Raw genomic sequence first — 144,179 nt, forward strand, 5'->3', positions numbered from 1 at the left:
AAACTCTTTCAATATCTCTGTGTGTTACTCAGTTCCAAAGTCACTTCCAAATTTTTTGGCTATCTTTTCAGCAGTGCCTTACTCCTCGTGCCAGCTTACTGCATGAGTTCATTTTCATGCTGCTAATAAAGACATACCTGAGACTGGGTAATTTATAAAGGAAAGAGGTTTAATTGACTTACAGTTCAGCTTGGCTGGGGAGGTCTCAGGAAACTTACAATAACGGTGGAAGGGAAAGCTAAGGCATCTTTCTTCACATGGCAGAAGCAATGAGAAGTACCAAGCAAAAGAGGGAAAACTCCTTATATAAAACCATCAGACCTCGTGAGCACTCACTCATATTCATGAGAAGAGCATGAGGGTAACAAGTCCCATGATTAAATTACCCTCTCTGGGTCACTCCAATAACACATGAGGATTATGGGAACTACAAATAAAAATGAGGTTTTTGTGGGGATGCAGCCAAACCACATCACTCATCAACACTTGTTATTATTTATCTTTTTTATTATAACTGTCCTAGTGGGTGTAAAATGGCATCTTATTGTCATTTTGCTTTATAACTTTCTAATGTCTAGAGATGTTGAGCATTTTATTGTGCTTGTTGAACGTTTGTATATCTTCTTTTGAGAAATGTTTATTCAAATTCATTGCCCATTTTTGATAGGGTTATTGGATTATTGCTGAGTTGTAAGAGGCCTTCATTCTGGAAACAAATCTTTTATCATACATTTAATTTTTAAATGTTTTCCTTCATCCTTGGGCTGACTTTTTACTTTATCCTATTTACAAAAGTTTTAAAATTTAATGAAATCCAATAATCTTTTACTTCTCATTTCTTGTGCTTTCATTTCACATAAAGGAAGCCATTGCCTAATCCAAGGTCACAGAGATTTACTTCTGAGATGTTGATCACCACTTTTGGAGGTCTGTGCTGCAGACTCTGATTCAGTGATGGATGAATAAATGCACACACACACAGTACCGTGATTTGAATGGGCTAGGGATGATGGTCACCTGCTTTCAGAGGGTGATTGCAGCTAACCGACCACGACTCCCTGTTCTTCCTCACATTTATTCAGTATAGATTAAATAACAGAGGTTCTAAGTTAACATGCTTGTGGATAATTAACATGGTTAAAAGAGTGGTTTTATGAATGATAAAAGGTTTTGGTTGGGTGGGGGGGGGCAGAAAAACCACCATTAACAGGTAATTCCCTTTTGATCTCCCCCCTACCAGAGGGCCATCTGGCACAAAGATTACATGAGTAAACAGAGTTGAGACAAGGGGATGTGGGGTAAACAGACTTAACTTGGGAAGCTTTTATTATTCTAATCTTCACTCTATTACTTACTGCTCTAATTTAAGAACTGGCTGCCTTCAGCCTGTCTCATTAAAACCTTTTGGCCTTCCAAAAGGTTTGAGACTATAATCTATAACTTCTCTAGTGTTTCCCTTAATATTTTGCCAGCCACTCTGAGTGAATCCCAATATACTTCTATGTTTTTTTCTAGGAGGTTTATAGTTTTAGCGGTAGCTCATGCCTGTAATCCCAGAACTTTGACAGACTGAAGCAGGAATATTGCTTGAGCCCAGGAGTTTTAAAGCCGGCCTGAGCAAAATAGGGAGACTAAACGGCTACAAAAAATAAAAATAATAATAGTAATTAGTTGGATGTGGTGGCATATGTCTTTGGTCCTAGCTACTAAAGAGGCTGAATTAGGAAGATGGCATGACCTCCTTGACCAGGAGGTCAAGGCAGCAGTGAGCTGTGATCACACGAGTGCATTCCAGCCTGGGTGACAGATTACTTTTATCAAAAAAAAAAAAAAAGTAAGTAAACAAATATATATAAATACACACATAATATATATATAGTTTTAGCTATTACATTTAGTTCTGTGATCCATATTGAGTTAATTTCTGCACATGAAGTGTGTAAGGGTCCAACTTTTTCTTTGTCATGTGGGTATTGTTTTGTCTGTGTTTTATTTATTGAAAAGACCATTTTTTCCCATTGAGTTGTCTCAGCACCCTTGTCAAAATTAACCATAAACTTGTCTTTTATTTCTCAACTTTCAATCATTTTATTAACCTATGCATCTAGCCTTATGACAGAATCATGCCCACTCAATTACTGTAGCTTTATAAAGATTTCAATGATAACTTTTTTATGGGAAGAAATCATCTTATACTTCAGATGATTGTCTCTTAACTCACCTATTCCATGACTCTATATTACATGTAATACAAGTGGTATAATTTATTTTGATTTCTCATTTTCTTTATACACTAAGAATATGAAGCCTAATTTTGTCACCCACATTAAATAATTTTGCAGAAAATTTAGATGTTTAAATTTACTGTTAAGGTGACTTTTAGACAGTTTCAAGTCTATAGAAATTTTACTGCTCTATATTCAAAAAATTTGACATGTAAATTTAATGCATATATTTTATGTTTGTTCTTTGAAAATACAAGAGTTTTATGCTTTGACAATATGATTTAATATGATTTAATTCAAATTAATTTGATAATTCTGTAAATGAACATAATACTTTTTTGATATTCATTAATCTAAAGAATGAACAGCACAGAAATGAACACACTGTAGGTTTCAAAGTTGTTCATTATTTTCTTTTATGAAGCAGGAGAGGAACAATTGCTTATTGATTAGATAAGATTTTTTTTCTGGAAAATTCTTATCAATTATGGAGTCTATTAACCTCTGTAACTGGTGTTTCCATTAATCCATCTAATCAAATCAACAAGCATTGACTAAGCATTGTCCTAGATATGGAATACATAGCCAATATGTCTAGCTGGAAAGGATTTATAGACTGGTGTAGACATAAATAATTAAACAGGAACTGTTTATGGTAATAAGTACTGAGATATAGACAAGCAAAATGATGAGGCTCCCATACCAGATGGGACAGTCAGTAAAGGCAGGAAGAAGTAAAGTTTAAATAAATTCAGGAAAGAAAGTAGAGCTAGTATGACAAAACCTTCTGGAGAGTACTACTGTTGCCAAGTAAACTTTAAAATTTCTATCTTGCTCAGTAAAAATAATTTGTTTCTAGTCCTAAAATTATATTTTAATACTACCTAAGAACACAGTTGTACTTGAGAAAATAGAAAGTTATGAATAAAGTAGAAATATTAAGCTAAAAACTTTCTAAATGTTAAGATCCTGTAAATATTAACTGAAGATTTGTTGAAGAGAACAATAAGGAATTCATTAAGTTGCAAGTTCTCTACTTAGTGACATTACATTGAAAAGTGTGGGAGAGTCATTCTCATAAAACATCACTACTGCTATTTAATCTTCTACTGAAATTCTGTCCTGTTTTTGGAGAAATGGAACTAGATGGTTGCTGGGTATTCAAAAATTTGAGAAAGAAAATCTATGGACCTTCACAGGTCTATGAACTGCCTCTTGCAGGAGAGGTATACACTGCTTATATTCACAACTCTTCCGCTCTCTGAATTCATGACCTCTATTCTAAAAACTGCTTCAATCTATCTCTGCAAAATTTCAATCCAGCTTAACACTTCTCCTTATCTTATGAAACAAGAATCTGTTACGTATTTTTAGAAGAAAATTATGACCATAAAAATCAATATTTTTATATGTAATTGTTTTGTATCTACTCATAAGATGTTTATCTAAGGTCTGTATTTGCCCAGTTTGTGTACACAATCTTGTAATCCACTCTATCACTATTTTATTGCCATGAGGAATGGAATTAAAGAGTGAAGAGACCAGAAAAAAAATTGATACCGTAACAAAGTTAACCACTTTGCCCCCTAATAAGAGAGTATGATTTCCTCTACAAAATGAGGTTCCACTGTTATTAGGAGATAAACAAGATGATTGAACTTAATTCTGTATTTATTTACTTATAAGCTCAACTGCCTCAGAGAAAATCAGAAAATATGTTGCTTCAAAAATAAATGTGTATATGGAATTTGATTTAAATATTATGTTTCAGTGAAGTTAGCAAACACTAAATAGCAACAATGAAGAAAAAGACAGTGAAATGTTTAAGAGGAAATAATCTGCCATTGTCTATTTCTGTATCTGAATGTTATCTGCTCCAGGTATCAGGGAGAGACTGTCAATCAGCTGTATTGCTGGAATGAAAGAGTAGATGGTACAGTTTAATTTTATTATGGAAATTGATTTGCATCTCTTATATTTCTTGATTGAAATCTTTCCAGGTACTAGCATTGAAGAATACTCATAAAACTGCCATGACTGGGGTAATAACTACTATTATGATCAAATTTAATAAAAAAAAAAACTCGCCTGCAATATGGGAACTATGAATAATTCATGTAAACTGTTGCTTAAAATGTGATAGAGAGGAAAAGACTTGTAGAAAAAACCTTAATGTATCCAGACAGGGATCATAATTGGTTTTTGCAAATAATGAATACTTCATGTATGAGCCAAGACTAACAAGGATAAAAGGGAAGATTCCACACAGAAGAAACAATTCCACATATTTGATTTTTGCAGCATAAGTGGGATAGATGGCTTTTTATAAAAGAGCTGTCAGGGAATACATATCCAAAGTTTATATTTCAGAGCATCACAATGCTTCTTTTAAATAAACAAATATAAGAGAAATATTTAAAACAAGTCTGTATTCATACACTTGTGAATGGTCTATGAAAAAAAAATTTGACATCAGATCTCAAGTTTAGTATTTTTATATCTTTATTTTTTAACAGTCTCAGAGACCTAGAAATTCAACTTACTACTAAAGATTTTGCACACATTCAATATCAGAACAAAATCATTTTAAAAAGCTTGTTTTTATTTATTCAGTATATCAAATTTTTGCAAGTGTGGTTATATCTATAGCTACGATCAAGTATTTTTTGTTTGAGTTTTATTTCAATTTAATTTTGTTTATTTTAACTCTGTTTATCTCTTTGCTTCCTGCTTTTATTGGCTACCATCTGGTGGAAAAATTTTGATAGCAGAATAAGGTTAAAATATACGCAATAAGACAGATTTAAATTTTAAATATGTTTGTCACATAATACTGTTGATATAGGTAGCAAGCTTCATACTAAAATCTTTTCCTTATCAAACCAAGTTCCATTATGATTATGCCTATTCAGCTGTTAAGCAATATGAGAATGTATTTAATTGTTCATATATAAAATAGCTATCATACTATAAGATATTCAAAGAATTTAGGGGTCAGTTTTCTTTAATTTTTTCACTGTCTGGTTGCCCTAGACACTTGTTTTATATTATATTGTTTCACCATAACTATTAACAGGGCCTCCTTTCACTTTCAAACTATATGAAATAAGAAAATAAATTATAAAAACAGCATTAGTGTGGGGCTCATGGACACATTATGCATTAAATATTTTAAATTTTTTAAATTCAGCATTTGTATTTGTTCCCAATTTATGTTAGATAATTTGGCATAGAATCACATAGAAATCTTTTTTGAAGATTATGTCAACAAAACAAATATTTAATTATGAGTTAAAATGTAGTAGTTGATCAGTTACTTCAGTTCTAATTATTTTGGAAGTATATTGACTAGTTCATTGCTTATAAAAATGGCAAATTTTTCTTACATGGTTAGTAAGTACAATGTGGACAATAAACAAGTATTATTCAGTGATTTAACTCATGGTGTCTCAGTATTGATCTCCTTGCACTTTTCAGTAAATGGGCTGGCAAAATAATTTGGTTGCAGGTATAATGCATTACTATATATAATACAACCTACAATTAATTTAGAGTAAAAATAAAATTAATGACATATATCCATATATAAGTAATATATCACATGGGTAAAATAATTATATTATAATGTTGAAGACTAATTTATTCTTGTCATTCATTCATGCCCACAGTGCTTCTTAGGATACAACCCTTAAAAAAGGGTTTATAGTCCTCAAAATTTATTTGTATTTGTACTTTGAAAAAGTTATACATTTTAGTCTTTTAAAAGATTTTAAAATGCTATTATAAATATGTAATTTTATTTGTTAACATATCTTAACGATCCCAGGATTCACATAGCCAAACTTACTGATTGAAATCAACAAAGGTCATATTTTAATGTCATGTACTTGTTTACTTTGTAATTTACAGTAAATATCTTCAAATTTAATATGCCAAGAGAAAGGAACAAACCACAATATTAAAATTTGTTGAAGCTAGAGTTGAGCATGCAAGTATAATCACAAATCTGTTGTTCAAATTAGATTAATAATATTCAATTTCTCTTTAAATGAATGATTACCCTTGATTGATTGCTAAAAATGGAATTAATGTTAGAATAGTTGATAGTTTTAAAATTATTTTGAATTTTAAAGTTTTTAAATCAGGAATCTTCCAAAGGGAAAGATAAAAATAAAACTATGTGGTCCCTTAAAAAATACAGATCAATTTAAAGAGGTCAAATAATAAAGATAAAATGTATTCCTTTATTTACATACATTATATAATTTCTTCCATATAAGTAAATTCTAAGAATATATATATATGCTTGTATGAAATTATATACATAAGTACATAAGTACACATATCATGTACTACATATATTTCCTTTGAACTATGCATTCAAGAATGCTCATATTACATTACATGTTCCTTTTAGCATATCAACTCCTATTTGCAACAGAGTTTGTATACCTACTAGTAGGAGATACTGGAAACTTACAGTTGACACAATACAATTAATATATTAAAAATTATTTATAAAACCCATAACTCAACTCTATATACAGTGTATTAAAAAGAAAAAGCCACATGGTTATATTCATAATTGAGCTACCCAAAAGCCTTTAGACCAACATTTATAAATAAACTTTTCTTTAAGTTCTCAAATGATTGTTCAGATAATTCAGCCTTTATCAATATATAAATTGATGGACAAAATAAAGCATAAAAGCGAGAAACAATGGCTATGGTTAAAAATTAAACGTTGGCACATAGACATATAAACAGAGTTTTATTGGTTTTCTCAGAGATGCTAGGAAAATAATTTATTTTTCTGAAAAGTGTTAAAAAAAGAAAGAATCAAGCATTTATCCCCTCTTTCATATATATTTTGTGGTAATCAAAGACTTCATAAGAGAAAGTTTCTTTTATGGAAATATTCCAGCCAATAAATCAATTATAGAGTATCAGAATTGGAATATTGCTATTTTGCAACTTTAAACTAATTAATGTATTTAGATAATTATCAATAACTTCAAATAAAGTAAAAACACAAGCAGGACTTATGGCCTCCTAATGGAAGTACCTAGAATCTATTAAGTCTATTATATAAATTCTTTCTAAAATTTAAAACTAAATTTCTAGATTTAACAATCAATTCACAGAGAATAATGAGAAACATATTAAAAGACACCCAGGCTGGGCACAGTGGTTCACACCTGTAATCCCAGCATTTTGGAAAGCCAAGGCAGGCAGATCACTTGAGGTCAAGAGTTTGAGACCAGCCTGACCATCACAGTGAAACCCGGTCTCTTCTAAAAACACAAGAAGCCAGGCATAGTGGCATGCGCCTGTAACTTCAGCTACTCCAGACACTGAGGCAGGAGAATTGTTGGAACCCTGGAGTTGGAGGTTGTAATGAGCTGAGACTGCAAGATCCCATCACTGCACTCCGGCCTGGGCAACAGAGTGAGACTCTGTCTCAAAAACAACAACAACAACAACAACCACAGAGAAGCAATCAGAAAAATTCAGACTGTGTGAAACTATTAGGGACAAATAACTTGACTTATTTACTTTCAGTAAAATCTCAAGGGGTAAGAAAAAAGTTCAAAAGGTGGAAAAGATAAAGATAAATTTAAGAGATAAAAGATAAATTTAAGAGACTCAGTGGTTAATTCCAGTGCATCAATCTTTTCTTTATCCTTATTCAAATAAATCAGCTATGCAACTTCATGAGAAAACTGGAGAAATCTGAAAATTCACTAGATATTTGAGTACATTAGTGTTATTTAAGTGCATTAGTCATATTTAAGCCATTAGTGTTAACCCCTCAAGGTAGTTTATGATATTATGATTATGGTTTTGAAAGGTTGCTTGTATTTAAGGATGCATAAGAAATAATGCAGAAGAATAATATATTATATGGATTTAGTTCCTTGATGTAAGACAGTGTTAAGTGATAAGGATTCAGGTAAGACAACATTAGTTATAAACTTTTATTCATTGGAAGAAGATGAGAAATGGATATGTGGTACATGGTTACGTTATTATTTGCTCTGTTAATGCAAACACATGTATCTGTATACATGTATAGTCATATATGTGTGATTATGTATGTACATATCATTCATGCCCACATATATTTACTTACATGTATGTATATATCTTTCATGGGTGTCCTTAATGCACTCACACTCCTTTTAGCTTCTTTCTTGAATGATTTTCTTTAATGTATAATACATAAGTTTTGCACCAGACTTAGTAATTTTCTCTATTGAGATAGGGATGCAACACTACGGATAATAATCTTTTAATATTTTGATGCTACACATGAAAAGAAGGAATTTATAAAAATTCCTTGCAAAACAATGATTCATATAATTCTGTCCTAATGGTTTATGTATGAAACCTTTGAATGACAAAATATTTCATTGACTGGACCTCTAATATTTGCATAGAACACTTGGCTTAGTTATTTCAGGGCTCCAATTATATCCTTTTTATTCCTCAGAAATTACATTTTAAATCCTTAAGATGATGCAGTTCAGTGCTTTACAATGTTGGATTTTGCAAGTCTTTTTATTCCTTGAATTATTACAGTAAGCTAATGATGGGAGCAGCTAAACATCAGAAGCCAGAGAAACTCAATTGCTGGGCAAGTCACATTGATGTATTAGTTCATCTGTAGTGACATTTAAAATGACAGAATTCTTCTCTGATGAAAGAGCTACTGAATATTAGCCCTAAAAGCACTTTTTTATCTACTTATTTCAGTATGATATACATATTTTTAGTTCAAGTTTAAGAAGAAATTATGCATCAGATAAAATATAGAGCAATAATGAAAGTTGTGGGAAGCATTGCTTTGACTAGGCTCCCTTCTAAACTTTAGTATGTTAATCATTTATGCATAGAATGTGTGCTGCAATAAACAGTCTTGTATAATCAGTTTCTATGTCAACCAAGAAGCTGGCAGATTATATTGATTCATAAAGGATGGTTTCCCAGGTTGTGACTAATTTATTAGACCTAATTATTATATTTAAATGGCTGGCAATAGAAGCTGAAAAATAAGTGATAGAAGCTCACCATTTAAAATATTCTTATACTTCAAAGGCTATTTTGATGTTATAATAATCCTTATGAAAATAATTGAGGAAAGTAAAATTGAAGAGTGAATCCAAAGTACACATTAAGCTAATGAGATTAGAAAAAAATAACAAATATGATTTAAGCTTAAGGGATCAAACTGGTTTTAATCTGATATTAGGGGACTAAAAAAATATTTACTCACAAAACTATATTGAAAAACGATCTCAGTACATTTAAGAAAACACAGAAGCTTGAAATAAATAACTCACATTACCATAGTATTTGTTATTTCCTCAAAACATGTATCATTTCTGTTCTAAATTGCTGTTTTTTAAGAAAAAAATTGTTTGGTAGTGACAAGGAAGTGGCATATAACAGTTCTTTATCCATCATGCGCTGAGTTCTAAAAGGTCTATGTAACTTCCCGTTTTTGAGATTATGGATTGGGTTGAAGAACGGCTATAAAATGTGGTAAAAGGGAGCTAAGAAAGTTATCAGTTTTCTAACAAAGATTGGTATGACCTAAAAGCACAAGCATGATCAGTATAACTAATATTGGGAAAACACTAGTCATAAAAACTCAAGGAAACAGAATTGCATCTTATGGCCTCAAGTATGATTATATCAAATGACCTCAAATGTTGTGTTTTTCAAGTGAGACTTGCTGATCCAAGGATGATTAAGTTGCCTTTAACCAATTCAAATTAATTAATGAGGATGTTCTGGACAACACTACCTGACCATCTTCTATGGCATAGATCTTTTCCATGAGATGTGACCTCCATTATCAATTAAAAAAATGGCAGACCATATCGAAGCTGATGTTGATGTTGTGACTACCAATGATTATTTGCTTCATCTGTTCAGTGCTGGTTTTACTAAGAATCACAACAACCAAATTTGGAAGTCCTCTTATGCTCAGCACCAACAGGTTCATCAAATCTAGAACAAGGTGATAGAAGTCATGATCCAAGAGGAGCAGACAAGTGCCTTGATAAAAGTGGTCAATAAATTGCAGAAAGCAGAGGAAAACACAAAAAAAGGTTTGCAGTCTGTTTATTCTCTCCATGATGTCTCCAATAGAATAGTAATAATGCTAAGGAAGCTTAAGTTCAAGAATTGGGAAAACTCTTGAAGCTTTATAGAAAAGTAGTAGTTTTGAAATGCCACTGAGAATGAGACAGGTCTTAAAAAGTTGAATGACCTAATGAATCTGAGCCATCAGTCCAAGGGTCTGCTTAAAATTCAGATTTTAAGACAGGAGATAAATGAAGAGTTTTTGTTAAAAAAAAAAATAAGAAAAAAGAAAAAATGTACAAACCCTGGTGGGAAAAAGACTTGAACTTATTTAAGAGCATACATTCTTTTAAAATAATATTTGGAAAATGAGAATTATCGCTTTCAAATGATTATAAAATCCAGATTTAAACAAATAAAAAGTTGTGACTTACCTTTCCAATTCCTCTAGTAAATTTTATAAGCAAAACATTTTTATTTTAACTTAATTGTGTTTATTCATATTTCCCTGTAGTAATTCTCTATATTGGTTAAAAAATTCCCCACTATTTAGTGAAACTGCCTCCTGTACTGACACCTAAGTATTCTACAATTTCTCATCTGATTTGAGAAAGTTTTCCAAAGGTTTAACATAAAAATGCCCAGGAAAGCTTTACCAGGGAGTCGTTCTCTAGCAGAGCAATGCTTCTGCTCATTCCTCATCAAACAAGGAACTTTTTCAAGAATTTTGAAGAAAAATAATTAGACATCCATGTTACAGTCCTGATTTGTCTCTCTCTGACTTATTTTTGTTTTCTAATATTTAAAAATCTGTAAAAGGCACTCAATTTTCTTTACAATTAATGATGCAAAAAAGACTGCCATGACATGGCTAAATTCCCAGAACTATCAACAGCCATTTATGGATAGACTAAATGACAGGTATTATTGTTTACAAACATATCTTGACCTTGATAGGGCTTATGTTGAGAAATACAGTTAACATTTTAAATTTTTATTGTCTAATGCCATTTTTCCATGAACTTTTTGAAGTCCTCTCATTTTTCTAGGAATCTTATTCTGTTCCGGTTGTCAATATAATTATGCCATTCTTCATTTTGAGCTTTTCCCTATACAATTTAGAATCAGATTGTCAATTTCCATGAAATATCCATTGACATTTATATTAGAATTACATTTTGTATACAGCACTATTCAGTAAAAATTGGCATTTTTTTGATCTGTCACTACATTCATTTACTTACTTTAAAGACTTTCAGTATAATGCTGTAAACTTTTTCTCAAAGTTTTGTAACAACCTGTGTTGGATTTATTCCTGATTATTTAATAATTTATTCCTATTAATGACACATATTATAAAATTATATTTTTTGTTTATTGCTGGTTTTCAAGAATGCAATTGGTCTTATAAAATTTTGTATCTGCAATACTAAAATTGTAGAATTGTATGTTAACTAAAATTTTTTGGAATTTTCTAGGTAAACAGTTATATAACCCATAAATAACTTCATTAATTATGGTGATAGTGGGCAATCTTGCTTTTTTTCTTCTGGAAGAAAATTATTTTAACCTTTTATCATTTAAAAATATCTGGATGTAATTTGTTGGTAAACATATTTTAAAATTTTAGTAAAATGTCCTTCTATAAATAATTGGCTAGTGATTTTTAATATGAGCATATGTTGTGCTTTATGGAGTATTGATCTTCTATATCTATTAAAATAAATGTGTGATTATTTCTTTTAATGTAGTGAATTATATTAATTTCTAATATTTAACCTATTGTGCATTCCTGGGAAAAATTCTCCTTTATCAAAATACAGTATTTTTAATATATTTCTTGTTTGGTTAGTAAATATGTACTTGGGATTTTTTATATTTGTTCTTGAGTAAGATGGGATTGTAATATTTTTTATCATACTGACTTGAGATACTGAATCATACATACAGATTTTGGTATTACCCTTATCTGACCTTATAAAATCAACTGATGACTATTTCCTTTATTATGGTCTGGGAAAAATAAATAGAAATAGAATTGTTTGTTCTTTTAGAGTTTAATAAAATTTTCAAGGAAACCAATCAGGGATTGCTTTTATCTATATTAGAAGATTTTAACCACTGAAAACCAAAGGTGTTTTTTTTTTTTCTTTTAGATTCAAGTAATGTAAGTTTTACATTGCATATAGTTTGATTAAGCAAACTTTTGTTAATTAATTTTGTTTCTAACTAAGAATTTTTAATGTCTGTATCATTAATGACTATTCTTTTAAAATTTCTAAGATTTCTGTACCTTCTCTTTTAATTTCTTAAGTTTCTTACAGTTTTGTTAATATTACTAGTTTTATACTTAAAAGACTTTTGGGTTTGTTGATCCTATCTGTTGAATCTCTGGTTTCTGTTTCATTCATGTCTTTTATTTTCTTAAGTGTTTCCTTTCCTATCTCATTTTAGTGTACTATTCCTATTGTAATCAGTGCTAGATTTTAGAAACTATGTATATTTACAGACTTTATTTCAATTTATGAAGGCATTGAGTACATATACGTTTTCCTCTGAGAATTACCATAGCCACATAGCACAAAAGGATTGCATTTTAAAATTACAACTTTGTGAAATTATTTACTCATTTATTTTTATTGTATTCCACACACAAATTGAGATATATCCTCTCAACAAATTTTTAAATGCACAATATGATATTAAGTATGTATACCATGTTTTACAGCAGATACCTGTTATTTATCTTACATAATGAAACTTTATATCTGCAATCCTAAAATTGTTAAATGGTATGTTAACTAAAGTTTTTTGGAATTTTCTAGGTAAACAATTATATAACCCATAAATAACTTCATTGATTATGGTGATAGTGGGCAACCTTGCATTTTCTCTTCTGTAAGAAAATTAAAATAATTTTTATCTTTTTAAAAGAAAATTAAAATAATTTTCTTCCAGAAGAAAAAAAGCAACCCCTCACTCCTGTTCCCCGTATACACAGCCTCTGGCAACCACCATTCTGTTCTCTGTTTCTATGAGTTTGAATATTTTAAATACCTCCTGTAAGTGGAATCATGTATTTGTCATTCTGTGACTAGCTTATTTTACTTAATATTCTCCATGTTCATCCATGTTGTCACGAATGTCAGGAGTTTCTTCTTCTTTATTAGTGAATAATATTCTATCATATGTATATACTGTACTGTATTTTCCCTATCCGTTCATCCATTGATGAGCAGTTAGGTTGTTTCCACAACTTAGGTATTGTGAGTAATGTTGTAATAAATGTGGGAGTGTAGACATCTTTTCAAGATCCTCATCTTGGTTCTTTGGGATATACGCTTAGAAGCAAAATTGCTGGATGACATGATAGTCTGTTTTAATTTTTTGAGGAACTTCCATACTCTTTTCCATCGTGGTTGCACTGATTTACATTCCAAGCAAAAGTTTACAAGGGCTCCAATTTGTCTGGATTATTGCCAACACCTATGTATTGTTTTGTTTTCTTTGATAGCAGTCTTTTTAAGAGGTGGGAGGTGACATCTCATCACGGTTTTGATTTGCATTTTCCTGATGATTAGTGATGTTGTGCATCTTTTCACATACCTGTTGGCCATTTCTCTGTCTTCTTTAGGAAATACTCTATCGAGTCATTTGCCCATTGCTTTGCTATTGTTTTTCTTATATATTTTTATAGCAACCCCTTTTTGGGTATATAGTTTGGAAATATTTTTTCCCATGTCATTGGTTACATCTTTACTTCATGATTGCTTCTTTAGCTGTGCAGAACATTTTTAGTTTGATGTAGTTTCACATTTTGTTTTTTGCTTTTGTTGTCTATGCTATTGGTGTTATATTAAAGAAATCATTGCCATAATCAATGTTATGAAGATTTTTCCCTATGTTTTCTTCTAGGAATTTTACAATTTTACATCTTACATTTAAATCTTTAATCTATTTTGAGTTTATTTTAATGTATGGTATAAAAAGGGGTCCAGTTTTATTCTTTTGTGTGTGGTTTTACAGTTTTCCCAACACCATTTGCTGAAGAGACTGTCATTTCCCCACTGCATATTCCTGATCAATTAACTTATATGTTGATCAAGTTTATTTCTGGGTTCTCTCTATTCCATTGGTCTCTTTATCAGTTTGAATGTTTGTACCTGTTGTTTTGATTAGTAGATCTTTGTAGTAGGTTTTAAATCTGGTAGCGTGATCCTTCCAGCTTTGTTCTTTCTCAAGATTACCATGGCTATTTGAGTTTTTTGTGGTTTCATAAGAATTTTAGAATTGATTTTTTCCTATTTCTGCAAAATTGCCTTTGGGATTTGGATAGGTATTGGACTGGACCTGTAGATTACTATAAGTATATGGATATTTTTTAAAAATTTTCATCCAAAACATTAGCATGAAATGCCTATTTATTCATGTCTTCTTTAGTTTCTTTCATCAATATTTTGTGACTTACAATGTCCAAGTCTTTTACCTTCATGGTTAAATTTTATTATGAAATATTTTATTCTGTTGATGCTTTTATACATGTGATTATTTTCTTAATTTTCTATAGGTAGGATAGTTTGTTATTTATAGAAACAGAGCGGATTTTTTGCATGTTGAGTTTATGTCCTATATCTTTACTGTATTAATTAGTTTTAACAGGGTGTGCTGGGGTCTGTGTGGGTTTAGGGTCATTAGTGCTTTTTATACATAAGATTGCGTCATCTGTGAACACAGGTAATTGACGACCATTTTACCACTTCTTTTCCCAGTTGGATGCATTTTTTTTTTTCTTTTTCTGTTTTGCCTGATGCTCCAGCTAGGACTTTCGAAAATTTTATTGAAATTTTATATACTTTTAGTGGGCATTTAAAAATTATTCCTAATCTTAGTGAAAAATCTTTCAGTTTTTCACTATTGAGTATAATGTTACCTGTGGGTTTTACATTATATGGCCTTTATTCTGCTGAGGTGCATTCCTTCTATACCTACTTTATAGAGAGTTTCTGTCATGAAAGGGTGCTGAATATTTTCAAATGCATTTTCTCTATTGAGCTGATGATGTGATTTCCATCTTTCATTCTGTTAGTGTGGCATATCATATTAATTGATTTATGCTTATTGAATGACCATTGAATATCTTGGATAAATCCCACTTGTTCATGGTCTATGATTCTTTTAATGAGCTTTTTATTTCCATTTGCTAGTATTTTGTTGAGGATTTTCATATCTATGTTCATTAGGAATATTGACCTATGGTTTTTATTACTTGTAGTATCTTTAGCATCGGTATAATTCTACCTCATTAAATAAAGTTGAAAGTGTTCTGTCTTCCTAAACTTTTCAGAAGAATTTAAAAGAACTGGTGTTAATTCATCTTTAAATGTTTGGTAGAATTCAACAGTGCAGATATCTCTAGCCCTGAACTGTTCTTTCTTGGGAGGTTTTTGATTACTGATTGAATCTATTTGTTATTGTTCTGTTTAGATTTTCTGTTTCTTCATAATTCAGTCATGGTAGGTTATAAGTGTCTAGGCATTTATTAATTTTTTCTAGGTTATCAAATTCATTTACATATAGTTGTTCCTACTTGTGATCTTTTTTATTTCTGTGTCATCAGTTGTAATATCTCCTCCTTCATTTCTGATTTTGAGTTTTCACTTTTTTCTTAGTTACATTACCAAAGATTGTCAATTTTATTTATCTTTTCATAAAACTATCTCTTAGTCTCATTGAATTTTTATTGATTTTCTCTTTCCTATTTTACTTATTTCTGATCTAATCCTTATTATTTCTTTCCCTCTACTAAATTTGGGCTAAGTTTATTCTTCTTTCTCTAGTTTCTTGAAGTATAAAATTAGGTTATTTACATCATCTCCTTCTTTTTTGTTGTAGACATTTATCACTATAAAATTCCCTCTTAGTACAGCATTTGCTGCATCCCAGACGTTTTTGTATGTAATCTTGTAATTTTCATTTTCTTGAGATATTTTCTAATTTTTTTGATTTCTTCTTTTACTCAGTGGTTGTTTAAAATTGTGTTATTGAATTTTTATATACTTCTGAATTTTCCAGTTTTCCTTGTTACTAATTTTTTTTCCCATAAAGCTTTTCTGCTACCCTATCTTTGAGTCTCCACCAATGCAACGGTGGTAACTAACTCCCTTCTCATGGCAAGCTCTGAATAAAGTCTCTGCTCTCATTTGATTTGTCTTGCTTATTTCCATATAATTTATATTGGAAAAGTTCATCTCTTCCAGGGATTTTAATTTCTCAGAACAGTTTATGATATTAATTTATGAGGTTTAAATTTTAATTTATCTGATTTTTTAAAAAAATTGTTGAAACAAATACCAGTAGGCCATGAACTTCTAAGTTATTTCTAGAAAAAGATGTCTAGATCAAATGTTCTTAAAGTTTGGGAGAGTTCAAGTGTTATATATTGGCCACTTCCTTTATCTACACGAAGCTGAGCTACTATCGCACAAAGAAAAATTATTATATGGGCACAGAACAATGTCCTTGATTTACACCTTCAACTTAATTGCTTAGCCACAAAGTATCCTGGGAATTATGTTTGTTTGGTATAGGGCACCAGTCAACAGGTAGGGCTCTCAGGCAAAATCCACATAGCCACCTGCTTTTGTAAATATAGTTTTATTGGAACACAGTCATACTCTCTCTTTACATACTATCTATGGCTTTTATCCTGCTGGAATAGCAGAGTGGAATAGTTGCAACTCAAATTGTTTGACTCACAAAGCCTAAAATATTTACACTCTGGCCCTTAATAAGAAAAATAATTGATGACTCTTAGTTTAGAGTTGATATGTCAGATATTGTGTTTTTCAGGTCTAGAATTTTTGTTGAATTTAACAAATAATTTTAGTATCTCTTCTTATTCAGTTCATGCTTTTCATTAAATATTTTAACATATTTATAACAGCTCTTTCAATGTTCTTGACTACTAATTTAATTACCTCTGTCATTTCTGGTTTTATTCATTTTGGCTAAGTTTTCTCCTGGTCATGAGTCACACTTTTCTGTATATATAGTGAGTTTTAATTGGATACTGGATATTGTAAGCATTATGTTGTTGAAAGTCTGGGTTTTGTTATTTTCCTTTGAAATGTGTAAGGATTTGTTCTAGTAGGCAATTTGCAGGGAGGGGACAACTCCGAATTAGGTTATATTTTTTGGTACTTGGGTCTGGAATTTCAATGTATGAGTTTTGGGAGAGACAAATTCAAACTGTGTTATAGGAACAATTGGTCAAAGGACCCACAGGCCAAAAATTCCTATTTTTCAAATATCCCGATGTCAATTTGAAGCCTCTAACAGGTAGATTTAGAACAAGAACTGAATAACAGTGATTTGCATATAGCAGAAAACACAAAATGATAGTAGTTTTTTTAAAAATTTAAGTTTATTTTTCTTCTCTGTGAGGGAAGCCCAAGGCTAGCCTGGAGTCTTTATAGATACCAGGGACCCATCCTTCTCCTACTGTTCTATCATCAACAATGGCACTTCACATTTCAAGAGGTCTACTAAGTCTTTAACAATCATGTGTGTATCATCTGGTTGCTTCCTAGATAAGTCAAGTTTCTTTAAACATTCTCTTAGGAGTCCTACAAAACAATTCTATTTATATTTAATTGACCAGAATTTGATCAAATGAATACTTCTAGCAGCGAAACAGCATACAAAACATAGTATGTCAGTAGGGTATGCTACTTCTCCAAATAAAATTGTTTGCTTTTAAGGAAAAATTTTTATGTGGGGATAATTATACATCTCTGCCACATTTGCCAAGGATTGATGGCTGATTTATGAAGAATGGACAAGCAAGTCCCTCTCAACAGACTCAAAATCAAGTATAATATATTATTATATTAGAGAAAACAGAGAATTTCCCAGGTTTCAGAGATTAGTCTTGAATTAGTGATGCTGGGAAGAGTTGCATCAGCTCCACTTACCAATGTGAAAACATATATCTTTGAGTTCATCTTACTGCTGGGACTCTAGATGTGTTTGGAGCGATTCTGTTTCTACAGTGTAGTAGTCAGCAAGATAGGAATAGAAAGGTCTTTAAAATAATATACAAATCTATATTATCTATGACGCTGCTGTGAGGACATAAATTAACATTAACGGCCTAGGCCATGCTCCATATATATAGGTTCTGATGTGTTAAATTAGACTTCTGTACAGTTAGACTAATAAAAATTGTGTTACTGCAAGTCACCAGTTATCAAGTCTACCAAGCATTGTGCTAATTATCTATTATCTAATTATTACTTTTATTAACTCTTTATGGTAAATGTTACATCTTCATTTTACTAAGTAAGACATTGAGATTTCAAGAAATAATTTAATTTTAATGGCTGCACAATTATTTAGTGACAAACTTGGGATTCATAGTCACATTTATGTGACATCAAAGCCATTAAGACATAATGAACTCTAATTATATAAGAAAGTAGTAATTAAAAGACATTCTCTTAAAAATCAGACAATGAGAGATAAATCAGGTTTCTTGAGAGACACACATCATGGTTTTCAGTCTGTTCATGACATATTTGAAAAAGGCAATCAAGTAAAATAAAAATGTGTATCTTAGAGAAGTTTGTAAGGGAAAATAAACTGTCTTAATCATTTAATATTCTACAATATTGAGGAGGCAATACTCTTTATTCTGTATAAGCTCAAGAAAGAATAGAATTATGAAAAACAAGGCCAATGGATTGTGTTTTAAGGAATTTTTTGTTGTTTATCTGAGCTATCCATTGATACAACTAATAACATCCTGAAATGTGACTTTCTAATGGCAACAAAAAGTATTTAAGCAGAGTTTCTTGAGATTTCTCTGTCATCTGAGTGGTTGGCCTAGATTCATCTGAGTGTCCCTACAGTGGATTGAATTGTGTGCCCCAAAAGGTACATTGAAGACCTAACAACCTTTATCTATGAATGTGCCATATGTGAAAACAGGATCTTTCAGACATAAGTTAATATTGAACTCATACTAGATTAGGATGAGATTTAAATTCAATAACTGACGTTCCAGTAAGAGATAATTTTTTACTGTGTTTTTTGGCCATTTATATATGCTCTTTTGAGAAGTGTCTCTTCATGTCCTTTGCCCATTTTGTTCGTTTGTTTGTTTGAGACAGAGTATCATTCTGGTTGCCCTGGCTGGAGTGTAATGGTGTGATATCGGCTCACTGAAGTTTGGACCTCTTGCTTTGCCCACTTTTTAATGGGGTTGATATTTGCTTTAATGGAGTTGATTTACTTAAGTTCTGTATGGATTCTGGATATTAGACATTCGTTAGATGCAAACTTTGTGACTATTTCCTACCATTCTGTAGGTTGTCTGTTTGTTGAAAATTTCTTTCGTTGTTCAGTAGCTTTTTAGCTTATTTAGGTCCCACTTGTCAACTTTTGCTTTTGTTGCAATTGCTTTTTTGGGACATAGCCATAAATTCTTTGCCAAGACCAATGTCAAGAAAGACATTTGTATAGCTTGAGGATTTAAAACTTTAATACATCCCAAGTTAATTTTTAGGAAGGGGTCCAGTTTCATTCTTCTGCATATGGTTAGCCAGTTATCCCAGCACCGCTAATCATCAGAGAAATGCAAATCAAAACAACAATGGGATAGCACCTTACACCAGTCAGAATGCCTATTATTAAAAAGATAAAAAATAACTCATGCTGGTGAGGGTGCAGAGAAGCGTTCGCACACACTGTTGGTGGGAATAAAAATTAGTTCAGTTTTATTTTTCAAAGAAGTTAAAATAGAACTCCTATTTGACCGAGCAATCCTATTGTTGGGTATATACCCAAAAGAAAATAAATCATTCTACCAAAAAACCACATGCATGCAAATGATCATCATAGCACTAGTCACAATAGCAAAGACATGGAGTCAATCTAAGAGGTGTCTATCAATGTGGATTGAATAACGAAAAATGGTACATGTATGCCATGGAGTACTACACAGCCATAAAACAGAAGGAAATTATATTTTTTGAAGTGATGTGGGTGCAGCTGGAGGCCATTATCCTAAGCAAATTAATACAGGAAATTAAAACCAAAAATCACATGTTGTCACTTGTAAGTGGAAGCTAAGCATTAAATACTCATGGACATATACACCAGAACAATGGACATTGGGGACTACCAGTGGGGAGAAACAGAGATGGATATAGGTTGAAAAACTACCTACTGGGCACTATGCTTTCTACCTGGGTAATGGGATCACCCATACTCCGAACCTCAGCATCACGCATTATACCCATGTAAACAAACCTTGTACCCCATGGATCTAAAACAAAAGTTGAAATTACCTTTTTAAAAAAGAAGAGAGAAATTTGGAGACAGATATACACACAGAAGAATGTTGGCCATGGGGAAACAGAGACAGAACCTGGAGTGATGCAGCATGTCAAGGAATGCTAAGGATTTCCAGTGATTACCAGACCTGGGAGGAATCAAAAAAGAATTCGTTCCCAGAGCCACCAGATAGCCCCTGGTCCTGATGAAACCTTGATTTCAGACATCTGTCCTCCAGAAATGTGAGAGATAAATTTCTCTTCATTTAGGCCATCTGGTTTGTACCACTCTGTTATGGAAGCACCGGGAAGCTAACACAGTGCCTTTCAAACCTGAAAATCTATAATTGGCTCCAAGGAGACAAGGCCTCAGCAAAGAGAGCCCTGAAATAGGGAAGGTTCCAAGCAGGTAGCCATCTTAGGTTGGTCCATAAAAGAAAAGTGTTCTTTTATCTTATGCAGAGAGAAAAAATGAATGAGGCCAATTAAAGAGAGAGAAATCATGTGAGCCAATGCCCAAAGGTTAGAATAGAATATATGATATGAACAAGGACTTAGGAGATCAGTCTAACTAAGAGCTGGGGGAACTAATTTGACATTATTGTTTAATAAGCCTGAGGTGATTAATTATGGAAATCACAGATGGCATCCAGTTCATTATGGGGAATTCAAAGTTTGGGAGTTTTGGGAGACTGAATGAAGGATTAGAACAAGACATATGTACAGAAAGTAGGATGCAGGATTAGTTTTGAATCACATGGAGAATTGGCTAAAGAGCAATAATTTAAGATTATCATATTGAACGATATTCTGGAAGTGTTCAGGAGAGGCAAAATAACAAATTATTGACAAAAAGAGAAAAACATTGACGTAGAGAGAGACAACAAAGATGACTGCATGTTTTGATTCATTAGGGCAAGGAAAATAGTACAATTTCTGTTTAAATCTATTGTCTCTATAAAGGGGTTAGGAACTAAATATTCTAAGCTTTCTAGGATATGGGGTCTCTATCATAACTAACTGTGCCATTGAATACAATGGCAAAGAAATCTGATTTTTAGCTTTAACTCACCTAATAATCTGCCACTTCTTGATAGAAGTGGATTTTACAGATCCCCATTTGATGTCCAGAAATCTTGAAATAAGTAATATTATTACAATTTATAATGTCCACTTGCCATTGTTTCAATTATTTCAAATATTTTTCATGTTGAAATTAAATGTAATACATCTCACTCTATTATTAAATTATTTAGGCAATTAATAAAATAATATTTTGAAAAATAGCCAGGTATTAATGCAGATAGAAGAAGAGTATTTCCTTCTGAATATTTTTTTTCAAAAGGAAACCTAACAGTTTTCATAGTAGCAAATATCAAGCCGTACAAGTCAGAGTGAATACATCTGTTCTTTCCTTTTGGTAATAGGATTGCATTTTTAACACCTTTTTGTGATTCAATGTCATCTCATTGCAGATGATTGCTTGTAAGCAAGCACTTCTGATTTCATCTAAATCATTTCTAACGCAGGGCATCATGAAGGACTCAATTAAGGATGGAAATGTGCCATTCTGTTTTTACATGTTCTATACAAAATTTAAACATAAATTCACAACTGCCTACAAGGTCCATAGTGTAAGAGCATCATTGTACACTTGACGTTTTTGTCCAGAATAACATACAATGTCTATCACTGCCTATGATTACTGAGACTTATGTATAGAATTCAATTTCTGATACTCCTTTTATTTATATAGCATTGTTAGAAGATTACTTCCCTAGGGATGAAGAAATAGATGTTCTTTTTTCCCGAGCATTCTTTAAACAAATAAATGCTTCATAGACCTTTTTATTTATTTATTTATTTAGACTTTTTGTGAATTAATAGAAAAAAATTAATTTTTATTTTTACTTTTTCCATAGGCTATTGGGGTACAGATGGTGTTTGGTTACGTGAGTAAGTTCTTTAGCAGTGATTTGTGAGATTTTGGTGCACCCATCACCCAAGCAGTATATACCACACTGCACCCTATTTGTAACCTTTTATCCATCACCCTCCTCTCATCCTCCCCGCCAAGTCCCCAAAGTCCATTGTATCATTCTTATGTCTTTGCGTCTTCGTAGCTTAGCTCCCACATATCACTGAGAACATGTGATGTTTGGTTTTCCATTCCTGAGTTACCTCACTTAGAATAATAGTCTCCAGTCTCATCCAGGTCACTGCAAATGCTGTTAATTCATTCCTTTTTACGTCTGAGTAATAGTAATATCTATCTATCTATAGGTAGGTAGGTAGGTAGGTAGGTAGGTAGGTAGATAGATAGATAGATAGATAGATCACAGTTTGTTTATCCACTGATTGATCAATGGGCACATTTGAGTTGGTTCTACAATTTTGCAATTGCAAATTTTGTTGCTATAATCATGCATGTACAAGTATCATTTTTGTATAATGACTTCTTTTCCTCTGGATAGATATCCAGTAGTGGGATTGCTATATCAAATGGTAGTTCTACTTTTAGTGCTTTGTGCTCTCTACACCGTTTTCCTTAGTGGCTGTACTAGATTACATTCCCACCAGCAGTGTAGAAGTGTTCCCTGATACCCACATCCATGCCAACATCTATTGATTTTTGGTTTTTTTATTATGACCATTCTTGCAGGATTATGGTGGTATCACATTGTAGTTTTAATTCGCATTTCGCTGATCCTTAGTGATGTTGAGCATTTTTTCATATGTTTGTTGGCCATTTGTATATCTTCTTTTGAGAATTGTCTATTCATGTCCTTAGCACACTTTTTGATGGGATTGTTTGGTTCTTTTCTTACTGATTTGAGTTCATTGTAGATTCTAGATATTAGTCCTCTATCAGATATATAGATTGCCAAGATTTTCTCCCACTCCATGGGTAGTCTGTTTATTCTGCAGTTTGTTCTTTTTCTGTGGAAAAGCTTTTTGGTTTAATTAAGTCCTAGCTATTTATCTTTGCTTTTATTGCATTTGTCTTTAGGTTTTAGTCATGAAATCCTTGCCTAAGCCAACATCTAGAAGGGGTTTTCCAATGTTATCTTCTAGAATTTTTATGGTTTCAGGTCTTAGATTTAAGTCCTTCATCCATCTTGTTAATTTTGTGTAAGGTGAATGATGAGGATCCAGTTTCATTCTTCTACATGTGGCTAGTCAATTATCCCAGCACTATTTGTTTAAAGGGCATCCTTTCCCCACTTTATGTTTTTGTTTGCTTTGTGTAAGATCAGTTGGCTGTAAGTATTTCGGTTTATTTCTCGGTTCTCTATTCTGTTCCATTGGTCTATGTGCTTATTTTTGTACCAGTACCATGCTGTTTGGGTGACTATGACGTTATAGTATAGTTTGAAATGAGGTAGTGTGATGCTTTTAGATTTTGTTCTTTTGCTTAGTCTTGCTTTGTCTGTGTGGGCTTTTTTTTTTTTTTTCGGTTACATATGAATTTTAGAATTGCTTTTTCTGGATCTGTGAAGAATGATGGTGGTATTTTGATGGGGACTGTGTTGAGTTTGCAGATTGCTTTTGGCAGTATGGTCATTTTCACAATATTAATTCTACCCATCTATGAGCATGGAATGTATTTCCATTCATTTCTGTCCTCTGTGAGTTCTTTCAGCAGTGTTTTGTAGTTTTCCTTGTAGAGGTCTTTCACCTCCTTGGTTAAGTATATTCCTAAGTATTTTATTATATTATATTGCGTTGTATTACCACTTTGTAAAAGGAGTTGAGTTCTGAATGCGGAAAGTTGAAAGCATTCCCTCTGAGAAATGGAACAAGACAAGGATGCCCACTTGCACCACTTTTTTTAAACATAGTACTGGAAGTCCTAGCCAAACTAATCAGACAAGAGAAAGAAATAAAGTGTATCGAAACAGGTAAAGTGGAAGTCAAATGTAACTGTTTACTGACAATATGATGATATCATTATTTACCTCAAAAACGCTAAAGACTGCTCCAGAAAGCTCCTAGAACTGATAAAAGAATCCAGCAAAGTTTCTGTATACAAGATTAATGTACACAAATCAGTAGCTCTTCTATACACAAATAGCAACCACATGGAGAATCAAATCCAGAACTAAACCCCATTTTTTTCTTTGATCTTATGGAAAGGACTTTATTCTTTGATAATTGAAAATCAAGTGAATATGAACAGTCTGGATAGTTTTGTGAAACACAGGCCATAAACTATCTGAAGTATTTATATTTAATTTTACAAAACCTTTTTCTAGGCTAGTAACAAGAGACTCAATAGTGTTATGAGAAAAGAGATGTGTCTACATCATTTACATCATTGTAAATACTTGACAAAACATTTGTAAACTTCATTAATTTATGTCAAATTTGTAGCAAGGCTTTAACTGAATTAGCGTATACTTCAGCTTGAAGTTGAATTCAAGTGTATCATGTTGATACTTTCTTTTGGCAAGAAATCACAATGCTAATGAAGTTAGGAATGGAAGGATTTCACTGTATTCGCTTCTGTAAAATGTGAGGATTAAAAATGTGAAAAAGGTTTTTGAGAATTAAGTAATGAATATGAATTATTTGGGTTATTGTAGCATTAGAAAGTAATTAGGTAAAACTATCATCTTTGGGTTACATATTATCTTTATTCCTCAGGAAGAAAAAGTGCACATTTAAAGTTTTATGTACATTTCACTTAAAATAGCAGATTTATTATTTAGTTGCTTTCTTCAAGTATTCTATTGTTCTTTATAAATATAACCATAAATATCATTCTACTTATATAAAAAGGAAGATTCTAGACCTTCAATAGCAAGGCAAAATTAAACAATAGGTATATATGTTGCTTCACAAAATATAATTAAATTTTTGGCATGTGAGTGTATTAGTTCCCTGATGCAAATCATTTTCTTGTAAATTCTACATTTGCCATGTATGCAGTTGAGGACATGGTATATTCTACTGAAATAAAAAGACAAATGGGATTTTCTAGATATGCTTTTTTAATAGTCAATTTGAACTACAAAACTTTAAATTCTCAAACCAAGAATCATTCCAAAGCCATAATTACTCATTAAAAAGTAATGAAATCAATTTGCAATTTTAGCCTAGAGCTTCACATGAAGATATTTGGTAAGTAATCCAGGTCATCATTCTTTCTTAATTCTACTAAGCATTGGGCATTAATTAATTAACCAATTAATCAAATATTTATGGAGTCTTTTTCACGTACTGTAAATTGCCTTGGAGATAGAAAAGATGAATAAGAAATATCCATGATTCCAAGGAGAATGTTGCCTATTTGGGGACACAGATGTAGAGTTGGGTAATTACAAAGCACAGTAGTGCAGTAGTGCATGCAGTGAAAGAAAGATTCAGAGAACATTGGCCCTTGGAAAAAGAGTTCAGAAGACAGATGATTTCCATTTCACCATTTTATTAATTATCTTTTCATGTAACAAACAGACTTGTTACCTGTAATACAGCACTCGCAACTGTCATATTTACCATAATCTATTCCAAGTTCTGCTCTGAGCCCAATGGTCCTGTTTTTCTGGCAATTTACAATGAGATGTAGAGAAACAAGGAATGCAAGGGAGCGTAATTTGCAGGGCCCCTATTTTAGTCTGCCAAGACAGGTTGCTACAACAAAATTCCATAGACTGGGTGACTTAATTTATAGATCTTTACTTCTCACACTTCTGGAGTCTGGGAAGTCCAAGATCATGATGGCAGCAGATCTGGTGAGAGTTCTGTTCGTAGTTTTCAGCTGTCTTCTCCTTACATCCTCACATGGAGAGAACTCATGTCTCTTTCTTGGCTTATGAGGGCATTAATTCCACATTAAGGGCCCTGCCCTCATGACATAATCTAACACTAATTACCTCCCAAGGCCCTGCTTCCAAAAAACATCATAGTGGGGATTAGAGCTTAAACAATTTGAAAGGACACATTCAGTCCACAGCAGCTCCTCACTCACTCATATGTATTCCATGGGCCTAGCACTTTGTAAAGCAATTTTCTTAAGGAGAACCTACAAACTGCATATGATTCCAATTACACAAAACTTGGATTCATCCTTATGATCTGGTTCATAGGCATATATTTTATATTTCCTATGGTTTAAATATTGTTTCAAATATGTGAACTATGTAATACATATTTAGTGAAAACTGAGATTTCCACAGGTAATATTTTAACCTAGCCCACGCTATAGGAAAAAAGTATGATATACAACGGTAGCTCAGAAAAGAGGGAGAGAGAGAGAGATTTGTACAAAACTCTTTTTTTTTTAAGATGGCCAAAATACAGAAAGAAGCACCATTAAATTCCCTAAAATGGGGAATGAACTAGTTTTTTATTTTCTTTGCCATCTCACTTGTAGAGGATATATGTAAAGACACAATATCCCAGAGTTGTGGAGTAGGTAAATTTTGAAGTCCACTCTATTTATATTTTTCCTTACATGCACTTCCATGTTAGTTCTCTAATGAATCCATCATTAAAACACCATTAATTAGAAAAATTAGTGATAGGCAACAGAAATATGTACATCATTTTAAACATATTGGAAAACCACCCATAATCAATTATGTATTAGTAGGACAAGAATGAACAGTCATTTCTAAATAATGTTGATGCATTAAGTTTATCTGATAGTGGTGCTTTACCTTAATCAAACCTAAATTAGATCATTAATTCATTAAAATAGGTACTAATTAAATACTCCTGATTTTTATTTGTTTCATGAGATCGAAATTCTCAATGGAATTCTGTTTGAAGATTGGATACATTTAAGGATTCCTGCTTTTTAATTTCACTGCAATGGAGAGAGCTCATTGTAAAAGGAAAGACTTTATAAGACGTTGCCATCATAGTTCACTGCAACTTCCTTTTTCTGGTCAAGCAATTCTCCTGCCTCAGTCTCCTGAGTAGCTGGTACTGCAGGCACATACCACCACACCTGGCTAATTTTTTGTACTTTTAGTAGAGACGGGGTTTCACCATGTTGGCCAGGATGGTCTCGATCTCTTGACCTCATGATCTGCCTGCCTCATCAAAGTAACCAACACAGATGAGATTTTCATTATTACAGTGCCATTGCTCTCAGGTGTGGAGTTTACTGCTAGGACTATCTGGAGTGGACTTCGTATACTGGGCCTGTGATAAGACCTTTAACTCTATCTGATCAAATCCTTTAAAGTTTGAAATCCTCACTTTTGTGGATGAGTGTAGCACATTTCACCACTTTGCCTATTTTCTCCATCTATGATGACTGACACTCTTTCTGAAATCTGAACAAGAAGTTGTATATTTACCCAGAGGATATGTATGAAATACTATGCAAAAATAAGATATAATGCAATAAAGAAATTCAGGTATGTTTGGAACATATAAAGTACAAATATAAGCTATTCTATATAGGAATCCTCAAAATTCAATTTTATAATTTTTAATTAGAACATCAGTTTTAAAAAATGTAATAAAACTAAAACTAGTACCATTACACTCTTCATTTCATTAATACACAAACATTTTTTAGCAAAGTTAAAGGCAATCAGAAAACAAATTAAAAGTAAATTGTTGAGGTCATCAAAAGAAAAGTCTGAGAAACTGTTACAGTCTAGAGAAGCCTAAGGAGACATAAGGAATAAATGTAACATGTGATCCTGGAACAAAAAAGGGGCATTAGTAAAAACTAATGAAATCTAAATAAAGTCTGAATTTCAGTTCATAAGAAAGTACCAATACGGGTAGATTGGTTATGACGAAAGAACCATAATAATGTTAACAACAAGTGAAACTAAGTGTGATATATGTGTGAATTATCTGTAATATTCTTGCAACTTTTTTCTAAATCCAAAACAATTCTAAAGTATTTCAAAAACATTATTGAGGAAAAACAAATTTGTTGAACTATGCTTCCAGCAACTACTATAATAGATTAGTAAAGACTAGACATAACCTCTGTCATAAATGGTTACAACATTAGAAAATAATACATTAAATAAAACATTTTCAAACATCAAAAAACTGGCAGTGCAGGACTGTGATGTCTGAGAGAAGAAAAACAACTGAGCTAAGCCTATGAGTCCCCAGCTTTTCTGCCTGGCTCACAGGCACATAAAGAAACCCAGAGACCCACAGCCTCACTGAAGTGAGGAAATGAAGACTGAATTTTAGGGAAGTTAAGGCACCAGATTTACAGGGCAGTATGACAGAATGGAGAATGCAATGCAGAAAATTAGGATCCAGAAAACAGTAAAAGTATTTCTTTCTGCCCTTCTGAACAAGATTTCTTACGTGTGCTGAATCAAAGTATACAGAGCCAGCAAGGAGCCACTAAGGAGTTGTAAGTTCAGGAATTCTCAGAGCTCACAAACTTGAGGAGCTGTTTGAACACAGTATCAGTTCATTTTCATGCTGCCAATAAAGGCATACCCTAGACATGGCAATTTTCGAAGGAAAGAGGCTTAATTGTACTTGCAGTTCCATATAGATGGGGAAGCTTCACAATCATGGCAGAAGGCAAGGACGAGGAAGTCATGTTTTACATGGATGACAGCAGGCAGAGAGAGAACTTGTGCAGGGGAGTTTCTCCTTTTAAAACCATCAGATCTCACTATCACAAGAATGACTTGTCCCCATGATTCAATTACCTTCCACTGGATCCCTCCCAAAACATGCGGGAATTCAAGGTGATATTTGGGTGGGGACACAGCAAACTATATCAAGCACCAGTAAGCCAGAGGAGAGAATCCTCTCTGATCACCTGGAATTGAGAAGAGACTCCAAGAGGGACATACCTTCCCAGCACAACTAAAATATCCCTGGAGTGGAGGCTGCTCCAGCCTGTCTTTAGAAATGCTTTTAAAGCAGAACTCAAAAGAGTCAAACTCATCTGCCAATTATTGCCTGCCAAAATGAAGCTTGACATTTTTTATAGAAATATTTAAAAAATACCCAACCCTGCAATTTTCACAAAGTTCAGCACCCAATCAAAAATCTCTATTGGAAAGAAAATGGTGGATAGGAGGCAGGACCAACTTGCAGCTCCCACTCACATGGACAAAGTAGTATGTGGAGACTCACATTGTGAACATTTGCTCCAAGAACTACTGCAGGAACATACCAAGAAAGCCAAGATAATTCACAGACCCTTTGAAGGAGGTGGATTGCCTCTGTAAGTTCTGTGGAACAGCCAAGGAACTGTGAGTCTGCTTGCTTTTTCAGTTACAAGGATTATAGCCTGGGGCAAGTTCTGAGCCCTGCTCACCAGCTTCCTGAAAATAAACTTAGTGCTATTATAGGGGCACAACATGAGTAAGACCAGCCTTTCAGGCTGCAGGCTGTGTGAGAGCTAGGTGAGACCTATGGCTGCTGTCTTTCCCCCACTTCCCTGGTGATCTGTGTGAGGCAGCAGAGGCAGCCAGCCATATTCCCCCTGGGAACGTAACTCCATTGGCCTAGGAACCATACCCCCAACCCAGGCTAACACTAGCCCCACCTGATGGTCTTTCTCTATACATCCTGGTGGCTGAAGACAAAGTACATAATCTCTTGGGGACACTATGGCCCTGTCCACTGCCTGAGAAACCTGAATACTTATCAAATGCAGCCCTGGGGAAAGCTTGTATCCTGCCTATACTATCACAGCTGATGAGTTCTCGAAAATGCCACCCCCTGGATAGAGGCCAACCAACACAAAATCAGCTCACTTTAAAAAATAAAACCAAGGACCCTCTCAGAATCCACTTTACTCCCCTGCTACCTCCACCGGTAGAGGTGCTGGTATCCATGGCTAAGAGACCTGAAGACTGACCACATCACAGTACTCTTTGCAAACACTCCCCAGTACCAATTTGGAGACCAGTAGCTCTGCCAGATGGCTAGATCCAGAAGAGAAATAACAATCACTGCAATTCTACTCTCAGGAAGCTCCATCCCTACAGGAAGCAGTAGAGCACCACATCAAGGGAGCACCCTGAGGAACAAAAGAATCTGAACAGCTGCCCTTGAACTCTAGATCCTCCTTTTGACATAGTCTATCCAAGTGAGATGGGAATCAGAAAAACAATTCTGGTAATATGACAAAATAAGTAACACCCCCCAAAAATCACAGTAGCTAATCAGCAATGAATCCAAACCAAGACAAAATCTCTGAATTGCCAGAAAAAGAATCCAGAAGGCCAATTGTTAAGGTAATCAAAAAGGCACCAGAGAAAGATGAATTCCAACTTAAAGAAATAATAATATAGGATATGAGTAGAAAAATCTCCAGTGAAATAGATAGCATAGATAAATAAAAAACAAACACAACTTCTGGAATGAAGGGCACACTTAGAGAAATGCAAAATGCACTGTAAAGCAGTAGAATCAGACAAGTAAAAGAAAGAGCTTCAGAGCACAATGACAAGGGTTTCAATTTAACCCAATCTGACAAAGACAAAGAAAAAATAACTTTAAAAAATCAACAAAGCCTCCAAGAAGTCTGGTATTATATTAAATGACCAATCCTAAGAATAACTGGTGTTCCCAAGGAAGAAATCTAAAATTTTGAAAAATATATTTGATGGAATAATCCAGGAAAACTTCCCCACCCTTGCTAGAGATCTAGACATCCAAATACAAGAAACTCAAAGAACACCTTGGAAATTCATTGCAAAAAGATTATTGCCAAGGTACATAGTCATTAGATTATCTAAAGTTAAGAGGAAGGAAAGAATCTTAACAGCTGTGAGGCAAAAGCACCAGATAACCTATAAAGGAAAAGCTATCAGATTAGCAGCAGATTTTTCAGCAGGAACTACAGGCTAAAAGGGATTGGGGTCCTATCTTTAGCCTCCTTAACCAAAATAATTATCAGCCAAGAATTTTGTAGCCAGTGAAACTAAGCTTCACATATAGAGGAAAGATATAGTCTTTTTCACTCAAAACAAATGCTGAGAAAATTCACCAGTACAAAGCTAGCACTACAGGAACTGCTAAAAGGAGCTCTACATTTTGAAACAAATCCTTGAAATACACCAAAATAGAATCTTCTTAAAGGATAAATCTTATGGGACCTATAAAACAGTAACACAATGAGGAAAAACAAGGTATTCAGACAACAAATTTCGAATTGAATAGAATAGTAGCTTACATCTCAATACTAACATTGAATGTAAATGGCCTAAATGCTCCAATTAAAAGCTACAGAACTGCAGAATGGATGAGAACTCACCAATCCAGTGTCTACTGTCTTCAAGAGACCCACCTGACACATAAGACTCACATACACTTAAAATAAGGGGATAGAAAAGATATTCCATGCAAATGGACACCAAAAGTGAGCAGAAGTAGCTCTTCTCATATCAGACAAAACAAACTTTAAAGCAACACAAGTTAAGAAAAACAAAGACGGATATTATATAACGATAAAATGACCACATCAACAGGAAAATATCACAATCCTAAATATATATGCAAGTTAACACTGGAGCTCTCAAATTGATAAAACAATTACTACTAAAGAAATGAGATAGACAACAACACAGTAATAATGGGGGACTTCAGTACTCCACTGACAGCATGAGATAGATTACCATGACAGAGAGTCAGAAAAGGAAAAATGGATTTAGACTATACCCTAGAACAAATTAACAGATGTTTACAGAACATTCTATCCAACAATTGTAGAATATACATTCTGTTCAACAGCACAGTAAATATTCTCCAAGATATATCATATGATAGGCCACAAAACTAATCTCAACAAACTTAAGAAAATTGAAATTATAGCAAGTAATTTCTCACACTACAGTGGCATAAAATTGGAAATCAACTTCAAAAGGAACCCTTAAAAACATGCAGATTATAGAAAGTAAATAATCTGCTCCTGAATGATCATTGGGTCAACAACAAAATCAAAATGGAAATTAAAAACTTCTTTGAACTTAATGATAATAATGACACAATCTATCAAAATCTCTGGGATACAGCAAATGCAGTGCTGAAAAGAAAATTCATAGCATTTAGTGCCTACATTAAAAAGTCTGAAAAAGCACAAATACACAATGTAAGGTCACACCTCAAGGGACTAGAGACACACGAGCAAATCAAACCCATCAGAAGAAAAAAAATAACCAAGATCAGAACATAACTAAAGGTAATTGAAACAAACAAAAATACAGAAGATAAACGAATTTTAAAAGCTGGTTAATTGAAAACATACATACCATGGAATACTACTCAGCCATAAAAAGATATGAAATAATGACATTTGCAGCAACCTGGATGGAATTGGAGACCATTATTCTAAGTAAAGTCACACAGGAATGGAAAACCAAACATCATATATTCTCATTCATAAGTGGGAGCTAAGCTATGAGGATGCAAAGGCATAAAATGATAGAATGGACTTTGTGGTTTGGGGGGTGGGAAAAGTGGGAGGGGAGTGAGAGATAAAATACTGTACATTGGTTACAGTGTACACTGTTCAGTGATGGATGTATTGAAATCTCAGAAATCATCACTACAGAAATTACTCATTTAACCAAACACTAACTTTTCCCCAAAAACCTATTAAAAATTTTAAAAATTAAATAAAAATATCTCTAAGCACACCAAGAAGCATAATTTTGTGACTCAAAATCAGGCATTTTTTAAAAGCCAACAAAGTAGACTCCAAAATGTTAAATATGATGGAACTAGCAAATAGGAATTTTAAAAGAGCTATTATATTTTTGTACAGATATTTAAATGATAAGATAAACAGAAAAGAAGGGAATGAAATGCACACAGAAAATACTTAAATAAATTTTTCTCTATTATCAGGAAAAAGCCAAGAATTTTTACTCTTATTTCTATTGAATATTGAACTGATTATTCTAGCTAGTGAAATAAAGCAAGAAGAAAAGAAACCTAGGCATACACTTGAAAAGAAAGAAGTAAATGGCTTTTATTTGCAAGACATAATTATATATGGAGAAAGTCTAAGAAATTTAATAGAGACTGCTGGAACTAATAACTGCCTTTAGCAAGGCTACAGAAAACAGGAGCAATTTTAAAAATCATTTGTTTGACTATATATCAGCAATAGACACAATTTCTGAAAATAAACAATACCATTATCAAAAACATCAAAACGTGAAGTATTGTTGAATATAATTAATAAAAGTTATTTAACAATTTTACAATGAAATCTATAAATCTTTAGAGTAATTAAGGATCACCTAAGTAAATGGATATTTTTACCATGTTCCTGCATTGGAGACACAAAAATGTGGCAATTTGGATCCAACACAATCAAAATCAGTATCTCAGTAGATATTTTGTCTCTTTGTAGAAGAACCAAATTGCCTAAAATATGTATGAGAATATAAATGTTTTAAAAAAGCCAAATCAATTTGGACGGAATCAAATGGCCGCATTTCTAGGACATAATTTGGCTAGTTTTAAAATTTACTATAATGTTACAATGGTTGACACATCTGTGTCAATATTTTTTTAATTACCATGGTGTCAAGGAAGTTTCAAGGAAGGAAGGATAATCTTTTCAACACCAGAGGCAGAAAATACTGGATATCTACAAATATTTTAAACAGGGAATCTTTACTTTTGCCTCATGTTGTACACAATAATTTAATTCAATATAGATCATAGACATAAATACAAAGACTAAAATTGTAAAATTTGTAAAAAACAAACATAAATACTTGGAGACTATTCTTTTATAATTGACCATATTTCTTAGGCCAAAGAATCATGAATCAAATGATAAACTGGTTTTCATGAAAATTAAATATATATATTAAAGTATATACATAAAATTTATACATATTAAGATCTATAGATAATTCATTGATAAACTTTGTTTTAGAAAACGTATTATAGTACTAAATACAAGGGAAGGTTTATGTTAATGTGATCATTTGTGGAAGTTTATTTTCACAATGTGCATCAGGGCCTGAAATATCTTCATCCCTGTTTATGTATTATTTCAAATTCTAGAAATTTATCTTAAAGAAATAAAGCAGAAGCATTAGAAGCCTGTTCAATATGGTATCACCAAAATAGAAAACAAAATAGTTTGAATTTATATGTATAATAGGTAAATCTGCTTTTGATATAATGTTTTTAATAAAAAATAAATCAGTAAATAAGGCAAATATAGAACTGTGTTTTAAAGTATTCTGTATTCTATTTTCTAATGCAATAAAAACATTTATTGCATGAAAAGTTGGCAAAATATATTAAAAAATTACCTGTAATATGATTTCTTGGATATTAAGACTATAACAATTTCGTGGATCTTTTTTCTAGTACATTGCATAAATGATACAGTATAGGTAGGTATGTATATATATATAGGTATAGATGTGTGTTTTTCATATTCTATTTCTTAAACTATTAAAAGGTCTTATGGAATATTAATATGGGTTATTTCTAGGAGATTGGAATCTTAGTGATTTTTACTTCATTTTTTATCCCTTTCCACAATTAAAAAATAAAATATGCAGCACTAGGGGAATAAAATAAATACAGATATAAAGATGAAAGGATATCTTCATTAAACAATACTATAGAGCAATTTTGTCAGATATACATATTTTATGTTTGTGGTGCTATCAGAAATGGTATTTAATTTTAATTACTAAAATGTTCCAGTTCATTGTTAGTGTATAAGCACATGATTGTCTCATTCATATTGACCTTTTATTCATTGCCTCTATTATGGCCATGTTAATTCTAGGAGCTTTTAAAATAGATTCCTAGTTATGTTTCACCTAGAAAATCATGTCACATCACAAGGACAAGAGATCGAGACCGTCCTGGTCAGCATAGTGAAACCCTGTCTCTACTAAACATGCAAAAAATTAGCCGAGCAGGGTGGCGCATGCTTGTAGTCCCAGCTACTCAGGAGGCTGAGGCAGGAGAATTGCTTGAAACCAGGAGGGGGAGGTTGCAGCAAGCCGAGATTGCACCATTGCACTCCAGCCTGGGTTACAAGAGCGAAACTCCATCTCAAAAAAAAAAAAGAAGAAAAAGAAAATCATGTCACATTTGAACAGAAAGTCTTTTTTCTCCTTTCTAATCTGTTTGCCCTTTATCTGTTTTTCTTGCCTTATTGCCCTGTGTTTTCCAGCGTGATGTTAAACAGTAGTTGTGAGAGAGTACATCCTTACTTTATTCCTATCTTGAGTTTAAAACATTCATTCTCTGACCATTACTTATAATGTTAACTATAGGTTCTTTATAGATCTCATTTATTAGATTAAAGAAATTTCTTTCTTGGCCAGGCATTGTGGCTTATGCCTGTAATCCCAACACTTTGGGTGGCCGAGCCAGATGGATTGCTTGAGTTCAGGAATTTGATATCAGCCTGCCTAACATAATGAAACAACCTCATCTCTACAAAAAATATAAAAATTAGCTAGGTGTTGTGGTGCCTATCTGTAGTCCCTGCTACTCAGGAGGCTGAAGTGAGAGGATTGCTTGAGCCCAGGAGTCAGAGGCAGAGGTTTCAGTGAGTTGAGAGAGATTGCACCACCGCACTCCAGCCTGGGTTACAGAGCCAGACTCTATCTCAAAAAAAAAAGAAAGAAAAGAAATTTCTTTCTCTTCCTAGGTTGCTAAAAATGACATTTTTCTATTTTTTTTCACAAACACATGTCGAATTTTGTTGAAAGTTTTTCTGTATCTATTGAAATAATCAGATGGTATTTTTCTCACATAGTATGTAAATATGGCAAATAACATTTATTAATTTTCAAATAATAATTCAGTCATATTGCTCAGTGAACTCCACGTGGTTGTAATTCATTATCGTTTTATATATTGCTGGATTCAATTTAGTAATATTTTTAAAGACTTTTATAACTATGCTCATGATTGGTATTGGTCTTCTGTTCTTACAATTTTGTCTTATTTTGGTGTTAGAACAATACTGGTATCAACTGTTACCTCCTCTTCTATTTGCTGGAAGTGATCCGTAGAATTGGTAATATTCTTTTTGACAAGATGCATCATAAGCTCTTTTCTGATCTTTTTAATTTATATAAATTTAGGGGGCACAAGTGTGGTTTTATTACGTGGATATATTGCATACCGGTAAAGTCTAGACTTTTAGTGCAACTGTTGTCCTAATTGTGTACATTGTACCCATCAAGTATTCTTTTATTCCTCACTCCCCTCCCACCCTCCCATTCTTCAGGTGTTTATTATTCCACGTTCTGTGCATTTATGTATATTATTTAGCTCCCAAGTGCAAGTAAAAACATGTGGTATTTGACTTTCTGTCTCTGCGCTATTTCACTTTTTGACTTCTTTTTTAAATGTTTGGTAGATTTTACCTGTGCGGCCTTCCAGGTTTTGGTGATGTGGTTTGGCTGTGTCCCCAACCAAGTCTTATCTTGAATTGTAGCTCCCATAATCCCCATGTTCATGGGAGGGACACAGTGAGAGGTAATTAAATCACAAGGGTGGTTACTTCCATGCTATTCTCTTGATACTGAGTTCTCATGAGATCTGATGACTTTATAAGGGGCTTTTCTCCTGCTTAACTCTGCACTTCTCCTTCATGCCATCATGAGAAGAAGGATGTGTTTGCTTCCTTTTCTACCATGACTGTAAATTTCCTGAGGCCTCCCTAGCATGGTGAACTGTGAATCAAATTATACCTCTTTCCTTTATAAATTACTCAGTCTTGGGTATGTCTTTATTAGCAGTATGAGGACAGACTAATGCCCTGGGTTTTCTTTTCTGATAGAACATAAAATAAAAATAGACATTTTTACCCAGTGTATTTTGAAGATTTGTTCAATGCATACATGTCTAGGATTATGACGTCTTTTCAGATAATTTACTCCTTTATTATGATGTAATGGCCTACCTTAACACTGACAGTATTTCTTGTTTGGAAGTCTATTTGTTGTTCTGTAGATATATAGCTTTATTTTAATTAGTGTTTGCATGTTACAGTTTTCTCCTTTCACTTTCAACATTTCCTTTTCATGGGATCCTTTAACAATACAGATTCGCTTTACTTTTTCTGTTGATGATCTTTGTCTTTTAACTGGTTTGTTGACATCAATGACATTTAAATTTATTACAGAAATTATTGGTTTAAAATCTATCTTCTTGGAAGCCATTCCTATTTTTAACTTGTCCTTTTCCTTTTCTAGTCATAATTATTTTAAATAGCCTGTCCGATTTTTCCATTATATGCCTCATATCTGAGGCTGTTCTGAGTAGTGCTTGTTCTCTTCAGAGTGTTCTTTTTCTTGCTGTTATTTTTTTTTTATTGAAAGCTGGATGTCTTGCATAAGATAATCAATACTGATTTAAATGTTTTTTAATGTTTGAAGATTAGTGAGTGCACCATTCCTTCCGCTAGGCTGCACTGAGTTATGCTGTGTTGTTCTTTTGCATATTCTCACTGTACCACAGGATTCAAGTTCCTCTAGTGATAGTTGATTTAGGATGGAGATTGGTTTTCAGAGGTCATTTTCTCAATTTCTGCTTCCCTGCTGAAGGTGTGTCTTCCTTTTTCCCCACATATAGTCTTTCTCCTTCAACTCTCCCAACTGTGTCCACTGTTATTTTTATCCAATACTAGTAGGCCTGATGGTTGGAGCTCTGCTAGAGTCTACTCCTATGTTCTGATGAAACCTCCATCTTAGGCACTGGCTCTCAGGGCACATTTACACATGTACTTCCTTCAGTTGTTGTGCTAGGCATAGTAAATATTTCTGCCATTTTGTAGGTAAATGATTTTTTTTTTTTTACTTCCCTTCTCCTATTTTTACCTGTGCCCAAAGGTGAGATTTAAAAAAAAAAAAAAAAAATTCTTCCTCCTTCCTGTAAAGGTATGTGGTCCATAAAATAAATAAAGGAGACAGGCCTGTTGTATATTGGTACTAACTGCAGTTCCTTCTTTCAACTAATATTAAAAGAAAAGCTCCCTAAAAATTATCCCTCATAAGCCACAAGATACCTAGTCGGGATCATGGGGAAAAGGCATTCAACAAGATGCAGACCTCCTTATATCTGTGGCCTGTGGAGGCTTCATATTTAGCGATTAGCAATTTTTTTTAAAATCCACTGTATTTTCTTATTTACTTCTATAAAATCCATTGATGTCTGCACCATTTGAACAAATGTTTGGGTCCTGTTTCTCTGTGTAAGCTGGTGTCTTTTTCTAGTTTTGTGGTTACTTGGTTGTCCTGAGACCTCAATTCTCTGGTTGGCTTTAGAAAATACCAGTAATTTGCAGATTCTCCAAGTGTTGTTGTTGTTGTTGTTGTCATAAGATGGGGGGCCACACTATTTACAGCTCTTTACATCTCTGAGATTCATTATATTTTTTATTGTGTTCATAAATTGTTTTTAAAAACTTATAGCACAAGCTAAATTGATACTTTAATAGCATTAAGATTATTTAGAAAAAAATGAAAAAGAAAAAGAAGTGGAAAAAAAGATGAATTGTGGTACTTTATGTAACCTGGGAAGAGGAATAAAGATTAAAATACAATTTCAAATGTTTCCTATAATATTGATGAATAGAATTTCCATTAGTGACTACAAAAATATTTTGCTCCAATCTTTGTAATTCAGAATAATAACAATTGGTTTCACTGTGTCTAGTTATTAATAATAACCTTGTACTGCCAGTAATGTTAACGGATTCCTGTTGTTCCCTTTGAAATGGAGAAAGAAACTGAATGAGTCATGAGCAGGAGAGATAAATTCCTCATGCATACAGCACACTTAGCACCATTCTCTTATAGGATCCTGTATTTAGAAACAGAGATCCTAGTCACCTTGAGAAACAATGTTGTATTGCTTTCATTATTGTCCTAAGGCAGTTTCTATTTTTATAGTTTTACCCAACATTCATCTGGCTTTAAACTGGGACACCAACCCTCTGATAGTCTTGCTCAGCATCCAGATTTCCTTTTTCTGAGTAGAAAGAACAATTGTAAATTTAACCTTCCCCTGCCTACATCAAAGTAATCATATATGATGATCACTTTTTAAATTGTGGTCCGGTTTAATTTTCAGCTACATGAAATGGTCAACAAACCAAGATATGTGGTATTCTCTATCTACCTCCTTATGAGTTGTTCACATAAAATTTGAAACTAGTGGTCCCAGGATTTTGTTGATGTACAAGAAGTAAAGTCTCAGTTTTAAAAGCATTTTAGATATTTTCTGCCTTGAAAATGGCATTTAGGGCACAGGATAATGCATTGGAGCTCAGCGTATGTTACACTTTTTCTTCTTTCTGTTTCTCTCTTTTGTCTTTTTTTTTTTTTTGGCCACAATTTTATCATCTGAATTCTGTTATGGTGAAAATTATGTCTATAATGTACCGGATTTAATGTCATTTATTTTGGAATAAAAATAATCTAATGAGATTATTGAATTTATGGAAAGTAGCCAAGGCTTTGCCTCTTATGTTGTCACTACCCGTTTGGGTGTGTGAGCTTACTTTCATGATCAAATGAAAAGCATATTTAAAAGGAAAGAAACATTAGGAGAACAAATACAAAACCTTAAAATGTCAGTGTAAGTGAGACTGTGCAGTTGCTTAATTTCTAAGCCAGCCTCCTCACACAGGTTGTGATAGTGAACTGTCTTTGCTTTACATTTGTATCTGAATATTTTAACATGTTTACTATTTTGGTGCTTGCATTTTCATGGTCATGTGAAAATTATTATGACAATTGGGATTAGGTTTTCTTATTCTTAAATATTGTATTTGTTGTTTTGTTACTGAACTAGTCATTCCTATACTATAGATTCTGCTTTGTGAAGTTCAAATCATTTCTCATAGATATATTCATATTTATATTCTATCTCTACTAAAACAGTGAATCTTTTGTTAGGTTTATTTATTTATTTATTTTTGAGATGGAGTCTCATTCTGTCACCAAGGCATGCAGTGGTGCAATCTCAGCTCACTGCAACCTCCACCTCCCGAGTTTAAGAGATTCACCTGCCTAAGCTTCCCGAGTAGCTAGGACCACAGGCATGTGCCACCATGACAAGCTAATTTTTTTATTTTTAGTAGAGATGGGTTTCACCATGTTGGTCAGGATGGTCTCAATCTGCTGACCTTGTGATCTGCCCACCCCGGCCTCCCAAATTGCTGGGATTACAGACATAAGTCATGGCACCTGCGGTGACTCATTTGATAATTTAACAAGAGCTATGCCAATTAAAAGTTTAGGCTTTTATAGTTGGAAAAAATGTATATGTAAAATAACTTCATTTAGTACAATTTTTATTATAATCTCTAACCTTTTATCAAATGGAGATTTCTAAGTACGTTGAAAACCAACTTAGTATTAAAGCTAATTCCTATAGCACATAATGATAATAATATGATAAAAGTAATGCAAAATTTATTATCACTGGCCTTGGATTTAAGTACCAGATCCACTTGTATATCTCTATGAACTTGATAGTTATATATTTTTTCAAGAGCTTTGGTTTTCTTATCTGAAAACTTATTCATGACAGCATTGCCCACCCACTTCACAGAATTTTGTGACAATTACCTTACACAATGTATATGAATAAAATTTAAATGCATATTAACATTATATATTTTCATTATTTCAATTATATAGATAAATGAGTAGGTCTTGTCTGAATATCTACTTAAATATCTACTTGTCTGTCTATGTGTCTATGTGTCTACTTGTCTAAGTATTTATTATAGTTAGACTAGTGTAACTATATATGCTTATATATAGTTATGCCAATATAACTTGTATAAGTATACTTGTACAAGTATACTTGTAGAAATATAAGAAATATAAATTAATTATAGTTGTAATATATATATTACAAAGTAATATATAACATACACGTATAAGTAATAATATATTTATTATAGTTAGACAAGTAGACAGAATATATAAGCAAGCTGAAAACATAATATTTATCAGCTAATATCAAGATGGTAGACTTAAATACAATCTGATGATCATATTAAATGTAAGTGGTCTAAAAAAATTCAATTTAAAAGCACATTTTCTTAGGTTGAGCTAAGAAAAAGAACCAAATATATGCTGCCCTCTGCCCAGAAAGCACTTAAAATATAAGGGCACGAATTAGTTAAATTTTTTTAAATGGAAAATATATACCATGCTAACAGTCAACTGTTAAATTGTTGAAAATAAGAGTAGAGTTGTTACATGAAATTTATCAGGGTTTAAGAGTGTCATTTCATAATGAGTTCAATTTGCCTAGAAGGTGTTAAAATCTGAACATTTCATACATCTCATAACAGAGCTTAAGAAAATATGAAACAAAACTAATGGAGCAGAAAATAAAAATGGACAAATTCACAATTATAGTTTTCAACAACTTCTCAATAATTGATTCAACAGGAAGACAGAAACTGACAAAGTATAAAGAAGAGTTGAAAAACATTATCACCTACCTGTACTAATTGCTATTTATAGAAAATTCCAGCTAGCAAAAAGAGAATGCACATTCTTCTCAAGTACATGCAAAACATTTAAGATGGAGTATATTCTAAGTGAAAAAATAAGTCCAATAAATGTAAAAGTATTCAAGTTATGCAAAATAAGTTCTCTGATCAGAAGGAAATTAATATAGAGGTCAATAAAATAAAATTTGACAACTGAGAAAATGTCTTAATATTTGAAAACTCAATATACTTCTAAATAATCCACAGGTAAAAGAAAAAAATAAATTCTTAAATTATAGAGTATTTAACTAATTAAAATGAAAACATTACAAAATATTTTTTCTCTCAGAGATTAATAAAATTAGATATAAATAATCACAAGATAAGTAAAAATTTCCCTAACATTTGGAATTTAAAACATGTTGGTTAAAAATAAATTATAAGAAAAACTAGAAAATATTCTGCAATGAATGATAAAAAAAAGTTCAACATAACCAAACTTGTGCATAGTAGGAAATATTATAACTTTAAATTTTATGTTAGAAGGTTTTCAAGTTTGATGAAGTACACTTAAACTAGAAAAAGCTATATAAAAACCCTCAGGAAACAGAAAGACAGAAATAGTAAAAGTTTAAACAGAAATTACTGAAATAGTAGAAAAAAAAAAAAAGCAAAATTAATATAATCAAAAGATAATTCTTTTTTCTAAAAAAAAGTCACTAACATTATTAAATATCTAATGATCAGGAAAAATAGAAACATCCATTACCTCTATGAAAGAAGTGACATTATTATAGACCATTAAAAATGAGAAGGATAATATGGGCCCCGTTCAATTCAGGACACAAATCTATGCCAATAAATTGGTTACTCCAGATTATGGGCAAATTTCTTGAAAAAATAAAATATAAAGCCTTAAAAGCATTTTTCAGTAAATTCACAAACTAATTTTAAAATTTACAAGAAAAACTGTAATAGCTATAACCCTTTTGAACAAGAAGAACAAAATTAGAATACTTTCTATAATTGCGAGATTTATTATAAATCATACCAGAAACAAGAGAGATTGGTATAGCCATCATCATAGTCCATATAGAATAATGGAAGAAGATACAAAGTCCATATATATTCTGCCCTCCTGTGGTCAATGGCCAACTAATGTTTGACAAAGGTGCCAAAATAATTTAATGGAGAAAGATAATTATTTCCTAAAATGCTGTTTGAACAACTGAATATCTGTATGAGGAAGGGGAAATTTCAAGTCTTATCTTACTCTCTCTATAAAAGTTATCTTAACAAGTATTACCAGTCTAACTCAATATGGTCAAGTTTTAGGTGAAAATGCAGAAGAAAATCATCATTACATTTCATTAACAATAGTTTTTAAACAGGCCACTACAGACACAAGCAGACATTAAAGCAATAAAATGGACTTCGTGATGATGTCAAATAATGTAATGGCAAAAGTAAACAACATGCATAAACAGCCAGGGAATATTAACAGATAGGTGGTAACTATGAAAAGGAGTTGAACAGAAATGCTAGGGAAAATTGACTCATCAATTGTAAAAAAATATACCAAACTATGAAATACGTTAATAATACAGGAAGCTGTGAATGGATTGGGGTGAGAAGAGGGCATCTGGAAACTCTGTACTGTCTGTTCGTACTTTCTACAAAGCCAAACCTGTTCCATTAATTTAAAACATTCAAAAAACAAAGGGAAAAATTAAAATATTTTCTTACAAAAGAAAGTTATATGAATTAGTCTCCAACCAGCCCTAAAAGACATGCTAAAAGGAAGCCTCAAGATTGACTGGAAATAACACTACTGGATAAAAGAATGACAGGCACTAGAAAAATTAAATAAGTGTGTGTGTGTGTGTGTGTGTGTGTGTGTGTGTGTATGTGTGTGTGTGTGTGTACATGCATACATGTATATGACAGGCAGAAATAAGATCGTGGGCCAGGCGCCGTGGCTCAAGTCTGTAATCCCAGCACTTCAGGAGGCTGAGGAGGGTAGATCACCTGAGGTCAGGGTTTTGAGACCAGCCTGGCCAACATGGGAAAACCCCATCTCTATTAAAAATACTGCATGTTCTTCACATGTACCCCAAAACCTAAAATGCAATAAAAATTTTTAAAAATTAAAAAAAAAGAAATACATTTTTAAAAAATACAAAAATTAGCTGGGGGTGGTGGTGGGCACCTGTAATCCCAACTTCTTGGGAGGGTGATGCAGGAGAATGGCTTGAACACGGAAGGCAGAGGTTACAGTGAGCCAAGATCACTGCAGTGAGATCCAGTGCATTGCACTCCAGCCTGGGCAACAAGAGCAAAAACTCTGTCTTAAGAAAAGAAAAAAGGAAAAGATATACTATGTATGTAAACAATGAGCATAAAAAACAAAAATCACATGTTCTCTGATGATGATAGTATTAAATTAGAAATAATTTATAACAAGGTATTAATAAAATCCCTAAGTATGTTAAAATTTACAAATATACACATAAAACACCATGATAAAAATTATGAGAAAATTTAGAAAATATTTTGAACTGAATGATAAGGGAAGCATAACATAAATCCCTGGGTTGAAATTAGGCTGTGGTTAACAGAAATTTATCATGTTAATAATTAACTCAAGTGAAAATGCCTTATATTAGAAAAGAAAAAAATATATATTTGTTTAAGCTTCCAATTTAAGAAGCTGGGGAAAGAAAAGCAAATTGAATCTAAAGAGAGGTTATCACAGGAATATGGGTAGAAATCAATGATATAAAATAACTGAGATTCAATTTTTTAAAATTAAATCACATTGATATTTGATGAGATTATTAAAATTGATAAGGCCATAGTAAGACTGTCAATGATGTTAAAAGTAAAAAATACAAATATCAGGATCAAGGTATTCTACATATATTAAAGAGATAATAAAAGGGTAGTATAAGCCCTAGGCTCACTACTGATACCACCACTACAGACTATGAACCTCAAACATATTTTGTTGGGTGAAAAAAGCCAGAGACATGAGAAAATATGCACCACATAATTGTGTTTATACAAATTCTAATAGGAAAAGCTAATCTATGGTGATAGTAATCAGAAATTTGTCACCTCAGAGTGAGGAATTTACTAGAAGGTGGTACAAGGGGACTTTCTGAGTGATGAAAATATGCTTTGTAATATTTTGGGTGTTGGACGTGTGTACTCCTTTAGGTATTAAAACTCATTTACTAGCATCATAATACTTTGGGAGACCTAACCATGCAGATGGCTTGAGTCCAGGAGTTCCAGTCCAGCCTGGGAAACACGGTGAAATCTTGTCTCTACTAAAAATACAAAAATGGCCCTGGTGTGGTGGTCCACATCAGTAGTCCCAGCTACCTGAGATCTGAGGATTCTTTTAGTCCAGGAAGCGGAGGTTGCAGTGACCTGAGTTTGTGCCACTGTACTTACTGCACTTCAGCCCAGGTGACAGAAGGGGACCCTGTCTAAAAACAAGAATAAAAACAAATAAAAAAATCCCTCATTAACTGTAACACTTAGGATCTTCACATTTTGTATTATGTACATTTTACCTTGACTAAAAAAAAAAAAAAAATGTTTTCAGTTAATTCCACCTCACTTTCTCCCATTATACAGCATTACTTATTTGTCTCATAGGTATTAATATTTATGTTTTATTTTTCCATTATATTTCCCAATTGTGTGTTAAAGTGTGTATATGTGTGTGTGTTTTCAACAGATTTGAAGTTGAAGCAATGGACAGAAGGGTAGCTTTACTTTAAGAGGCCCAAAACTGTGGGTGACTCTCTTGGCTTTACTCAATTTGAATTGATATGATATTTATTAGATTCTTTAATTGTGATTTTTTAGATAAAAATTGATATATGTTTAAGAAAGATTTTTCTGTAAGATATCTTGATATTAGAATTAAAGCCTGCTTGATTTTTTCTTTATTCCTTAAAATTGCTCTAGTACCACAGTAATGATAGATAGTCTTATTAAAGAAATTAGAATTATTAATTGTATATGCACATAGACATCTAAGTCTTTGGTTGGATAATGGCTTTTTATTTAATAAGTACAGCAAAAATGGAAAAGAAATATATCTAGCCCTATTGTTAGCAATTACAAAGGTCCTGTTTTCCTATATGAATGATAATGATCCCACTGAACTGAATAACTATTGTTCTCCTTCTCCTCACAGCTGGCAGATGATATAGTAGACACAGTCCTAATTACCTGACAGTCTATGAATAAGCAAGGGAAAGATCAGTAGTGTGTGATTTAATCACTGAATAAAATTAGTGTAGGACCCACTAATTTCCTTTTATATACAAACTACCATAAAAAGGCTCTTTAAACTGATTTCAGCATTATTACTACTATTTTAAATTTTTAAATAATATTATCTCATGGCGTTTTTTCCCTAATAGCAAAAACTGTTGAACACTTTCTCTGCTGGAAATGTTATTGAGGAGCTGTTTAAATTACTGAAGCATTTGAAAAAATCAACATAATTGAAGTATAATGTACCACTTTCAAGTATATATTTTGATGAGTTTTGACGAACTTATACATCTTTGTAAAAACACACAGTCAAGAAATGGAACATTTCTTTAGCCCTTGTGCCCACCTCAGGCCATTCCACCCCTCCAGACTTAGGTAACCACTGATAGGCTTTCTGTTCCCATAGATCCTGTCCCTAGAGATCATTTTAATATTTTCCCACCCCATTTTCTCTCACCTAATAAGACTCACTTTCAAGGAAAATTAAACTAACAAAATTGTATCTGATATCCAAATAGACTGAACTGCCTATATTTTTCTTTTTCTTAGACACAATTGAATGCTTCTTTCTTACTGGTCATCTAGCAGCTTTGAGTGATTCTATTTTAACATTGAAATTGAATTTATAAATATTCAATTACAAATTAATTTCACTGTGTAGTACAAACAATGACTATTTGACAATTATCTATGGGGAGTGGATCATGTTTTAGGCACTCAACCAGATGGTGGTGTTCAAAGTTAGGAAAGCAAGAGTCCCCAATTCCTCAAGGCCACCACCTGTTAGGAACCTTGCTGCACAGTAGAAGGTGAGCAGTGAGCGAGCATTACCCACAAGCTCCTCTGCCTTCTATCAGGTCAGCAGTAGCATTAGGTTTTCATAGGAGCGTGAACTGTATGGCAAACTGCACATGTGAGGGATATAGGTTTCACATTCCTTAAGAGAATCTAATGCCTGATGATCTGAAGTGGAAGTTTCATCCCAAATCCAACACCCTCTCCTCAAGATTCGTGAAAAAATTGTCTTCCATGAAACTAGTCTCTGGTGTCAAAAAGGCTGGGGACTGCTGTGCTAAAGGACAGGAAGCACAGCTGGAGGGGTGGAATGGACTGAGGTGGGCACAAGGGCTAGAGAAATGTTCCATTTCTTGACTGTGTGTTGTTACAAAGATGTATAAGTTCGTCAAAACTCATCAAAATATATACTTGAAAGTGGTACATTATACTTCAATTATGTTGATTTTTCAAATGCTTCAGTAATTTAAACAGCTCCTCAATAACATTTCCAGCAGAGAAAGTGTTCAACAGTTTTTGCTATTAGGGAAAAAACGCCATGAGATAATATTATTTAAAAATTTAAAATAGTAGTAACAATGCAGGGAGATGAGTGAGTACAGAAACTGTGGGGTACATGCTGGAGTACTCATTCATACAGTACAGTACCATACCAGATGAGAAGTATAGGCTTCGATCTCATGGAATAATTTTTGAAGGGGTTGAATTCTCATCTGAGAACTCAAGGAATTAAAAGAATTTGTAGAGGACAATGGCAGGAAAATAACTTCAGTCAGAATAAAAAAACTGAGCAACAACAAAGAGCCAAGCATTCGACTGAAGGCCAAACATAAACTACAGATCAGAGCTCTTAAAATTTGCCTTAAGGGATTTGCAGTGAAGATCACAAGAAGCCACTGCAGGCATTTAAAAGATAGTGACATCATTATATTTTATATTTTAGCAAGATTATTCTGGCTTTCCTGAGGAAAATTCATCATAGTTATGCCAGGTTATGTATTTGTCAAAGATGTTGTTAGTATAAACCATGGTACAGGTTTTGAGAGAAGCAGATGTATTTGAATACATTTAAGACCTAAAAATCTGCAGTAATTGAGCACTGATTAAATATGTGTTTAGAAAGAGAAAGCAGTGTTTTTCCATTTAACAAAGGAGCGAGAGATTTCATTATTTCATGATCTAGGAAACCCAGCAGATATGTATACTTTGAGATGCCTGCAGAATCTGTCAATAAGTGAAAAGCACATCCATATACCTTTTACTTAGATCCACCAGTTAAGTTTGTCATGGCTCCATTACACACACACACACATACACACACACACACACACACACACACACACACTTGAAACTTGTGGATACCACACTGCATACCCTAAATACTTCAACAGATATCCCCTAAGAACATATTTTCTGTAGAACTATAGTTATCAAACTATTCAAGACTTATAAGATCTGTACATTACTTTTTTTTTTTTTTTTTTTTTGAGACAGATTCTCACTCTGTCACCAGGCACCAGGCCGGAGTGCAGTGGCACGATCTTGGCTGACTGCAACCTCCGCCTCCTGGATTCAAGCAACTCTTCTGCCTCAGCCTCCCGAGTAGCTGGGATTACAGGCACATGCCTCTACACCCAGCTAATTTTTGTATTTTTAGTAGAGACAGGGTTTCACCATGTTGGCCAGGATGGTCTCAATCTCTTGACCTCATGATCCGCCTGCCTCGGCCTCCCAAAGTGCTGGGATTATAGGCATGAGCCACCGTGCCTGGCCATCCGTACATTACGTTTATCTAATATGCTATCATCCACATAAAAACTACCCAACTGTTCCAAATATGTTATTTATAGTCATTGAATTTCTCTTCTACACACACACACACACACGTACACACACACAATTTCTTATATAGATATAGCAAAACATGTGGTAAAATTTTTCTCTTTCTCCCACTTATACTTCAAATTCTTATGAGGTTCATGATTTTCTTAGATAAACAAATTTAGTCCACTTTTAGGGAGTGAGTGACAGTGTAGTTTGGAGAGAATAGAAATAGAGTGAACTGAATCCTAAGAATCCTCATAAATTAAAAATATTAAAAATTCATGCACAGATTTTTGCAACTTTTGTTTTATTTTTTTTCAATATATATAAACAATCTGTCTTCCTATCAGACATTTGGGTTAGGTGTAGCTCTTTTTATGATTTTCTGCCTTGAGCATAATTTTTAGTTTTAAAAATAATTATAATTCACAAACTATAGTTTCTCAATATTATTATTATTTTGTTTTGTTCAAGCAATCAAAGCTATATAGTAGTCCACGGGGTTCTCTCTCTCTCTCTCTACACACACAAACACACACACACATACACACACACTTGGATGTATGTGTGTATGAATTGGATGGATATTAGTAATTTTAAAATATGTTTAATTATGTATCAGGATTATAATTTTAAATGACATAATACTTATTTTCCTTATGAATGGTTGGAATCTAGCTGTCAATAAATTTACTGAAATTGAAAGTTACCACCTTGGCATATTGGAATACAATTACTTCTAAGGTTTTTAAAATTTCTACATAAGATTTAGGCAGTCTCAACCTGGAAAGGACAGTGGTATAGAAGAAGGAGATGAGTCTCTACAAAGGAATCTGACACTATGGATTGCTTATGTCGTGGATTTCTTGTTAAATGAGGACATTATAGAAAAAATATTTTAAGGCTCTTTTCGATAATAATTTCATTGTAGAATTTTATAAAAGCTAGAAGGCAAGATGTGTTTTGTGCTAATTTACCTCAATTTATTTCTTCCTTATGGGTTCAACAAAGTTAAGTGGATTTGTAAGTCATGGTGTTACAGAAAAAGACAGCTCTTGCTGTGCTCGTCCAGTCACTGAATCAAATTTGAACATATATTTTTATATTCCATCTTGCAAAGGATTACAATCTCTCCATGTTGTAGTTCTATTGCTTTTGATCTAGCTTATGTAGCTTTTTCTCATAATAGTAATTGACAAAGTGAAAAATATATGGAAATAGCTTCCAGCAACATGGATGACTAACCTGATCAAAAACTTCTTGTTTGAAATGTACAAAAATACTGTGAAAAATAAAAGTTCCAATTTTAAGATGAGAGTTCAGTTCAAGAGAAAGCAAGAAACCCTAGATATGAAGAGTAAACTCAAACTGGGAATGGAAAATTCATCACTCAACTTGAAAGTAACCTGGATAATAGAATAAAATTGGAATCACTCTACCAGCAAAAGCCTGGATTTTTAATAAGATGCAGTCTTATCCCTTAGAGCTAAAACTGTAACTTTTACATAAGGTAGTGTCCCTGATTAAAATAAAATGACTAAAGAAACCGCATTCAATAGAGAGAAGTGAAAAATACTATTGTCTTCCCAGGGCCTCTGAGAGACAGGTTGAGGTTCAGGACAGAGAGTGGTGATCTCCAATAAAATGATTAAACCCTAGCCTAAAGACGCATGAAAATGTGGGACCCAAATGTCCAGATGTATATTGTGTTATCCAAATGTGCAGTAATCTCATGATTATAAATTAATGTTATAATAAAAAATAGTTTCAGTTAAAGCTCTGGGACGCCTTTAGAAGTAAACTTGAACCTTTCTGGAGAAGCATTTCCATAAATCAGGTCATAGAGGACTTGGTCAGGGAAACAAACAACCCAAACTAAGCCTTCACTAAAGAAGAGCTCACATTTAAAACTTTGCAGTCATAAGAATGAATAATTCACTGCAGGGAGAAGTCAGCAGAAATTACAAACAGCAGAATTAGTAATCCCCAAATTAATATAATGAAACAGTTTATAAGAAATGTGATTAAAGAATAAAAATGAATAAAATTATAGTAAAATTTATAATAAAAATAATTATAATTAAAGGAAGTGAAATTACAGAAATAAAATGAACAAAAGCATTTGATAAAAACTATACAAATCTAGAAAAATCTAAATCTATATAGACATTTCTATTTATATCTGTATGCCTCTCTATCCATATACCCATACGTGTGGCTGTATGTAATTTATATTAAATAATGAGTGGGCAGCTGAACAACATTACACATAGCTGAAAAGAGAAAGTTTAAAGTTAAAGTTTAAGGTGAATCTGAGAAAAGTATGTAAAATAGAAACAGAGAAGGAAACTATGAAAGAACATTTAATTAATACATTTTATCTCTAACATGAGTGTAACGGAAAGGAAAGGTAATATTTACAGAGATAAGAAAGGAAAATGATTTATAATTAAAAAGAAATCAGAAATGTTTAAATTTAAGAAGCATAGTTAAGTGTTTATCAGGATTAGTAGACACGATCTCATCTCTAAAACATCAGAGAGTGAGCACCATAAAGTGAAAACTAAATTTCACAATCAAACTTCACAGAAAAGGAAGATTATACACACAGGAATTACAGCCTTACAAGACTTCTTATAATAAAGACATATAGATAAGAAAACCAAAATGATACATGTAACATATGAGAGAAAAATACCAAAATGATACATGAAACATGTGAAGGAAAAATAGTTATCAAATGAGAAATCTATCTGTTGCTCATTATCACCAGCCAAACTGAGGATAAAATAAAGACAGCTTAATGAATAAAAATAAATCACCATTTAAGATATTTCTGTTGAGAAACTAATTTTAGATATATTTATTTTAAAAATAACTGAACACAGAAAAAATGAATATATAATACAATGGTCAGCACATATCTTGATAAATCTGGTAATAATGAGGTTTAAATAGCATTAGAAGTAAAATATTATTTTACAACAACATGGAAAATGGAATAATTCAATTAAAAAATTTAAGCTCCTTATAATTTTCTAGAGAAGATGAACAAAAGCTGTAAAAGAACAAAATTTACTTGTTAACAGATATGCTGGGATTATGATATAATAAAAATTAAAAAGCCATATTCTTTAAAATAAAGTATGCATCCTCAGTATATTCTTGTATTTTGTTTAAAAAAAGAGAGAACATACAACTTTCAATCTATTAGTTGAGGAAAACCTAGAATTTTTTAAAAAGTCAGTGTGTGTATGTGTATATGTTAGAGGAGGGACAAAATATTCAGATTCAGTGGAGAATCTTAAAAGAGAACAAAAAACAGGTAAGAAAGATCAACAGAAAACAAGGTGATAGACATTAATTCAAACATGTAGCAATCAATATATTCAATGTCACATGCTAAGAAATATTTTAAAAGATATATTTGAGTGAGAGAGACCTAAAATGTGTCACAGACTGAAAGCAAAAGCATTAACAAGTACATATTCTCAGATTATAATAATAACAACAATAGCAACAGCAACAGAACAAATCTGTTGTAGTAATATTAACAATAGACAAACTGATGCTAATGGGCTATTTGAACCATTAGTTGATGCTAAAATAAATAATATATAAGAAATATAAAATATTCCTTATGTACCTAACAATAGAGACTCAAAATATTCCAAATAAAACTTTACCAAGTATGAGGAATAATAAAAACTGAAGCCTTTTGGGAGATTACAGCATAATAACCCATAATTTCATCAGAATAGGTTGCAAAGAATGTGGATATAAAATATTCTGGATTCCAAGAAAATCACTGGTTTTAATTACAGGCTGCAATGAAGTTTTAGAGAACATATTATTTTCAAACAAGTGTCATTTCCAAATATTCATCACTTACTAGCTTTCAGTGAACACTTTAAAAATGCTAAAAAGTTCATTTTATTTGCGGAAAACTAGCATAATACCTACACGTTTGCAATAATAATAACGGTAACAATAATCATAATAAACTACACTTAAAATTCATTGAGATTATAATAAGTGTACTAGATTTATCAGTGTCTGTAAATCTGGATAATAAATAGTTTGCTAAACAGTATATAAAATAATGTCATTTATGTGCTCTTGAAGTATACAATATGACACATTGTATCATTTACATAGTAAGTGGACAGGAAAGAGATATGCCAATTTCCAAGTCGTGCTCATCTCTGTGTAATGAAGTGGTTTGGAGGAGGGGCGGAGCACTGGATGGTGCTCTATAATATTTCTATGACATTGCATTTAAAAGAAAAAAATCTCAAACAGATTTGTCAATATATTAATATTTCCCAATTCTATATAAGTAAATGTATATAGTATGGGTTTTTCTAATTTTAAAATATTTTTAATACAAATTTCATTAAATAAATGAATTCAAGAGAATCTTAACATAGGGCAAAAATAATAATAATCATCATGTCCATTTTATGGTTACAGGGACTTGAACAGTGCAGAATAGTTAAATAATTTCACATGTGTTCGCATAGCAAGTGAACGACATCATTTACAAGGGTAACACGTTAGGGTTCAAATACAAAATGATACATTTCAAATTTCAAGATATTTTCACCATACCAAATATCCATTTAACCTGTTACTAATCTTTTACTTTTTCTTACCTGAAAAGGAATATTTTGTATGCACTGTATAGGAATCACACTCTCGCAATAATATTGGTATTTTAAAGCGGTGTTTCTATGTCAGATTCTGTTCTAAGCACTTTATGGCTTTCTCTTATTTAATTATCTCCTTTAATCTTTACAACAACCCTATAAAATAGGTAATATTATTGTTATAGCCACATTGTGAATGGAGAAATGACTTACCTGATCTCTTACATATTAGGATTAAATTCTTGTAGAATTATTTTTATTTGTCTCAGTTTGTCACATGCCACGGGCAATTGCTTTGTTATTATCATTCATTATTGAGGAGGTAAAACAACTGATTTAACAAAGTATAACTTTAACAGGTATTTTTTTTTTAATTTGAAAATATAATGCTCTATTTCTAAAGAATAAAGACAGAGGTTGAAAAATTCAGAGAGAGTTTATATTGAAAGCATTTTATGAACATTTTAAGAAAAATTTTTGTTGTTGCTGTTTGTTTTTTGTTTGTTTTTTGAGATGGAGGTTTGCCCAAGCCAGAGTGCAATGGTGCAATCTCCGCTCAGTGCAACCTCCGCCTTCCGGGATTTTCCGCCTCAGCTTCCAGAGTACCTGGGATTACAATTCCACACCATGATGCCTGACTAATTTTTTGTATTTTTAGTAGAAATGGAGTTTCATCATGTTAGCGAGGCTGGTCTCGAACTCCTGACCTCAGATGATCCTCCTGCCTCGGCCTCCCAAAGTGCTGGGATTATAGGCATGACCCATGCGCTAAGCCTCGAGGAATTTTTAAAAATGATCTTACGTTATTATATCCTTAATATCATTGCCATATTGGAATTATTTTTCTTATATCATTTATATATTCTGTCAGTTAAATGATATAAGAACATCTATGAACTGAAAGTTCAAATAAAAATGGAATGTAAATTGTGGGAAGACAATTCTCTCACTCTGTCTCTCTCTCCATCTCTCTCTCTCTTTGTTCCTCTCTTTTGCCTCTCTCTTTTTCTCTCTCTCTCTTCTCTTTTTCTTTGTACATGTGTGGATACCTATCTATCTATCTACCTATCTATCTATCTTCATACCTATGCAGACAATAGCTAATTAATAGAAAAATAGACAAATGAACATGTAAGTAGATAGGGAAGGGAAATTTTTTCCTTAGTGTAACATAGCTGTTATTAAATGTACAATAAAAAGTGAAGTTAGAAAATAGATTTTTTTTTTTTTTTGAGACAGAGTTTCACTCTTGTTACCCATGCTGGAGTGCAATGGCGCGATCTCGGCTCACCGCAACCTCCGCCTCCTGGGTTCAGGCAATTCTCCTGCCTCAGCCTCCTGAGTAGCTGGGATTACAGGCACGCACCACCATGCCCAGCTAATTTTTTGTAGTTTTAGTAGAGACGGGGTTTCACCGTGTTGACCAGGATGGTCTCGATCTCTTGACCTCCTGATCCACCGGCCTCGGCCTCCCAAAGTACTGGGATTACAGGCGTGAGCCACCACGCCTGGCCGAAAATTGACATTTTATAACCTTCATACTAATACTTAATTTAGCCCAAACAAATAAAAGCAACAAGTACTAAATCTACTGTGTGAAAACTGACAACAAACTGTATTTTCAGTTTCACAGTTTTCTACCATGAAAAATTTCAAATACAAATAGAAAAATAATGCTTTTATAGCGTATAAACTTTGTCATCAGGGCCTTCACCTAGTTACCTTCTACTTAATAAAGTAATCAAAGTTAATCTCACCATTAAGAGAATAAAGTGCCATCATGTACCTTCTTATCTGATACACTGAAAAAAATACAACCTCATTTTTAATATCCTTGTCAAAAAATATGAATAATGTAAATCTATGAAGAAACATCAGATTCTTAAATTGTGGGATAATCTGCAAAATAACTGGGCTGTCATTTTTTAAATGTCAAAATGAAAACAGATGAAGATTGAGAAAATTTCTGATTAAAGCAGCTAAAAGGAACATGACAATTAGTCTTGTGGGTGATATTAAATTACATTTCTTAGAAGAAAAAATTTATAAAAGGACTGATTGGTCAGTTAGGGACATTTGAATATGAACTGTTGGTACAAAATTATTTTAGTAATGTTACATCTCTTGATTCTTTGTTCTTATGAAATACACTCTAAAAGGTTTATAAATAAAGGGACAAATCTGAATAAACATACTTGTGAATAAATAATATATTTCACAGCAAGATTGACACATAGAAATAGATTTAAATTTAGAGTAAGACAGAGGGAAAAATGAACAATAGTAAGGCAAATGAAGCAAAATGATAATAATTTTTTAGCCTAGGTTGAGTAAAGAAGAATTGTTTTTTATTCTTAAAACTTATCTGGTGAGCGTGGTTCTTTGAATGGTGTGTATGTCTGGACTTGTCACTGTAACTACATGCTTGCCTGGTAGTAAGATATCAGATGCTTATTTTTGACACGTACCAACAGACTCCCTAATTCTATTTTTTGAATATTCGTTTCTTAAGGAAAAATTTTGAAATATAGCAATAATTTTAATTTACCCATTTTACTAATAATTATGAAGTTGACTATTTTTTGCAATTTGTACTTTTTAAAAAATATTTATTCATTCATCTATATATATTGTGCATTTATAATTTAGGATGTTTACTTCCCTTTGATTCATTTTTCTGAGCACCTTACATATGAAATAATCTGATATCTTTGGCAATTATTCTATAAACATTTTAATTACTCATATTTCTTTTAACTACTTTTTAAATAGATAATGTTTTCCATTTGACTATTTCATATGCCATTTCTTTTGATATGTAAGGGTATTCAGTATTAATTTTTAGCTAATAATTTATCCCAAAATTATTTATTTATAAGTTATTCATGCTCATGTCATCCCAGACCAAGTGCTTTCAGGCTAATTTCCTGGATACTGCTGTCAAAATTAAATCAATCAATGGGTGTATATGGACCCTGAATTCTTCGATTTCTTTCCTCTACTTCATAGAACTTACCTTTGCCTGCATTTATTTTAATTCTTTAGTTTTCAAGCTTTCATCATCTACCTCTCTCTACCTAACTATTGTTCTATAATGAAGCACTCTCCAAATTAGTAGTTGAATCTCACAATTTATTAGCATCTTTCAGATTTCTGTGGTTTGACTGAGCTCAGTGGATTGGTGCTTGCTTAGGGTCTCTCATGTAGATGTCCTCATCTGAAGACTCCATCAGCCTAACGTGTCCAAGATTGCTCATTCCCAAGGCTGGAGAAGCCATTTGTCAGTCACATTCCATTGACCCTATATCACCTTTTCTTTCTATTGTTCCTAGAAGTCAAGACCAACTTCAAAGGAAGTAGAATAAATCTCTGCCTCCCAATAACAAGAGTAGCGAATGATTTGTGGCCATATTAATTTGCCAAAGCCCTCTCCAGTCCTTGCTGGGCAGAAAATCTGTACTTTTAACTGCTGATTCACAACCACCTAGATAGACTGGTACGGGGGTGTCTCCAAAAGCATGTCTCGTTATTGTTCCTGCTATAGTCCATTAATTTACTCACTTCTGCACCAGTACCACATATTTAAAACACAGCTCAGTTTTATAATATATTTTAGCACCTAACAGGGCTGTGTGCATGTTTTATTGTCCTACATGAACATAATACTGAAGGAAGGTTCTTGACCCTGTCTATGTCTTATTTTGAGACGGTCTGGATGATTAAAGATGAGAAAAAGTTGTTATTTTCCAACCCAACAAGTTCTCAACTACGTATGAATTCTAAATTCTGCTTACAAAGTCTGTTCTGAGCTCAGCTCTTATTTTTAGTTTTTATTTTTTGTACCGAAAAGGCCAAAATCCAATCTGTCAACATTTCATTTTCTCCAGAGGTCTCCTTTTCCAATTCTAAAAATTCATTAGGTGCATTTTCAATCTTCTAAATAACCTCACATGAAAGTTTTATCAAATATTTCACCACTACAAAACACATGTCTCCAATTTTTCATCCTCCAAAAACAGTTCCCTTGGCATTTTCCCAACCTCTTCTAACCATTTCCCCAGAGACTGCTGCCTGTTGTAACGTTAATGCCAGAAAATTTAGATTTTTATAATGACAGTACCCCTTTATTGGTACCAATTTCTGTATCTATCAGCTCTTACTATGAAAAGCACCATATTATAAACAAACACAAAAGCTCAGTGACATAATCATCAATACTCGGTTCCTAAAATTGAAGATAAGCTGGGGGTTAGACCTGTCTCAACTGGATCAGCCTCTTGAACCAGTGAGCTGGTCATGTTCTAATAGTGAAGGCAGAGGTATTGCATACATGCTTTCCTAACCTCTTATCAAGTTACTGTGACGCATATCCCATTGGCTGAAGTATGCTTCCAGGCTCAACACAAAGCCAAGGGAGGCAGAAATACATTTCAGCTCTTTAATGAGAGGGGCTGCAAAATCACATGGTAAAAGGAGTGTGAATATATAAATTAATACAATCTAGGACAACTTTTAACTTCTCTGCTTGACTTGTACATATTTTTTAAATTGCATAATTACATTGAAAGTTTAGATGTTTGACATTTCATCTTTATGGAAAACGCTCTGAAATAGGAGGAAACCTACTAAGAAATGAATTAATAGGACAATTTCAGAGGGTTATGCATTCTAAAATATTACAAATGAAGATGAGGAAATACTTAAGCAGCGTAGATTGGTGTTTAAGAGCATGTGTTAAGACAAAACTGCCTTGGTACAAGCCTCACTTACTCAGATTCTAATTGTTATTACAAATTTCTTATGCTTTCCTTGTCTCCTTTTCTCCCTTTAAGTAAAATATAATTCTGACAGTTTCTATTTGATAGGGTTTACATCAGGATTAAATGAGTTAATTTATGTAAAGTGCATAAAGTCATGCTTTGTATATAACAACTACTGAGTTTAACCAAGTCTATGCTGACCAGATGTTTCAATTGATAGCTTAATGATTAAAAGATGTAAAGGAGATATATGCAAGAATATTCTTTGCAGATGGTACAGCAATATGAAGGGCCGAAGATTGAAAACAAAAAGAAAAAAAAACTCTAGGGAAACAAGAATATATAAAGTCAACTTATTATTCATTCATTTACCTGAGAACTTCAAGCATTTCTTTTCTTTTCTTTTCTTTCTTTTTTTTTTTTTTTTGAGATGGAGCCTTATTCTATTGCCCAGGCTGGAGGGCAGTGGTACGATATCAGCTCACTGCAGCCTCCATCTCCAGGGTTCAAGAGATTTTCCAGCTATTGGTCTCCTGAGTAGCTGGGATTACAGACATGCACCACCATGCCCTGCTAATTTTGTTTGTTTGTTTGTTTTAGAAGAGACAGCGTTTCACCATGTTGGCCAGGCTGGTCTCAAACTCCTAACCTCAGATAATCCGCCCACCTTGGGCTCCCAAAGTGCTGGAATTACAGGTGTGAGGCCCCACACTTGGCCTAAACCAAGCATTTCTTTAATGTGGATGAAGACCAATTCTTCATGACCAGACATATCATTTTAACATTTTGTTTTCATCTGTACTTTAAAATTAATTCCTAAAAGACATGTCTGTTTTGTTGTCCTCACTGACTTCAAAGCACAGTATTTTGAAAATTGGAATAATCATATCTTCCTCAACATGTTACTTCTTTCCTTCTTTAATCAAAATGCAGACATTATTCTTCAGAGACCCCACTGTCTTAGACTATTTGAGCTGTTAAAACAAAAAACCTCAGACTGGTTAATTTATAAACATCAGAAAATTATTGCTCAGTGTTCTGGAGGCTGGGACATTCAAGATCAAGGTACCAGCAGATTTGATGTCTGGTGAAGTCTCCCTCTTTACCTCATAGATAGTGCTGTCTATGTGTCTTCACATGGTGAAATGGAAAAACAAGTTACCTAAAGCCCCTTTTATAGGTGCACTAATCCCATTGATGAGATGACCTTATGACCTAATCAACTCCCAAAGGCTTCATATATTAATACCACCACATTGAAGTTAGGTTTCAACATATTAATTTTGAGGGGTACACAAACATTCACAATAGCACTCACACAAATACTTCATGGGGTTTTCTTTGATTTCTCAGCACTTTTTTTCCTTTTATTTTTAATTATACTTTAAGTTCTGGTGTACATGTGCAGCTCATGGAGGATTGTTACACAGATAAACACATGCCGTGGTGGTTTGCTGCATCCATCCCCCCTGTCATCTACATTAGGTATTTCTCCTAATGTTATCCCTCCCCAATCCCTCACCCCCTGCTATCCCTCCTCTACCCCGACTACTCCCCAACAGGCACTGGTGTGTGATGTTCCCCTCCCTGTGTCCATGTGTTCTCATTGTTCAACACCCACTTATGAATGAGAACATGTGGTGTTTGATTTTCTGTTCTTTTGTCAGTTTGCTGAGAATGATGGTTTCCAGATCTGTCCATGTCCCTGCAAAGGACATGAACTCATCCTTTTTTTATGGCTGCATAGTACTCCATGGTGTATATGTGCCACATTTTCTTTATCCAGTCTATCATTGATGGGCATTTGGGTTGGTTCCAAGTCTTTGCTAATGTAAATAGTGCCACAACAAGCATACGTGCGTATGTGTCTTTCTAATAGAACGATTTATAATCCTTTGGGTATATACCCAGTAATGGGATTGCTGGGTCAAATGGTATTACTCTTTCTAGAGTCTTGAGGAATTGCCACATTGTCTTCCACAATGGTTGAACTAATTTACACTCCCACCAACAGTGTAAAAGTGTTCCTATTTCTCCACATTTTCTCCAGCATCTGTTGTCTCCAGGTTTTTTTTTAATGATCACCGTTCTAACTGGCATGAGATGGTATCTCAACATGGTTTTGATTTGCATTTCTCTAATGATCAGTGATGATGAGCTTTTTTTTTCATGTTTGTTGGCTGCATAAATGTCTTCTTTTGAGAAGTGTCTGTTCATATCCTTTGCCCCCTTTTTGATGGGGTTATTTTTTTTCTTGTAAATTTGTTTAAGTTCTCTGGTAGATTCTGGATATTAGCCCTTTGTCAGATCGGTAGATTGCAAAAATGTTTCCCATTCTGTTGGTTGCCAGCTCACTCTGATAGTTTCTTTTGCTGTGCAGAAGCTCTTAAGTTTAATTAGATCCCACTTGTCTATTTTGGCTTTTGTTGTCATTGCTGTTGGTGTGTTAGTCATGAAGTCCTTCCCTATGCCTATGTCCTGAATGGTACTGCCTAGGTTGTCTTCTAGGATTTTTTTTGGTTTTAGGTCTTATGTTTAAATCTTTAATCCATCTGGAGCTAATTTTTGTATAAGGTGTAAGGAAGGGAGCCAGTTTCAGCTTTGTGTGACGTTACTTCCAAGGCCTCTGTTCTGTTCCATTGGTCTACATCTCTGTTTTGGTACCAGTGCCATGCTGTTTTCATTACTGTAGCCTTATAGTATAGTTTGAAGTCAGGTAGCATGATGCCTCCAGCTTTGTTGTTTTTTTTTTTTTCTTAGGATTGTCTTGGCTATGTAGGCTTTTTTTTGGTTCCATGTGAAGTTTAAGGTGTTTTTTTTTTTGTTTTGTTTTGTTTTTTTTTCCCACTTCTCTGAAGAAGGTCAATGGTGGCTTGATGGGGATAATATTGAATCTTCAAATTACTTTGGGCAGTATGGCACTTTCCATGATATTGATTCTTCCTAACTATGAGCCTGGGGAATTTACCCATTTATTCACCAAGTTTTGTAGATTTCTCTAATGAGGTATCAAACATATTCTTCTCTTTTCTTAGTTTCTTAGTCTACCATGGTAATCCAGTAATTATTCCTTTCATGTTCTACCTGCCTCATAGTTCATTTTAGTCAGCAGCTAAGCAGATACTAATATACTACCTACTGTTATCTTGTCCCTTTCTAGCAATTGTCACTCTCTAAACTTTTACTCCTACTCATTTTTATATTATATTTCTGCTGATACTAATATGCTATAGTGAAGACTCCATAGCTTGACAACAGAATCTTCAAAGTTTCCATATAATTATTTAAGCAAATTACTTAAAGTCTTAAGGCTGAATGTCTTTCTTTTTTAAAAATGGGAAAAGAAGTGGTGTTTTATGCATTGGTTCATTCTTCAGGCCATTTATCCATTCAAGCATGTATTCAATACAATTTTATTTATGGCTCACTAAGTTCCAGGGGCTCAAATATAAACAAAACATAAAAAATGAAAACACACATACAGATGAGTGTCATCTACAAGAAATGTGTTTCACTGATCAAATTTCACTATTTCTATTAAAAGCAAATTCAAATCAAACAGAAGGCAAAATATACAAATAAAAGTAAGAAAAGAAGAAATAAAAATTTCTTATTGATATATAAAAGCCTAGATAGAATTGTGGAGAATAGGGTTTCCTTAGACACCCATTTAGAACTTTATTATGTGCTCATCTTAAAATTGAGCATATTCTTAAATGATTGATTTTAATTTTCTACTTATTGGATAAAAACATTTTAAAATACACTAATTATGGTTTTTCTTAATTTATTTCCATGCAATAGTTTTGTAGGAAAGTAAAGAATAGGTCATTTGGGGGCACTTAATTTTTGCTCTGGCAATGATTAAGTAAAGTTTTGTTTTCAATAATTAAGTCATTTTGTTCCTCGCCAATGTATGCTTTAATTAAATCGACATCGATGAAAGTAATACAACATAAAAATAATTTTACAGTGAATTTAATGTTCACTACCTTCTATGCTATTTAGATTGGGATAATTAAACTTGGCATATTTATTAAAGGAAAAAAACATCCATTTAAGATTACTGTTTAATGAATTTATTTGGTAGTAAAATATTTTGCATTAAATATTTAAAGCAGCTTATGAATATATTTTATTCTCTCAAATATGCTAATGCATTTTTAACACAGAACAAATGTTCTATTTTATTTTAGTTTTCAATGTCTTTATTTTCATATATGTGTATGTTTTAGTTCATTCTACAAAGACTGTATGCTAATGTTAAATTTATTGCAACAGTCTATTTATAGTTCATAAAAAACCTAACAGTAAACACACCTTTTTGGTTTTGGTTTCTTTCACATAGGTGAAATACTGAAGCCTAGCTTTGCAGACTTTAAGACTAAATGAAAGGATTCAAAAAGTCTCTAATATCTTTATAGGAAAAAACATCCAGGAAAGTCATGTCTTCAAATGCTCGGCCTTATTCCGTGGAAAGCTTTCTTGCTTTAAGGATTAAGATATTCATGTGAAATCTTCATTTTACCCTGCTGGACTCAACTTCATGCTCCAAAATAGAATTAACGTAAAGAGTCTATGAAGTGTCTGTCCAAAATCTAAATGACATTTTATAATAAGATCATGAATTAATCTGTTTCTAGGCAAACTCATTTGAACTACATAAAATGGGCTCTCACATGATACCATGCTTTAGGAGACAGATTCAGATATCACATGCCTGCTTTTCATTAAGATGGCCTTCTGTGATTTAATTGACTATTTCTGTCTTTTTCATCTGACCTCAATACTGTAGAACTAACAGAGTTTAATCCATAGTTTGTGCTTTTATGTTTATAAATAGTATTTATATTTATGTTTGTAAAATGCTTTTAAAATTTCATATTCATTTTTCTGGCATAAAATTCTCCTCACATTAGTGAGGAATTGTATTCTATTCTTTTAAATAGAGATACTGAAGACAAAAATTTCTAAGGATACCAATCATAGGTAAATGATAAATCAAGTTTTAACTTTATTTTGTTTTGCTTTATATTGTCTTTTAAGAAAGTAAATTTTATTCAGTTTATCAATATTAGGTATTTGACTTAAATTATTTTTGAACACCATTGTTTTATTTAAAGGGAATATGTACATTGTATATTTTTCTAATTTTAACCATACTTAGCTTGCAAGTTACAAGACATTTTTGTGTATATGGTCCATTCACTGGTGATTTCTATATAAAAAGTCACCTTTGAAAATCTAAAACTAAACTATATCTAATTTTGAAGTTTGAAGAATGTAAAGAAAACATCTGAGGTGCACCTAGAAGAGGAATGTACAAGCACTGCTGATTCTGAAAGTGGTATGGAACTCATTTTGACCATATGACTTGACCTTAGACTTGATGTCACATGGGCTTAGTGGCTTCAGAGTATGTTCTTTCTTGGTGTTTGTTACATTAGGTTAATACACAGCTAATTGTGGTTTTTGCCATTCCTTCAATTGCAAGAAATTCTTACATTTAGCCCCTTTTTAAATCAGTAGTAACAACAATAATAAAATTATTTTCTTAGAGATTTTTTGCATCCATTTAAATTCTGTTGATTTATTATCTACTTAATTCTGAGGAACCTCAATAATTTGGTATGCATTATCTTGAGGCTCATAGTAATCATAGAGGATTTGTTAAATGTTTGCAATTATGTAAACATTAATAATATTGAATGCTTTATACTGGTATATTTGTTTATGCTATATATTTACTCACTTCTTCTCCTCTTGTTCTCTCTTATGCCCACTCCAATCATGCTTTCTTCCCCACACTCTACAAGTACTTATCTAGTTCAGGTCATTAATGATCTCCATGTTACTAAATCAGTGATTAGTTCTCAATGTTCATCTTACTTCACTTTCAAGCAGCAGAACCATGTTGAATACTTTTCCCTCCTATTATCACTTTTCAATGGGTTTCCAAAACAACACTCTTTGGTTGTTTGCCTAACTCCATAACCACACCTGTTAGTCTTCTTTGCAGATTTACCCTCTTTCAGATTTCTTGACACTGGAATACTCCAGAATTGAGAATATTTTAAAAATTCTGCTTTGTGCTATCAATATTGTCTCTTGGTGGCTTCATGCAGTGTCATGACTTGAAATGCCATTACTATTCTGAAAACGCTGACTACATCTCCAGCTATCGCCACCTAAATTTAGCTTCAGATATACAACTACTTATTCATCTTCTCCATTTGCATTTCAAATAGACAACTCAAACATATATGTCTATATTACAACTCTGAATCTTTTCCTCCAAATTTGCCCTACCCTCAGTCTTTCCCTTTACCATGATACAGCAACTACCTCCCTCCAGTTTTAAAGATCAAAACTTTGGAGTCATCCTCTTCACTCCTGTCTTCTTCCTACATTTCAATACTTTTCTTTAGAAAACATGGATGGGTCATCAAATATAGCTAGATTCTAACTACTTCTCAAGTTAGCATCTCAGTCCAAGCCTTTCTTATTCCTTACTTGTATTTCCCCTGTAGCTTCCAAACTTCTGTTCACAACATAGGAGCCCCTGTGATCTTGTTTTTTTTTTTTATTTAGGATAATGTCACCCATCATTCAGAATATTTCAAGGGTACTCTAATTCCATGAGATTATAAGCCAGCATTTTAATGAAAGCTTTCTAGGCCCTACTTGCTGAAGAGCATGTTAATGCTCTTCCTTCAACATTTACTACTGTCTTTCTTACTCTTTTTCAGCCACATTGGATTTCTACCCTTTATGGAGCGCATCCGCTAAGGGTCACCCTCAGTATACTGGCAGTTCTTCATGTCTGCAATGCTCTTTCCCAGATATCTATAGGTCTCAATCCCTTAATTAATTCAAATGAAACAAAGCTATGTATTCAAACTTGCAAGAATTTGTATTTTTTCTCACAATATTTTGTTTGTTTGTCTACTCCTCTAAAATTTATAATTTCTACCAAGAAAGAATTTTTGAATTGGTATATTCACTGGTATATTCTCAAGAACCTAGAGCAGGGCCTAACTCACACACACACACACACACACACACACAGATTATTTGTTGAAATAAAGTATAAATAGAAAAATATAAAGCATGGAAGAAACTAATGAACAGTTCCTGTGTGTTAGGCATTGTTCTTTCTTTGCAATATTTTCCTTATTTTTGTGACAAATCTATGACAAATACACTAGTATTATCATTTTTCGACTAAAAAGCTGAGGGGCAGAAATAAAGATAATTTAAGTTTAAGTGGCTTAGATATATCCTGAAGGAAAGCAAAAGCAATATCAAGAATTTTAGCAAACAATGTAAACCACACTAAATTAAAATAAGACTAAAAGTGGAAAGGTCAATGACGGTAGTATTTAAGAAAGTTATGGATTTTGTCATTGGTTTTTAAACATCTTGTGTTAGGTAATACTATATACTTTATCAAGTGAATTGTTTCTTAAATTTCAAAAGGACAGCACCCAACCTTATTTCGCAAAGTTTTCCTAATAAATGCTAAATATTTTCCAGCAAAAAGATATTATCTAGAGGCTGCCAAAGACAATCCAGGTGCTTAGTGTGGACGAATAACTCCAGGAAAAAAAGGCATGTGTCAGCAATTAGGGGGATAGTTGTCCTATTTTTTCTACCAGACACCCTCAGTTTCTAAGCTTAAATCCAAGGCAAAGTAAAGGAACAGTTGATACTGCATTTCATCCAGGAAAATTGAGTCTTCATTCTTACAACACTTTATTGACTTGGTTCCTGGGATGGAGGATTTTCACTTTTTCCCTTTCTCTTGACTATTCCTTTTCAGTTTTCTTTATAGGATCCTCCCATTCTTACCAATTCTCAGGCCAAGGCTCCTTGGCCGATTACAACTTTCACTGGCATTCCTGTCTGTAAGCTGGGGCGCATTGTGACTTTCGTAGGCCTTGGGCAGTTTCACTTCTGTGGATGTCTTCCTCCATAAAAAATATTGAATATTGTATTCACAAATGCCTTGGTATGGAGATAAATATATTTATAGCATACATTTAAAATATTTTCAATTTAAAATTCATTTTTGTTTTCTAACTGTAAAACATTAAAATATTTTTTGAACTTCTGAAATTATTGAGGGCTTTAGGCATTGTGGCTACTGCACCTAATGAAAAAGTCCATCCAGTTCTGAAAATCCTACCTGGGCCTCTCTCCACTTTTCAAACTCCTTCTCCTCCTACTGTGTCTCTTGTTCATTATGCTCCAGCACTTGCTGGCCCTTAAAGACACCATTGCACCTTCCCCGGGGACTTTGCACTGGCTGTTGGCTTCTACTGCTCTTCCCACAGATATCCATGTGGCTCACTCCTTCACCATTGTCTTCCTGATGACTATCTCAGAAACAACACATTCCTCCTCTCCCTATCCTTACCCTGCTTTATATATTTATTTTTATATATTAAAATTTTTACTTCAACAGGTTTTTGGGGAACAGGCAGTTTTCGGTTACATGAATAAGTTCTCTCTTGGTGATTTCTGAGATTTTGGTGCACCCATCACCAGAGCAGTGTACACTGCATCTAATGTGCAGTCTTTTATCCCTCACTGCCCTTGCCCCAGAGTCCCCAAAGTTCCATGTATCCTTTTTATGCCTTTGCATCCTCATAGCCTAGCTCCCACACCTGAGTGAGAACATACAATGTTTGGTCTTCCATTCCTGAATTACTTCACTTAGAATAGTGGTCTCCAATCCCATCCAGGTTGCTGTGAATGTCATTATTTCATTCCTTTTTATGTCTGACCAGTTTTCCATGACATACATATATACCACATTTTCTTTATCCAATCACTTATTGATAGGCATTTGGGCTGGTCTGATATTTTTGCATATGTGAATTGTGCAGCCATAAATTGTGTGTGCAAGTATCTTCTTTGTATAATATCTTCTTTTCCTCTGGGCAGATACCTAACAGTAACAGTAGATCTACTTTCAGTTCTTTAAGGAATCTCCACACTGCTTTCCATGGTAGTTGTACTCGTTCATATTCCCACCAACAGTATAAAAGTGTTCCTTTTCACTACATCCATGCCACGTGGATTATTTCTGGATTTTTTTATTATGGCCATTCTTGTATATTTTTATAGCACTCCTCTAAAAACCTTTATATTATACATTAATTGCTTTTGCCCGGTATCTTGACTCTTTAAAAAAAAAAATATGCAGGAACTTCCTGGCTTCCTGCTGTTCACCAGTACATAAAAGAGGTCCTGAACCATGGTAAGCACTGGGGAAATTCTTTTGAATAAAAGAAAGTAACTACTGTGTTAGCATTTGAAATTAAAGTGATGATATACATCGATCATTTAACATTTCTCCACTCTGCTGGACCCATGGTTTTTATATATGGAACTTTTCTTCATTCAAAGCAAAGATGAGGACATTCCCCAAATTTGTATTAACTCATTTTTATAATTTATATCTGACTTTACCTGTCTTACAAAAAAAGCACACCTCCCTTCCCCATAGTCTTCCAATAACTGACTTTACAACCCACAGAGCAGAACAGAGCAAATGTTAATAAGAAACATTATTCCCTTGGTGTCAGCTCATCATGTCATCAGATTTTCTACCAGTCACTAGCCCCAGAACAGCTATTCAAGAATAACTTGGCTTTTGAAACTTGAATGACATGGGATTTGATTTTGGCACACCTATTTGTATGACGAAGTGTCCTACTGATCCTCAGACCTGAAAGATGGACATGATATTAGCTCGACATTTTTGAGAAGCATCCAACATGGTATATGTGGTGTGATCACTGTAATGCCCGGTGTGTTGTACATTTCAATAAAAACTAAACATTTCCTTTATTTCTGATTATTTTCCTCTTTTTATTAGCATCTATTACTTATTCAGCTTCTCCTTCTTCTTTCTTTCTTAATTACCACTTTCCCCTTCCTGTGGGACATATCCTCTAATAAAAGATATATAATAACGCCCTCCATCATTTCCTGTCCTTTGCTGAGTTTTCTATATTTTCTCCCATCTCTTCCTTTTCCTCTCTTTCTCTCTCTCTCTCTCCCCACTCCCCACTCCCTGTCTCCATCTCTCATCTCTCTGTCCTCTCTCTCTCTCCCATCCTACTATGCTGAGGCTCTAAGCTGAAGAGTAAAACAGTGTGGCAAAAATAACCCTTAGAAAAGTCACTAGCATTTTACCTACCTGGAATTCTATGGAATTGTACTGGAATTTGTCAGTAATCATGGTCAAGTTCAGCAAAATTTGGTGTTGGCTTTTTTTTTTTTACTGCAAAATTTATGTGAAGGGATAACAGTTGTCCAAGGTAGAAAGCACTAAGTGAAATAATGCAGAAAATGGTATAAATCCATGCTAAGGACGTTTCAGGAAAACTATTGATGTATGAGAAGATAACATGAAATGTTTCTCAGAGGAAACAGCTTATGAGTAAACACTGGGACCAAGCTGGGTGAAGAAAGAGAGTTCTATGAAAGTAAATCAATTCAGTTGGCCATAATTTGGAAGGGTTTAAGTTTGCTTTTTAAAATTTATCAATTAATTAATACCTGTTTTTAACTAGAGTCAACATGATTCTGAAAAGAGTGGAAAGAGTGAATGTGAATTGCAGTAGATACAATTCCAGTTTGCTCAGACACAAACTGAGCATAGGTTGACCTGCTGGAAAATAAAGCAGCTGAAATAATCACGGTTAAAAATAAGGATGGTCTGAATTAAGATAGAACAAGCAGAACTGAAAAGACTAGTTTTTAGAGACTGTGTAATACATCATTTCTTCTCTTAGTCTCCATGGTATAGAGAGTTGAGGAAAAATCAAATTAACCTGCATCAGAGCCCAGCCTATTCATTTTTGCTTGTAGCTATGTAAACTTTGTGTCTGCTACAGGGACTGGCTCGCACTTGCATCTCTAATTAATATTTGATGAATAAACAATGAAAACCTTTTAAATACAATCAAATTTTATAAAATAAAACATGTTTGTTAAGTTATAAATCATATAGATATTCTCTTGTATCATCAAGACTCTAAACAAGATCATGAAAACCTTAGGTACTTAAAGCATCTTTATAAATCATGACAAACATTTTTTTTTCTTACTAATTTTGTGTTTAGATTTAATATGATAAGCAATCTGTAGCCAGGATAGAGAAGAGTGTCTTAATACAACAATGTAGATTATTACATCATTTTGAACGTTTTGTTAAAAGGGGTGCAAGTGTGAACCTACACATTACTTATCCTAGTGATTCCAGAATTGATTTAGCCACTGCACACAGCCGATTCCTTTGCTTTATATGCTCAAGGATATTTTTGCACGAGGGACATTTCTTTGCTCAACGACACAGGCAGGAATACCAGGCTGAGCAGCTCATGGCTGCTGTATGGATGCTTTGGTGAAGGAGGAGATCAGCTACCCGGAGATTTGGGCATTGTAAATGTCTTTCATTTTCCTTCTTTTCCCTGGTTTTAATTAGCATTGGTGATTCAGGGCCGACTAAATTTTTCATCTAAGTTTTTCTTTCAAGTCACTGATCAATAACTCGTTAATGAAGCCAGAAGAAGAGAACGAAGCATCCTTAAATGTCCAGTACCACTCCTAAAAGCAAACAAATAAACAAGCCAGGAGCTGCTCTGAAGAAATCATTCAGCTAGCTAAACCGTGCAGTGGCTACCAGGAAGGATAATTGACTTAGTGGGAAGGGGGCTAACATCCCTAAATATTAAATCCGAGACATTATATTTAAAACATTGCTTTCAAGGGTATTAATATTTGCATTATCATTTTCAATTTGACTTTCATGAAATGTCATACAGTCTTAATAAAAATAGTTTTCAGGCTATAGTTCACCTGAAGAGCCATTAATTCAACCTTCTGTAAATAGAGTTATTTAGAAGACTGTTATATTTTGAATCTCCAAAGGAACAGAGCAGTGTGTGATGCATATACTCAGCATTCACGCAGAGACTAGAGAAGGTCGTTTGCCCTTGTGTGCCAGATATTTCAAAAATAAAGCAAAAATAAATAAATAAATAAAATAAAATAAAACTTGAAGGTCCCCATGCGCAGTTCAAGGCTCCTTCCACTAGGTGGCAGAAGCGCTCCTTCAGCGCCTCCGCTTCTCCTGGTGTGGGCTGTAATTAGGTCAGTGTAAGTTAAAGTAGGGCTGAGAGATGAATAAAGTAGATTTTCTCCTCTGGAACACACTGCAGTTTAATTTCACTTCTTTCTACATTGTGCGGTGAAGGTGGATTTAACTTTTAAAGGCAAAGAGACAAACCTCTGCCAGGATAAATGAAAAGACTCAGGGAGGGCAACTGGCACAAAAACATAAAAGAAAGGAAATGCTTTTTGGCTGTTTCCTTATTTTGATATCCGGGTCATCGTCAGAAATCGTTTTCAGAGGTAAAGTGTTAGATATGTTCTGTAAAAAAGCGGGGGTGACTTTTGAAGCCTAAGGGGGCAGGCTTGCTGGGTGTCGATGTTAAAAATTTCCCCTACCGGTGACAGGAAATAAAATAAAGCCATGTTATCCTCGACGCTTTTCTAATTTTGCCAACAGCCAGAGAAGCATGCTAATCTGAGAGGAAAGCTCCACACCCCAACACAGGTTTCCCTTTCCTGCTGAATAAGGCACGTAGGAAGGAAGTGGTGCTGGAGGTGAAAGTTGAAACCGGAGTGTAGCCAATGCTGCGTGTTAGAGGCCCCGGGAAGGACAGGAACGCCTGGGAATCGGGATGGGCCGAGCGTGCCAGGCAGCCTGGTGAGGAGGTGGAGGAGCTTCCCTATCAGAGAGCGTCAGGAAGTCACTGCAGCCACCTCTGTGAGAAACGGTGGGGACGGGGGGCAGACAATGGCAGGAAAACCCGTCCAATCCTCAACTGCTGATCGTGCCATTGAATGTGCAAGAGCCAGATATTGTTAAAGAAAATAACGGCAAATAAGATATGAGAACAGACATGGCATAATTAGTAATGTTTCCTGATTCTAAACTCTTAAGAGGTTAAGCTCATCCAGCTAATTTGGGGGTTGTTTCCTTGAACGTATAGGTCGTGTCACAGGGAATGGCAAACTTAAAGAGAGGTGAGGAGGTTGGCTACACAGTGAAAGGTGTATGGGGGATGGGGGGAAGTGGGGATGGTTAATGGGTAGAAAAAATAGAAAGAAAGAATACGGTCTGATATTTGATAGCACAACAGAGTAACTGTAGTCAATAATAATTTAACTGTACGTTTTAAAATAACTAAGAGTATAATCGGATTGTTTGTAACATAAAGGATAAATACTTGAAGTGGTGGATATCCTATTTACCCTGACGTGATTATTATGCATTGCATTCATGTGTCAAAATATCTCACGTGCTCCGTAACTATATATATCAGCTCTGTATCCACCAAAAAAAAAAAAAATTAAAAATCGAAATAAACATGTGAGAAAATAAGCTAAATACACGAACAGGTGGCTCAGATACACTAAGATTATTCAAATAATTCTTTAATTTTCTGAGAAATGTTTAAGATTGGAGTTGACAGTGCCTTCTGACACCTCCTCAGCGTTGCCCAGTTGCTAATGTCTTTGTGTTACCCAAAAATTTGTTCGAACATATTGAAACTGGAAATCCACCTGGCTAACAATACCTCCTGTTTGTGCAGGCTGTTTTCCATCTGTAGCCACAGATGATATGATTACAGACTTTGTGTGCAATTCGGTGTTCTTATGTTTGCCTACGGAATCATAGACAATCACATTAAAGCTATGTGCAAACATGGCACATGACTAAATTCTCTATTCCTCAAATGATGTTCTGTGTATGTCTCAATATTGAAGAAAGGAATAAAGAGTGGTGGAGAGCAGAGTAAGGAGGCAAGGAATAAAGAGCATGAATTAAAGACTCTTGAAATGTTATTTCAAGGGCACAATCACTGTGTTGTATCTTCTCATTCCAAATATACTAACAGATCCAATTGTTGACAGACACTAGTGAGATACGGTACAACTAGATACTGTACTTCTTGGTGAGATTGGAAACAGAAAACACAGTCAATGAATTGTAATTTATAAAGACAGTGGACTGATCCCTGATGTGTATCTCAGAAATCAGATAGTTTATCCCAGTTAGGAATTTGGAGACAAATGTTTGAAAACCATTCTGTCAGTTAATCAAAATGTGTTGAAAGGATACAGTGTAACAAACAAAGCAAGCATACCCACATACACATGCATACCACACACACATACACATATATACTGGGATTAGATTTTAATTGAAACTTAGGTAGAAATCCTCATTTCCGTGCTTAAAATTTGTAAGCTTAACTTTCTTCGTGTGTTTGTTTTAGACTACAATTTAAATTGAATTTTAGGAAGTATTTTGTTCATTTATGAAACGAGAATGGTCTATTCAAACTTTTTAAAGTATAAATCATAATCTTGCTAAGTCTATAAATCTGGGATTAGAAGCATCATAAACAATCACTGGATTCTAGTATAGACAATTCAATTGTTTAGAACAATCTTTGGTAATCTGTAGACCCCAGCAGACTTTGTAGAATGCCACTGTTAATAAATCTTTTATGGTCTTTAAAGTTTTAGTCATCATTACTACTACATGTTCTGTGAAAGGTAGTGAAAATATTAAAGATATCTGAGAAAAATGCTTTCCTAGGAATATCTCAGATAATTTTTAGAGACAGAGTCTTGCTCTGTCAACCCAGGTGGGAGAGCAGTGCAGTGATCATAGCTCACTGTAATCACCAACTCCTGGGCTGAGGGTATCCTCTCACCTCAGCCTCAGAGTAGCTAGGACTACAGGTACCTGCCACCACCATACCTGGAATTTTTTTTATTATTATTGGTAGAAACAGGGTCTCACTATGTTGCCTAGGTTAGTCTTAAATTCCTGACCTCAGGTGATCCTTCTGCCTTGGCTTCCCAAAATGCTGCGATAGGCATGAGCAGTGCACCTGGCAAGTAGTCTGATTTTTATTTAAAATGACTAACTTGGGTCCAAATACAATGATACAGGTGACATGGAAAGGAGTAAAGAATCACAACCAGGCTTTGGCCTTCTCCCCACTGTTATTCTCTTATGTGTGTCCCTGCGGATCTTTCTGCATAACCAATGCTATTATCCACTGCAGTTAATTATTTCCATATCCACAGAACTGTAAAACTAGAAATGAATAATAATGCTACTTATTTAAATTTTCTGGTTTAGAAATATCTGGCATATAGTAGGTATTTGATAAATATATGCTGAACAAATGAATAAATAGAACTAATGAGTTAACACTAGTTTTATTTCAATTACCTACGGCATGTAAATCTACATTCTGTAGGAGTAATTAGAGCTAAATTTCAAGTTTCTAGTTTCTCTATCCCAAGATTTTTTGTTTTTGTTATGTTGTTATTTTTGTATTTATTTTTGTATTTATCAGCACCAATTACATCATTTTTTTTTTTTTTTTGCTTTGCATGTAACCATTTTCAGTAGATGTATCAGTATGTATATTTCAGGATGGATAGATAGATGATAGATAATCTTTGAAGAAATATAATCTAATTATACAAGTATAGGCACTGCTGGGTCACTATGTGCCTCATAAAATATGGTTAATTTTAAAGGCTGTTAATGTTTTCATACACTAAATATTTGTAAATTAATCTTGTGCATAATACAAAATAATCCCAAACTTGTTTCATTTTATTAAATAATGTTAATCCCCACAAATTTTTACAGAAGCCAATTATGATACTAATTATATAAATGTGACCTTTAATAGGTATTCATTCTGCAGTAGTATATTATTGTTTGAGAAATGCATGTTTTTCCAATAATTTATTTATTCAAACAGAATTTTGAAGGCAATATTTTATGATCCCAATGTAACCTTCATTATAACAAAACAATAAATGTTTATCTCAATTGATTATAAAAGGAATCTTCTGTTGTTTACTGGTAGAAGTTACAATATTTGTAAGTCATCCAAATTACAAAATGTTTTTATGTTTTATTTTATTTATTTATTTTTGAGACAGAGTTTTGCTCTCATTGCTCAGGCTGGAGTGCAATGGCGTGATCTCAGCTCACTACAATGCAACCTCTACCTCCTGAGTTCAAGTGATTCTCCTGTCTCAGCCTCCCAAATAGCTGGACTTAGAGGCACTCGCCACCACCATGGCTAATTTTGTATTTTTAGTTGAGACAGGTTTCTCCATGTTGGTTAGGCTGGTCTTGAACTCTCGACCTCAGGTAATCCACCTATCTTGGCCTCCCAAAGTGCTGGGATTACAGGCATGAGCCACCACACCCAGCCCAAAATGTTTCCTTTTAATGAAACACAATTATTAAGTCTTTACTAGGCTGTAGGATATTTTTACCCATAATCATACATGTATTTTAGTTAATTATTTTGTGTATTATTTTAGAATGTTACACGTATGTTTCCTTGCAGTGAAACTTATTTAAATCACTCTCCTTCTTATACAAAACTTTTACATAATGTATAATATGTATAAGCTACAGTGCACAGATATTAAATGTGCTATTTGGTAAATTGACATACACTGAACACACCTGGGGAAATCAGCATTCAGTCAAGAAACAAAATCACCACTTAAGTCCTATCCTTCTCTTTTTCAGTTATTATTTATCAATGTAATGTAAATGAACCACATTTGTATTTGGACCCTCTCTGCAGGGTATACAATTTTTTCAAGATAATCAGTCCTGACTTCTATCACCATACATAACGCTAGCACTTGGTCTAATTTTGGATTTTATATAAATGGAATCATGCAGAATGTATTCTTTGGGGTATTTTTATTTTTACTCACTATTTTATTTGTGTGATTCATTTATATTGTTGATTATTGGTATAGTTTGTTTATTCCCACTACTGTATAGTGTTCCATTGAATGACTTGAATGCAAGTTACTTATTCATTTTATAAATTCCAGTTTGGTAATATTGAAGATAGTGTTGTTATGAACATCTGTATTGTTGCTATACAATGTGAAGCTTTATATGCTCACATTTAGAAATTCTACATATGAAAATTGTAAATTATATATAATTTTAATTTTTTGACATATTGAGGCAGAGTTTGAAATGATTGCATCAACTAACATTCTCACTAGTGATTTATAAGTATTAAAATTGTCCCTATTAAAATTCATATTCTCTATCTTTTCCATTTTAACCATTCTGTTTTTTTTTTTTTTAATCTCTTTCCACAGAAATAACAAAGATGTCTAAAACAATGGAGATGGCAGAGCAGTTAGTAAATTCAAAATAGGTAACTTTTTTTGTTTCAATTTGTGAGTCTTTTTTTTTTTTTAACTTAATCTTTAGTAAGATACCAAGGTGACTAAAAAAGAAAGAGTATGATATGGCTCTCTTTATGTCGGAAATCACGAGTGACCTGAAATAAAAAAGGTGGTGTTTATACTCATGACTTTCAAGAAACCAACATCAAATTAAAGACCACATGAATCCTTTTGTTGTTATTAAAATAATAATCAAAATGGAAGGAAAAACAACTTGTAACATGGAATCCAAAACATGTTGATTTTGCCTTTACCTCTTACATTAAATTAGACCCCAAGAGTGAAGTCAACGTGAGGCAATAAAACATTTCCCAATCATAAAACAAAAAATATTTTCCAATATATTCTTGGAAAATTAAAATTCAACCTGAAAATTTTATAACCTGCAGAAAAATGTCCAAATACAACTGTGTCTTACTTATATCAAATTAATTAAGACAATCTTTTTATATAAAATATATATTAAGATTCTTTTATAAACTCATTAAAAGACAACAAAAAATTCTAAAACTATAATTGAAACTATTCCTTTCATTTTCTAGTGTGATTAATCCATTTTATTTGATGTATTTTCTGTAGATTGGTTTATAGAATAAATACAAACTTTATAAAGTCATTCAGCCTGAGACAAGAATTCTCTTCATTTATTAGCAGATGAGTTACAGAAGTAATGAATGATCTAAATTACAAGATATGGTAATATTCTCATATAAACACAATATTTGATTAATAACGTGTTTTGATTATTAAGATATTAGACTAAAATTTTTACTACTTGTGTTAAGAGAGCTTCTGGTAAGTTTTTATGAAAATAATTGAAACTTGTTCCTACAAGTTGCTTCATTATATATTATGGAAATAAAATTGTAGTTCAATATGTAAGTAATTAAATTTCAAACATTCTATGTTCCATAATTTCATTAATATTTAGTCAGATTTCATTATATTCAAGCTGCTGTGCAAAGTATTACCAATAGGAAGGATACTCTTTGCTGAGGAAATAATACTAATTTTGTGAAGAATATTCAATGTACCTGAAACAATTGGCCTTTTATGTACTTAATGTCAATTTCCATTGCTCTGATACATTTCACCCAAATCATTTAAAAGATTTGGATATGTCAATCAATACTTTTTGTACCCAATTATTTTGTCTATTTTAAAGATGGGAAATTATAGTGAGGAGTCACAGAAACACACTGAATGTTTCAAACTGTGGTCCAAAGCTATGGGGGAAGACATTATTCTTTTCAGCAAAAATTTTAGGAGCATTGCAATTAGCAAGAAGTATTTTTTTAGCCCTTGCAGATTCAATAAAAGCATGTCAAGTGCTGGGTGTGGGAAGTTGTGTTTCTGGTTTGTCCTCCTGGCTCCATTTAAACCCACCATTTGAAATCAATTTTAGTATTAATACCTTCTAAAACATCGATTTAAAAAAAGAAATAATTTTAAAGAAAAGTGGCTGATTAATTTCACATCTTTAAAATAAATGATGAGAATTTTTACAATTATCTCACATTTCTGCCCCAGTGTTTTCTCTGATAACATGTCCCATGTCAGGAGATTAAACTTTCATTGCTCACTTAGTTAGCACTTTCATGGAAATTATTTGTAATTTAAAATACATAAACACTTTTTAATGGAGAGAAAACTATTTTGGCTACAAATTCTTATAAAAATTAAAGTACAATATATAGTTTTTTTTGTGTGTGTGTGTGTGTGTGTGTGTGTGAAGGAAGGTGACACATTAGAAGACAAAAGCTCTAAATAAAATATTCTTTTCTGAAAGAAAAATGACAACATTTTGAAAATAACTATTTTGGAAATAAGCAAAAAACAAAAATGCATTATATGCTTTTATTATCACCTTTGATTTAAATATTCTTTACCATAATTCTTTACTTATAATTGAGATATCACAATTTGAAATTAGTGGTTGAAGAAATACATTATTAACCATTGAAACTGAAGAAATTTGGTACTCCTATTTCAAGAAAGTATGGTCATTATAACAAATATCTCCAATGTAGATTTCAGCCTTTCCTGGAGCTTAGAAAAAGCTTTGGAAGGCAAACATGAAATGAAATCTGATCTGAAGGCAGTTAGAGTCTTGTCTGAACTTCTTTCCCACAGGTCAGTGATAATTATTAAAGAATTAAGCCATTGTTTTATAACAAAGAATTATCTTATAAATGCAAATTTCCTGCATCTGTTCCGGTGGTTTAACTTAAAACTATTTATCAATCACATTTTAATTTTCATATTTTTGAGCAATTTTTATTGTCATACTTTTGTCTACCTAGGATTTTCTTTTCCTTTCCTTTTCTTTTCTTAATTGATACATAATAATTATACATATTTATGACGTATAATGTGATGTTTCAACACATGTATATATTGTGTAATAAGTCATGGTATTTAGCATATTGATCACCTCATATATTTATCATTTCTTTCATTTATCAGAGTCCTCTCTTCTAACTATTTTGCAATATACAACACAATATTTTAACCATAGTCACCCGTTTATGCAATAGAATATTAGAATTTATTTCCTCTATGTAACTGCAAGTTTGTACTTTTTGACAAATCTTTTCCTATTTCCCTTCTCCCCTACTTTCCTCAGCCTCTAGTATCCACTATTCTTTTCTCTACCTTTACAAAATAAACTTCCTTAAATTCTATATATGAGTGAGATCATGCAGTATTTGTCTTTCTATGCCTGGCTTATTTCACTTAACATAATGTTTTCCAGGTTTGTCCATGTTGTGGCAAATGACAGGACTTCATTAGGTTTTGTAACTTAATAGTCCTCCACTGTGAATATATACCACATTTTCTTTATCCATTTGTCTGTTAATAGACACTTAGGTTGATTCTATATCTTGGCTATTGTGAATAGTGCTGCCATAAACATGGAAGTGCAGGTATCTCTCCAACATTCTGCTTTCATTTCCTTTTGACATTTACTCAACAGTGGGATTGTTGGAGTTCTATTTTTAATTTGTTTAGGAACCTCCACATTGTTTTCCATAATGGCTGCACTAATTTTCCACACCAGCAGTGTATAAAGGTTCCTCTTTGTCCACATACACAGCAGAATTAATTATTTTTTATCTTTTTGATAATAGCTATTCCATTTTGGGTGATGTGATGTCATTGTGGTTTTGATTTGCATTTCCCTGATGACTAGTGATGTTGAGCATTTTTTCATATGCCTGTAGGCCACCTGTATATCTTTCGCTGATAAATGTCTATTCATTTCTTTTACCCAATTTCAAATTGGGTTATTTGTTTTGATTTTTTTTCTGCTATGGAATTGAGTTTCTTGTATATCCTGAATATTAACCACTTATCAGATTTATGATTTGTATACAATCTATTTCATGTCATATGATTTGCATAAAATTGATTTTTACCTACCCAAGCTTCCATTTTTTCATTATATCCTTGAACATAGTAAGCACAGTTATTCAAAAGACTGATACAGTTAGCTTTAAAATGGGGATATTCTGTAATTCTCTTTCTATAATTTGTTATTCCTACTGTTTTACCTTAATTTTATTATTTCCAAATATATGCCTGGCTATGCTCTATTTTACACCAGTAATTGTATTTGCAAAATCGTTTGAAGAATTAGAATGCAAATGAGGGTGATGTTCTTTTCCTCTAGAGAGGATTTGCTTTGACTTCAGCCAGGCAATAGCAATCTGGGATTACTTCATTTCATGGATTAAAATGATTCAAATATGAACGACAGTTTCTGCCAGGACCTATATAATAAGATTTCTACTTACTCATAATTGTTATCTATTCACTGTCCTCCATACTGTAATGTCTGCCACCCTAACTTTAAGAGAACTTCAAAGTACAATCAGCATTTAGCCCATAATATATCCCTCTGGAATAGTCAGATGCCCTCAAAGGAAAATCAGCCCCAAATACTAGGCTCATTTTTATGAATATATCTGTTTTTTTTCCTCAAATCATGACCCATTCCATTTTTCTATATTTTAACTTCAAGAAAATTTGTTTTTATATTTTGTATGACTTTTCTACTTTTCCTCAGTGAGTGAGTTGGTCTGAAACATTAATTTCAGCTTGTTAGTTCCACCCACTGAAATATGAGTGGACAGACAAAAATGATTAAAGAAAACTAGCAGTTATTTAGATAACTGCTATTTACCTATCTATTTATATACAGATAAATATGCTTTATGTACTATATGATTTAAAATAAATAGATCAAAAATATCTTGGAAGAGTAAGAAACTGTGCAAGAAAAAAATGAAAGGGCAAGTAACATTTCTAGAAAACCATGACAGTACTATAATAAAACTGTATTCAAGAAACAAACAAATAAGAATATAACTGTTTAAAATTAAATTTATAGTAACAAATTAAAACCTAATTGAAACTGTGGGAGATAAAGTTGGAATATTTTCCCAGAGAGATAGCAAAAGACAATAGAAAACAGGGAAAAGCTGATAAGAAAATTACAGAATTGAGCCATATGAAAAACATTAAAAATAGATCTTTAATATGGAGAGGGCAAAATCATAATAATTCAGCTTCTGTTCTTAGACCAGAGAGACAAAATGCCAGAAAGAGCTTCACTTTTAAACTTAACAAGAAAAGCTAGACAGACTGCAAATAAACAGCTTCTCTTGAATCTATCAGAAAACTGAGCACACAGGGCAAACAAACAACGTGAAGTTGGGAAGTGAGTCATGGAAAACACCTGAATGCAAAAACAGGCAGTGAGCATTTGCTTATCTTGGACAAATGCCAATGCATGACATACAAGCCAAAAAGTAGTTTCAAGTGGAAATCATTAATGAATTGCAAAAGACCAAGTATTGGCTAAGGTGAAAGTATAAAACCACTGGGAAAGGTAGTCATGGCAGGGTCCACACACTCTAGCAGGCTTTTTTCTTTAAGAAACCCTCTCCCAGTCCTTCCCAGATGTTCATAGGGAAGATAAAGAAGTACCCTGAGAAAGCTTTTTCCATAGTGTTGACTGGCGAGTGGAATAAGTTACCCCTAAAATTCTATCCAGAGCCACTATTATATCTTCCCTAGTCTGTAGGGAAGAGTTCATTTAAGAAAAAGCTTCACAAAGCTTGAAGGCACTGGTGGAAACCCATTGCCGCTTGAGGAGGGGAACAGAGGAAGAAGAAATTAAACTGTACTTTTTGAAGAGGAACACAGATGCATGTTATACCCAGGATTTCATCTGAAGGAGGAGCCAAAACACTTAAGAAGATGCAATACTCCCGAGATTCACTTTTTCAGTGCCTTCATAAGACTGAGGCCTAAATAGAACATCAGAAAATGCATCCCCCAGCTCACAAAACCACAGTAAAGTATCAAAAAATCAAATCAAAGCAGCAATGGAATACAGCGGAAAAGTACTGCAAGGAACAGATTACTCCAGGGACTAGCACAGACTTAAGACAAAACCTAAGTGGCAGAGACACAAAGCAAGACACACACACACACATACACACACACCCCTATGATATCAGAATATACTGGCCTATACAACATGCCAAACTTTCAGCTAAAAATCATAAGGCATAAAAAGGTGAAAATAAATATACTATTAAAATACAAAGCAATATAAAATCAGGCTCATATGTAAGACATGTGGCAGTAACAAAGAAAAATAGTTTAAAATAACTATGAGAGGTTAAAGACTCGAGAAAAAAACAACGTGCAAGATCAAATAGATTATTTTAGAAGAGATTTGTAAACTAATAACAAATCAAGTAAAAATGTTAGAAATTAGAAACACGTAGCAGACACGAAGACATCTCAGAGACCACTGTAAAGAAGTGTGAAAATTGCCAAAACTTGGCGTATATTAACCAAGCTTTTGTAAAACAGACTGTGAGAAAATCTAAAATGTAGCCAGAGGGGAAAATTATATGCTACATTCCAAATAACGAGGATAAGAATTTCAACAGATTTCTTGTATGAAATCATGAGAGCAAGAGGACAATAGAAAGAGTATTTTACAGTGTTGAAAGTTAAAACAAAATGGAACAAAACAAAAATAGAATTTTATACCCAGTAAAAATACCCCTTAAAAGGAAAAAAGGAGTATTTTTAAGACTTACTGAGAACAAAACATAAGAAATCTCTTTAACAGAAGATCTATTCTATGAGAAATGTTACAAGAAGATTTTCAGATAGAAAAAGTAGGATATAGGCCAGAAGTTTGAATATATACAAAAATAAGAAGATCATTGGAAATGAAATAAATAAAAGTAAAATAAAATATCTTGTTATTCTTGTTATTTTTATACTTTTAAAGGCAACTGATTAAAGAAATAATAATAACAATATGCTCTGTGTATAGCCTATGCAGAAGGGAAATGTCACAGGGTTAGGAGAAGATTTGAGAAGATACTGCGAAAATCTCTGTATGCTATATGTAAAGTAGTATAATATTATCTGAAAGTGACCTTAGATGATTTAAACATGTATATTTTATATCCTGGGGCAATCACTAAAAAGAAAAAGAAAGAGGTATAAGTGAGGACTATAAAATGAAATTATAAATATACACAATTAAAATTGGAGAAGGTAGAAAAAAGTATGTGTTTATAAAAACCAAATGCAATTAACTAGCCAGATGGTAGAGTTTGATCTATGCTGATAATTAATTTTGATATGAAAATATAAATACATCAAGTGACAGGTTGGACACAAAATCAAAACTCAACCGTAAGCTTGTATGCTATCAGAGGAGACTAAGGAGACATGAAAGCTGAAAGCCATGTGGTATCTTGGATTGGTTCCTGGAACAGAGAAAGGGCCCATTAAAAATGAATTGTATATGGATAAAAAATAAGCTAAAAAAGACAAAAGTTCGTTATTTGTATAATGACAATTACAAAGAAAGGAAACATTTTTGCTTTATTTAACAAAGTCATATAATTGTTTTTACTTTATTTGAATATATAAATTTAATAAAAATTAAATCAGCAATATTAGAGAAGCAGAATGTCAGAAATGATTAAATGAGGAGCTCTGAAATCTTTTCCCCCACAAAGTCATTATTAAACTGAAAAAAATTTTCAAAAAATAACCATTCTGGGACTCTGGATGTTAATCAGTGGCATATAAAAATTTAAGAAGCACTTAGCAAGATAACTTTTTTTAGAAGAGTAGAAGTGTGCAGTTTTAAATTGGGGCTGCTCACATCCCCTTCTTGCTCACCTCCACCTCCTTTGTGCAGTGGTTCTACCACAGTGGGGTAGGCCAGAAGGATCTGTAACTAGCCATTCAGGGAGACTGATCTGATTTGGTGGGAGCTTGGGGAAATACAAGCAAACAAACCTTTTTCCAGGATATTGATGAAAATGATGGTGATTTCAATGAGAAACAATCAGGGAATGCAAATATTTCAGGTAACTTGAAGACAAGATATTGATTGAGGCCAGAAACCGAGCACAGGCCATCCAGAAATGAAAAAGGGAGGCACAGAGCGTAAGACAGCTCTCATAGATGGTGATGGTTAGGTTTATTTGTCAACTTGACTAGGTGATGATAACTAATTAAGTAACCAAACGCTAAGCTAAACACAATGTTGCTGTGAAGTTATTTTATAGATGTGCTTAACATCTACAATCAGCTAACTTTAAGAAAAGCAGTAAACAACAGAATTCTCAAAGAATAAAATGAAAATCTGCCTTAAGATCATGGCATTTACTCCTGTTGGAGTTCCCAGCCTGTTGCTAGCCTGCCCTACAGTTTTTGGACCTGTCAGTCCCCACAATTAGATGAACTTATTCTTTAAAAGTGTGTGTGTGTATAGTGTGTGTTGTGCATGTATATATACATACATATATGTATGTATATGAGGGCAGAACACACGTTGGCCCCCTCCAAATCTCTTGTTGAAATTTAATCTCCACTGTGGCAGTATAGAGAGGTGGTCCTTTAAGAGATGATTGGATCATGAGGGTTCTGCCCTTGTGAGTGGATTAATTCTTTCATGGGTCACTGGCTTAATGGTTTATCATGGAAGGGAAACTAGTGGCTTTATAAGAAGAGGAAAAGTGACTTGGCTAGCATGTTAGCGTGCTCAACCTCCTTGCCATGTGATACTTTGCATTACCTTGGAATGTCACGTAGAGTGCCCACCAGCAAGAAGGCCCTCACCAGATTCACCACCTGGGAAATGGACTTCACAGCCTCTGAAACTGTAAAAAATATTTTTTTTTATAAATTACTCAGTTTCACTTATTTTGTTATAAGCAACAGAAAATGGACTAAGACAATAACAAAAAGCAGAAACAACACCAGCTTAGGATAGGGAATAATGATTCATAGTTGCTATAATATTTCATATTAAGTGATCAGATTTCAAAACCCAGTGCTATACAGAAAGAAATAGAGATGTATGATAGTATACAGAAAATAAAAAGCAATCAATAGAAACTGTCCCTGAAGGGCTCCAGATGTATGTAGTACATCACAGAAAAGATATCAAAGCAGCTCTTATAAATATATTTAAAAGCCTCAGAATCCTTATCAAAAGAGGTAAAGATAAGTATGATGTCAATAGATAATCAGATGATAGAAATAAAGAGATAGATAAAATAATCAAATGGAAATTCTGAACCTTAGATGTTCAATAACAAAAATTTAAAAATATACTAGAAAGGCTCAATGGGTGATTAGAAATGGCAAAAAGAAGAATTCAGAGAATATGAAGGGATGTGTGTGTGTGTGTGTGTGTGTGTGTGTGTGTGTGTAGATGTGCACATACCAAAGAAAAAAATCAAAGGAATAAATATTAATAAAAATGAACAGAACCTTAGTGGCTGGTGAAATACCATCCAACATACCAACACATACATAAAGAGAGTCCTGGAAGGAGAGAGGATAAAGGGACAGAAAAATAATGAATAAATGGTGGCAACATTTCCTCAATTTAATGAAAAACATTAATCTACACATTCAAAAGGATGCAAATTATAATCCTGAAATCATAGTATAAGATAAAAATATTTTACTAGAAGTAAATAGAGACATTTTATAAAGAGAATGGGATGAACTTATTAGGAATGTATAATTTTTATAAACGTACACACACATTTATATATGCACTCAATAAGTGACCTCAAAATAATATGTGGCAAAACCTGGCAGAATTTAAAGAAAAAATAGCTAATTGAACAATAATATTTGGATACTTCAATAACTCACTCTCAGTAATACAGAAAATAACTTGATAGAAAATAGAAAGGAAACAGAACACTTTGGCAACACTATGGGCCAACTTGACTTCATGACATTGCACCCAACAAGAGCAGAATGAACATTCTGTTCAAGTGCTTAGGAAATATTTGTTGATAATAGGCCATTTTTAGGATTATAAGACAAGTTTCAATGCATGCATGTAAATGGATTGAAAGTCATTTAAAAATTGTTTTCACTATAACCAAATTAGAGATCAACAGCAAAAAAAAAAAAAAAAAAAAAACCAAAAACCTTCAAATATTCACAGATTAAATAACATGCTTCTAAATGACCCATGAACCCAGAGAATTCATAAGAGAGGGTAGAAAATATTTTTGTCTTAGTGAAAATAAACATATCAAAATGTAAGGAATGTAGTTAAACCAGTGCTCAGCAGGAAAGTTTGGCCTTAAACATCTTATCTTAGTTCTCTATTTGCTGCTTTAACAAAATAACTAAGAGTGGGTAACTTATAAAGATTAGTTGATTTTCTCACAGTTCTGGGCACTGGGAAGTCTAAAATTGTGGTGCTGACAGATTAGGTGTCTGGGGAGGGATGTTCTCTGCTTTCAAAATGGTGCCTTCTTGCTGTGTCCTCACATGTTAGGAGGTAAACATTGTGCTCTGACGTGGCAGAAGGACAAAAAAGAACAAAGGAAGCAAATATTGTCAGAAGCAATGGAAGGGACAGAAGGGTGGAGGAAAATAAAATAGCTCTGTAACGGCTTTTTTTATAAGGTCATTAATAATTTCTTAATAATTTCCCCCAAAAGGCCCCCTTCTAATATCATGGCTGTGATGATTAAGTTTTAACATGAATTTTGAAGCAGCACAAACATTTAAATCTTAACATGCCTCTTTAGAAAACAAACAAAAAGATCTCAAATCAATAATCTAGGATTCCAAATTAGAAAATATGAAAAGAAGACCAAACAAAACCTAAAGTAAGAAGGAAGTAAATATCAGAGTGAAAATCAAATATATGGAAAACAGAAAACAATAGAGAAAATAAATAAAATTAAAAGTAATTTTTTAAATATAAAATATGGTTAAATCTTTATCTAAAAAGATGAAGGATAAAAAAAGAAACATACAAATTAACCAAACTGCAAAAGAGGAGATTTCATTACAAACCTTACAGAAATTAAAATAATAAAAGGCACTATTATAAACAAATGACATAAAAGAATTGAAAAAGATTTTCAGAAAGAGAAAATTATCAAAAGCAACTCAAGAATAAATACCTAAATTTCACCAATATAAAAGTAATTTTAATAATTAAAATTCCATCCCAGACCCAAATAAATTTACTAGTGAATTTTATCAATCTTTTAAAGAAGTAATACCAAACCCCGTAAACTCTTCCAGAAAGTAGAATAATGAATCTTTCCTTACTCGTTCAATAAAGCTTGTATTGTGGTGATACCATTCACAGAGAGACACATTACAGGTAAAGAAAACTATATACTTATATTTTCCATAAACATAAACTCAAAAATCCTCAAGAAAATATCAACAAAGATAGCAAAGCAACATAAAAATATGTTAATACATTATGATCAAGTGAGGGTTATTCCAGAAATTCCAGGGTGTTTTAACATTAAAAAAATCAACCTGTGTAATTCACTGTATTGATAAACTGAAGAAAAACAATACAGGTATCTCATAGAAGCAGAAAAAGTAATTAAAGATTCAGTGTTCATCTGTGATTTTAAAAAAATCCTAGCCCATTAGAAATAGAAGTGGCATTCTTTAATAAAGTTTATGATTGAGAACCATTAGCTGTCATCGTACTTACTGATGAGAAATTAAAAGATTTACCAATAAGATCAAGAACAAGGCAAGGATATCTTTTCTCATCATGCCTATTAACTTTTGTTCTGAAGTTCTATCTAGTGTAATAAGTTAAGAAAAATAAATTAAAGCCATCAAATCATAAAGGAAGAAAGAAAACCATCTCTTATTAGGAAAAGCATGATCGTCTATAACAAATTTTCAAATAATCCACTAAATATTACTAGAACAAGTTTAGCAATTTTATAAGATACAAAATTATTATAAAAAGTTCACTATATTTTATATACTACTATGGCAATGAGCAATCCACCCAAAGATTTATATACAAATATTTACAGCAGCATTATTCATAATAGTTAAAAAGTAGAAGTTATCTGAATGTCAATATATTGGTTAGTAGATAAACAAGAAATGATATATCTACACAATCATATATATTCAGCAACAGAATACTATTGATACATATTGTAACATGGATGAACCTCATATGCTAATGAAGACAAATGCAAAAGTCCACATATTGTCTGATTCCGTTTATAGGAAATGTCCTCAGAAGTCAAATCTATATTGAGAAAATAGACTAATGGTCATCTGAGTGTGGAGATGAAAATGAGAGGCGAATTCAAGTAACACAAAGATTGTGAGGTGATGGTTGCTCAACTTAGTAAATTTGCTAAAAAAACACCTCAAACTATTAAGTTGTAGGTTTAAAATTTAAAATGAGTGAATTTTATGGTGTATAGACTACTTACCCAAAATGCTCTTATAAATTAAATTAATTTTTAAAAAACAAGCAAAACAAAAATGAGCCAACAAATTGCTGGTTTGTTTTGGAGATAGGGTCTCACATTCATCCAGGCTGGAATGCAGTGACGTGATCTCAGCTCACTGCAGCCTTGGCCTCTTTAGGCTCAGGTGATCCTCCCACCTCAGCCTCCTGAGTAGCTGAAGCTACAGCACATCCCACAACATCTGGTTAATTTGTGTGTGTGTGTATGTTTTGTAAAGACGGGATTTCGCCATGTTGCCCAGGCTGATTTCTAACTCCTGTACTCAAGCAATCCACCCACTTTGGCCTTCAAAAGTGCTGAGATTACAGGCATGAGCCACCGTGCCCCAGCCAAAAATTTTTAAACAACAGCAAAATGTTTTTCTTGGTGAATGGTAAATGACAAATCTTTCATTTGAAATATATATTGCATATATTTAGTGATTTTAACATTCTCTCTGTGTTTTGTTATTATTGACACATCTGATATTTGATGTCTGATAGTTACTAAACATGGAAGAATCTCCACAATGCCCCACCCCTCATGTTTTCCCCATGCCTTTCTATTGTGGCACAAGTTACACACCAGTCTTTGGGATTAATTGGATCATTGTTCCCATTTCTTCAGGTATGTAACTTCCCCAACTACAAATATTTCCATGTTAAATCATTTTGCATATTTTCACATGCTTATTGCTAACCAAACTAGGGGTCACTATTTATTTTAAGACTGTTCAAAACAGGTCAAATATTCTAATGAAATTAGCACTAGTTTATTAGAAGTAAGTAAATGAGAGACTGAGCGGCATTTTAGATGTTCTTGGAGCATTAATGAATCAGAGCGGAGAGGCTATTTTATCAGAAAAGTCAGTATGAGGGTATTATTGTCCATTTGATACTATTACATTGTATGTTGTCATTGCTTATCAGAATAACGCTTTTCATTATCTTAAGAAGGTAATGGCACAGCTTTATTCTTTGCTGGAACCAAACAAAATAATGAATACGGATAAAGTAGTAGCATGTGTTTAAAGAAATAATTATTTTAGTGCTCAATTGATGGCATGCACAATTTATCACTGATTACTGGGGAAGGTACAAGTAAAACTTTGTTTCTGTGAAAATTGGTTCTACATGTATGACTCATTGAGGAGATGACAGAAGGAAAATTTTAAATTAATTTGAATTATATTTTAATATTTTAAAAAATTGTTGTGGTCTTTATATTTCATTGAACCCAGGTGCAATCCAGACAATTTGGAAATTGTTAATCCTCTCAAGAAGCAAAACAGTATGTGGTCAGTATATTTAATTATTTCCCCCTTCAGGTAGAATTAACTATTTGACTATATAAGTACTGAAGATATAGGATTAAGGATCTGTTAACAAAAACGTGCATGTGTTGAGCTCAAGTAGCGAGCTTTTATTACAAGCTTAATAAAGTGTTTTATTTTGTATTAGTTATGTTTTATGTATATATTAGTTTGAAGCATATTAAATCTTAGTTTTTATATATAAAAATAAGAGAATATTGTCCACTCCCAATGATTTAACTTAATTGTATGCTCACTGTATAAAATATGAAAGAAAATAACCAAGTTGAATTTATTTTAAAGTGAAAATTGATGTTAATACGTTTTTGTTTTTCCTTTAATCTAAAAATACAGAAGACTCAGTAAAACCAAATATTTAGCAAAATATGTCTCCACAAAGAAGCATATAAGACATTTTTATTTTTGTGCTCTTTGTGAGTAATTTTTAGTGCCAGTGCCGAGAATATCACATTTAATTAAAAATAGGTAAACAGACCTCGGGTGCAGTGGTTTACTCCTATATTCCCAGCACTTTAGGAGACCAAGGCAGGTGGATCACTTTAGGTCAGGGGTTCGAGATTAGCCTGGCCAGCATGGTGAAATCCCCGTTTCTACAAAAATTAGCTGGGCATGGTGGTAAGCACTTGTAATCCCAACTACTTGGGAGGCTCAGGCAGGAGAATCACTTGAACTGGGAGGTGGGGGGCCGGGATCTCGCCACTGCACTTCAGCCTGAGCTACAGGCTGAAACTCTGTCTCAAAAAAAGAAAAAAGAAAAAAGAAAGAAAAAATATAGGTAAACAATAATTATTCTTTAAGGTAACTCATTTAAAAGTCATTTGATTGGAAATATTTTTTATTAATATTCTAGTATTAGTATTCTTAGAGAACATGTAAGAAGAAGATAAGAAAAAGCAATCAACAGAAAAAATAAAATACTTTAGCAAACACTCCAGATAATAGGATACAAATTTGTTATATTATCATCTGGGCATGCCAAGAGTAAATATTAAAATCATGTGAAGATGAAAAATAACATTAATTTAATACATAGAATTTCATAAATTTCCTCCTATGCATATATATTAATTTTTATGTACCTTTTAGAAGTGTTTCTCCTTGAGTAGTCCTATTCTCTCAAGAATAAAATTTTTCTTTATTGATAATATTGAGAGAAGATGACACTGTGGATGTTTAAATATCAAAATGGTTCAAGGTTCAAGGGAATCTTTTAAGGCGATTTCTTGAGAATAAAATTGAATATGTAACAATTGCAGAAAATTATTACAGAGATATAGAAACAACTAGAAAACAACATTTTAAAAAATTTTCATTAATATCCACACAAGAAGCAATTTAATGAAGGGACCATTAAAATATAAGAAAACACATATTTCCCGTAAGAGAAAGAAAGTTCATGAGACAGAGCCAAGACTAATTCTTGGAACAGAATGATTTCTTCATTGGCTCCTTTTTGACATCTTGCCTTCTATGGATTCTGTACACAGCTGCGATCTGTGGCACAAGAAAGCAAGAAGTGAGCCTTAGTGAATGTGAATAAAGATGTTTCTTTTGGTTACAAGTACAGGAAAGAGTAAGATGTCAGTTACCTCTGAGATGAGGAAGAATGCCAGTTGAATAATTTCATGGACTCCTTTTGTGTCCAAAAGACTTCATATCATGCTTTTCTATATCACTTGAGGGAAACCAAGAGACAGACTAAACTTCGTCAAACTCTCTTTTTGAACAGCTATGTTACTGTTCATTTGAAACTCTAGATTGCACCACCAACTACGTAGATGACTCTAGACTTTTTAAGGCAAAAAAATTCCTTCGCTTATTTCAAAAGATCCCATTATAACCCCTATAAAAACAGTTCAAGCCCTGAAGCATGAAATTTGATTGCCAACTCATCTACTTTCATTGCTCCCTACACAGTATCATGATAATGTGTCCTTGAATTTTATTGAGAGATTTATTTCCACTACAGATTAAAAACTAGCCATTCCCTTCAGAAATACATTTGCCACTATATTTTTATATTAGAGAGAACTTTGTTAATAGCATTTAATGTGGCTGCATCTGGGTACAAGTTTGTTTATGCATTTGGAAACCAGGAATACCACAATGATACTTTCTGGCATTTGTAAAACTCCACAGAACAGAGAGCTATTTGCAGAATTATTCAGCATCCAAAAGACACACATGAATATCATATTCGTGCAGCAAAAATGGATCCATTCTATTATGTCCACATCAATAGGTCCACTAGTCCTAGTTCCAAAAATCTAAGTTTAGAGATGCAAATTCGAATGTATATGGGACTAAGATGCCTCCGTTCCTAACTAGAAGAAAACAGTAATTTTTTCCAAGCATTAGAATTGAAGCCATTATTAATGGTGTCCATCCTCAGCATATTTAACTACCCTTAATTTGCAACAGAAGAGATTGGTATTTATCCTCAGGGAGAGATGGAAAACCTCTAATGCTGGAGTTCCTAGTACTGGAATAAAACAAACAAACTAACTAAATAAAACCATGCATATTAAAAAGGAAGATTTATGGGCAATATGATCTTGTATGTAGAAAATTTTGTGAAGTTATGAAAAGATACTAGACTTACAACAATTTTAGCAAAGTTGCAGTATGCAAAGTAAATATACAAAAACAATTGTAGCTATAATCTTTAGAAATGAACAATTTAAAAATAAAATTAAGTAAAACAATTCATTTCCAATTGCATCAAAAGTATGAAATAAGAATAAATATGACAAAAATTGTGAAAGACCTGTACCTTACAAATTGCAAAACATTGCTGATGCAAATTAATTTTAAAAAAAGGTAAAGTTATAACATGTATCATAGATTGGAAAACTCAACATTATTAAAATAACAATTCTCAAATTTATCTTTAGATTTACTGCTACACAATTGCAAAATCACAGAGGATTTTTTTTGTAGCAACTGACAATTTAATTTTAGATATATTTCAAAATATAAATGACCTACATGTTAAAGTAAATATGGAAAACCTAATTTGAGGGACTTACATTTTATAATTTCAGATTTCCTAATGAGCAATTGTAATAAATATGGTATGGTATTTTCATAAAGATGGATGAATAGATTAATAAATAGATCAGAATTCAGCTGATTTGCATATGGCTAATTGATTTTTGTCAAAGATGTCAAGGTCGCTCACTGGGAAAAAGATAGCCTTTCAACAGGTAAAGCTGGAATAATATTTGGTCATAGTGACATACAGTTCCCATTGGACACATCTGAGAAAAAGAAAACATAAATTAGAAAATGCATTATGAATCCTGCTATTATAAATGGCTCAGAAAGATTGCTAGTAACAAATTGAAAGAACGTTGAATCAAAGACTTTTAAAAGGTGACATGTTGTGAAGCTCTTTGCACTTCTTTGATACTTAAAAGGAATATTATAAAAACAGGTAAATATAGAGTAAGAGAAATAGTAAATCTGGAGTTTAAATATAAACAGAATAATGAAGCATGTTGCAATCAATTATAAAGTTATTAGGAGCAAAATCACTTGTACCATACATTATCTAGACTCACAGCTTCTTTTACTTATTTTAAACATGTACTTTGCTAGCTCAGAGCCTACTGTTATGTTCTTGAGTAGTTATTTTGTTCACTATGCCTGTGGGTTTTTTGTAGTTTGATAAAGATTTTTTAAGTACATAAAGAATCCTCATTAGCTCCGGTTTAAAACACACACACACACACACACACACACACACACACACACACACACATCTCCCTCTTATTTTCTAAGACAATTTCACAGTATACAGAGACTTTATATGTTTTCATTGTATGCAATATGTTTGATGAGGAGAAAGAAGATATAAATTATAAGAAAGTATAATTCAATAAAAAATCTGGAGATAACAGATGCTTGAGAGGATGTGGAGAAATAGGAACACTTTTACACTGTTGATGAGAGTGTAAATTAGTTCAAACATTGTGGAACACAGTGTGGCGATTCCACAAGGATCTAAAAATAGAAATACCATTTGACCCAGCAATCCTGTTACTGGGTATATACCCAAAGGATTATAAATTGTTCTATTATAAAGATACATGCACAGGTATGTTCATTATGGCACTGTTTACAATGTCGAAGACTTGGAACCAACCCAAGTGCCCATCAATGATAGACTGGATTAAAAAAATATGGCACATATATACCGTGGAATACTATGCAGCCAAAAAAGGGGATGAGTTCATGTCCTTTACAGGGACATGGATGAATCTGGAAACCATCATTCTCAGCAAACAGACACAAGAACAGAAAACCAAACACCACATGTTCTCACTCATAAGTGGGTGTTGAACAATGAGAAGACAGGGACACAGGGAGGGGAACATGACACACTAGGGCCAATTAAGGGATGGGGGGATTGGGGAGGGATAACATTAGGAGAAATAACCAATGTAGGTGACGAAAGGATGAATGCAGCAAACCACCACGGCATGTGTATACCTATGTAATAATCCTGTATGATCTACACATGTATGTATCCCAGAATTTAAAGTATAATAAAAATAATAATAATTTCCCTGTGAACCCCAAATAGCTGAGGCAGGTCTCAGTTAATTTGGAAAGCTACTTTTGCCGAGGTTGATGGTGTGCACCCAGGTCACAGCCTCAGGAGGTCCTGACAACATGTGCCCAAGGTGGTCAGAGCACAATTTGGTTTTGTACATTTTAGGGAGACATGAGGCATCAATCGCCATATGTGAAGTGAACACTGGTTTGTTCCAGAAAGGTGGGACAATTTGAAGTGGGGAGGGGACTTCCAGGTTATAGGTAAATAAGAGACAAATGACTGCATTCTTTTGAATATCTGATTCTCCTCTCCAAAGGAGGCAACGGGATATGTGAGATATGTGTTTATCTCAATGAGCAGCAGGGTGACTTTGAATAGAATGGGAGGCAGGTTGGCCCTAAGCAGTGCCCAGCTTGACTTTTTCCTTTAGCTTAGTGATTTGGGAGCTTCAAGATTTAGTTTCCTTTTATACCCTGTAACTATTTTAAAATGGCCACTGGCTGGTAGTTCTTAACATAGCTTCTCGTAAAGTTTTGTTAAAATTCCTATGAGGACTAAGAAAAAAATAAAATTAAAAAAACACCTTAAGAGTGAAGAAGTATCCACTTACAGAAAGATAGAGTACATATTTTTTTTCCTATTTGTTTCACCATGTACAGCTAAAATGTCTGAACATTATGTATAAAACAAGCAAGAAAACTCCAAAAGGTAGCAAGAAGAAAACAGACCAACTTGTACTTCAAGACCTGAGGAGCAACATGGTAGTAGGCTTCCTAAATTATCTTTTTTGCCTTATGTATCTGTGAACCCAAAAATATCTCAAACAGATCTCAATCAATTTAGAAGGTTTATTTTGCCACAGTTAGAGATACATGCATGATGCAGCCTCAGGAGGTCCTAAAAACATGTGCCCACGGTGGTTGGAACATAGTTTGGTTTTTTACATTTTAGGGAGATGTAAAATAGCAATCAATATGCGTAAGATGTACATTGGTTTGGTCCAGAAAGTGGTGACAACTCGTAGCCAGGGTTTCCAGGTCATAGGTAGTTAGGAGACAAAATGTTGCATTCTTTGGGTCTTTGATCATTGGCTTTTCACTGAATATAAAATTTACATATCAGAGGGAGCAGAAGAATAGTCACTTATGACTCAGTCTGGCTTAGTGAATTTGAATTTTTACAAAAACAATAAGGCAGAGGAAGCAATCGGATATGCATTTGTCTCAGGTAAGCAGAGGGATGACTTTGTGTTCTGCCCCTTGTCCCACATGGGTGAAGATAAGCTATCAATCTATATTGCCAAGGTTAAATTCAACATAACTATTTCAGGGTAAAGATCCAGAGGCCCACAAGGAATTTTCCTGTAGGCAAATTGTGAGGGAGGTATGTAGCTTCTTTTATATTTGCAGCTATATTATTTAGGGACTAAGTGGGAAGCAGGTTTGCCTCATGCAGTTCTCCACCTGACTTTTCCCCTTTGGCTTAGTGTTTCTCGGGTCCCAAGATTTACTTTCCTTTTACACATCCCACAGAAATTATTGGAGAAAGCAGTGACCTAGAGAAGCCAACAGTTACACCCAAAAAAAGAAAAAGCTCCCAGAAAAGCCTCCTCTCTTTAGTTGAAGAAACAGAAAAAAGGCAGACTGACAAGTAAAGATCTTTTAAACAATAACTGCTGTACTCCAGATAAACACTTTAAAATAACTGCGGCACCATCCTCACCTAAAAAGGTCAAGTATGGAGCCGAGGTTTCCACTGTCACCAGCTTGTAATGAGGTCACCCACACTGATTACAGAGTGGTGTCAGAGGAGGAAGAGTGGAGATCAAGATCACCCCTGGGTGGTAACAAGGACTCTCCCTTCACAGTGTATAGGTAGACAAGGTGGGCCCTGAACTTCTGCCCCACCCGTGAAGGTAGTGAGCCAGCCCTCATCCTTCTCACTGGGAGATCTCACAGAAGGCCCAGTGAAGAACCAGTATTTTAAACCTTATTTAAAAGCAATGAGACCATCCTTCACTCCTGTAGTATCACTGGATGCCAAATGAAGAATAATAATAAGGCACTCCTTATTCATCAGCCAAAGTGATATTCGTGAAGGCCAACTGAAAAGCAGGAGTTCTGATCCCATATCCAACAATAGCAAGGAGCCATTTCTCCTGGAGGCAACCATCAATAGAAGCCAAATGGAAAACCTGGACTTAATTCCCCACTTGGCAGTAAGGAAGTGGTATTACACTTCCCTAGCTGGACCAGAGAAAGAAAGACTGCTAACGCACAAGATTTAAGTAGGATCCAGGGTCTCATATCATGTTACTCAAAATGTTTAGATTTTCATAAAAAATCTTTCATTATTCTACTAACCAAGAAGACTTCTAATGACTAACAAGAAGACAATAGAAGCTAATGCTTAGGTGAAATAAATAGAATTATCTCAAAAGGATTCAATAGCAGTCATCATAAAAATGCTCCTGTGAACAATTATGAACATTCTTCAAATAAATGAGAAAACAAAAATTTCATCCAAAAAATGATAATCAAATGGGAATTACAGCACTGAAAAAAATACAATAACTGAAATTTTTAAAAACTCAGTGGGTACAACAGCAGAATGGAGGAGACAAAAGTAAGTCAGTGAACTTGATGATGAAACAATAGAAATCATACAATGGGAATGACATTGGAACCAAAAATACAAGTAAATACAGTAAGCTTTTCTTCTCTTCTTGAGTTTCCTAAATTATATTTGGCAGATGAAGCAAAAGTCATAAAAAGTTTCAAATGAGTCATAAGTAAAAATATGAGTAAATACAGTAGGTTTTCCTTCTCTTGAGTCTTCTAAATTATATTTAGCAGATGAAGCAACAACCATAAAATATGTATGATATGGTTCTAAATGTACATAGGGGACATTTTTAGACAATTCCATTATAAGTGGTGGAGATTAAAGGCATGTAAAAGGAGATAAGGTTCCTGTGCATCATGTAAACTGGTAAGATGGTGAAGACAGAAGACTGTGGTAAGTCATGCATAGATAATATAATACCTATAGTCATCACCATAAAACAATTACAAAAAGAGAAGAAGAAAGTAAGATAACTCTAGCTACCTGATTTCAAGGTTTGCAATATAGGGAATGTAATCATGACTGCAAGTAGTGGTGGAAAAATAGTAACATAAGTAAACAGAGCAATAAGCTGCCTATAAAAGGCCCAGACAAGTGTGGCCAACTGGCATTTGCAAAAGCATGAAGAAGTTTAATGTTGGAAACATAGTTTTGTTAACAAATAGTGCTGGGAAAATTGTATAGCCAAAAGCACGAAAATGAGCCATGCCCTAAACCTCATACCTTATATAAAATTTAACTCAAATGGGTCATATATTTTAATGTAAAATGTAAACTATGAGGCTTTTTAAAGATAACAGAGTAAAAATATCATTGGGACCTAGGGTTTGTTGAAGAGTTGTTAGGCATAAAACCAAATCCACCATCCACCAGAGGAAAGACTAAAAAATTGGATTTCATGAAAATTAAAGATGCCCTGCGAATGACCCTGTTAAGAGGATGAAAAGATAAGTTACAGACTAGGAGAAAATATTTGCAAACAACTTATCCAACAAAGGACCAGTATCTAGAAAATATAAAGAACTCTCAAAATACAACAATGAATTACAGATGAAACAATCTGGCTGGAAATGGGCCAAATACTTGAAGGGACGCTTCAAGGAAATGGATAAACACTTGAACTTCTGGGCTCAAGCAATACTTGCATCTTAGCTTTTTGAGTATTTGGGACTTCAGGTGTGCACAACCATACCTGGCTAGTATTTTACATTTTGTAGAGATGGTTTCTCACTACGTTGCCTAGGCAGCTCTTGAACATAATCAATCATCCCACCTCAGCCTCCCAAAGTGCTGGGATTACAGACAGGATTCACCACAACTGGTGAGCAGTTTATTTATAATAGCTCAAAACTAGGAACAATGTAAATGTCCTTCAGTGGGGAGAAGGTTGAACTACAGTACCTCTGTACCATTAAATACTATTCTCCAATAAAAATGAATGAATCTATGCAAGAACTGGGATAAACCTTAAGGACATGACACTGTGAAAAAAGTCTCAAAAGATTACATATTTTATTATTCATATATATAAAACTCTAAAAGCGTTCCAATTATAGAGATAGAGAACAAATTGTAATTGCCAGGGATTTAAGATAATGGGGAGAGTGTGCCTTTAAGTAAATAGTACAAAGGAGGTCTTTCTGTGATATAATTTTTTAGTATCTTTATTGTGGTGGTTACACGAATCTACACACATAGCAAATTGACATGGAACTATATACACACATTATACCACTGTCAATTATCTGATTTGATATTGTGTCATAATAATATACAATATAACCACAGAGGAAATTGAGCGAAGAATACATAGGACCTTCACACTGTCTTTGGTTCTTTCTATGAATACATAAATATTTCAAAATAAAAAGTTAAAGAAAGAGTGAAGATTTGGAGTAAGATATCACTTTTGGAATCATAAAGGAATTATTTTTAATTTGGTAAGTGGAGATAAAGTAGAAAGAAATAATAATCCAGAGTTTTATTCATTTGCTACTTTATTCAATAACATTGGAATTATTTAGCAATGGTGGAAATGACACTTTGAACTCTTCTTTCATTGTGATTCTGTACTCAAAGAACCTTGGTGTGCACAAGCCAGAAAATCTAACAACTGCCCTATCACTGTCTAGGGGATGCTAAGCATCCCCTCTCCAAGGTTATTAACTTACACATGTTTCATATATGAAAGAAAGAAAAGCAATACTAGGGCAGAGCAGGAGGAGATGATGGCAGTGATCCACTAATATCAAAAAAATGTTTCTATTATGCATTAAAAAGTGCTGTAGGTAACTATGGAAAATCAATCATAGTAAATGCTTCAAATTTGTATATCAGTTCAGAGAATCACAAAGCAAGACTGCAGATACGAAATGAAGCCATGGCTCTTCTGAGTGAAAAAGAATCAATACAATACATGAGAAAAAGTGTGTCATGGTTTTCTGGTTTTTTTTTCTTTCTTTCTTTTGCTTTTTTCTGTTTTCTGTCCTTTTTTTTAAGGTACTGACTTTAGAACCTGGGCTCAGGTTTTTGAATTTCTGCCCCACCATGTTTTTCTTTCTCTGAATTCTCTGAAAACAGAAATTAAAATACTTACTGTGAAACTTATTTGTAATTTTAACTATCATATATTCACAGTGCTGCAAAAATAAGTTATAATTCAGTTTAGTGGGCTTTCTATTTTTAAATTGTAAAAGAACAAAAATTATATGTATATATTACCATTGAAAAATACTAAAGCACACACAAAGTAATTATAAACTTCATATTTTATTTTAAATGGTTGGTAGGAGTGGACTGTCTTCTTGTCATTCAGTGTAACTCCTAGAAGTAACTACAATTGAACAAGTTGTGTTACATATGTTTTTTTACATTTTACAGGAATATGTAATTTCAAATAAAATAATTTCTAGAATTCTGTTTTAAAATACATACTAAATGGTAGTCCTTAATAGAGATTCTTCAAAATTTATGCTACTGTTCCCATGAAGATTCACTCTAAAACTTATAGTAAATATTTTGGGTAAGATTAATCATACATGTGTATAATCTCATATTTTAAAGAAATAACCATTCTTATCAATCTTTATTTTATATAGGTATTAATTAATATTTGGCATTTTTTATTCAGTTAATAAAGATAACTTACCCCTTTCCTGTTTAGTGTGTGTAGATCTACCTATTTAATTTCAATGGCTCTGTGATTTTTAATAATAGATAGAACAATTTTTTTAACCATTCCTCTTTTGATGGCCATTTAGCTTCCTTGTAAGATATGCTAATAGGGTTATAATAAATATTCTAATACATTACTGTCACAGGATCCTTAGGGTGTCATGTTTCTAGTTGGGAACCTCTGTGGCCAGCAGCACCTTTGCCCAAGTTTTGCTTGGGCCCACTGGGCTCATTCTACCCACTGCCCAGCAGGCCCACTCAGTCTGTGCTACTGGCCTGTATCTAATGCCTGCCAAGGGTGAGCCAGGTGCAGAGTGGTGAGGGGTGTGTAAGCAAGCACAGGGCCCAGACACTGCACACTGCCAGGTGTGCTGGCTGAGGTGAGGCAGACATTTCCAGGTGTTGGCTCCTGCAATGCTGCTGCTAGACCAGGAATATGGCAGGAGTCTTCCAGTGGGGGTGCCAGAGAACAGGAAGCTTGGAGATGTCAGGAACTGTGGACCCCCAAAGAAAGTATCATAGCCCTAGCTTGGGGAGGTTTTGGGTTTGGGATCCCCAAAGAGCTGCAGCTCTTCTCTCCTTCTCACTTCTCTCCTTGTCACCTACAACATGGCAAATGAAGGTGAGGGGGTTTCAGCCCTGTTTGTGTTACAGTGCTTTCATTCCTGTATTCAGTGGATCCCAGGTTATTGTTCTGTGTCCAGTAAGAGGTATGCAGACAACTAGAGGGTGTCCAAGGCAGAGAGGAGCTTCACTGAGCAACAGAACAGCTCTTAGGAGACCTGAAGTGGGTACATACTATCTGCAGACAGGTTGTCCCAAGTAATGTGCAGCTCTTAGCAGACAAGGAGACAGGAGACCCATGGGTGGCTCCTTTCCACAGGAAAGGTACCCCAAAAAGTTGAGGAGACCCAAAGTGAGCGGTGCCTTCCTGCTGCTGGTAGTACAAAAGTCTGGGTGATTCTGGCTGAGTCCAGGGTTTTTATGGGCTCTGAAGGGAAGAAGTACATACTGATAGGTCCATCAGCAGCCATGGGCAAACCTGGAAAAAGCATGATCAGTTCTCACTCCAGGCTATGGACTCTACCCAGAGCTGGCAGTCTGGCCCCCAAGCTTCAGGCTGTCCCCAGCTTGAAGGTGGGGTTTCACTGGGGACCCACCCCTTTCTGCCCAGGAACCTGTCTGCCTCACACCATCAACATGCCTTCCATGGCGCCCTGGCTGTTTCTGACAAAAGATTCCTATAGGTAAATGCTGAGCTGCCTCAGCACCCCTCGCCAGCCTCCTTCTGCACTCCTTAGCACCTAAAGTTTGGAGGTGGCTGAGGCAGCAGGGGTCTTACATGTCAGCACTGCCCTGAGCACTCACACACACCTGGTCAGGTCCCAACAGTGCCCAGGCTTAGCTACAACTTTGCTCTACAATTGGAGGTGGTGTCAGAGTTGGGAGAAGCTAGGGAGCAGGAGCAGGCACTTCTCAGCCTACAGGGGCAGGGAGGGCTTCCTGGGCTCCCAAAAGTGTGGTGATGCCCACCCAGGTCTGGAGCTTTGGCTAGGTGGCTGTAACTACGCCCAGAAGCGCAGGGCTCCTGTCACACTGACTCAGTAGTAGGTGAGGCTCCTGCCTGTTCCAAGCCCCTGCCAGCTCCCTGAGCACACAGCCTGGTCATGTATCCCTTGCTGCAGCTGCATCTTCACAGCAGCCACTCCAGATGGGTCACTGCTGCCATCATTACCACCACAAATACAGTGTGGCTGAGTCTTCAAACATCATTTTCAATTTTCTATCTAGTCAAGTATATCTTTAAGCATGAAAATTATTGTCACATATTCTATGTCTCACAAAACATGCAATCCATGTGCCATACTTTAGAAATGGTTTTAAAAATAAAGTTACAAAAGAGAAAAAATACATCTTATTATTGGATTTAAGACTGACTATAATAGTAATTCTGTCTAAGGAATTAAGGAATTAACTTGTTTCACATTAAATGAACAACAGACCAAAAACTAAATTAATTTAGAAGTGTTTTGGTGAACAAAGAATGGAGAAATACATCCCTAATACTTATAAATAAATTTGTCTCTCATCAGAAATTCACATCATATTGAGTAACAAAGGAGTTATTTTCTTTCAATAGAAGAGTGCTATTTTTATCTTTTATTGTTGGATGTTAATACAAATGTATTAAGATAGATAATCCAGATATAAAGATTGGAAATAAATTAACCAATCTAGTCTCATTTTCAGATGGTATTTTTATAGCAAAACAAACAGTATCAGCTAATAAACAGTAAAAACTCTATCATTTTTTGTTATAGATGATAATTCAATGGTTTACAGTGCAATGACCATAACAACTTATAAAATATAATAAAATTAATCATTCAAAAGAATTATTGGGGTGTAAGTGGGTATAATATGTAACACCACTCTTTTCTCCACCTGAGTTTCTAATCAGATATAAAAACAAATGTATGAAATAGAGTATGTAACAACCATCTTTATCACTGATAAGTTGATGTTAAACAATGTACTGAATCTGCAGGAAATTAGCTTTCTTAATACTGAACCCAAGAATTAAGTAGACTTAAAACCTATAATAGTACTGAGCTATGCAGGCTTCCCAATGTAAAATTTACAGTGCCCCTGTAAAACATATACTGTGGAGGATTGTGGCAAAACATGCCATCTTTTGGAAAGTTTATTCCCAAGAAGCAGTGAAGTCTAGGATAATTGCACCAGATTTCTTCTTGCAAAATCATCTGTCCGATTAAATTACTCTTCCTCATGTAAGCTTAAGGGATATAGAGGGTAAATAAGTAAAATACCAGCAGATCTTCTTCCACTTGGAAGTAAACATTAGAAGGTGTGGGAGAAGGAATCCACATCAATAATAAAAGTGTAAGAACATAACCAATGCAGGTGTATAGTTAGATATGAAGACACCTAAAAAGGCTGACAGGAAAAATAAACAATTGAATTAAATATTGAGAATTACCTAGTGTTTCTCTAGGGAAAACAATTATTTTAAAGATATTGCATTTCCACAAATATATAAGAGGACATAGCATTCAGTTAGATGAGTTGCATGTCTGATTTATTCTGCTATCACAGAAAAATGACTTTTCTTCCTTTTCTGGTACTAGCTGCAAAGCACTTCAAATCTGGCTCCAGTTCAGTACCCAAGATATGAAATATAGTCATACGGCATTTTTGTAATGTGTTCTTCAATTTTGAATTATTTTATCATTCAGATTTGGAAGCTGCATAAAATAGCGTATGTTGGCTGGGCAGGCTGATCTCCAGACTGAGGAGGGCTGATCTCCTGAGGTCGAGAGTTCAAGACCAGTCTGACCAACATGGAGAAACCCTGTCTCTACTAAAAATACAAAATTATCCAGGCATAGTGGCCCATGCCTGTAATCCCAGCTACTTGAAAGGTTGAGGCAGGAGAATTGCTTGAACTCGGAAGGCGGAGGTTGCAGTGAGCTGAGAGTGCGCCACTGCACTCCAGCGTGGGCAACAAGATTGTAACTGTCTAAAAAATATATAGTATATGTTAATAGAAGTATCATCATTTAAAAATATGTGCATATACATTTATTTCCCTCTACCTTACTGTAAAATATATATTTTTTACATAGATAGATAGATGATTGATAGATAGATAGATAGATAGATAGATGATAGATAGATAGAATGCTCAATTCCCGTTTCACTTGAACCATTAGAGGCTCATGTTTGAGTAAAAGAAACCAATTAGGGTTATACTAATCAATGAAGAAAGTGTCTTTTGAAAGTGAAAATTGTTGATGAAAAGTTCAAGATAACTATAACTTCAGCTCATAAAAACCCTTCAAAATATTGAGAAATAAATGCAACTGACTGCACTAGAGTCTCACTTCACTGACTGAGTGTAGAGGAGAAAGCAATCAATGCTAAGATCTTACCACAGTCGTGGGAGTTGTTGAGTATTCTGCATCCAACTTGGGAAATATATCTAATTAAAGGAAGTTTGCTTTAACGATTTGCCTTAGGATCACAATTAGTAGAGACCTCTAGGGACTGAGGTTTTCTACTTAGGGTCTTTCAATTTGACTATACTGTTATCTCATATTGGAAATTAATGAAAGCCTAATGAAAAAGATATATTGTCTACCTTACTGACTCGGTTCCTTTCAAAACTACATTTCCCTTCTTAAATATTTAAGTGTATGTCTACATTTTAAAAGGAAAACTTTCCAAATACTTCTATTTGTGGATATACTATGCCATTTTTATTTTAATTTATAACAGATGGTAGCTGTCTTTAATGGCTGATACAAAGATGAATGATTGCCTAAAGTTTCATTTTTATTCAAAATTTTTTGACAGTCATGAGAAGGACATCAGAACACTGGTTTTAACTCATGTCCCTAACAGTAATGTATATTTTATAGTAGGAATTTATAGATCAATACCAGAACAAAAACATGTGGTGATAAGCTTTAAAAAATTACTCCTGATGGGCCCCACTTGCTGGTATTCAAACCCTTTGCAATCTGCTTTCTATGAGTATGGACTGCATCTACTGACTTGCTTCTAACAAATAGAATATCACAAAAGAGATGGGATGTCACTTCTGATATTAAGTTATTAAAGACTGACTTCTGTCTTGTCAGCACTCGCACACTGGATTTTGTCAGATTGTTCACATGCAAGTAGCCCACATGGCAAAGGACTGAGGGTATCCTCCAGGTAATGACCACTGAGGAACTCAGGTCCTCTAACAGCCCACAGAGAACTGGTTCTTTTTTTTTTTTTTTTTTTTTTTTTTACCATTTTTAAGTGTATAGTTCATTAGTGTTAAGTACATTCATTATGTCGGGCACCACCATCCATCTCCAAACTCTTTACATCTTGTAAAACTGAAACCCCGTACCCATTATATTTGTTTAAAATTTTGTTTTGCTTCATGTTCACACCTCTGGGGTCTACAACCACAAGAGTGAGTGCGCTTTGAAATCAGATCTGTCTCCTGTGGAGCCTCGAGATGACTATAGCCTTACTGGACAAATTGATTGTAGCTTAGGGGGATACCTGAGAAAGAGGAACAAGAAAAACTGAGCCTAGATTTAAGAGCCACATAATCTGTGAAAAATAAATGCTGCTTAAACCATTATGTTTTTGCGTAATTTGTTAGGCAGCAATAGATAACAAATACAAATATATACATGTCTATAGTGTTTAAAATAGTTGGCAGTATTCCATAGAATAACCAGCTACGAAGTAAAATAATATTATTGTTATTACCAAAAATTCCTCAAAATCATTTGAGTTTAAGCAACATCTTACCAGTTCATGTTGGTGCTACTATAATAAAATATCACAAATGGGGTGACTTAAACAATTTATTTTTCTCATTTCGAGAGATTGGCAGTCCAAGATAAAGGCACTAGCAGGGCAGGATTCTTGGTTCGAATTCTTTTCCTAGTTTACAGACAATTGTCTTTCTGCTGTGTCCTCTCTTGGAGTAAAGAAAGCAAGCTAGATTCCTGGCCTCTTTTTGTAGGGCCTTTTCCATACTCATGACCTCATTCCTTCATAAGCTCCATCTCCAAATACTATCACATTTAAATTAGGGTTTCAACATATGAATTTGTCAGAATCAAAATGAAATCACTCATGTTCAAAACAAAACAAAACCAAACCCTGAAAAATGGAGCCAGGGATGACTATCAAAGGAGGGTTCTCATGCTTGTATGCCTTGAGATAACAAAACTACCGCACAGGACTCTGCAAATACCACAAGCCTACGCGAAGGTCACTGTGACTTTATGTTAAAAAATAAAAATACTTCTGTGAAGACATCTGCTCAGCAACTGTCTAAGCTTAAAACGGCATTGCTCGTGTTATTGATCTTTGCAGCCACAGTTAATCATTTCAAAACACGCAGTCCTCTTATTTTGCCTTTAAAACCCTTTGTCTTTCTTTACCTCTCTAAATCAGCACATACTTTACTATGGTGAATATATTCCCATTGTGACACCCTATTCCAAAATAAATATCTTTTTCTTGTAGAGAGCCTCTATTTGATATTTAGATTGGCAAACATGAACTTTGGCAAAGCAGAAATATATAGTCTATTGCAAGCAGCCAAATTAAATATTAAATATATTAATTTATTAGGCTTATATATGGTATAACTTACATAGTTTATATAGTATCTATGTATGTATGGTATGTGTGTATATATTCACACATGCTGTCTTCAAAACTGTTGCCTTACAATATTCTTAATATACGATAGCGTTAAGTCTTCTAATTTTGTTCTAACTTTGTTGCTATGTTTTGTCTTGGTATCTGTTGTGTGTTTTAGATCTTTTGCCTTTATATATATACTTTAGAATTATTCTGTAAATATCTATAAAATATATCCCTGAGATTTTTATTATGCTAATTTTCTATATCATTAGCAAAAATTAATATTTTAACAATATTGAGTCTTACAAGTCATGAACACTGAATGTATCTTCATTATTTAGATCTATATTGAGTTCCTTCATCAGAGTTTTATAGTTTTCTGCCTGTAGATCTTACACATATTTTGTTAGACTTACATCAAAGTATTTTTGGTGGTATCTTAAATTCCTTTATGTTTTCAATTTAATTTCAAATTCCAAATCTTAATTGCTGGTATTTTAAAAATTGGCTTTCTTATATTAACCTTGTATTCTGAAATCCTGCTATATTTGCTTAAAGTCCAGAACCAATTTTATTTCCTCCAATCCATCTGTATAGCTTTCATTTTCTTTGCTTTATTTCACTACCACTGACCTCCAGAATGATATTGAATACAAGTGGTAAGAGAAAATTTGTTTTAAATCTTAGAAGAAAAACATAGTTTCTCACCATTAAGGATCATGACAGCTATAGCTTTTTGTGATTGCCCTTTATCAAATTGAGGAAGTTGTCCTGTATTCCTAGCTAGAGATGTGAGCTTTAATCAAAAATAGGTGCTTTATTTTGTCACATACTTTTTCATCCTCTATTTACATGATTATCTGATTTTTCTTTTTCAGCCTGTTGATGTGATGGATTACATTAATTGATTTTTTTGAATATTGAACCAGCCTGCATACATGTAATAAATTCCACTTGGTCATCGTATATAATTCTTTTTATATATTAATGGATTCAATTTGCAAATATTCTGTTGAGAATTTTTAAATCTATGTGCACAGGAGACATATTGGTTTGCAGTTTTTATTTCTTATAATGTTTTTCTATGGTTTTGTTATAAATGCAATGCTGTCCTCATAGAATAAGTTTTCAAGTGTTTCCTCTTTCAAACGTTTTGGACTAGATGAGAGAGAGCTGGTATTATTTCTTCCTTAAATGTTGGTTATAATGTACTAGTGAAACTATCTGGACTGATACTATGTATATATGTATTTATTTGTTCACTCATTTATCTATTCACATTTATTACTGTTGCCAATGCTTTCTTTTGAAGACTATTAATTATTAATTCAATTTCTTTATTATATATAGATATTATTATATATATATATATATATATATATATTATATATATATACTCAGATTATCTACTTCTCCTTGTGAATTTTGACTTGGCACTTTTAAACGAATAGTCCCATTTCATCTACCTTATTAATTTTGTAGGCAAGAAGTTGTTCAGTGCTTTCCTTTAGCATTCTTTTACTATCTGTGGGATTACTAGTGATGGCATCTCTTTCATTTCTGATATTTATATATTTGTGTGTTTCCTTTTATGTTAGTTTACTCAGGATGCTATAACAAAATATCATGGACTGGGTGGCTTAACAGAAATGTATTTTCTCACAGTTCTGGGGTCTGGACGTGCAAATAAATTCCCAACAAAATTTGTTTCTTCTGAGGCCTGTCCTGCTGGATTGAGCATAACTGCCTTACTGATGTACTTTTCTTCTGTGCACATGCAGAGAGAGTGTGACAGCAGAGGGGAAGAGAAAGAGAGACAGAGAGAGAGAGACACCTGGTATATCTGCCGCTTCTTACAAGGACATAAGTCCTATATGATTAGGGACCAACTTTTACGATCTTGTTTAACTTTAATTAACCTCTTTAAAGCCTTTATTTCCAAATAGAGTCATATTGGTGGTTTGGACTTCAACATCTGAATTCGGAGGGGGCATACCATTTTTTAAAGTAATCTTATTAAAAATTAATTTTTCAATTGATTTGATTTTTTTTAAAGAAACAACTTTTGGTTTTGTTTCTATTGTCTATGAATTTCCTTTTTTTAGATTCATTAATTTCTTCTCTACATTTGATTTGTTTCTTGTTTTAGAATAAATTTCCTCTTCCTTCTCTGATTTACTAAGGGGGATGGTAAGATTATTGATTTTAGATCTTTCTTATTTTCCAGTGTCTACATTCAATGCCAAAAATTTCCCTCTTCGTACTGCCTTCAATGTATTCCACATAATCTGATTGGCTGTAATTTCATTTTCATGTAGTCAAAAATATTTAAAAATTGTTCTTAAGATTTGTTTATTGATCCATTTTTGGAAGTGTTTTGTCTAATATCAGGATATTTCAAAATTTTCTAACTCTCTTTTCATTATTGATTTCTAGGTTAATTCTGTTGTGATCTGAGACAGCATTTTGCATGACTCTGCCTTAGTTCATTCAGGCTACTGTAACATTATAGACTGGATGATTTATAACTATCAACATTTATTTCTTACATGTCTGGAGGCTGTGAAGTCCAAGACCAAGGCACTGGCAGATTCTTTGTCTGATGAGGGCCTGTTCCTCATAAAGGGAGACTTCTTCTTACATCTCTTCTGATGTTGGAAATGCAAGGAGTCTTTCTTGAGCCTCTTTATGAAGTCCCTAAACCCACTGATGAAGGCTCAGCTCTCATGATCTAATAACTTCCCAAAGGCACCACTCCTAATAATATCATCTTGATTTTAGGATTTCAATATATGAATTGTGGGTGAACACAAACATTCACGCCATAACAATTTCCTTTCTTTTAAATTTAAATTTAAGGTATGTTTTATAGCACAAGATATAATCTATCTTGGTGAAAGCTTCAGGAGATCTTCAAAAATATATATATCCTGTTGCTGCTGGATGAATTATTCAATGACTGCCCATTAGATCATGTGGATTGATAGTGCTATCCAGGTCAATATACCCTTACTGATTTTTGCCTGCTTGAACTATCAGTTACTAAAATAGAAGTGTTGAAGTATCAAAAGTGAATTTTTCCACTTTTTTCTAGGACTACTGTTTTTGTCTCGTGTGTATTGACATTCTCTTATTAAGTCATATACATTTAGTATTGTTATGTCTTTTTGGAAAATCTACTTCTAAAAATTCTGTAATGACCCTATTTATCACTGGTAATCTTCCTTGTCTGCAATTAATAGACCTACTTCCCATTTCTTCTGATGCTATTAGCATGGGTCTATTCTCCTTCCTCAGGGCAAACCATGCAAGACACAGTGAAAAGAAGGCCATCTGCTAGTCAGTGAAAAAGGTCTCAGAAGAAACCAACACTGCCCACAACTTGATCTTGGACTTTTAGATATCACAACTGTTAGAAAGTAAATTTCTATTGTTTAAGTCACCCAGTCTTTGATATTTGTTACATCAGCCTTTGCAAAGTCATACGTCCAAAATATCATTTTAGATATTGTAGACCTTTTAGAATGTACATTAAAGTTAATAAACAAATTTAAAATTATTAGTAAAATTAATCTCTAATTTGAATAATGGCTGTTTGCAACCTGTTATAGCACTGTTTTGTCTAACTTTTGAAACTTCATATTGTTTTAATTTATCACAGTATAAGTCATTTATCACAGCCCAAATATTTGTAAAATAAAATACAGGATGTATAATTTTTCTGTATTTTTTTTTAAAAAGTAACTTTCTGTCAAATTCGTAAATAAAATATATCTTGTGTCTAAAATAATTTATAATTTATAATGAAATTACTCCCATTTTAAAATGTTTATTGTTCACTTTGATTTAGCTAAGAATAATTACAAGCTTTCCTTCCCATGTCTTATAATTGAAAGATTATCTTAGGATTTATTCACTAATAGGGATTTTTATCAGTCTACCTATTAAGATCTATCTTTAGTGCAGGATAAACGTTATTTTACAGGGTTGCTCATACATCATGGCATTTGTTCCAAATGCCGTGGTTTATTTTCAAGAATAGTGATTGTCTCTGTGTTAAATATATCACTGTTCTATGTATGCCTTCCCTGTTCTTCCCCTTTTTGTCACATTGTCTTTCTTTTATTCTTGCATTTGAGATTTTTGCATACCTGACTTAGGCAATTAGTGCCTTATGATTCCAATATTTGCTAAATCTTGTTTTGGTGATAATTTTTCAAACTTTTCTATTTTGTAATCTGTTTTTGTTGCCTCTTTACTCTGCCAGTAACCTAATTTGTTCTTTTTACCTACATTCATTGAAGTATCATCTGAATGCTAAATATACCTAATTTTTTGAATCTTATATTATTTTTAATATGAAAGACATTTGTTGACCCTTTAAGCCCTGTTCTCACTTTTATTATATTTTATAAGGGTCTCTATGAGTATTTTACCCTTTATTCAATTATATGTCGTGAATTTTTTTACTGGATTCTTTAGATGAGCAATACATATTTTTAATATTTTTTTAAGTTTTAAATTTAGAGGGTACATTTGCAAGTTTGTTATACAGATATATTGCATGATGGTGAAGTTTGAGCTTCTAGTATACCCATCACCCAAATAGTAAACATTGTACCCATGGGTAATTTTTAAACCCTCACTCCATCTCCCCTCTCCCTACTTTTGGAGTCCCCAGTGTCTAAAATTTCTATCTTTACGTCCTTATATACCAATTCTTTAGTTTTCCACTTATAAGTGCGGACACATGGCAACTAACTTTCTGTTTTTGAGTTATTTCACTTAGGATAATGTCCCCCGGCTTTATCCATGTTGTTGCACAAAGCATAATTTCATTCCTTTTTATGGTTGCATGGTATCCCATGATGTCTATCTACCACATTTGCTTTAACCAATCCACCGTTATGGACACTTAGGTTGATTCCATGAGGTTCTCATGAGTCATTGAGAATTGGGTTGATTACACTTCACTATTGTGAATAGTGCTGCAATATACATATGAGTGCAGGAGTCTTTTTTTATATAATTATTTCTTTTCCTTTGGATACATGCCCAGTAGTGGGACTGCTGGGTCAAATGGAAGTTCTGTTGTTTGCTCTTTATGAAATCTCCATACTGTTTTCCACAGAGGTTGTACTAATTTACATTTCTACCAAGAGTGCATAAGGGTTCCCTTTTCTCTGCATCATGACAACACTTGTTGTTTGGAGACTTTTTAATAATAGCCATTCTGATGGGTGTAAGATGGTATCTCAATGTGGTTTTAATTTGCCTTTAGTGACGTTGAACATTTTTTCATATGTTTCTTGGCCACCTGTATGTCTTTTTTCTTCTTCTTCTTCTTTTTTTTTAAAAAAAAAAGACAAGGTGCTGGGCATAGTAGCTCATGCCTATATGCTCAGCACTTTGGGAAGCTGAAGTGTGTAGATAGCTTGAGCCCAGGAATCCGAGACCAGCCTGGGAAACATAGCAAAATCCCATCTGTACCAAAAAATACAAAAGATAGCCGGGCATGGTGGCATGTGCCTATAGTCCCAGCTACTAAAGAGGATAAGTCAGGAGGATTGCTTGAACGCAGAGGGTTGAGGCTGCAGTGAGACAAGATTGCAACACTGCACTCCGGCCTGGACAGCAGAGCAAGACTCAGTCTCTCTTTCTCTTTCTCTCTCTTTTTTGATACAGGGTCTCATCCTGCTGGTCAGGCTGGAGTACAGTGGTGCAATCTTGGCTCGCTGCAGCCTCAACCTCCTGGGTTTAAGTGATCCTTCCGTGTCATTCTCTTGAGTATCTAGGACTTAGGAATGTGCCACTAAGCCCAGCTAAGTTTAAAATTTTTCTAAAGAAGGGGTTTTGCTGTTTTGACGAGGCTGGTCTCAAACTCCTAGCCTCAAGTGATCATACTGCCTTGCCCTCCCAAAGTTCTGAGATTACAGCCATGAGCTACCAAATCCAATCATATGCCTTCTTTCAAGAACGGGATTTCTTTTTGCTTGTTTAATTGATTGAATTCATTATAGGTTCTGGATATTCATTATAGGATATAGACATAATTTGCAAAAATTTTCCTCCATTCTGTAGGTTGTCTGTTTATTCTGCTGATTATTTATTTTGCTGTGCAGCTTTTTATTTTAATTAAGTCCCATTGTCAATTTTTTGTTTTTGTTGCATTTATTTTTTGAGTCTTAAGCAGAAATTATTTGTCTAAGCCAATGCACAGAAGAGTTTTTCCTAGGTTTTCTTCTAGGACTTTTAGAGTTTCAGGTGGTGGCTTAGAACCTTAATCCATCTTGAGTTAATTTTTGAGTGGTGAGAAAGAGATGTCAGTTACATTCTTGACAGACAATATTTTAAATGAGAAAGCCTTTTAAAAAGTAGCCAAAGAGGACTGACAAACCAGATTCTATCCAGAACAAGGTCACTAGATTGTGAATTGACTATAATTTATGTCACATGAGGAGTTATAAATCAGACAGTTGTTTAGTTGGGAGAAGAAAGGAGATGTTGAAAAGACATAGATGTATAAATATTGTCGGGGCCGTAATTGGGAAAAATGATATTTTAAAAATGGATCTAGCAAAGTGCAGATTGCAGATTTCATTTCAATCTACATAAAAACTGTGTTACAAAAAGATCCAATGTTGGTTGATTTAAAGTGCTGAGGGACTTGGTTTTCTATTATAGGTATTCAAATAGAGCCAAAATGACCTATTGCCAAAGGGCCTTTTGAAAGAGATTTCTAATTATTGTGGGTATTTGACTAGACGTTTTTTCTTAGTACAAGATTGTATGTAAAGGCAAAAGGAAACATTAAGCAAAATTTGATTTTGTGATTTATACTGGCTTACTATTTGAAAAGAGAGGCTTTCAAAATTTTGTTTTCTTTTATTAAAAACCCACATCTCCAAAATGCTAGAGTTTGATCCTGATACAGTTGATGAATGCAAATTGGATTCTAAAGTAATTATTCTTTCCAGTCCAATAATCATAAACAGCTTTAACAACTTTCCTTTTGCTCTAAATCAAAGTGAAATATATTTAAGTCAGTTATTTTAAAAGGCATGCATAAAGAATAGATGTAAAGGAGAGTAATGTCGAAAAACATCGCAGTTTTACTTATTAGACTGAGGCAGATCTTTTCACTTGAGCAAAATGTCAGAATACGTACAAAAAGTGTTACATTTTCATACACATTCTGAAAAGTAGCTTTCAGAATATGTATAAAAAGTATTAACTGTGCTTTTCCTTGTTTTTCAATCATCTCTTTCTAGGATATAATTTTTAAATTGCTACCTGAATTTCTAAGTAAACCTAATAAATATGTTATCCCTTTCTTTAAAGTATAATATTGCCACTAATTTTCTAGGTTAAGAAGTTGAATGATTATGTTAATAACTGATTTAAAGGAAATAATATTTATACATGTTATTTAATTATTAACAAAATGTAGTTAAACCCAGTGCACTGTTCCTCCTTCCAATTTATAAAGTATTCAGATAGGGTATCTCATTTGGGATTACCCTGTGAGATATTATTCTAGATGCTTCAGAATGATTTTTCTTTTAAGCCAGTATCACAAGTCATTTAGCTATTCTAATGAATAAAGAGAAGCTTCCCTCCTTGCTCTAATTTCTACATGTATATGCTTTCAAAACTGTCATGGTCGATGCTCTCATTACCCTAACCATGCCTGCTTATAATGAAAGCTGCCCACACAATTTTCCACTAAAGATTACAAAACTTTGATTAGATTGACTTTGAATCTACATCATTCAGTTTTGTGGGTAATTAAGGCTACAATTGAACATATGTATGGTCTTTTTACTTAGCTTTGAAATATGTACACTGTGTCCTTTTTAAATGGACAGTGATAGTACAAATGCAAATATAAAACATGATTCAATTTGACTAGATGTAGTTTCATATATTTTCAAGTAAAACTATTATGAATGTTTTATTAGTTATTAAAGTTATTTTGACACAAAGCATACAGATGGAGAACATTTTAGACTCACTTGTGCATTTATCCCAGGGCCACTTATCGATGAGTCTCAATCCTATACCAGAGAAAATGCTGGTGTCTGGAGCAGAGTAGACAGTTAACAAATATTATTATTTATGAATATTTATGCTTATTATTCGTCATGGATAAAGCAAAATGACGAAAATAAGTCCCATGATCAGCAAATTAAATATCATAAATTTCATATACTAATTATCTGCATTTTTTTCATTGAAGACTCTTGCAAGTAATCGATTACAGCTTACATGCTATTAATGGAAAAGTTATTAATAAATTTCAATGACAAATTTATTTGGAAGTGGGGATTTCTGCCAGTTTATTTTGACACCTAAAACTGTAACTGATTTGATTTGATTGTAGAAAGGGAGGTCCTGTGATAGTTTTACACCTTTCTGAGAACACAGAGTCCAGTGACTGCTCCTTCTCCCAGCCACAACCATCTCCTTCTGGTTTAAATTCCAACATCTCAGTTTTTCCACGGGGAATCCATTTCTGTCAGCCAGGAGCATACTTTACCATGTATAGTGTGGTAAGAGCCTATTTGTTTGTTTTTTTTTTTTTGCATTTGTATAACCCATTGATCCACTATGGTTATTAAAAATGTCATACTTTACCTGTTATATTTTCTTGGCATCTTTTTGGATAAACAATTGTCCATATGTGTTTTGGTAAATATCTAAATCTTTACTATGTTCTATTTATCTATATCATTCTACTTATGTTAATACTGCAGGTCTTGTTTGCTACATACTCTCAAAGTATTATATTATGATTTAAAATCATGTAGCATAAGTCTGCATTCCACTGTTTCAAATTGTTTAGCTACTGTATAGATATAAGTAACATGCATATAAATAATAAAATTTGTTTTTCAATTTCTGGATAAAATCCAGGATTTTAATATGAAGTGTTTAAAATTTATATATTAATTTAGAGAGAATTGCCTTCTTAACAACATTAAGTATTCCAGTACATGAAAAGGACATGTCTGACTATTTGTTTAGATGTTCCTTACTTTCTCTTAGTGATGTTTTATAACTTATAATATTCAGTACATGCAGAGGACATCTTTCACACTTTTTTAGTAAATAGTGTCATTGTCTTACCTTTGTAAATAGCATGTTTATAAAATTTCCTTTTGGAGTTGTTTGAGAATAGTAAAGTATATAGAGACTTAATTGTTTGCATTTTAATTTGTATTCTGTGACTTCACTAAATTTACTGACTAATTTCTGTGGCTCTTTTATAGACTGGTTAGAGTTTTCCACGTACACCATAGTATTCTCTGTGAATAAAGACAGTTTTGCTTTCTTTTTTCCAAGTGCATGATTTTTATTTCTTTTCTTGAATTATTACTTTTTTTTTAGAGGGGAGCCGAGCTTCCATTCCAATGATGAATAGCAGGGGGTAGATTTCCTTGTCTCATTTCCAATCTGAGCTTTTTCGTAGTTGCCCAAAAGTTTACAATATACATATATTTAATTTATTATAATCTATTTCAGTTAGTGTTGATTTATGTTGGCAAAAATATAGCAATTTTTATCAGCACAGCTCCGTTTCCTTGCCTTCTTTTCCTACTAGTCTCTTTGTGTGTGTCCATTTTTGCTGTAAATAGTCACATGGTTCTTAATTAATCAACAGAAAAAGAAAACATGTCAATATTTTATAATTAACGTGACATTCACTGTTTCTAATATTCATCATTTTCTCCTGTCCAGGTGAATTACACTCTAGTGCCATTTCTTTTCAGCCTGGAGAGCTTTCTTTAGTATTTCTTGTAGGACTGCTCTCCTAGACATACATTCTCTGTTTTTTACCATTATTTTAAAATCTAGAACTGTGCTTATTTTACCTTTCTTTATTAAATTTAATCTTGTCAAATGTGTAATTCTTACCTGACAATTCGTGGTGTGTGTGTGTCACTTTCACTTTGTCATTCTTCTGAAAGGAATCTTCTGCTTTCTATTGTTTCTGACGAGAAATAAGTCATTAAGAAATTATTGTTTGTTAATCTTTGCTTTGATCCTTTATGGGTTTTATTGAGCTTATTGCATTTTTAAATTAAATTCTTAACCCAAATTTTGAAATGTTTCAGCATTATGTTTTTCCAAATTTTTTTTCTACTTCTTTTTTCTTTCTCTTTACTTTCTGGAAAAAATTACTCATATGTGAGGATTTATGATATTGTTCCATCGTTCTCCATAGCTCCATTTATGTTTCTTCCAATTTTTGTTTCCTTCTGATTTTAGCATAATTACTGTTGATGTATACTCAAATTCAATAATTCTTCTGCCATCTGAAATTTCTGTATAAGCATATGTAGTGAAATTTTTATTTCACTTATCTTATTTTTCACCTCTAGAATCGTGTTTCATAATTCTTAGTATATTTTCATTAGTTTTAAAAACATTTTGTCTTTATTTTAAAACAGTTGCTTTAAAGTATTTTCTCAGTCCAGCCCATTTGCCCACACTGAGTCAGTTTCTAGAAAATGCTTTTTAAAAACCCAAGTTGAATAAGGGCAACACTTTCATATTATTTTTCTTTTCTAATAATTCTTAGTTAAAAACTATCTATTGTAGATTACACTTTGTAGCAACTCTTTCTTTTTTATCATTTTTTAAAAGTTTTTGATTTTTGGTTTTCCCAGACTCAAAGAGCAAAAGAAGGCCACAAGCTTAGTACCATTCTTATCTAAAGAAGTAACAGCTCTTCCAGAGTGAACACTTCTAATTTTTTTTTCAGTTAAATAAGAAGTCTCTTTCGGAAAATTTAGTCTAATTTATGCTTGTTTTCAGCAGAGGAGAATTCTTCAGGCATCTTTATACAACAGTTACAAGAAGTAGCTCCAAAAAGGTTTTTAATCAACACACAGAAATTATTTTAAATCATGACAATATATTTTTACTTATAGATGCCCTAGGTGAAAGAATATATGGTGCTGACAGATACTAAATATATTGAATTTGCAAATAACTAACAGTTTACAAGACTCAGTCTTTTTGTGTGCACAGTTGCATACAAAAAAAAAAAAAAGAAGAAGATACGTGACACTAATAATAGTGTTGCAGGTTACCCTCTAAGTAGAATTTCAAAATTGCTTCATTCAGACTATAAAATATTTGTTTCAATAGTTCTCCCATCAAAATAACTAAATGTTTATTTTTCCTTTGAACTTGTATTTATAATACCATGGTATGACTAAAGATCTTTACTTTTCTATGATATTGTATAACAACTTCATTATTTTTCATAAAGGTGTCTTTAAATATATAATTTATCTAGAGGGATTCCTTGATTTGTTTGTTCTGTCCTACAAGGCATCTGGAGGCAGTATTTTTTTCCAACTGTGTGTTTATAAATAGGAACATATAAGTAATGTATAAATTAATCAATTTCTTTAGTATTCTGAAGTCTCCACAATTGTTCTCAAGACTTCATGCTTAGCAACTTCATCGTGTCTGGAAATTTTCTCTTAGTTCTTCAATAAATCTCTCAGATGTCAATTTTATTTCGTAATACTCTTGAATTAGGGTTGATATAAAAATAATTTTGCTTTATTCCGATAAGGAGTTATTTCTCTAAAAGATTTCATTGTACCAATATTAATCAAAACATCAAATTGAATACCTTTTCTGTCAGTGCTTTAAGTTAGTAATTCAAGTAATATTTGAAAGTATTTTTCAAGAACGATACAGTACTTGTGCTAAAATTAAAACTACCCTTGATCCTACCATGAAAGAATATTTCCAGTGAAATAATAACTTGTGTGCATTGAGCTAATGTTGGTCTATGAAAAATGGTTTCTCGAATGCTATGTTTCAGCTGTGATTAGATCACATCCCCAAGGAATTTGACTGTATTTTTCTTTCACTAGCCTGGAGAGTAGAACAGTTATAATCTCAGTAGAAATCTGTGAGACATTAAGAACTTAATCTTAGAGGACTAAAAGCAATCTGGGATCTAAGGTTATCTAAAGAGAGAATCTTGGGGAAATCATTATGTTTTCACTGTTAAAGAAGCTAGTTCAGTTAACTTTTATTTTTATATATTAACTTTATGTGAAGATATATTTAAATATTAACTTATAATTCACTTCAAGCTTTGAAAAAGTAAGACTTCTCTCTTAAATCTATCCAAAAAAGACATTCATATTTCTTATTCTAACTTGTTAGTCTCAATGCACGAGTGATGGGCCAGTTTTAATTAATTGTACTTGCCTCTTAATTGATCTTCAAACCCAGATGTACATCACTTTACAAGATATATTGGTCTCAATGAACTATGAGAATCTTTAGCTCATTACACAAAACATCTCCTTTCTGTAGTATTAAAGACTGTGCTGTCAAACCAGTGACCCATTCTCAAATTCTTACTTCCAATTTTTATCTCTATTGGATTCAGAATTACCTATGAAAGCACAAATATGAGTATTCTTAGTAATATCACACTGGTCAATTTCTGGAACACTGTGTACTGTTTTGTGTTTTCAATCTTTTATATTGCTCCTTCTATCTATGTGTCATTTGTGCCCTGAAAAGTATCTTCTGCTATTCAAGACCTAGTTCAAATGTCAACTCTTCTGAGATATGTATTATTGATGCTCTTTGAGTTTTCAGGGAAATGGCATTCATATTATTGCTAGCAACGTTAGTTCATGGTAAAGCTTATGTGGAGATTTCAGGACATCATTTACTTAGCTGTACAGCTACCCTAAATCTTACTGCTTATACACAGAAGGTATATGATCAATGAATGGAATTACTAGTTTTTTTAATAATGATAACACAGTTTTATAATTTTTTGTAATATATAAAATTCTGTAAGCCTCACTCTAGATAAACCCAGGGTAATTCATATGCCCCAACAAAACTGGAGAATAGTACTTGATTCTTTGATAATACATAGTTTGAGATGTTCAAGAGATGAGATATTTACATTTCATTCATTCTCCCACATATTTAAGTATTCATCCAGCAACTATTTCTTAAATTTCTGCTGGATGTATTTAAGATCGAAGAAAGACGTGCTGGGAGAGAAACATGGAAAATGCCCTATGCAGACTGTCAAAACACAATATCCAGGCCCTGAACATATGTGAAATAAGTGTCCTCAAACCTAATTTAACTAGCTTGACTGATGTATCCATTAGGGTTTGACCAAAGAAGTTTATTAGTAGAGTAATATGGAAGAGAGTGTTTACTATAGGAATGAAATTATAAAAAATGTAGACGCTGTTAAAGAATGCTAGGGAAGATTTACACTAGCGTATCTCCTGATGTACTAAAATCAGGACAGCTGGCAGGAAGAAAATATTTGATGTAATGATGGAGGAAAGCAAAGGAAAAGAAGAACAGAGAGGAACAAACTGAAGCCCTGGACTTATGTAAAATAAATGGCTCAATTATGTGTGTGGGAAGCAGTTAAGATGTACAAGTAAGATTTTAACTGGCTTCAACCTCAAAAATACTAATTTCTGTCAGAAATTGCTAGTGCCTCTTCCCATGGGACTGCACATGTGCCTAACAGCCTGTGTACATGACCTGGAGAAGCTAAAGCAGGAGGGTGGAGGTGAGCTGGGGTAGTTGCTGACTCAAAGGATGACTGAATATATCAGCCACCCGTGTAAGCTCTAGTGTTGCTCAGAGCATTATGCAGACCTTCTAAATGAAGTGTCTCATACACTTTTTGCATTCTTGAATTTGTAAACATTTCTGTTGTGGCCACACTTAACCCAGAATCACAGAAGGAAGTGAATACTGGGGAATGTAGTTCAGGCATAGATAAGTTGACTATAGAATAGAATCACTTCTGCTAGATCCCTTTCTCTAGAAGTTAGTTAAAACACAATCAACTTATTATATGTTTCATAAAGTTGCTGTTTGAGATTTTCAGCAAATATGTATATTTTGAGACTGGTTCTTCTTCGCTCTGTTGCCAAGGCTGGAGCCCAGTAGCATGATCATGGCTCACTACAACCTTGACTTCCCAGGCTCAAGGGATCCTCCTGCCTCAGCCTCCTGAGTAGCTAGGTGTGTTACACAATAGTGGCTATTTTTTTCTTTTTCTTTTTTCTGAGACAAAATTTCACTCTGTCACCTATGCTGCAGTGAAGTGACAATGTGGGTCTCAGATCCATGCAAAATCTGCCTCCTGAGTTCAAATGATTCTCCTAATTCGCCTCCTGAGTAGCTGGGACTACAGTGGTGCACCACTATGCTTGGCTAATTTTTTTATATTTTTGATACAGACAGGGTTTCACCATGTTGGCCAGGCTGGTATCGAACTCCTGACCACAAGTGATCCCCCCACCTCAGCCTCCTACAGTGCTGGGATTACAGGCATACGCCACAATGCCCAGCCCATAACGTTTTCTTTTTCCTTTCTTTTTTTTTTTTTTTTTTTTTGTAGAGACAGAGTCTCACTCTGTGCCTAGGCTGGTCTTGAATTTCTGGGCTCAAGCTATCCTCTCACATCAGCCTTCCAATATGCAGGGATTACAGGTGTGAGCTATCACATACAACCTTCAGCAAATATTTCAAAACAGAGCTGTTGAATGTGGTAGATATTTAATTTGTCTTTGAGTTATAGTTTGTCTGTTTGTCATCTTACATCAGCAAGCTAAATATAAAGAACCTTTTCCCATATGAGAATTTTAATATTTTACATATATATATGTGTGTGTATGTGTGTGTGTGTGTGTGTGTATCAATTTATCTGCCAACTCATTAGCAGTCTTATATAATGTAGACATATTGAACAATTTAACTTTATGAAAATAAATACCTGTTCAAAATTACATGATGATTGGAATATATCCAGGGTTTTATTTAGTGTTTAGTGCCACTTAAGTGTGACACTAAATTCCATGCTTAAGTTTCCTAATACCAAACATGCAAGAGCAGCATTTATATTTATGTGGCCAAATTGGGGAAATTACATGTGTTTTCAATATAGATACTATATTATTTAAGAATAGAACATATAAAATATAATCTGATAATAATTTTCTTCTACAGACTGCTGACATAAAATGTAATTTTGGGTGAAAAAAATCTAGCTGTGTCATCTTTTGTTCTCATTCTGGAATTTTTTATTTTGTTGTCATTTTAAGTGAATTACTAAGCTTGACTTCTTATGATTGACTTTGTTTTAAAATCAAGTCATTAAATGAAATTGACTGTCTCTCAATATTATACATTACTAACAGCCTTTTATAATCAAAAGGATCCGTTAATTGGCATATTTATTTCCACTTAGGTCTAATAATTAAGATAATTTTTAACTTATTAATTCAAGAAATTTTGTGGAAGTGTGAAATCTACTGATTATCTCAAAAAAGAAAATCAAAATTTTAATTGCTACCATAGCCTGAAGCAATAAAACAAACTCCAAGTCTTTGTGCTTAATAATGTCTTTCCCTAAGTCTACCTGTTTGATTCAATAAGCTCAAACTAGCCACAAAACACATATTCAGGCTCTCTGGTAATTAGGAAAATGCCAGTAATTCAGATAACAATTATTGAAGGTTAAAAACCTTGATTTCATAATTGATTGTTTATATATGTACCTACAGATGTATATGGTTGCCTATGTCATATGTAATATACATGGTTTTTTTTCCCTCTACAAGGGTAGAATAGTAGAGTGGTTTGGCAGATTACATTTTTTAAAGCTGGCTAAAACAGTATCTTTCATTATACATTCTCTTCTTTCAGTGCAGTTTAGATACTCTTCTCATTGTGAGGTGAAGTATGTTTCCTCCTCTTGGATCTAGGTCTGTTGATGAATATGGCAAAAGTGATGCTATGTAACTTCCAAAGCTGGGCCATCAAAGATATGATAGTATCCATTTAATTTTATTGGGACACCTTTTCTTGGAACTGAATCATCATGTCCTGTGGAAGTCCAAGCAGACTGTGGAAAGGTTCACATGGAAGTAAAATGAAACCTTCCCATCTCCCCATGTTCACCCCTTAACATACACCCCCTCACACACACATGCACACACAGGACCTGGCTGAACTTTCAGGCCAATTTTTGAGCTATGTGAGTGAACCATCTTGAAAGTGGACAATCTTATGCCCTGTCCAGCTGCCTCAAAAGAAGCCATTTGGAAAGAGATGGAATAGCCTAACAAAGCTCATATTTCTCAACGAAATAAAATGACTGTCTTGTTTTATGTAATACCATTAGGACACAGAAGTCACCAAGTTTCCACCTGATTTACTTGGAACATTTGCCTTTGGAGCCCTGAGTGCCATGTGAGAAATCCAAAGCTGTCGTCCTTTTTCAGTGCTCGGGCCACATAGAAAGGCCATGCTAGGTAATAGATAGTTGACAATCGCAGCTGAGTGAGAGCTCCAGTGAGTGCCACCGTCAACTACCAGGCATGTAAATAAGGGAGCCTCTACCTGAGTTTTTCCCCAGCAAGCCAGTCACTGCCAACGTGTCCTTACAGAATAAGGAGCAGAAAGAACTGCGCCCATTCTGAATTGGGTTTCATGGGGTCTGTGAGCATTCTATTGAATGATCATTTTAGGACCATAAATTTTAGCTTAATGTGTTACACACACATAAATAGCCAAAATAGACATATAATGGTACCAGGAATGAAGTGCTGCCTTTACACAATCCAAAACACTTTATAATGGTGTGGTACCAGTTGGTGGCAGAAGCTATAAGGATATTGAGGAGACCATTGCAGTTTGATAAGCTTCACCTAGATTTCAGAGGATGTACAGAAATGCCCAGATGCCCAGGCAGAAGTCTGATACAACGGCAGGGCCCTCATGAGGAACTTCTGTGAGGGCTGTGTGGAAGGGAAATGTGGAGTTGGAGCTTTGTCACAGAGTCCCTGCTGAGGCACTGCCTCGTAGAGCTGTGAGAAGAAGGCCACCATCCTCTAGACCCTAAAATGGTAGATCCACTGACAACTTGCACTGTGCTCCTGGAAAAGCTGCAGGCACTCAACACCAGCCCATGAAGGCATCCAGAAGAGGAGCTATACCCTGCAAAGCCACAGGGGTGGAGCTGCTCAAGGCTGTGGGAGCACACCTCTTGCACCAGCATGACCTGAATGTGAAACATGGAGTCAAAGGAGATCATTTTGGTGGTTTAAGATTTGACTACCAAGCTGGATTTTGGACTTGCATGGGGCCTGTAGCCCCTTTGTTTTGGCCAATTTCTCCCATTTGGAATGGCTGTATTTACCCAATTCCTGCACCACATTGTTTCTAGGAAGTAACTAAGTTGCATTTCATCTTACAGGCTCATAGGCAGAAGGAACTTGCTTTGTCTCAAAGGAGACTTTGGACTATGGACTTTTGAGTTAATGCTGAAATGAGTTAAAACTTTGGAGGACTGTTGGAAAGGCATGATTGGTTTTAAAATGTGAGGATATGAGATTTTGGAGGGGCCAGGGGTGGATTGATATGGTTTGGCTGTGTCTCCACCAAAATCTCATCTTCAATTACCATGTGTTGTGGGACAAACCCAGTCAGAGGTAATTGAATCATGGGGTGAGTCTTTCTTGTGCTGTTCCTGTGATAATGAATCAGTCTTATGTGATGTGATGGTTTTATAAAGAGTAGTTCCCCTGTACAAGCTCTCTTTGCCTGCTGCCATCCATGTTAGATGTGACTTGCTTTCTGCCATAATTGTGAGGCCTCCTCCACCACATGGAATTGTTAGTACTTTAAAACGTCTTTTTATTCCCAGTCTCAGTTTGTCTGTTATCAGCAGTGTGAAAATGAACTAATACAGTTTTTAAGGTCTTGAGATGCTTTATGCCTTAGTAGACTCCAAAGGGATCTCTCACTGAAACATTTTTGTGGATTTGGATGTGGATTTTGTTTAAAAGATTAGATTATAAATTGATACCCTAAAAGCCTGTAAGCTTTTTAAAATATCTTATTAGTATATGCTATTGGATTAAAGCAGAAGGGATAGAAAAGGAAAGAAATCTTTTTGTACTTCTTTAGAGGATACAGGCAGAAGGCAGGTGGAGAGAGATACTCAGCTGGCAAACAAGGATTCTTCGGAGGGCAAAACCAAGCTTAAAAGTTGATTCCTAAACCCACCTTGTACTCCAAAGCAGTACTTTTCCCTAAATAATAACCTGGCAACATGTGCATGACTAGATTCTGAAAGTTGTGGACCAATAACCATTGAGTACTTTATGTTTTTGAATGAGAGTGTCTATATCAGGTAATCTGTGCCCATTTCATCATAGTGTTCTTCCCAGGGGAAGAAGCTGGAGGGCAAAGAACTCATTTCTTTAGTCCAAAAGTAATTCAGATTGAGTTAAATTGTATTCTAGGAGCTCTACACAGTAGAAAACCTGAAGTGCCTCATCTATAGTTGGACCCTGTTTTACCTGAGGAAATCCTGGACTTTGATGAACTGGTGTCATAAAAGGATAACACTTAGGGGTTTGGTGGGGAAGCAGTGCTATATTTTGTATATGAGAGAAGTGGATTATTTCTTTAGAAGTCAGATTAGCAGATTGTATTTTTTCAAAGATGACCACAGGAGTATCTCTGACACCATAAATTCCTCCTATGAAGTGTTCTGACATCCTTCCGTTGAGAGTTAGGATCTATGCTTCCTGTCTCAGATTTAGGCAGTTTTGTTAGTGTGGCAATAAGATGGGTACATCCATGAGTAGGTCATAAAAGAAAACATGGCTCTTAACTGCTTGCTTTCACAGCCTTGAGCAACCACATGTGTTGGAGGTAACCATGCTGTGAGGAAGCCAAGGCCGCATGGCAAGGTTGTGTGTCAGTGTTCAGGCCAATAAGTGGCAGGCAAAGCTGTCACCTTTTGCATTATTAGATTTAATTTGCAGCAATTCTGTCTACATTAAGATATATGTCTCATTTTATATTCACTGTACTTATTTTTTCCTCATTCTAAGAAGAGGTACCTTTTTGGCTGATTTGAAAATATTACATAACCATTTTTAATTCTGAGGTTATTTATAACCTACTGAAACTCTAAGTTTGGATTCCCTTGCAAATTTTCAGTCACTGAGTTCTACATTTTTCTCTTAAATTAGGCTAGACAATACTTTAAGAATTTATTTAGTTCCTCTAACCCCTCTATCTCCCAATATTAGTGTCTATTTTGATATTAGCCTACAATTATATGAACATAATTTTTATTTTTTTCCTACTTTATTCTTTCTGTATTCAGATGATAGTAATCTTTAATAAATTGCTCACTAAGCCCTATTTTACCTGCTTCCTTTAGCATTTCTCTTGGTTGATTTGTATCCATTCAATAGGATTTCCTCCAATAAATTCTTTTCTATCATAAAATTCTTCAAGCACTTTAAATTATGCCTTTGTTTTAAATCACAGTTTAGTTTGTCATAAAAATAGAAGTATAATACAATTCTTTATATTTTAGGTTTTGAAAATATTGCTCCACTCTCTTTTTGCCCTTAGTGTTGTTAGTAATTCTAACGTTGATTTGATTAGAATTGTTTTCCTTATTTTGAAAAAATTTAGTTTCACTATTATGTGTCTAGTTTGGAAACTAGACACTTTTGGAAAGTTTCTGTCTGTATTTTATGAGGTTTTTCTAATATAATATATTTCATCTTTTAAATATTTGGATCTTTTCTATCCTTACTGTTTCAAATATTTCCTCTGCTCAATATATATTTAAACTCCTTCAAGGACTCCTATTTCAGGCAGTTACATGTCAGTTCTACCTTACAGACACCACAAATTCTTATCCTTCCCATAATTTTTAATGTTTTCTGATGATTTCTGGAAGGTTTTTTAAACATAAGAAGCCAGTTCAATAAAATACTATGTTTGGCGGTATTATTCTATTATAAAATCCTTCTATTGTGGTTTTTATTTCCATTACAAATATTTTATTTTTATAAGAAACTATTTCACTTTGGTTCCTCTTCGTAACTTTATTGTCCTATTTTATGTTACCAATAATTTTTATAGTATTTTGGCTTCTTATTTTCAAATATTTACTTTTCTCTGTATTGTGATTACTTATAATCCCTAGGTGATTACTGGAGCAGAAAATAGAATCCAGAAATAGGAGCTGAAATCACAAACTCTGCTTGTGTCACAAACTTAATACAGGGTTGAAAATAGTCAAATCATCTACCTCCATATTTTCTACTGCTCCCCAAAAAGTAAAGTTCTCATCAAGGAGATTATATGTATCTGTTGTTATGAAGAGAATTTCTCCTTTGTTATTTTTCTAGAGCTTGAGAAATGCAGGGAAGAGGGAAACAACAGAAGCCCAGTGGTCAGGAAGCCTATTTTGAGTTTGTTTTATGCTCCTCCTCTAAGCCAGGCTCTAGCAGCGTCATGTTGTTTCTCGAAATTAAGGCCAAGTTATACTAAGTAATACTAAGCTTCGGTCAAATATATTTTCTTTTCACTTACCAGTGTGTCGTGTAAGGAGAACATTACATATTTTTAAATAACATATTTTAGCCATTGCTTTTAGATTTTCTTTTTTGGGAGGAGGAAAGGGTCTTGCTCTGTCTCCTAGGCTGGAGTGCAGTGGTGTCATCTCAGCTCACTGCAGTCTCTGCCTCCTGGGTTCAAGCAATTCTTCTGCCTCAGCCTTCCAGGTAACTGGGATTACAGGCATGCATGCATCGTCACACCTAGTTAATTTTGTCATTTTAGTAGAGATAGGTTTTTGCCATGTTGGCCAGGCTGGTCTTGAACTCCTGATCTCAAATGATCCACCCGTCTAGCCTCCCAAATTGCCGGGATTACAGGGATTAGCCACTATGCCCATCCTTGCTTTCATACTTTTGTTGTTTGTTTTTTTTGTTATTTATTCATTCATTCATTTACCTTATACTTTAAGTTCTGGGATACATGTGCAGAACATGCAGGATTCTTTCATAGGTATACACATACCATGGCGGTTTGCTGCACCCATCAAGCCATCATCTACATTAGGTATTTCTCCTAATGCTGTCCCTGCCCCTGCCCCCTCACTCCCCAATAGGCTACAGTTTGTAATGTTTTCTCCCTGTGTCCATGTGTTCTCATCATTCAATTCCCACTTATGAGTGAAAACATGCAGTGTTTGGTTATCTGTTCCTGTGTTAGTTTACTGAGAATGATGGTTTTCAGCTTCATCTATGTCTGTACAAAGGACATGAACTCCTCCTTTTTAATGGTTGCATAGTATATATGTGCCACATTTTCTTTATCCAGTCTATCATTGATGGGCATTTGGTTTGGTTCCAAGTCTTTGCTGTTGTGAATAGTGTTACAATAAATGTATGTGTGCATGTGTCTTTATAGTAGAATGATTTATAATCCTTTTGGTATCTACCAGTCAATGATATTGCTGGGTCAAATGGTATTTCTGATTCTAGATCCCTGAGGAATCACAACACTATCTTCCACAATGGTTGAACTAATTTACACTCCCACAAAAAGTGTTAAAGCATTCCTATTTCTCCATATCACTTCCAGTATCGGTTGTTTTCTGACTTTTTAATGATCACCGTTCCAACTGGCATGAGCTATTATCTCATTATGATTTTGATTTGCATTTCTCTAATGATCAGTGATGATTAGCTTTTTTCAAATATGTATTTGTGGGTCACATAAATGTCTTCTTTTGAGAAGTGTCTGTTCATATCTGATGCCAATTTTTGATGGGGTTGTTTTTGTCTTGTAAATTTGTTTAAGTTTTTTGTAGATTCTGGATATTAGCCCTTTTTCAGATGGATAGATTGCAGAAATTTTCTCCCATTCTGTAGGTTGCCTGTTTTATCTGTTTTTCTGTGTAGAAGCTCTTTAGTTTAATTATATCCCATTTGTCAATTTTGACTTTTGTTACCATTGCTTTTGGTGTTTTAGTCATAAAGTCTTTGCACATGCCTATGTCCTGAATGATATTGCCTAGGTTTTCTTCTAGGGTTTTTATGGTTTTAGGTCTTACATGTAAGTCTTTAATTCATCTTGGATGATTTTTGTATAAGGTGTAAGGAAGGGGTCCAGTCCCAAAGTTTTGTTTTTTTTTTTTTTTTTTTTTTTTGCATATGACCAGCCAGTTTCCCCCACATCATTTATTAAATAGAGAATCTTTTCTTCATTGCTTGTTTTTGTCGGGTTTTTCAAAATCAGATGGTTGTAGATGTGAAGCATTATTTCTGAGGCCTCTGTTAAGTTCCATTGTTCTACATGTTCTATATATCTGTTTCGGAACCAGTACCATGCTGTTTTTGCTACTGTAGCATTTTAGTATAGTTTGAGTTCTGGCAGCGGGATGCCTCCAGCTTTGCTCTTTTTGCTTAGGATTGTCTTGGCTATGGGGGCTCATTATTGGTTCCATATGAAATTTAAAGTATTTTTTTAATTCTGTGGAGAAGGTCAATAGTAGCTTGATGGGGATAGCACTGCTTTTATAGTTTCTATGGGATTAGTTTTCTCTTCAAATTTAGAGAACAGGCAAATGAAGGAGAAAAAAAATATGAGAAAGCTAAGTTCCAAAATCTCATATTTATAAAATTATACCTGTGAATAAATTCATTTATTTATCTTTGGAAATTATTTCTTTTAATTTCAGAATCCTTTTTGTTTTTAAAATACATTCATTTGGAATGATTGTATTTACGTATTGCCTGTACCTCAATTTTATCTAGAATGTAACTAACTTGCTTTTGATTTTACAGGCTCAGAGGTGGAAGGGACTTGTCTTTTCTCAGTTGAGGCTTGGGACTGTGGACTTTTGAGCTAATGCAGAATGAGTTAAGGCTTTGGGGGACTGTGGGGAAGGCATGGTTGGTTTTGAAATGTGAGAATATGAGATTTGGGAGGGGGTGGATGGAATGATATGGTTTGGCTGTGTCCCCACCCAAATCTCATCCTAACTGTAGCTTCCATAATTACGTCATGGGTGGGAGCTGGTGAGAGGTAAATAAATCATAATGGTGGGTCTTTTCTTTACTGTTCTCGTGATAATGAATAAGTCTCATGAGACCTGATAGTTTTATAAAGGGCAGTTTTCCACAAGTTCTCTTGCCTGCTGCCATGTAAGGTGTGACTTAGTTCCTCATTTGTTTTCAGCAATTATTATGAGGCCTTTCCAGCCATGTGGAACTGAGTCAATTTAAACCTCTTTCCTTTACAAATTACCCAGTCTCAGATATGTCTTTATTAGCAATGTGAGAACGGAAACATTGAAATATAAACAGAAACTTTGAGCTAATGAATGTTTACTGTTTTAAGCCACTAATTTTTGGAACAGCAAATTGGGGCACTAAATCTGTAGGCAGCAATAAATACCTAATACAGCATCTTGGGCTAATGAACTTGGCTCTATTTATATTTAGATTATCTGTTATTTCTAACTAACTTTTGAGTTAAGGATAATGCTCACATTATTACAAATGTTAGTTTGTAAGAATGCCAGACTATCTTTCAAAATGGTTCTCATTCCCACAAGCAATGAATTATGGTTCCTGTTTCGTAACCACCCTAGCATTTGTTGTCATAGTTTTGTTTGCATTTTGGCCATTCTAATATTTGTGTAGTGATATCTCATTGTTGTCTTAATTTTGATAAATTTTCTAATGAGAGAATATTGAGAATCTTTTAACATGGTTACTTGCCATCTGTGTATCTTTTTTGATGAGGTGTCTGTTAAGGTTTTTTACCCAAATATAAAATCTACTTTTTCATTTCTTGTTGAGTTTTAAGAGTTTTTTGTACATTTTGGACAAAATTTATTTTTCAGTGTGCCTTTTGCAAATGTTTTCTCCCAGCCTATATCTTGTTTTCTTATGCTTTCAACAGAATATCTCACATGAGAAGTTTTTAATTTTTAATGAAATCTAGTTTCTCAATTATTTATTTTATAGACCATGTCTTTCATGTTGTATTGAAAAAGTCATCACCATACCTAAGATTATTTAGATTTTATCTTATATTATCTTTTAAGAATTTTATAGTTTTGCATTGTAAACCTATGACCAATTTTGATTTAATTTTTATGTAAAATGCAAGTTCTGTGTCTAGATTTTTTTTTTTTGCATGTGGTTATCTTTTGCTGAAAAGACTATTGTTTCTTCAATATATTGCCTTTGTTAAGTGTAATATATCTCATGAGTTTCATCAATCTTTAGTGTTTTGACAAAAGATTACAATGTGCATATACCATTAAAATCATAATTGAGAATATTGTTGTCATCTGAAATAGTTCATTGGAGCCTCTTTGTAGTCAGCTCCATCCTGCAACTCAGTTTATGCCAAGCAGTTATGTGGTTTCTGTCACTATATGTTTGTCTTTTTGAAACTTTGTTATATAAACAATTATACATTATATTATCTTGTTTGTGTGGCTTTGCACTTAGAGTCCTTCTTTAGAAATTCTTTTAAATTGAGTGAGTTGACTATAATTTGGGGCTTTTATGTGTATGTCCTCTATCAACATTTGAGGACAAATATTTCTGTAAACATCCACTACGTTCTTTTTCTTTTGTAAAGACCAAGGGAGTCACATCACAAGAAAATATGCAACTGTATGAAAAAATATAAAAGAAACTGCCCACATTACCATTTTGCATTCTCACCAATCAATGTTCCAGTGATGTCGCATTCTTATCCACACTTGATATCTTTAGAATTTTTAATTTTAGCCATTCTGCTGGGAACTTAGATATCTCACTTTAATTAAAATTAAAGAAATTTTAATTTCTTTATCCCTAAGGACTAATGAATGGTGTTGAACATCTTTTTAATTTGCTTATTTCCTATTTAAATATTTTTCTTGGTAAAGTGTTCATTAAAGTATTTTATACATTTTATTTTTAAGAGATGTTACTACTGAAGAATTCTGTATATATTTTGGATCGAATTCTTTTATCAGATATATGATTTGCAAGTATTTTCTCTCATGTGTGACTTAATTTAGCACTTTCTTAACAGTGTCTTTTGAAGAGCAGAAGTTTTAGTTTTGCTGATGTCTACATTTAGTATCCTATGCAAAGAATCTTTGCATAAACCAAGGACAATTTTCTTCTAAAATTTTAATACTCTTGAGTTTCTACATTCATTTCCATAATTTACTTTGAGATAATTTTTGTGTAAGTTATGAAATGAGATGTATTATTTAAGATATATATGTCTAATATTTTCAGCACATTCACTTATTTATTTTTTTTAAAGACTACCCATTCCTCATTTTATTGGCACCTTTGTGGGAAAAAGTTGTCAGTATATGTCTCATTTTGGAAAATACACTCTATTCACATTTATCCACATGAATATCCTTACTCCAAAACCACACTGCAGATTACTTAGACAATATACATTCTTTCTTAACTATTAATATTTAGGGCAAAATTGAATATGCATTGTGTGTAAGCAAACCAATAATTGACTTTTAAAAAAGAAATTGGATTCATTTAGATAATAAAGATCTGTAATTCTTGTAAAAAATCATGTAGAAAGTTTGGGATATTTTTGTACTCTAAACATAGAGGGAGATAAAATCACTTAATAGTTTCTAATCACTGTAGGTATAATCATGACAAAACAAATGTTTTACTCTTGTATTTCCATCAATAGAGGTATATAAGATAAAAATCTAAATATAATGACTGTAATAGCTCATTATGAGTGATGTACATTAGATATAAAGATAATTATTTGATTTCACAATCCCTTAAAAATTTTAGTCATACTTCTCAGAAATAATTTGTAATAAAAGTCTCTAAATTATATATTGCTGTGCATTCTTTTACATCAAGGAAATACAATGACACATAATACTCACCTTAAACTTTGGTACTCTCTGTCAGGTATCCCACTAAAATCCCAAGTGTTTCTCTAAACATATCTACGTGTAATATAAATACAAAGCTACAGGTTTGCCTCTATTATTTCCACATTTATTTATCTTACAAACCTCAGTTATTAACAGAAAGTGTAAAAGAAAAATAAATAAAATTTTATTAGCTACAAATTAGATTAGGATTCAGAAATTTTTAATTTTGGTATTATTTTCCAAAGAAGCAGCTGTATTTTTCCATATGAAAACCAAAGTCTGTTTTCTCACTGGTAAGTAATAAAATTGAGCCCAGTGTAATCTCTTAGTTATTTTCAGTTTTAAATAGTGCTCAGTATTCCATTTTCAGCGTAGTCATGTAGAAAGGTGAAAAGAGGTTAACTCTCACACTTACAACAAGAAATTGGAAGGGCACATGGCAAATTAATTACTCTTCTTGAAAGTAGACACGACTGAGATCACAGGAAAAACAATTAAACTGAAACTTAGAGATATGCAGAAGTCATCAGAAAGAAACAGACCTTTATTTAGCATTCGTCTGCTTGGCTCCAATACCACCCAATACCATGTAACCCAGTAGGAAGAATCAGCTATCCTGAGACTTTGCTGACATTGCTTATTAGCTTAAGGAGGTTTTGGGCTGAGACAATGGCATTTTCTAAATATACAATCATTTCATCTACAAAGAGAGACAATTTGACTTCTTATTTTCCTAATTGAATATACTTTGTTTCTCTTTCCTTATTGCCCTGGCCAGAACTTCCAATACTATGTTTAGTAGGAATGGTGAGAGAGGGCATCCTTGTCTTGTGCCAGTTTTCAAAGTGAATGCTTCCAGTTTTTGCCCATTCAGTATGATATTGCCTGTGAGTTTGTCATAGACAGTTCTTATTATTTTGAGATACGTTCCATCAATACCTAGTTTGTTGAGAATTTTTAGCATGAAAGGCTGTTGAATTTTGTCAAAGGCCTTTTCTCCATCTATTGAGATAACCATGTGATTTTTGTCTTTGGTTCTGTCTACGGGATGGATTATGTTTATTGGTTTGCGTATGTTGAACCAGGCTTGCATCCCAGGAATGAAGGGGACTTGATTGTAGTGGATAAGCTTTTTGATGTGCTACTGGATTTGGTTTGCCAGTATTTTATTGAGGACTTTTGCATTGATGTTCATCAGGGATATTGGCCTGAAATTTTCTTTTCTTATTGTGTCTCTGCCAGGAAGACGCTGGTCTCATAAAATGAGTTAGGGAAGATTCCCTCTTTTTCTATCATTTGGAATAGTTTCAGAATGAATGGTATCAGCTCCTCTTTGTACCTCTGGTAGAATTTGGCTTCCTATACACCAATAACAAACAAACAGAGAGACAAATCATGAGTGAACTACCATTCACAACTGCTACAAAGAGAATAAAATACCTAGGAATATACAACTTACAAGGGATTTGAATGACCTCTTCAAAGATAACTACAAATCACTGTTCAAGGAAATAAAAGAGGACATAAACAAATGGAAAAACATTCCATGCTCATGGATAGAAAAAAAATCAATATCATGAAAATGGCTATACTGCCCGAACTAATATATAGATACAATGCTATCTCCATCAAGCTACCACTAACTTTCTTCACAGAATTGGAAAAAACTGCCATAAATTTCATAAGGTACCAAAAATGAGCCCACATAGTCAAGACAATAGTAAGCAAAAAGAGCAAAGCTGGTGACATCACACTATCTGATTTCAAACTATACTACAAGGATACAGTAGCAAAAATAGCATGGTACTGGTACCAAAACTGAGAAATGGAACAGAACAGAGGCCTCGAAAATAATGCCACACATCTACAGCCATCTGATCTTAGAAAAACCTGATAAAAACAAGCAATGGAGAAAGGATTATCCATTTAATAAATGGTGTTGGGAAAACTGGCTCACCATATGCAGAAAGCTGAAATTGTATCTCTTATTTATACCTTATACAAAAATCAACTAAAGATGGATTAAAGACTTATATGTAAGACCTAAAACCATAAAATCTCTAGAAGAATACCTGGGCAATACAATTTAGGACATAGTCATAGACAAAGACTTCATGACAAAAACACCAAAAGCAATGGTAACAAAAGCCAAAATTGACAAGTAGGATATTATTAAACTAAAGAGCTCCTGCACATCAAAAGAAACTATCATCAGAGTGAACAGGAAACCTGCAGAATGGGAGAACATTTTTGCAATCTATCTATCTGAAAAAGGGCTAATATCCAGAATCTACAAAGAACTTAAGCAGATTTGCAAGACAAAAACAAACAATTCCGTCAAAAAGTGGATGAATGCTATGAACAGACACTTCTCAAAAGAAGACATTTATGCAGCCAACAAACATGAAAAAAAGCTAATCATCACTGGTCATTAGAGAAATGCAAATCAACACCGCGATGAGACAATATCTCATGCCAGTTGGAATGGCGATCATTAAAAAAATCAGTAAATATCAGATGCTGGAGAGGATGTGGAGAAATAGGAAAGCTTTTACACTGATGATGGGAGTATAAATTAGTTCAACCGTTGTGAAAGACATTGTGTTGATTCCTCAAGGATCTAGAACTAGAAATACCATTTGACCCAGCAATCCCATTACTGGGCATATACCCAAGGGATTATAAATCATTTTACTATAAAGACAAATGAACATGTATGTTTATTGCAGCACTGTTCACAATAGCAAAGACTTGGAACCAACCCAAATGTCCATCAATGTTAAACTGGATAAAGAAAATGTGGCACCTATAAACCATGGAATACTATACAGCCATATAAAAGGATGAGTTTATGTCCTTTGCAGGGACATGGATGAAGCTAGAAACCATTATTCTCAGCAAACTAACACAGGAACGGAAAACTAAACTCCTAATGTTCTCACTCATTAGTGGAAGTTAAACAATGAGAACACATGGACACAGGGAGAGGAACTTCACACACTGGGGCCAGTTGGTGGGTAGGGTGTTAGGAGAAATATCCTTCCTAATGTTGGAAGCATTAGGAGAAATATCTAAGGTAGATGACAGGTTGATGGGTGCATCAAACCACCATGGCAAGTGTATACCTATGTAACAAACCTGCATGTTCTGCACGTGTATCCCAAAACTCAAAGTATAATTATAGCTTATTAGTTCTCTTACATACTAAGCAACTACCTATAACTTATTTGGCTAGAGTATAAATTCCTGTACACCCATAAACTCTGCAAACAGTATCACACATGGCCTGAGGCCTCTAGTGGGTCCCATAATACAGTTGGAACAAGATTTCCCTCATAAGGGGTTTGGAAAACATTTCTTTTTCCTCTGGCAATATCCATTTTCCTTCTGTATTCTCTTTAGCTCCTATTTTTGTTAGTTTTTAGACCAAAGAAAACCAAACACCATTTTATATTTGACAATGCTTCCTGTATGGTTTTATACTAGATAAGCTAAATTTCACCTTTATATTAGTGTGCTATTAATTTTAAACTCAATTTTAATAAAACTTTGGAGACATATTTATCCAATTTCAATGTCTGGCCATAAGGTAAAATTTTTATAGACTCTTTTTAACCACTTATAGTTTTTGTTAAAGAACAGGTTAGTTCTTAAGAAAACCCCATTGTGCTTTGATTTTAATGTCCATTTTACAGAAAAACTGGATGATACTCATTTAACTTTAGCCAATATGTTTACACACAGAATTTCCTTTACAATTAGCATTTCAAAACTTGCTTAAACCTTCCAAACAATTTTTAACTTTTTAATGTAGGTAAAAATCTACATTCTTATTCCTCCTTATAATCCTTTTACTAAAAACATAATTTACTTTCCTTACACATCTTGCACATAAACTGTTCCTTCCATAGTTTTGCATTTAGGAGGCCTAATTACTTTTACATTATACAACATTTCTTGTATAAATTATCTTTTATAACATTGTTCATGACTTTGACAGACAATCTTTGACATGCCTCAACTTTCTGACTTGTTGTAAAAATCTCTTTCTTTAAACAACCAGTTAATTTACTTTAGGACAAGAATTTACCATGTAAGATTGTTTTTACATAAATTCACCCCTATTTTAATGTCAAAGATAATAACCATCTTTTCCAAAGCAAACTCCCTTTATGTCTGTGGACTAGACTGCCTAAGTCCACAAGATTGGAAGTTAGGATAATACTTGTTATACTGTTAACTTTCAGCAAACTTTACTTTTGTTGAAAACCTTGTAAGTTTGGGATTTTAATTATTGTGATAGGTGTAGAGCCTAGGACCTAGACAGCAGTGCTGATAAGGTCTGGCTTATTCTAGCATTTAACTCCATGTGTCCTAGGTTTTACCTAGCTGTAAAGCAGGCCAACTGTATAGCTAAGAAACAGTGGCCTGCTTGACTATCTGATCAATAGAGCTAAGATCTTACACTAAGCAGTATGACCCATCTGGCTTTTTTACAGGCAGTATTGAAGTGTTATAGGCAGACATACAGGCTTCAAGAAGCCCATCATGGAGAAGACCTTAAATTTGTCATTACAGGTTTTAAATTTACCTTGGCTTTTAAAGGAATAGGGTGTTGTTTCCTTTTTATTATTTTCTTAGGGGTTTTTAATTTAACATGAATTGGAGGAATCTGTAATTTCCTCAATTTCCATCTTTTGACCATACCTCAAGATGGATGTGTTCCTTGTCTGTCGTGGTGAGCAAGTTTAGGGAGGGGAGGAATTATCCCTGATTTAATATAGAGGCCTAAGCCAAATTTTAGAATTAAATCTCTGTCTAATTGGTCTGTTCCTGCCTCTGGAATTAGAAATCTAATATTAGCTAATTTGCTTTTATATATGACTTTTTTTTTTTAATTGGGACATTATATTTTGAAGTGACCTATTTTTTATTTGAAACATTTATTTTGTCCTCTTTCTCTCCCTTTCCCTCTGGCTTTCTGTTTTACTCTCCCTCTCTCTTTCTTTTCCTCTCCCTCTCTCTTTGCCTTTCTGTCTCTCTCAGCCTCTCTGTCTCTCTCATTCTCTCTCTTTGACTCTCTGTCTCTGTGTTTTTCTATCTCTCTCTCTCCTTGATTTCCTCTTTTCCTCTCTGTCTCTGTCTCTCTCTTACATAAACTTTTTGAGCTCCTATCTCTTAACTCACTACTAATCACATTTCACTTTGCTTTTTTAGGCAACGTTAAAACTTTTGAATTTTTTTTTTTTTGAAGGGTTTTCTTTTAGTAGTCTATTATATACTTCATTGTTTTATGGGTCTTTTCCTTGAAATGTTACATTTTAAAAATGGCAATTTTTCAAATTGGCTTAAGTACAGTATGGCTTGGTTTTACTTGGTAAAGTTAATGTGATTAAAGTAAAAAAATAAAAGCAAATGTTAAAAACCACTTTACAATTAAAAAAAATAATTGGCAGGTTGAATGTAAAATGAGGAATGTACAGTGAAAAACAAACTAATATAAATTATTCCAGTTGATAAAATTAAAAACTTACTTAGGCTTATAATTTTTTTCCAAGGAAATTATGTTTTAATGTAAGCTTTGAAATACTTCAAACATACATTCTTTGTAGATTTTGGGCACCAATGTTAAAATTTCAAATTTTATGTGCAAATCTTATTAAAGAAACACTGATAGAATTCCAGTACTTGCAAAACGTTAAGTTTTGATGAATATTATAAATATTGCAATTGGTATTAGAAAGCCATGATGAATCCAGAATTAAGAGAAAAGTTAATTTGTAAATATTTTGTTTGGTTAACAATACCAGACTTGCATGTTCCAAATATTTCCAGAAAATGTCCTTAAAAAAAGGACTGCAATTTTACAGTAATCTGTACATCTTTAGCTGCCATTAAAAGGAAAAAAAGAATAACCAAGACAATGAAAATTTTATAACTGGTATAAATTAACCTTATGATGCTCCTATTACAAAAAAAACAAAACTGTATACATTTATAAACCAACATTCTCTCAACCAGTTAACACACAGAGGTTTTTCTACACTAATGTTTTCTACACTAAAGTTTTTTTTTTTTTCATTTGCCACTGGACAGGGCTTTGTCCCTCACTTTCTGGGTGCCAGACTGTGTCTGGTGTGTCTTTACGCTCTTGCTGTCCTCTGCTATCTGTATGCCAGAGCCACCTTTGTAAGCGTTTTTATTAACTTCCACCTGAATAACACTGGAGACTGTGGATGTCCTCTTTTGGACTAGGAGTTTCTTAGCAGAGGAGCAGTTCCCTTCACACTCTTCACGCAGCTCTGGCAGGCCTGGCATAAGGCATAATCTAGTTCTTCCTGAGAGGTGGGACTCTTGTTATTAACATAATCTATTAAAAGCTGACTGATCCAATCCTTTTGACCCATATTTCTGGCCAGAAAATTGAGGGTTTGAAGATTTGGTTTTGAGTCAAAATAAAACAATAGTACTTTATCATTTGTTGCTTCTTCTTATTTTTGGCCTTTTCATTATCTTTCCAACATTTTAACATTAGTCCTAGGAGATTATAAGGGGAAATATTATTGTTATTAGCTTTATCCTTTTTACCTCTTACCTTGGGATATTTCGCATCTTGATGGTTTTGGGGTGAGACTCAATTTCCCTTATTGGAAATGTCTCACCTTTTTTTAACCTCCAAGACATCCCAACGAAGGAATACTTCACCTGCCCATGGCATTTTCCTGTCATTGTATGTTCTGACCAAGGAATACTTTACTGCCCCCACAGCTTTTCTTTCCTTGGTCCCAACCAAAGAATACTTCACCATCCCCACGGCTTTTCTTTCCTTGGTCCTGACCACCAAGGAAATACTTGGTCACTTTTGTAACTTTTTTTTAAGTCAGTTACTTGGTTGCTGCAGTATGCAAGGATCCTTTTCCCCAGGTCACTGGCGGGCTTATTTCCATGTTGCTGAGAGTCCAGGTTTATTCATCACACCTGGTGGGTCTTGATTCCTTACACCTGAGGCCATTGCAAGAAGGCAACAGGTACTTCCTCATGAAAGAGGACTGGAGACCACCCCCTGGAGGAGGATGGCTTTCCTGAAAGGGCCACCATTGTTCGAAATAAAATTTTTTGGTGCCACAAAGAAATAGCACTCGAACATAAATTTTCTCAGTAAGGCACATTTACTCCTGTAGGCAGGTGCCCCTTGTTGGTCTTGTTGCCATGAGAGCACATACAAAGGAAAGCAGAGGCTTTTATTATTTCTTAATGCAGCTTATCCCTGTTACTGTGTCCTGCCTCCGCTTGCTAGAGTTGGACCACACAATCTAAGCTGAACCCAGTTGGCTAACTTGAAAAGTGCAGGAATACAGTTACACTAGCAGGAAGACGGGAAGATCAGTTTCTGTGGGAGTAGCTGTTGCAATGAGGGGGTAATTCACAGAGTGGGTAGCAGATGTGGAATGTGGGCTCTATAGTTAAGGACTGGCAGGAAGGTTGTTTATCAGGGCTGGGTGAACACAGAGAGTAAGAAATTCTGGCCTTGAAAGCAGGAAACAAAGGACAAGAAAACTTAAGCAACCTAAACCTTTGAAGAATAATTTCTTACTGTATTCAACAAATAAGAAAATAGCCACTCCTTACCTGAAGTCACATAAACAACAATACAATGGAACGATACTTCTAATGTGCTGGGGAAAAAAAGACTTTAAGCTTTGGTGGGAATTCAAAATATCACAGACACTTTTTAAGTCAAACTAGAAGTTTCTTTCTTTTTTTTTTTTACTTTCTTATTACTGATAATTTTGAAATAATTGCAAGAAATTGTTAAGATAAAGAATAATACAGAAAGGTTAAATCTATGATCCATAATTAAGCATACAATATTAATACAATCAATAATCACACCCCATGTACTTCCCAGTGAATTGAAAAGTATGTTCACACACAAAAAGCATCTGTGTGCAAATATTTATAGCTGATTTATTCATCATCAGCTCAATAAGAAACAAACAAGATGTCCTTTAATGGGTGAATGGATTAAGAGATGCTACTGCATCCATACAACAAAGTCTACTTGGCAATAAACAAACAAACAAAAAATAATACATGCAATACTATGGACAAATCTTAAGTGCATTTTTCCATGTGAAATAATTCAATTTATATCAAATTCTAAAAAATATAAAACTTTAATTATAAGTTTGGGAAACAACAGTTGATAAGAAAGCAGGCAGGCTAAGAGTTTGACTCATAATGGACTGCCCAAGAGAATTGTAGGGTAATAAAGCTGTTCTGTATGGCTATTTCAAGACAGATATATGAGTATAATTTTTTTAACCTTATAGAATTGTACACCACAAAGAGTGTACTTTATGAAAAATATTAAAAATAAATTATGATATTGAGGAATACCAAGATGGCAAACAGAATTCTGTAAATGAATATATCTCTATATCTCATATATATGGCAGACTTCATTGAATGGAGCAAAATAAAAAGGACCTGACAAGTTAACTGAAAACCAGTGCTTTATTTAATATTATAGAGATAAATATAATTAATTATATACAAACATTATGCTTTAATTGGCATTTTTTTACTCTGAAAATATTTTATATACACTATGGTTGATTAAATATATACATATATATAACTAGAGCCAAATTTTTTATTGTCAGAAGAAAACATAAGTGAGGTATGAGATAGGAATTCAAGTATGTATGTTTGTGTGTGTGTGTTTGTGTATGTGTGTGTGTGTGTGTGTGTGGTGTCTGTGTATATACACATATATGCATATACATAGGCATGGGCATATATATACACATGTATATACATATGTATATGCATATGTGTATATATATGCCCATGCCTATGTATATGCATATATGTGTATATACATACACATATATACACACAATATATATATTTTATATTATAAGCATAGTAACATATATGTTAACTAAAAGGCATCTGAAACAGATCTCAATCAATTTAGAAGTTTATGTTGCCAAGGTTAAGGATCATGGCCCATGACACATCCTCTAGATGTCCTGAGAACATGTGCCTCAGGTAGTTATGTTCCAGTTTGTTTTTATACATTTTAAGGAGATAGAAGTCACAGGCAAAGACATAAATCAATACATGTAAGGTACATATTGGTTTGGCCTGGAAAGGTAGGGTATCTCAAAGTTGTGGGGCTGCTAGATCATAGGTGAATTCAAAGATTTCCTGATTGACATTTGTTTAAAACAGTTAAGCCCTGACTAAAGTTTTAATTTAGCATAAAGAAGTGTTTGAGTTAGGTAAGAAAGTTGTAAAAGCCAAGATTGTTTTTACATATATGAAGCCTCCAAGTAGCAGACTTCAGAGAAAATAGATGGTGAATGTCTCTTATCAGACCTTAAATGGTGTCAGACTCTTAAGAAAAACCTAGTAAAAGGAGATTCTTTACAGGGTGCACATTTCACCCACAAGATACAATTCTGTAGGGCCATTTCAGAATATGTCAAAGAAATACATTTTGGGGTAAAATAATTTCATTTCCTTCAAGGCCTGTTATCTGTCATGTGATGCTATACCAGAGTTGGGTTAGAATTTGGTATCTTATTGCTGCAAAGAGTCTGTTTTGACAGTCTTAGTATCTTATTTTGCGTCTGTACCAAAAATAAAATTCCAAGCCCCCCAGATGACTGAAGCATTCCTCTCTTGGCCCAGTGGAACTCAAAGAATTTTATTTTTGGTACAGATGCACACACACACACACACACACACACACACACACACACACACTATAGATTAATGTAAATAAGCACAGATAAAAAAGTAGATATAGATGTGTATGTATCTATGTGTTCATCTACACACATATATTTTCTAAATCTGTCTGCTCAGAGTGCCTGGCACACAACAACATTCTTGTGATCAGATCTGAGATTTTAGTTTCTAAAAAACATTCTCCAATAAAAATAAACAAGGAAAGCTTCTTGGAGTAATTGCTGATGCTAGGCCTGGGGCAGGAATCTTTTGGCCAGCAAAATAAAAAGTAACAATATTGAATTGCCTCACAAAGAAAAAAATAAATATCCCTGAGTCCAAACTGACATAACCAATTACATAAGTAAATAAATGAGGTAGAGTGGCTAAATTTACTTATAGAATTCCAAATAATAAATGTGGAAGTAATGAAGGGGAAAGAAAATAGTCATTAGGAAATAATAGTCATTGCTTCAAGCAAGATCTGCTGATGAATGCTAAATCAGTTGACAAACTATTAAGAAGAAACAAGATAGTTAAATGGCTTCAAGATATCTTCCCCATAATATTTATTATGTGCTGTGATGTTTAAATACATCTCTATACATTCTTTGATACGCCTCCTTCCAGGAGATGGAGCTTAATTTTCCTTCCCTTGAGTATGGGTTGGATTTAAGGACTAGCTTTTATCAAATAGCATATGAAAAGGGAAATCCAGTAGTTTATAGTGGAAAATTTATCAAATACCACTTTAATCAAATATTCAAAGTTAACATTATGAGTGATAAGACATCTCTGTTTGATGAGATGATGGAAGAAAAAATTAAAAAAAAAAAAAACCAACTTCAATTCTATGGAACTTTTCCCCTAAATTCATAGTAACCTTAGACTAGTCATGAAAAATAGACAAAACTTTTAAGATTATTATAAACAAGGAAGTCTGACAAACTGATATCAATTGGATGAGACCAAGGAGACATGATGACTAAATGCAATGTGGTATCCTGGAAAGAATCTTGGAAAAGAAAAAGGGCATTAGAAAAACTTGTAAAATCAGAACCAACTTTAGTTAATACTGTTGCACCAATGATAATTTCTTAGTGTTGATAAATGTAGTACAGTTATGTAATATGTTGTGCTATTGTAAAATATATACTTGGTCTTTGTATTGTTTCCTGGTATATAACTCCTAAAATTTTTGAAAACGGCAAGGTGACCAGTATCTTTTTGTATACTAATATGTTGATTTAGGTTGGCATCTCTCTTAAGTAGCTTCAGGATGCGTCTGGTCACTGGAAAGAACAAAGCAGTGTTACAGAAAAGGGGTCCCAATCCAGACCCCAAGAGAGTGTTCTTGGATCTCAGGCAAAAAAGAATTCAGGGCAAGTCTGCAGTGCAAAGTAAAAGCAAGTTTACTAAGTAAAGGAATAGAAAAATGGCTACTCCATAGACAGAACAGCCCTGAGGGCTGCTGGTTGCTCATTTTTATGGCAAGCAGGATTAGAGGGCCTCACCCCTTACCCTCCAGGGAGGGGATGAAACTTAACTTGATCATTAATGGCCAATTATTTAATCAATCTTGTCTATGTAATGAAGTCTCCATAAAAACCCAAAATGATAGAGTTTGGAGAGCTTTTGGATAGCTGACTAGTGGGGGTTCCTGGATAGCTGAACATAGGTTCCTCGAGGATAGCACACCCCACCTCTATAAGACAGAAGTTCCTGCAGTAGGGATATTTCCAGACATTGCTCTATGTATCTTTTCATCTGGTTATTTGTATCCTTTAAAACATGTTTTATAACATACTGCTAAATGTAAGTGAATGTTTCCTTGAGTTCTGTGAGTCCTCTGGTAAATTAACTGAACCCAAGGCGGGTGATATGGTAAACCTGATTTATAATTAGTCAGAAGGAGAGGCAAGATTATGATTGCTGTCAGAAATGAGGGGCAGTCTCATGGAACTGAATCTTCAACCGGTGGGATGTGGCACTACCTCCAGGTAGAGAGTGTGGGAATTGAGCTGGGTTGGAGGACACCCAATGAGGGCCTGCTGCAGAACTGATTGCTTGCTTTGCCTTTTGCATATGGTGTCAGAAGCATGTTATGAGAGTGTAGTAAGAAAAACTGAGTTTGTTTTTTCTACTCAGATGTTCACATTAGGGAAAGCTCTTTTAAGTTTACATTAGAATTCTTTGTACTATTTTTCTGTAAATCTAAAATTATTTAAAAATAAAAAGGCTAAGCCAGGCATGGTGGCTCACGCCCATAATCCCAGCACTTTGGAAGGCCAAGATGGGCAGATCATGAGATCAGGAGTTCGAGACCAGTCTGGCCAACATAGTGAAATCCTGTCTCTACTAAAAGTACAAATAATTAGCGGGGTGTGGTGGTATGCACCTTTAATCCCAGCTACTCATGAAGCTGAAGCAGGAGAATCATGTGAATCCGGGAGACGGAGGTTGCAATGAGCTATCACGCCATTGCACCCCAGCCTAGGTGACAGTGCAAGACTCTGTCTGAAATAAATAAATTAATTAAGTTAAATAAATAAAAAGGCTAAAAATTATCACATCTAGGTGGATTATAACATTTGTTTCCTCCAGATCTCTGTAAGGCTATTTAAAAACATAGAATGTGGAAGTGGTTTTGTCTAATGATTTTGTTACTTAAAATCCCAAGACCTCTGTGTTCTATAATGTACAATGTAAGTTAATACATTTGTTACTTTGTTCTGTGGTTTCAGTACATCCCCCAAAGTTCATGTGTAGAAAACTTAATCTTCAATGCAGCAACATTGAAAAGGTGGTACCTGTAAGAGGTAATAAGGTCGTAAAGGCTCTTCCCTCATGAATAAATTAAATTCTGTGTCATGAGAGTTGGTTAGTTACTTTTGCTGCTTTTCCTCTCTGTCTTGTCTGCTCTCTAGCATTTCTGCCTATCTGCCATGGGATGATGCAGCAGGAGGGCCCTAGCAAGATGCCAGCACCATGCTCTTGCACTTCTCAGTCTCCAGAATCTTGAACAAAATAAACTTCTTTTTTTTATAAATATTACTTAGGTATGGCATTACATTATAGCAATAGAAAGTAGACCAAGTCACCTTGGGTTAGCAAATCAAATAAAAGTAAACATATTTTGATTCACAGATTTGTAATTATGACAAGCAAAATACCTTATCTAATTCTGAGGGA

This window comes from Sapajus apella, unplaced genomic scaffold (genome assembly GCF_009761245.1).
Source record: "Sapajus apella isolate SASKATOON/1434 unplaced genomic scaffold, GSC_monkey_1.0 scaffold6, whole genome shotgun sequence".
NCBI lineage: Eukaryota > Metazoa > Chordata > Mammalia > Primates > Cebidae > Sapajus > Sapajus apella.